At 37.9% G+C, this 138,129-nt stretch overlaps 3 protein-coding genes and 1 non-coding gene across 4 annotated transcripts; 1 reads left to right on the top strand and 3 right to left on the bottom strand.

Moving 5' to 3' along the window:
• Nucleotides 1–28,338: 28,338 nt before the first annotated feature.
• Nucleotides 28,339–59,779, bottom strand: LOC138701063 (ATP-dependent RNA helicase DDX55). Its single transcript, XM_069827615.1, has 11 exons — nucleotides 59,591–59,779; nucleotides 59,119–59,226; nucleotides 58,398–58,673; nucleotides 54,834–55,030; nucleotides 52,238–52,432; nucleotides 45,903–45,994; nucleotides 43,376–43,581; nucleotides 42,068–42,236; nucleotides 36,039–36,165; nucleotides 33,947–34,244; nucleotides 28,339–28,502 (listed from the first exon to the last, which is right to left on the bottom strand). The coding sequence occupies exons 1-11, from the start codon at nucleotides 59,684–59,686 to the stop codon at nucleotides 28,446–28,448; spliced, it is 1,821 nt and encodes a 606-aa protein (XP_069683716.1). The 5' UTR covers nucleotides 59,687–59,779; the 3' UTR covers nucleotides 28,339–28,445.
• Nucleotides 54,590–54,661, top strand: TRNAY-AUA (transfer RNA tyrosine (anticodon AUA)). The gene has a single exon. It is a non-coding gene; the product is annotated as a tRNA-Tyr (tRNA).
• Nucleotides 59,780–61,279: 1,500 nt separating the features above from the next.
• LOC138701066 (DNA damage-binding protein 2-like) lies at nucleotides 61,280–117,006 on the bottom strand. The gene is made up of 8 exons (XM_069827617.1): nucleotides 116,597–117,006; nucleotides 109,292–109,486; nucleotides 106,092–106,237; nucleotides 104,933–105,088; nucleotides 101,848–101,979; nucleotides 80,362–80,494; nucleotides 77,387–77,597; nucleotides 61,280–71,083 (listed from the first exon to the last, which is right to left on the bottom strand). The coding sequence occupies exons 1-8, from the start codon at nucleotides 116,825–116,827 to the stop codon at nucleotides 70,980–70,982; spliced, it is 1,308 nt and encodes a 435-aa protein (XP_069683718.1). The 5' UTR covers nucleotides 116,828–117,006; the 3' UTR covers nucleotides 61,280–70,979.
• On the bottom strand, nucleotides 91,554–94,228 carry DCP1 (decapping protein 1). Its single transcript, XM_069827616.1, has one exon. The coding sequence runs from the start codon at nucleotides 93,726–93,728 to the stop codon at nucleotides 92,235–92,237; it is 1,494 nt and encodes a 497-aa protein (XP_069683717.1). The 5' UTR covers nucleotides 93,729–94,228; the 3' UTR covers nucleotides 91,554–92,234.
• Nucleotides 117,007–138,129: the final 21,123 nt, after the last annotated feature.

The following is a 138,129-nucleotide window of genomic DNA, read 5'->3' on the forward strand; positions in this document are numbered from 1 at the left end:
GCCTCTGAGTTCTTCCTGTCCCCTTTGATCTCTCCTCTTCACTCTGTGTTCCCTCTGATTTCTTCCTTTCCCCTCCGATCTCTCCCTGACCACTCTGTCTTGTCTCTCTTCCATCTGTGTTCTTCCTGTCCCATCTGTTCTCTCCGTATTTACTCTCAATTCCCTCTGTGTTCTTCCTGTCCAATCTGGTGTCCCCCTTTTCCCTCTGTATTCCCTCTGTGTACTTCCTGTCCCCTGTGGTCTCTCCCTGTTCCCTCTGTGATATTCCTGTCCCCTCTGGTATCTCCCTGACCACTCTGTCTCCTCTTTCTTCTGTCTGTGTTTTTCCTGTACCTTCTGCTCTCTCTCTGTTCCCTCAGTATTCCCTCTGAGATCTTCCTGTGCACTTTGATCTCTCCTGTTCCCTCTGTGTTCCCTCTGATCTCTCCCTGACCACTCTGTCTTGTCTCTCTTCCCTCTGTGATTTTCCTGTCCCCTCTGGTCTTTCCCTATTCCCTCTGTATTCCCTCTGTGTTCTTCCTGTCCCCTCTGGTCTCCCCCTTTTCCCTCTGTACTCCCTCTGTGTTCTTCCTGTCCCCTCTGGTCTCTCCCTGTCCCCTCTGGTTCCTCCCTATTCCCTCTGTATTCCCTTTGTGTTCTTTCTGTCTCGTCTGATCTCTCCCTGTTCCCTCTGTATTCCCTCTGTGTTCTGTCTGTACCCTCTGGTCTCTCCCTGTTCCCTCTGTATTCCCTCTATGTTCTTCCTGTCCCCTCTGGTCTCTCCCTGACCACTCTGTCTTCTCTCTCTTCCCTCTGTGTTTTTCCTGTTCTCTCTGTATTCCTTCTGTTCTTCCTGTCCCCTCTGGTCTCACACTGACCACTCTGTCTTCTCTCTCTTCCCTATATGTTCTTCCTGTCCCCTCTGGTTTCTCCCTTTTTCCCTCTGTATTCCCTCTGTGTTCTTCCTGTCCCCTCTGATCTCTCTCTGATCACTCTATCTTCTCTCTCTTACAAATCTGTTCTTCCTGTCCCTCCTGGTCACTCCCTTTTCCCTCTGTGTTCTTCCTGTCCCCTCTGATCTGTCCCTTTTTGCCTCCGTAATCTTCCTGTCCCCTCTGATCTCTCTCTGACCACTCTGTCTCCTCTCTCTTCCCTATATGTTCTTCCTGTCCCCTCTGGTCTCTCCCTTTTTCCTCTGTATTCCCTCTGTGTTCTTCCTGTCCCCTCTGATCTCTCCCTTTTCTCTCTGTACTCCCTCGGTGTTCTTCATGTCCCCTCAGATCTTCTTCTGACCACTCTGTCTTCTCTCTCTTCCCTAAGTGTTCTTCCTGTCGCCTCAGGTCTCTCTCTTTTCCGTGTTCTTCCTGTCCCCTCTGGTCTCTCCCTGACCACTCTGCATTGCCTCTGTGTTCTTTCTGTCCCCCCTGGTCTCTGCCTATTCCCTCTGTGTTCTTCCTGTCCCCTTTGGTCTCTCCCTTTTGTCTCTGTATTCCCTCTGTGTTCTTCCTGTCCCCTCTGGTCTCTCCCTTTTCCCTCTGTATTCCCTCTGTATTCTTCCTGCCCCCCCTGGTCTCTCCCTATTCCCACTGTGTTCCTCCTGTCTCCACTGGTCTCTCCCTATTCCCTCTGTGTTCTTACTGTCCCGTCTGGTCTCTCCATTTTCCCACTGTATTCCCTCTGTGTTCTTCATGTCCCCTCTGGTCTCTCCCTGACCACTCTGTATTCCCTCTGTGTTCTTCCTGTCCCCTCTGATCTCTCCCTTTTCCCTCTGTATTACCACTGTGATCTTCATGTCAACTCTGGTCTCTCGCTTTTCCCTCCGTATTCCCTCTGTGTTCTTCCTGTCCCCTCTGGTCCCATCCTGTTTCCTTCCTCCTCCCCCTGTGAATTTCCTGTCCAATCTGGTCTCTCCCTGACCACTCTGTCTTATCTCTCTCTTCCCTCTGTGTTCTTCCTGTCCCCCTTGGTCTCTCCCTGTTTCCTCCCTCTTCCCCCTGTGATTTTCCTGTCCCATCTGGTCTCTCCCTGACCACTCTGTCTTCTCTCTCTTCCCTCTGTGTTCTTCCTGCCCCCCTGGTCTCTCCCTGACGACTCTGCCTTAACTCATTTCCCTATGTGTTCTTCCTGTCCCCTCTGGTCTCTCTTTGTTGCATCTCAATTCATACTACTTCCTTACTGTCCCATCGGAATTCTCCCTCACCTCACTGTCTTCTCTCTCTTCCCTATGTGTTCCTCCTTTCCCCTCTGGACTCTCCCTGACTACTCTGTTTTCTCTCTCTTCCCTATGTGTTCTTCCTGTCCCCTCTGATCTCATCCCTGTTTCCTCTGTATTCCCTCTGAGCTTTTCCTGTCCCCTCTGTCTTCTCCCTGTTCCCTCTGTGGTCTTCCTGACCCCTCTGGTCTCTCCCTATTCCCTATGTATTCCTCTGAGTTCTTCCCGTCCCCTCTGGTCTCTCCCTGTTCCCTCTGTATTCCCTCTGTGTTCTGCCTGTCTCCTCTGTTCTCCCCCTCACCACTCTGTCTTCTCTCTCTTCCCTCTGTATTCTTCCTGTCCCCTCTCGTCTCTCCCTTTTTCCTCTGTATTCCCTCTGTGTTCTTCCTGTCCCCTCTGGTCTCTCCCTATTACCTATGTATTCCTCTGTGTTCTTCCTGTCACCTCTGGTCTCTCCCTGTTCCCTCTGTATACCCTCTGTGTTCTGTCTGTCTCCTATGGTCTCACCCTCACCACCCTGTCTTCTCTCTTTTCCATCTGTATTCTTCCTGTCCGCTCTCGTCTCTCCCTTTTTCCTCTTTATTCCCTCTGTGTTCTTCCTGTCCCCTCTGGTCTCTCCCTGTTCCCTCTCTATTCCATCTGTGTTCTTCCTGTCCCCTCTGGGCTCTCCCTGTTCCCCCTGTATTCCCTCTATGTCCTTCCTGTCCCCTCTGGTCTCTCCCTGACCACTCTGTCTTCTCTCTCTTCAGTCTGTGTTTTTCCTGTCAATTCTGGTCTCTCCCTGTTCCCTCTGAGTTCTTCCTGTCCCCTTTGATCTCTCCTGTTCCCTCTGTGTTCCCTCTGATTTCTTCCTGTCCCCTCTGATCTCTCCCTGACCACTCTGCCTTGTCTCTCTTCCATCTGTGTTCTTCCTGTCCCCTCTGTTCTCTCCCTATTCCCTCTGTGTTCTTCCTGTCCCCTCTGGCCTCCCCCTAATCCCTCTGTATTCCCTCAGTGTTCTTCTTGTCCCCTCTGTGTTATTCCTGTCCCCTCAGGTCTCTCCCTGACCACTCTGTCTTCTCTCTCTTCAGTCTGTGTTTTTCCTGTCCCTTCTGGTCTCTCTCTGTTCCCTCAGTATTCCCTAAGAGATCTTCCTGTCCCCTTTGATCTCTCCTGTTCCATCTGTGTTCCCTCTGATTTCTTCCTGTCCCCTCTGATCCCTCCCTGACCACTCTGTCTTGTCTCCCTTCCCTCTGTGTTATTCCTGTCCCCTCTGGTCATTCCCTATTAACTCTGCATTCCCTCTGTTTTCTTCCCGTCCCCTCTGGTCACCCCCTTTTCCCTCTGCAATCCCACTGTGTTCTTCCTGTCCCCTCTGGTCTCTCCCTGTCCCCTCTGGTTCCTCCCTATTCCCTCTGTGTTCTTTCTGTCTCGTCTGGTCTCTCCCTGTTCCCTCCGTATTCCCTCTGTTTTCTGTCTGTCCCCTCTGGTCTCTCCCTGTTCCCTCTGTATTCCCTCTATGTTCTTCCTGTCTCCTCTGGGCTGTCCTTGACCACTCTGTCTTCTCTCTCTTCCTCTGTGTTTTTCCTGTTCTCTCTGTATTCCCTCTGGTCTTCCTGTCCCCTCTGGTCTCACTATGACCACTGTGTCTTCTCTCTCTTCCCTATATGTTCTTCCTGTCCCCTCTGGTTTCTCCCTTTTTCCCTCTGTATTCCCTCTGTGTTCTTCCTGTCCCCTCTGATCTCTCTCTGATCACTCTGTCTTCTCTCTCTTTCATATCTGTTTTTCCTGTCCCCCCTTGTCACTCCTTTTTCCCTCTGTGTTCTTCCTGTCCCCTCTGATCTGTCCCTTTTCCCTCCGTATTCTTCCTGTCCCCTCTGATCTCTCTCTCACCACTCTGTCTCCTCTCTCTTCCCTATATGTTCTTCCTGTCCCCTCTGGTCTCTACCTTTTCCCTCTCTATTCCCTCTGTGTTCTTCCTGTCCCATCTGATCACTCCCTTTTCTCTCTGTATTCCCTCGGCGTTCTTCCTGTCCCCTCAGATCTTCTCCTGACCACTCTGTCTTCTCTCTCTTCCCTAAGTGTTCTTCCTCTCACCTCAGGTCTCTCCCTTTTCCGTGTTCTTCCTCTCCCCTCTGGTCTCTCACTGACCACTCTGCATTGCCTCTGTGTTCTTTCTGTCCCCTCTGGTCTCTGTCTATTCTCTCTGTGTTCTTCCTGTCCACTTTGGTCTCTCCCTTTTGTCTCTGTATTCCCTTTGTGTTCTTCCTGTCCCCTCTGGTCACTCCCTTTTCCCTCTGTATTCCCTCTGTATTCTTCCTGTCCCCCCTGGTCTCTCCCTATTCCCCCTGTGTACTCCCTGTCCCCTCTGGTCTCTCCCTATTCCCTCTGTATTCCCTCTGTGTTCTTACTGTCCCGTCTGGTCTCTCCCTTTTCCCTCTGTATTCCCTCTGTGTTCTTCATGTCCCCTCTGGTCTCTCCCTGACCACTCTGTATTCCCTCTGTGTTCTTCCTGTCCCCTCTGGTCTCTCCCTTTTTCCTCTGTATTACCACTGTGTTCTTCATGTCCCCTCTGGTGTCTCGCTTTTCCCTCTGTATTCCCTCTGTGTTCTTCCTGTCCCCTCTGGTCCCTTCCTGTTTCCTTCCTCTTCCCCCTGTGACTTTCCTGTCCCATCTGGTCTCTCCCTGACCACTCTGTCTTATCTCTCTCTTCCCTCTGTGTTCTTCATGTCCCCCTTGGTCTCTCCCTGTTATCTACCTCTTACCCCTGTGATTTTCCTGTCCCATCTGGTCTCTCCCTGACCACTCTGTCTTCTCTCATTTCCCTATGTGTTCTTCCTGTCTCCTCTGGTCTCTCCCTGTTTCCTCCCCCTTCCCCTGTGACTTTCCTGACCCCCCCCGGTCTCTCCCTGAACACTATGTCTTCTCTCTCTTCCCTCTGTGATCTTCTCATATCCTCTGTTCCCTCTCTATTCTCTCTGTGTTCTTCCTGTTACTTCTGGTAACTCCCTGTTCCCTTTGTATTCCCTCTGTGTTCTTCATGTCCCCTATGGTCTCTCCCTGTTACGTCTGTATTCCCTCTGTGTTCTTCCTGTCCCCTCTTGTCTCTCCCTGTGCCTCTGTATTCCCTCTGTGTTCTTCCTGTCCCCTCTGGTCTCTCCCTGACCACTCTGTCTTCTCCATCTTCTCTCTGTCATCTTCTTGTACCCTCTGTTCACTCTCTCTTGCCCCTGTGTTCTTCCTGTTACTTTTGGTCGCTCCCTGTGCCCTCTGTATTCCCTCTGTGTACTTCCTGTCCCCTCTTGTCTCTCCCTGTTCCCTCTGTATTCCCTCTGGCTTCTGTCTGTCCTCACTGGTCTCTCCCTGACCACTCTGTCTCCTCTCTCTTCCCTCTGTGTTCTTCCTGTCGCCTCTGGTCTCTCCCTGTTCAATCTGTATTCCCTCTGTGTACTGACTGTCCCCTCCGGTCTCTTCCTGACCACTCTGTCTTGTCTCTCTTACCTCTGTGTTCTTCCTGTCTCTTCCGGTCTCTCCCTAACCACTCTGTCTTCTATATTTTCCTTCTGTGTTTTCCGGTCCCTTCTGGTCTCTCCCTGTTCTCTCTGTAATCCCTCTGAATTCTTCCTGTCCCCTCTGCTCTCTCCCTGACCACTCTGTCTTCTCTCCCTTCCCTGTGTGTTCTTCCTGTTCCCTCTGGTCTCTCCTTGTTCCTTCTCTATTCCCTCAGTGTTCTTCCTGTCCCCTCTGTTCTCTCCCTGACCACTGTCTTCTCTCTCTTCCGTCTGTGTTCTACCTGTCACCTCTGGTCTCTCCCTGTTACCTCTGTATTACCTCTATGTTGTCCCTGTCCCCTCTCAACTCTCCCTGACTACTCTGCATACTCTATCTTTCCTGTGTTCTTCATCTCCCCACTGGTCTCTCCCTGTTCCCTCTGTATTCCCTCTGTGTTCTTTCTGTCACCTCTGCTCTCCCCCTGACCACTCTGTCTTCTCTTTCTTCCCTCTGTGTTCTTCCTCTCCCCTCTGGTCACTCCTTTTCCCTCTGTATTCACTCTGTGGTCTTCCTGTCCCCTCTGATCTCTCCATGTTCCCTCTGTTTTCCCTCTGAGTTTTTCCTGTCCCCTCTGAACTCATCCATGTTTCCTTTGTATTCCATCTGAGCTTTTCCTGTCCCCTCTGATTTTTTCCTGTTCCCTCTGTGGTCTTCCTTATCTCTCTGGTCTCTCCCTATTCCCTGTGTATTCCTCTGTGTTCTCCCTGTTCCCTCTGGTCTCTCGCTGTTCCCTCTGTATTCCCTCTGTGTTCTGTCTGCCTCCTCTGGTCTCCCCCTCACAACTCTGTCTCCTCTCTCTTCCCTCTGTATTCTTTCTGTCCCCTCTCGTCTCTTACTTTTTCCTCTGTATTCCCTCTGTGATCTTCCTGTCCCCTCTGGTCTCTCCCTGTTGCCACTCTATTCCCTGTGTGTTCTTCTTGTCCCATCTGGTATCTCTCTGTTCCATCAGTATTCCCTCTATGTTCTCCCTGTCCCCTGTGGTCTCTCCCTGACCACTCTGTCTTCTCTGTCTACAGTCTGTGTTTTTCTTGTCCCTTCTGATCTCTCCCTGTTCCCTCTGTATTACCTCTGAGTTCTTCGTGTCCGATTTGATCACTCCTGTTCCCTCTGATTTCTTCCTGTCCCCTCTCATCTCTCCCTGACCAATCTGTCTTGTCTCTCTTCCCTCTGTGTTCTTCCTGTCGCCTCTGGTATCTCCCTATTCCCTCTGTATTCCCTCTGTGTTTTTCCTGTCCCCTCTTGTCTCCCCCTTTTCCCTCTGTATTCCCTATGTGATCTTCCTGTCCCCTATCGTCTCTCCCTGTTCCCCCTGTGATATTCCTGTCCCCTCTGGTCTCTCCCTATTCCCTCTCTATTCCCTCTGTGTTCTTTCTGTCTCGTCTGGTCTCTCCCTGTTCCCTCTGTATTCCCTCTGTGTTCTGTCTGTCCCCTCTGGTCTCTCCCTGATCCCTCTGTATTCCCTCGATGTTCTTCCTGTCCCCTCTGATCTCTCCCTGACCACTCTGTCTTCTCTCTCTTCCCTCTGTGTTTTTCTTGTTCCCTCTGTATTCCCTCTGTTCTTCCTCTCCCCTCTGGTCTCTCCCTGACCACTCTGTCTTCTCTCTCTTCCCTATATGTTCTTCCTTTCCCCTCTGGTCTCTCCATTATCCCTCTGTATACCCTCCGTATTCTTCCCGTCCCCTCTGATCTCTCTCTGACCACTCTGTCTTCTCTCTCTTCCCTATATGTTCATCCTGTCCCCTCTGGTCTCTCCTTTTTCCCACTGTATTCCCTCTGTGTTCTTCCTGTCCTCTCTGGTCACTCCCTTTTCCCTCTGTATTTCCTCTGTGTTCTTCCTGTCCCTTCTGATCTCTCCCTGACCACTCTGTCTTCTCTCTCTTCCCTATGTGTTTTTCCTGTTCCCTCTGGTCTCTCCCTTTTCCCTCTGTGTTCCCTCTGTGTTCTTCCTATACCCTCTGATCTCACCCTTTTATCTCTCTATTCCTTCTGTGTTCTTCCTGTCCACTCAGATCTTCTCCTGACCACTCTGTCTTCTCTCTCTTCCCTCTGTGTTCTTCCTGTCCCCTCAGGTCTCTCCCTGTTGCATCTCAATTCCCTCTATTTCCTTACTGTCACCTCTGAATTCTCCCTGACCACATTGTCTTCTCTCTCTTCCCTATGTGTTCCTCCTTTCCCCTCTGGACTCTCAATGGCTACTCTGTTTTCTCTCTCTTCCCTATCTGTTCTTCCTGTCCCCTCTGATCGCTCCCTGTTCCCTCTGTATTCAGTCAATGTTCTTCCTGTCCTCTATGAACTCTCCCTGAGCACTCTGTCTTCTCTCTCTTCCCTATGAGTTCTTCCTGTCCCCTCTGGTCTCTGCCTGACCACTCTGTCTTCTCTATCTTCCATCTGTGTTCTTCCTGTCCCTCAGGTCTCTCCCTTTTCCCTCTGTAATCCCTTGTGTTCCGTCTGTCCCCTCTGGTCTCTCCCTGTTCCCTATGTATTCCCTCTGTGTTCTTCCTGTCCCTTCTGGTCTCTCCCTGTTCCCTCTGTATTCCCTCTGTGTTCCGACTGTCCCCTCTGGTCTCTCCCTGACCACTCTGTCTTCTCTCTCTTCACTCTGTGTTCTTCCGGTCCCCTCTCGTCTCTCCCTCTTCCCTCTGTATTCCCTATGAGTTCTTCCTCTCCCCTCTGCTCTCTTCCTGACCACTCTCTCTTCTCTCTCTCTTACCTCTAAATTCTTCCTGTCCCTTCTGGCCACTCCCTGACCACTCTGTCTTTTCTCTCTTCCGTCTGTGTTCTTACTGTCCCATCTGGTCTGTCCCTGTTCCCTCTCTATTCCCTCTATATTCTCCCTGTCCCCTCTGATCTCTCCCTAACCACTCTGCCTACTCTATCTTCCCTATGTACTTCATCTCCCCACTGGTCTCTCCTTGTTCCCTCTGTATTCCCTCTGTGTTCTTGCTGTCAACTCTGCTCTCCCCTTGACCACTCTGTCTTCTCTTTCTTCCCGCTGTGTTCTTCCTCTCCCCCCTGGTCTCTCCTCTTCCCTCTGTATTCACTCTGTGGTCTTCCTGTCCCCTCTGATCTCTCCATGTTCCCTCTGTATTCCCTCTGAGTTCTTCCTGTCCCCTCTGATCTCATCCCTGTTTCCTCTGTATTTCCTCTGAGCTTTTCCTGTCCCGTCTGACTTCTCCCTGTTCCCACTGTGGTCTTCCTGTCCCCTCTGGTCTCTCCCTATTCCCTATGTATTCCTCTGTGTTCTTCCCGTCCCCTCTGGTCTCTCCCTTTTAACTCTGAATTCCCTCTGTGTTCTGCCTGTCTCCTCTGTTCTCCCCCTCACCATTCTGTCTTCTCTCTCTTCCCTCTGGATTCTTCCTGTCCCCTCTCGTCTCTCCCTTTTTCCTCTGTATTCCCTCTGTGTTCTTCCTGTCCCCTCTGGTCTCTCCCTATTATATATGTATTCCTCTGTGTTCTTCCTGTCACCCCTGCTCTCTCCCTGTTCCCTCTGTATTCCCTCTGTGTTCTGTCTGTCTCCTCTGGTCTCCCCCTCACCACCCTGTCTGCTCTCTTTTCCCTCTGTATTCGTCCTGTCCCGTCTCGTCCATATCTTTTTCCTCTGTATTCCCTCTGTGTTCATCCTGTCCCCTCTGGTCTCTCCCTGTTCCCTCTCTATTCCATCTGTGTTCTTCCTGACCCATCTGGTCTCTCCCTGTTCCTTCTGTATTCCCTCTATGTTCTTCCTGTCCCCTCTGGTCTCTCCCTGACCACTCTGTCTTCTCTCTCTACAGACAGTGTTTTTGCTGTCAATTCTGGTCTCTCCCTGTTCCCTCTGTATTCCCTCTGAGTTCTTCCTGTCCCCTTTGATCTCTCCTGTTCCCTCTGTGTTCCCTCTGATTTCTTCCTGTCCCCTCTGATTTCTCCCTGACCACTCTATCTTGTCTCTATTCCATCTGTGTTCTTCCTGTCCCATCTGTTCTCTCCCTATTCCCTCTGTGTTCTTCCTGTCCCCTCTGGTCTCCCCCTTTTCCCTCTGTATTCCCTCAGTGTTCTTCCTGTCCCCTCTGGTCTCTCCCTGTTCCCTCTGTGATATTCCTGTCCCCTCTGGTCTCTCCCTGACCACTCTGACTTCTCTCTCTTCAGTCTGTGTTTTTCCTGTCCCTTCTGGTCTTTCCCCATTCCCTCTGTGTTCTTCCTGTCCCCTCTGGTCTCCCCCTTTTCCCTCTGTACTCCCTCTGTGTTCTTCCTGTCCCCTCTGGTCTCTCCCTGTCCGCTCTGGTCACTCCCTATACCCTCTGTATTCCCTTTGTGTTCTTTCTGTCTCGTCTGGTCTCTCCCCGTTCCCTCCGTATTCCCTCTGTGTTCTGTCTGTCCCCTCTGGTCTCTCCCTGTTCCCTCTGTATTCCCTCTATGTTCTTCCTGTCCCCTCTGGTCTCTCCCTGACCACTCTGTCTTCTCTCTCTTCCCTCTGTGTTTTTCCTGTTCTCTCTGTATTCCCTCTGTCCTTCCTGTCCCCTCTGGTCTCACCCTGACCACTCTGTCTTCTCTCTCTTCCCTATATGTTCTTCCTGTCCCCTCTGGTTTCTCCCTTTTTCCCTCTGTTTTCCCTCTGTGTTCTTCCTGTTCACTCTGATCTCTCCCTTTTCTCTCTGTATTCCATCGGTGTTCTTCCTGTCCCCTCAGATCTTCTCCTGACCACTCTGTCTTCTCTCTCTTCACTAAGTGTTCTTCATGTCCCCTCTGATCTCTCCCTTTTCCGTGTTCTTCCTGTCCCCTCTGGTCTCTCCCTGACCACTCTGCATTGCCTCTGTGTTCTTTCTGTCCCCTCTGGTCTCTCCCTGACCAATCTGCATTGCCTCTGTGTTCTTTCTGTCCCCTCTGGTCTCTGCCTATTCCCTCTGTGTACTTCCTGTCCCCTTTGGTCTCTCCCTTTTGTCTCTGTATTCCCTCTGTGTTCTTCCTGTCCCCTCTGGTCTCTCCCTTTTCCCTCTGTATTCCCTCTGTATTCTTCCTGTCCTCCCTGGTCTCTCCCTATTCCCTCGGTGTTCTTCCTGTCCTCTCTGGTCTCTCCCTGTTCCCTCTGTGTTCTGACTGTCACCTCTGGTCTCTCCATCACCACTCTGTCTTCTCTCTCTTCACTCTGTGTTCTTCCTGTCCCATCTGGTCTCTCCCTGTTCCCTCTGTATTCCCTATGAGTGCTTCCTGTTCCCTCTGGTCTCTTCCTGACCACTCTGTCTTCTCTCTCTTACCTCTGTGTTCTTCCTGTCCCTTCTGGTCTCTTCCTGACCACTCTGTCTTCTCTCTCTTCCGTCTGTGTTCTGCCTGTCCCCTCTGGTCTCTCCCTGTTCCCTCTGTATACCCTCTATGTTCTCCCTGTCCCCTCTGATCTCTCCATGACCACTCTGCCTACTCTATCTTCCCTATGGTCTCCATCTCCCAACTGGTCTCTCCCTATTCCCTCTGTATTCCCACTTTGTTCTTCCTGTCCCCTCTGGTCTCCCCATTTTGCCTCTGTATTCCCTCAGAGTTCTTCCTGTCCCCTCTGGTCTCTCCCTGTTCCCTCTGTGTTATTCCTTTCCCCTCTGGTCTCTCCCTGACCACTCTGTCTTCACCCTCTTCAGTCTGTGTTTTTCCTGTCCCTTCTGGTCTCTCTCTGTTCCCTCAGTATTCCCTCTGAGATCTTCCTGTTCCCTTTGATGTCTCCTGTACCCCCTGTGTTCCCTCTGATCTCTCCCTGACCACTCTGTATTGTCTCTCTTCCCTCTGTGTTCTTCCTGTCTCCTCTGGTCTTTCCCTATTCCCTCTGTATTCCCTCTGTGTTCTTCCTGTCCCCTCTGGTCTCCCCCTTTTCCCTCTGTACTCCCTCTGTGTTCTTCCTGTCCCCTCTGGTCTCTCCCTGTCCCCTCTGGTCCCTCCCTATTCCCTCTGTATTCCCTCTGTGTTCTTTCTGTCTCGTCTGGTCTCTCCCTGTTCACTCTGTATTCCCTCTGTGTTCTGTCTGTCCCCTCTGGTCTCTCCCTGTTCCCTCTGTATTCCCACTATGTTCTTCCTGTTCCCTCTGGTCTCTCCCTGACCACTCTGTCTTCTCTCTCTTCCCTCTGTGTTTTTCCTGTTCTCTCTGTATTCCCACTGTTATTCCTGTCCCCTCTGGTCTCACCCTGACCACTCTGCCTTCTCTCTCTTCCCTATATGTTCTTTCTGTCCCCTCTGGTTTCCCCTTTTTCCCTCTGTATTCCCTCTGTGTTCTTCCTGTCCCCTCTGATCTCTCTCTGATCACTCTGTCATCTCTCTCTTCCATATCTGTTCTTCCTGTCCCCCCTGGTCACTCCCTTTTCCCCTCTGTGTTCTTCCTGTCCCCTCTGATCTGTCCCTTTTTCCTCCGTATTCTTCCTGTCCCCTCTGATCCCTCTCAGACCACTCTGTCTCCTCTCTCTTCCCTATATGTTCTTCCTGTCCCCTCTGGTCTCTCCCTTTTCCCTCTGTATTCCCTCTGTGTTCTTCCTGTCCCCTCTGATCTCTCCCTTTTCTCTCTGTATTCCCTCGGTGTTCTTCCTGTCCCCTCAGATCTTCTCCTGACCACTCAGTCTTCTCTCTCTTCCCTAAGTGTTCTTCCTGTCCCCTCAGATCTCTCCCTTTTCCGTGTTCTTCCTGTCACCTCTGGTCTCTCCCTGACCACTCTGCATTGCCTCTGTGTTCTTTCTGTCCCCTCTGGTCTCTGCCTATTCCCTCTGTGTTCTTCCTGTCCCCTTTGGTCTCTCCCTTTTGTTTCTGTATGCCCTCTGTGTTCTTCCTGTCCCCTCTGGTCTCTCCCTTTTCCCTCTGTATTCCCTCTGTATTCTTCCTTTCCCCCCTGGTCTCTCCCTATTCCCTCTGTGTTCTTCCTGTCCCCTCTGGTCTCTCCCTATTCCCTCTGTGTTCTTACTTTCCCGTCTGGTCTCTCCATTTTCCCTCTGTATTCCCTCTGTGTTCTTCATGTCCCCTCTGGTCTCTCCCTGACCACTCTGTATTCCCTCTGTGTTCTTCCTGTCCCCTCTGGTCTCTCCCTTTTTCCTCTGTATTACCACTGTGTTCTTCATGTCCCCTCTGGTCTCTCGCTTTTCCCTCTGTATTCCCTCTGTGTTCTTCCTGTCCCCTCTGGTCCCTTCCTGTTCCCTTCCTCTCCCCCTGTGTTCTTCCTGACCCCCTTGGTCTCTCCCTGTTTCCTCCCTCTTCCCCCTGTGATTTTCCTGTCCCATCTGGTCTCTCCCTGACCACTCTGTCTTCTCTCTCTTCCCCCTGTGTTCTTCTTGACCGCTCTGGTCTCTTCCTGACGACTCTGCCTTAACTCACTTCCTTATGTGTTCTTCCTGTCCCCTCTGCTCTCTCGTTTTTGCATCTCAATTCCCTCTATTTCCTTACTGTCCCCTCTGAGTTCTCCCTGACCACACTGTCTTCTCTCACTTCCCTATGTGTTCCTCCTTTCCCCTCTGGACTCTCCCTGACTACTCTGTTTTCTCTCTATTCCCTATGTGTTCTTCCTGTCCCTTCTGATCTCTACCTGTTCCCTCTGTATTCACTCAATGTTCTTCCTCTCCTCTCTGAACTCTCCCTGTGCACTCTGTCTTCTCTCTCTTCCCTATGTGTTCTTCCTGTCCCCTTTGATCTCTGCCTGACCACTCTGTCTTCTCTATCTTCCATCTGTGTTCTTCCTGTCCCTCTGGTCTCTCCCTTTTCCCTCTGTAATCCCTTGTGTTCCGTCTGTCCCCTATGGTCTCTCCCTGTTCCCTATGTATTCCCTCTGTGTTCTTCCTGTCCCCTCTGGTCTCTCCCTGTTCCCTCTGTATTCCCTATGAGTGCTTCCTGTCCCCTCTGGTCTCTTCTTGACAACTCTGTCTTCTCTCTCTTACCTCTGTGTTCTTCCTGTCCATTCTGGTCTCTTCCTGACCACTCTGTCTTCTCTCTCTTCCGTCTGTGTTCTGCCTGTCCCCTCTGGTCTATCCCTGTTCCCTCTGTATACCCCCTATGTTCTCCCTGTCCTCTCTGATCTCTCCCTGACCACTCTGGCTACTCTATCTTCCTTATGTTGTTCATCTATCCACTGATTTCTGTCTGTTCCCTCTGTATTCCCTCTTTGTTCTTCCTGTCCCTTCTGCTCTCCCCCTGACCACTCTGTCTTCTCTTTCTTCCCTCTGTGTTCTTCCTCTCCCCCCTGGTCTCTCCTTTTCAATCTGTATTCAGTCTGTGGTCTTCCTGTCCCCTCTGATCTCTCCATGTTTCCTCTGTATTCCCTCTGAGTTCTTCCTGTCCCCTCTGATCTCATCCCTGTTTCCTATGTATTCCCTCTGAGCTTTTCCTGTCCCCTCTGATTTCTCGCTGTTCCCTCTGTGGTCTTCCTGTCCCCTCTGGTCTCTCCCTATTCCCTATGTATTCCTCTGTGTTCTTCCCGTCCCCTCTGGTCTCGCCCTGTTCCCTCTGTATTCCCTCTGTGTTCTGTCTGTCTTCTCTTGTCTCCCCCTCACCACTCTGTCTTCTCTCTCTTCCCTCTGTATTCTTCCTGTCCCCTCTCGTCTCTCCCTCTTTCCTCTCTATTCCCTCTGTGTTCTTCCTGGCCCCTCTGGTCTCTCCATATTCCCTATGTTTTCCTCTGTGTTCTTCGTGTCCCCTCTCGTTTCTCCCCTTTTCCTCTGTATTCCCTCTGTGTTCTTCCTGTCGCCTCTGGTCTCTCCCTGTTCCCTCTCTATTCCATCTGTGTTCTTCCTGTCCCATCTGGTCTCTCCCTGTTCCCTCTGTATTCCATCTATGTTCTTCCTGTCCCCTCTGGTCTCTCCCTGACCACTATGTCTTCTCTCTCTTCAGTCTGTCTTTTTCCTGTCCCTTCTGGTCTCTCCCTGTTCCCTCTGTATTCCCTCTGACTTCTTCCTGTCCCCTTTGATCTCTCCTATTCACTCTGTGTTCCCTCTGATCACTCCCTGACCACTCTGTCTTGTCTCTCTTCCCTCTGTGTTCCTGTCCCCTCTTGGGTCGCCATATTCCCTCTGTGTTCTTCCTGTCCCCTCTGGTCTCACCCTTTTCCCTCTGTATTCCCTCTGTGTTCTTCCTGTCCAATCTGGTCTCTCCCTGTTCCCTCTGTGTTATTCCTGTCTCCTCTGGTCTCTCCCTGTTCCCTCAGTGTTCTCTCTGTCCATTCTGGTCTCTCCCTGTTCCCTCTGTATTCCCTCTGTTCTTCCTCTCCCCTCTGGTCTCTCCCTGTTCCCTCTCTATTACCTCTGTGTTGTTCCTGTTCCCTCTGTGTTCCCTCTGATTTCTTCCTGTCCCCTCTGATCTCTCCCTGACCACTCTGTCTTGTCTCTCTTCCTTCTGTGGTCTTCCTGTCCTCTCTGGTCTCTCCCTATTCCCTCTGTATTCCCTCTGTGCTCTTCCTGTCCCCTCTGGTTTCCCCCTTTTCCCTCTCTATTCCCTCTGTGTTCTTCCTGTCCCCTCTGGTCTCCCCCTTTTCCCTCTGTATTCCGTCTGTGTTCTTCCTGTCCCCTCTGGTCTCTCCCTGTTCCCACTGTGTTATTCCTGTCCCCTCTGGTCTCTCCCTGTTCCCTCTGTTTTCCCTCTGTGTTCTGTCTGTCCCCTCTGGTCTGTCCCTGTTCCCTCTGTATTCCCTCTATGTTCTTCCTGTCCCCTCTGGTCTCTCCCTGACCACTCTGTTTTCTCTCTCTTCTCTCTGTGTTTTTCCTGTTCCCTCTGTATTCCCTCTGTTCTTCCTGTCCCCGCTGGTCTCTCCCTGTTCCCTCTCTATTACCTCTGTGTTGTTCCTGTCCCCTCTGGTCTCCCCCTGTTCCCTCTGTATTCCCTCTATGTTCTTCCTGTCCCCTCTGGTCTCTCCCTGACCACACTGTCTTCTCTCTCTTCAGTCTGTGTTTTTCCTGTCCCTTCTCGTCTCTCCCTGTTCCCTCTGTATTCCCTCTGAGTTCTTCCTGTCCCGTTTGATCTCTCCTGTTTCCTCTGATTTCTTCCTGTCCCCTCTGATCTCTCCCTGACCACTCTGTCTTGTCTCTCTTCCCTCTGTGTTCTTTCTGTCCCCTCTGGTCTCTCCCTATTCCCTCTGTATTCCCTCTGTGCTCTTCCTGTCCCCTCTGGTTTCCCCCTTTTCCCTCTGTATTCTTCCTGTCCCCTCTGGTCTCTCCCTATTCCCTCTGTATTCCCTCTGTGTTCTTCCTGTCCCCTCTGGTCTCCCCCTTTTCCCTCTGTATTCCCTCTGTTTTCTTCCTGTGCCCTCTGGACTCTCCCAGTTCCCTCTGTGTTATTCTTGTCCCTTCTGGTCTCACCCTATTCCCTCTGTATTCCCTCTGTGTTCCTCCTGCTCCCTCCGGTCTCCCCCTTTTCCCTCTGTATTCCCACTGTGTTCTTCCTGTCCCCTCTGGTCTCTCCCTGTTCCCTCTGTGTTCTTCCTGTCCCCTCTGGTCTCTCCCTGTTCCCTCTGTGTTCTATCTGTCCCCTCTGGTCTCTCCCTATTCCCTCTGTATTCTTCCTGTCCCCTCTGGTCTCCCCCTTTTCCCTCTGTATTCCCTCTGTGTTCTTCCTGTCCCCTCTGGTGTTTCCCTGTTCCCTCTGTGTTCTTCCCGTCCCTTCTGGTCTCTCCCTATTCCCTCTGTATTCCCTCTGTGTTCTTCCTGTCCCCTCTGGTCTCTCCCTTTTTCATCTCTATTCCCTCTGTGTTCTTCATGTCCCCTCTGGTCTCTCGCTTTTCCCTCTGTGTTCTTCCAGTCCCCTCTGGTCTCTCCCTATTCCCTCTGTATTCCCTCTGTGTTCTTTCTGTCCCCTCTGGTCTATCCCTATTCCCTCTGTATTCCCTCTGTGCTCTTCCTGTCCCCTCGGGTTTCCCCCTTTTCCCTCTGTATTCTTCCTGTCCCCTCTGGTCTCTCCATATTCCCTCTGTGTTCTTCCTGACCCCTCTGGTCTCCCCCTTTTCCCTCTATATTCCCTCTGTTTTTTTTTCCTGTGCCCCCTGGTCTCTCCCTGTTCCCTCTGTGTTATTCCTGTCCCCTCTGGTCTCTCCCTATTCCCTCTGTATTCCCTCTGTGTTCCTCCTGTTTCCTCTGGTGTCCCCCTTTTCCCTCTGTATTCCTTCTGTGTTCTTCCTGTCCCCTCTGGTCTCTCCCTGTTCCCTCTGTGTTCTTCCTGTCCCCTCTGGTCTCTCCCTGTTCCCTCTGTGTTCTTTCTGTCCCCTCTGGTCTCTCCCTATTCCCTCTGTATTCTTCCTGTCCCCTCTGGTCTCCCCCTTTTCCCTCTGTATTCCCTCTGTGTTCTTCCTGTCCCATCTGGTCTCTCCCTGTTCCCTCTGTGTTCTTCCAGTCCCCTCTGGTCTCCCCCTTTTCCCTCTGTATTCCCTCTGTGTTCTTCCTTTCCCCTCTGGTCTCTCCCTATTCCCTCTGTATTCCCTCTGTGTTCTTCCTGTCCCCTCTGGTGTCTCCCTATTCCCTCTCTATTCCCTCTGTGTTCTTTCTGTCTCGTCTGGTCTCTCCCTGTTCCCTCTGTATTCCCTCTGTTTCTGTCTGTCCCCTCTGGTCTCTCCCTGTTCCCTCTGTATTCCCTCTGTGTTCTGTCTGTCCCATCTGGGCTCTCCCTGATCCCTCTGTATTCCCTCTATGTTCTTCCTGTCCCCTCTGATCTCTCCCTGACCACTCTGTCTTCTCTCTCTTGCCTCTGTGTTTTTCCTGTTCCCTCTGTATTCCCTCTGTTCTTCCTGTCCCCTCTGGTCTCTCCCTGACCACTCTGTCTTCTCTCTCTTCCCTATATGTTCTACCTGTCCCCTCTGGTCTCTCCCTTATCCCTCTGTATACCCTCTGTGTTCTTCCTATCCCCTCTGATCACTCCCTGATCACTCTGTCTTCTCTCTCTTCCCTATGACTTCTTCCTGTCCCGTCTGGTCACTCCCTTTTCACTCTGTGTTCTTCCTGTCCCCTCTGATCTGTCCCTTTTCCCTCCGTATTCTTCCTGTCCCCTCTGATCTCTCTCTGACCACTCTGTCTTCTCTCTCTTCCCTATATGTTCATCCTGTCCCCCCTGGTCTCTCCTTTTTCCCACTGTATTCCCTCTGTGTTCTTCCTGTCCACTCTGGTCACTCCATTTTCCCTCTGTTTTTCCTCTGTGTTCTTCCTGTCCCTTCTGATCTCTCCCTGACCACTGTGTCTTCTCTCTCTTCCCTATGTGTTTTTCCTGTTCCCTCTGGTCTCTCCCTTTTCCCTCTGTGTTCCCTCTGTGTTCTTCCTATCCCCTCTGATCTCACCCTTTTATCTCTCTATTCCTTCTGTGTTCTTCCTGTCCACTCAGGTCTTCTCCTGACCACTCTGTCTTCTCTCTCTTCCCTCTGTGTTCTTCCTGTCCCCTCAGGTCTCTCCCTGTTGCATCTCAATTCCCTCTATTTCCTTACTGTCACTTCTGAGTTCTCCCTGACCACACTGTCTTCTCTCTCTTTCCTATGTGTTCCTCCTTTCCCCTCTGGACTCTCAATGGCTACTCTGTTTTCTCTCTCTTCCCTATGTGTTCTTCCTGTCCCCTCTGATCGCTCCCTGTTCCCTCTGTATTCAGTCAATGTTCTTCCTGTCCTCTATGAACTCTCCCTGAGCACTCTGTCTTCTCTCTCTTCCCTATGTGTTCTTCCTGTCCCCTCTGGTCTCTGCCTGACCACTCTGTCTTCTCTATCTTCCATCTGTGTTCTTCCTGTCCCTCAGGTCTCTCCCTTTTCCCTCTGTAATCCCTTGTGTTCCGTCTGTCCCCTCTGGTCTCTCCCTGTTCCCTATGTATTCCCTCTGTGTTCTTCCTGTCGCCTCTGGTCTCTCCCTGTTCCCTCTGTATTCCCTCTGTGTTCCGACTGTCCCCTCTGGTCTCTCCCTGACCACTCTGTCTTCTCTCTCTTCACTCTGTGTTCTTCCTGTCCCCTCTGGTCTCTCCCTCTTCCCTCTGTATTCCCTATGAGTTCTTCCTGTCCCCTCTGGTCTCTTCCTGACCACTCTCTCTTCTCTCTCTTACCTCTGTGTTCTTCCTGCCCCTTCTGGCCACTCCCTGACCACTCTGTCTTTTCTCTCTTCCGTCTGTGTTCTTACTGTCCCATCTGGTCTCTCCCTGTTCCCTCTGTATTCCCTCTATGTTCTCCCTGTCCCCTCTGATCTCTCCCTGGCCACTCTGCCTACTCTATCTTCCCTATGTACTTCATCTCCCCACTGGCCTCTCCTTGTTCCCTCTGTTTTCCCTCTGTGTTCTTGCTGTCAACTCTGCTCTCACCTTGACCACTCTGTCTTCTCTTTCTTCCCGCTGTGTTCTTCCTCTCCCCCCTGGTCTCTCCTTTTCCCTCTGTATTCACTCTGTGGTCTTCCTGTCCCCTCTGATCTCTCCATGTTCCCTCTGTATTCCCACTGAGTTCTTCCTGTCCCCTCTGATCTCATCCCTGTTTCCTCTGTATTTCCTCTGAGCTTTTCCTGTCCCGTCTGACTTCTCCCTGTTCCCACTGTGGTCTTCCTGTCCCCACTGGTCTCTCCCTATTCCCTATGTATTCCTCTGTGTTCTTCCCATCCTCTCTGGTCTCTCCCTTTTCCCTCTGTATTCCCTCTGTGTCCTGCCTGTCTCCTCTGTTCTCCCCCTCACCACTCTGTCTTCTCTCTCTTCCCTCTGTATTCTTCCTGTCGCCTCTCGTCTCTCCCTTTTTCCTCTGTATTCCCTCTGTGTTCTTCCTGTCCCCTCTGGTCTCTCCCTATTACATATGTATTCCTCTGTGTTCTTCCTGTCACCTCTGGTCTCTCCCTGTTCCCTCTGTACTCCCTCTGTGTTCTGTCTGTCTCCTCTGGTCTCCCCCTCACCACCCTGTCTTCTCTCTTTTCCCTCTGTATTCTTCCTGTCCCCTCTCGTCCATCCCTTTTTTCCTCTGTATTCCCTCTGTGTTCATCATGTCCCCTCTGGTCTCTCCCTGTTCCCTCTCTATTCCATCTGTGTTCTTTCTGACCCATCTGGTCTCCCCCTGTTCCTTCTGTATTCCCTCTATGTTCTTCCTGTTCCCTCTGGTCTCTCCCTGACCACTCTGTCTTCTCTCTCTTCAGTCAGTGTTCCTGCTGTCAATTCTGGTCTCTCCCTGTTCCCTCTGTATTCCCTCTGATTCCTTCCTGTCCCCTTTGATCTCTCCTGTTCCCTTTGTGTTCCCTCTGATTTCTTCCTGTCCCCTCTGATTTCTCCCTGACCACTCTATCTTGTCTCTATTCCATCTGTGTTCTTCCTGTCCCCTCTGTTCTCTCCCTATTCCCTCTGTGTTCTTCCTGTCCCCTCTGGTCTCCCCCTTTTCCCTCTGTATTCCCTCAGTGTTCTTCCTGTCCCCTCTGGTCTCTCCCTGTTCCCTCTGTGTTATTCCTGTGTCCTCTGGTCTCTCCCTGACCACTCTGTCTTCTCTCTCTTCAGTCTGTCTTTTTCCTGTCCCTTCTGGTCTCTCCCTGTTCCCTCTGTATTCCCTCTGACTTCTTCCTGTCCCCTTTGATCTCTCCTATTCTTTCTGTGTTCCCTCTGATTTGTTCCTGTCCCCTCTGATCACTCCCTGACCACTCTGTCTTGTCTCTCTTCCCTCTGTGTTGTTCCTGTCCCCTCTGGTCTCTCCCTCTTCCCTCTGTGTTCTTCCTGTCCCCTCTGGTCTCCCCCTTTTCCCTCTGTATTCCCTCTGTGTTCTTCCTGTCCCCTCTGGTCTCTCCCTGTTCCCCCTGTGTTATTCCTGTCCCCTCTGGTCTCTCCCTGTTCCCTCTGTGTTCTGTCTGTCCATTCTGGTCTCTCCCTGTTCCCTCTGTATTCCCTCTATGTTCTTCTGTCCCCTCTGGTCTCCCACTGACCACTCTGTCTTCTCTCTCTTCCCTCTGTGTTTTTCCTGTTCCCTCTGTATTCCCTCTGTTCTTCCTCTCCCCTCTGGTCTCTCCCTGTTCCCTCTCTATTCCCTCTGTGTTGTTCCTGTTCCCTCTGTGTTCCCTCTGATTTCTTCCTGTCCCCTCTGATCTCTCCCTGACCACTCTGTCTTGTCTCTCTTCCTTCTGTGGTCTTCCTGTCCCCTCTGGTCTCTCCCTATTCCCTCTGTATTCCCTCTGTGCTCTTCCTGTCCCCTCTGGTTTCACCCTTTTCCCTCTATATTCCCTCTGTGTTCTTCCTGTCCCCTCTGGTCTCTCCCTATTCCCTCAGTATTCCCTCTGTGTTCTTCCTGTCCCCTCTGGTCTCTCCCTTTTCCCACTGTGTTATTCCTGTCCCCTCTGGTCTCTCCCTGTTCCCTCTGTATTCCCTCTGTGTTCCGTCTGTCCCCTCTGGTCTCTCCCTGTTCCCTCTCTATTCCCTCTCTTCCCTCTGTGTTTTTCCTGTTCCCTTTGTATTCCCTCTGTTCTTCCTGTCCCCTCTGGTCTCTCCCTGTTCCCTCTCTATTACCTCTGTGTTATTCCTGTCCCCTCTGGTCTCTCCCTGTTCCCTCTGTATTCCCTCTATGTTCTTCCTGTCCCCTCTGGTCTCTCCCTGACCACACTGTCTTCTCTCTCTTCAGTCTGTGTTTTTCCTGTCCCTTCTGGTCTCTCCCTGTTCCCTCTGTATTCCCTCTGAGTTCTTCCTGTCCCGTTTGATCTCTCCTGTTTCCTCTGATTTCTTCCTGTCCCCTCTGATCTCTCCCTGACCACTCTGTCTTGTCTCTCTTCCCTGTGTGTTCTTTCTGTCCCCTCTGGTCTCTCCCTATTCCCTCTGTATTCCCTCTGTGCTCTTCCTGTCCCCTCTGGTTTCCCCCTTTTCCCTCTGTATTCTTCCTGTCCCCTCTGGTCTCTCCCTATTCCCTCTGTGTTCTTCCTGTCCCCCTTTTCCCTCTGTATTCCCTCTGTTTTCTTCCTGTGCCCTCTGGTCTCTCCCTGTTCCCTCTGCGTTATTCCTATCCCCTCTGGTCTCTCCCTATTCCCTCTGTGTTCCTCCTGTTCCCTCTGGTCTCCCCCTTTTCCCTCTGTATTCCCTCTGTGTTCTTCCTGTCCCCTCTGGTCTCTCCCTGTTCCCTCTGTGTTCTTTCTGTCCCCTCTGGTCTCTCCCTGTTCCCTCTGTGTTCTTTCTGTCGCCTCTAGTCTCTCCCTATTCCCTCTGTATTCCCTCTGTATTCTTCCTGTCCCCTCTGGTCTCCCCCTTTTCTTCTGTATTCCCTCTGTGTTCTTCCTGTCCCCTCTGGTCTCTCCCTCTTCCCTCTGTGTTCTTCCAGTCCCCTCTGGTCTCTCCCTATTCCCTCTGTATTCCCTCTGTGTTCTTCCCGTCCCCTCTGGTCTCTCCCTTTTTCATCTGTATTCCCTCTGTGTTCTTCATGTCCCCTCTGGTCTCTCGCTTTTCCCTCTGTGTTCTTCCAGTCCCCTCTGGTCTCTCCCTATTCCCTCTGTATTCCCTCTGTGTTCTTTCTGTCCCCTCTGGTCTCTCCCTATTCCCTCGGTGCTCTTCCTGTCCCCTCTGGTTTCCCCCTTTTCCCTCTGTATTCTTCCTGTCCCCTCTGGTCTCTCCCTATTCCCTCTGTGTTCTTCGTGTCCCCTCTGGTCTCCCCCTTCTCCCTCTGTATTCCCTCTGTTTTCTTCCTGTGCCCTCTGGTCTCTCCCTGTTCCCTCTGTGTTATTCCTGTCCCCTCTGGTCTCTCCCTATTCCCTCTGTATTCCCTCTGTGTTCCTCCTGTTCCCTCTGGTCTCCCTCTTTTCCCTCTGTATTCCCTCTGTGTTCTTCTTGTCCCCTCTGGTCTCTCCCTGTTCCCTCTCTGTTCTTCCTGTCCCCTCTGGTCTCTCCCTGTTCCCTCTGTGTTCTTTCTGTCCCCTCTGGTCTCTCCCTATTCCCTCTGTATTCCGTCTGTATTCTTCCTGTCCCCTCTGGTCTCCCCCTTTTCCCTCTGTATTCCCTCTGTGTTCTTGCTGTCCCCTCTGGTCTCTCCCTGTTCCCTCTGTGTTCTTCCAGTCCCCTCTGGTCTCCCCCTTTTCCCTCTGTATTCCCTCTGTGTTCTTCCTTTCCCCTCTGGTCTCTGCCTATTCCCTCTGTGTTCTTCCTGTCCCCTCTGGTCTCTCCCTATTCCCTCTGTGTTCTTTCTGTCTCGTCTGGTCTCTCCCTGTTCCCTCTGTATTCCCTCTGTGTTCTGTCTGTCCCCTCTGGTCTCTCCCTGTTCCCTCTGTATTCCCTGTGTGTTGTCTGTCCCCTCTTGTCTCTCCCTGTTCCCTCTGTATTCCCTCTATGTTCTTCCTGTCTCCTCTGGTCTCTCCCTGACCACTCTGTCTTCCCTCTCCTCCCTATATGTTCTTCCTGTCCCCTCTGGTCTCTTCCTTTTCCCTCTGTATTCCCTCTGTGTTCTTCCTGTCCCCTCTGGTGACTCGCTTTTCCCTCTGTGTTCCCTCTGTGTTCTGCCTGTCCCCTCTGGTCTCTCCCTTTTTCATCTGTATTCCCTCTGTGTTCTTCATGTCCCCTCTGGTCTCTCGCCTTTCCCTCTGTATTCCCTCTGTGTTCTTCCTGTCCCCTCTGGTCTCTTCCTTTTCCGTCTGTATTCCCTCTGTGTTCTTCCTGTCCCCTCTGGTCTCTCCCTGACCACTCTGTATTCCCTCTGTGTTCTTCCTGTCCCCTCTGGTCTCTCCCTATTCCCTCTGTGTTCTTCCTGTCCCCTCTGGACTCTCCCTTTTCCCTCTGTATACCCTCTGTGTTCTGTCTGTCCCATCTGGTCTCTCCCTGACCACTCTGGCTTCTCTCTCTTTTCTCTGTGTTCTTCCTGGCCCCTCTGGTCTCTCCCTTTTCCCTCTGTTTTTCCTCTGTGTTCTTCCTGGCCCCTCTGGTCTCTCCCTTTTCCCTCTGTTTTTCCTCTGTGATCTTCCTGTCTCCTCTGGTCTCTCCCTGACCACTCTGTCTTCTCTCTCTGTCCCCTGTTTGCCCACTGTGTGCTCAGTCAATCCTGGCTGTGCTCTCTCTGCCTTCTCCCTTATCTCTCTGTACTCACTGTGCTCTCTCTGCTTCTCTGTGCTCTCTCTGCTTCTCTGTGCCCGCTCTGCTTTCTCTATCCTCTCTTCTCAGTCTCTGTGATCGCCGCTGCTGCTTGCCAAGTGTCAGTATGAAATGCTGAAACATTATTGAACACTACAACACCAAACATTGAATGGATGTATTAAATCTTGGTATGCATTTATAAAAGAATTGAGATACACATTAGTCTTTATAATTTTTCTGTAACTATTAATATAAAATTAGTTATTATACAAAAGTACTAAAGTATTGTCACATTCCTATAAATCCTGTCATGAATTTAGCAATCTTCATGCATGAGTAGAGTCCCTGTTGCAGTTGTCAAGGTATCAGAATAAAGTCGTCAATTCCTATTCAAAGCAACAAGACCCTAAGAATTTCGAAAATAGTGTCAAACAGTTCACTCGCTATTACTACCTCTTTAACTCTCAATGTGAATCCATTTATAATGTAAAGGACCCAAAAAAAAAAAAGTACTCTCATAGTTCTATATGTTGTGGCATGAATTTAGCAATCATTATGTAAGAACAGAGTACCTATTGCACATGTCCAAATATGAAATCGTCAATTGTTATTCAAAAGAATAATACCACAACATGTATGGATAATTCTATTTTTTTTTAATTTGTAAACATTCAAGCAAGAACTCAGTCGCTCATGCAGCTCTATGATTAGTAGATTAAATGAGATATTATGTAAAAGAGAAAATAAAGGTACCATACTCTGAGACTTACATAATCCCTGGTATCAATTTAGCATTAAATATTCAACTGTAGACTACTTGTAGCTATTGCAGCTGTCCAAATGTCAGTACGAAATCGTCAAACATTATACAACACTACAACCTGAACAAGCATAAGAATGTAACAAATATATGTAACCTACACATCAATCCATATAACTGCTCTGTAACTATCAATGTAAAGTCATTTATTATGTAAACTCCTATACAAAACTACTATGGAGATGTATAAGTCTGGGTAAGAATTTAGCAATGATTATGCAAGACTAGAGACCTTATTGCTCGTGTCCAAGTATCAGTATGAACTCGTCAATTACTATTCAAAACAACACCACCACAATGAGCGTGGGAGATCTAATTATTTTAATTTGTACATATTCATGCAACAACTCAGTCGGTAATGCAGCTCTATAATTAGTAGACTGAGCCAATTATTATGTAAAGCAACAAAACAAAGTTCTGGCATGAATCTAATATCATTATGCAAGACCATATTCCCTATTGCACTTCTCCAAGTGTCAGAAACAAGTCCTCAAATAATATTCAAAACAACAACAGTACGAGGAGCATCCAATGTAATGAACCTTAATATGAATTTGGAAAATAATTAACCTACACTTCAGTCCCTATAAGTGCTCTAAAACCATTAGTGTAAAGTCTATTATTATACACAATCACTAAACAAAAGTACTGCCATAGTTGTAAAATTCCTGGAAAGTATTTAGCAATCATTATGCACTAAGCCACTACTGTACCTGTCCACGTATCACAATCAAGTCGCCAACTAATATTCAGAATGACAAGACCACAAAAAGCATGAGAATGTAATAAATGTTGCTATCGACTTGAAAAAAAATATTTATCTAACGGTAGAGCTTGTTTCACAGTTGTTCCTTCATAGTACAAAGCACATAGAAAGTTAACAAGAGTAGAAAATATTAAAGTAGTAAAAACTAGTTACAGTATATCTGGACATGGATTTTAGTCAGGTTTCGAAAACGAAACAGATGGTCATACATTAAAAAGTGAACATTTTACACTTACCTTGGGCAGAAGACAGAGTCTTGAAAAAGCTGAATCTGTTAACTTTGGGTGTCTCAGACGTTCTTGTGAGCTGTGTGTTCGAATGAACAATTTCTTGTCTCCACTTTGCCAACTCCACTTCTTCTTCTGGAGTCAGTCAACCACCTGCAACAAGATTACCAACTCAAGACGTACCACTCGTTAAATACAACAGTTGCAAATCAAGTACCAGTCCTGGAAATATACTTCTACAAATCGTTGCTCAATGGCATCATGGATTAGCATAACTCAATTCCATAATTTTCTCTCTCCTCTTTTGCACAGTCCCACTTTATTACCTTCAACCACCCTCTGTATTACATTATAGCCAATACTTTACTTTTATATTACAGGTAATTATATAGAAAAAGAAAATATCAACCCCTTCTAGTAACTGATAACTACCCCTCCATTTCCAAAGACTGTTATTTCCTAGTTTGTATGCTCCTAATGAAAATCTATCATGCAACTAATACGAGAGGATTCTTCCGAAACTATTGCCGGTCTCCAAACTCAGTACAGCAAGACTTTCTCACTGAACACATTGATTTGTTACCACTTACTACCGGTACCCATAGAAAGAATATTTTTCACATATAAGATGTTGTCTCCTCTGTGCACTCCCTGAACTCTCTCTCCTCTCCCTGGTTCTTCTGTGCCCTTCCTGTAACTTCTCTGCTCTCCCTGTTCCCTCTGTGTACTCACTGTCTCCTCTGTGCTCTTCCTATCCACTCTGTCCTATCGCTCTCCCCTCTGTGCTCTTCCTGTCTCCTGTCTGCTATCCCTGCCTGTAATCTTTGTACTCTACCCGTCTTCTCTGTGCTCTCTCCGTTCCAGCTCTGCTTTCCCTCTACTCTACAGTCTCACTGTTTCATAATTGCCCTCCCTGTCTCCTCTATCCTCTCCCCCTCAGCTCTGTACTCTCCCAGTCTCATCAGTGCTCTCTCTGTCTCCTATGTGCTCTGTCTGACAACTCTGTGTCCTCTGTGTTCTCCCTGTCACCTTTGTGATCTTCCTGTCCCCTCTATGCACTCCCCATCCCTCTTTGTGTTCACCCTGTCTCCTCTGTGGTTTCCCTGTACCATCTCTGCTCACCATATCCACTCTGTGCTCTTCCTGTCCCCCCTCTCTGCTCACCATATCCACTCCGTGCTCTTCCTGTCCCCCCTCTCTGCTCACCGTATCCACTCTGTGCTCTTCCTGTCCCTTCTCTGCTCTGCCTGTCCCATCTCTGCTCACCGTATCCACTCTCTACTCTTCCTGTCCCCTCTCTGCTCACTGTATCCACTCTGTGCTCTTCTCTGCTCTTCCTGCCCCCTCTCTGCTCACCGTATCCACTCTGTGCTCTGCCTGTCCCCTCTCTGCTCACCGTATCCACTCTGTGCTCTTCCTGTCCCCTCTCTGCTCACCGTATCCACTCTGTGCTCTTTCTGTCCCTTCTCTGCTCTTCCTGTCCCCTCTCTGCTCACCATATCCACTCTGTGCTCTGCTTGCCCCCTCTCTGCTCACCATATCCACTCTGTGCTCTGCCTGTCCCATCTCTGCTCACCATATCCACTCTGTGCTCTTCCTGTCTCTTCTCTGCTCTGCCTGTCCCCTCTCTGCTCACCGTATCCACTCTGTGCTCTGCCTGTCCTCTCTCTGCTCACTGTATCCACTCTGTGCTCTTCCTGTCCCCTCTCTGCTCACCGTATCCATTCTGTGCTCTTCCTGTCCCATCTCTGCTCACCGTATCCACTCTGTGTTCTTCCTGTCCCCTCTCTGCTCACCGTATCCACTCTGTGCTCTTCCTGTCCCTTTTCTGCTCTTCCTGTCCCCTCTCTGCTCACCGTATCCACTCTGTGCTCTTTCTGTCCCTTCTCTGCTCTACCTGTCCCCTCTCTGCTCACTGTATCCACTCTGTGCTCTGCCTGTCCCATCTCTGCTCACCATAGCCACTCTGTGCTCTTCCTGTCTCTTCTCTGCTCTGCCTGTCCCCTCTCTGTTCACCGTATCCACTCTGTGCTCTGCCTGTCCTCTCTCTGCTCACTGTATCCACTCTGTGCTCTTCCTGTCCCCTCTCTGCTCACCGTATCCATTCTGTGCTCTTCCTGTCCCATCTCTGCTCACCGTATCCACTCTGTGTTCTTCCTGTCCCCTCTCTGCTCACCGAATCCACTCTGTGCTCTTCCTGTCCCTTTTCTGCTCTTCCTGTCCCCTCTCTGCTCACCGTATCCACTCTGTGCTCTTTCTGTCCCTTCTCTGCTCTTCCTGTCCCCTCTCTGCTCACCGTATCCACTCTGTGCTCTTCCTGTACCTTTTCTGCTCTTCCTGTCCCCTCTCTGCTCACAGTATCCACTCTGTGCTCTTTCTGTCCCTTCTCTGCTCTTCCTGTCCCCTCTCTGCTCACCGTATCCATTCTGTGCTCTACCTGTCCCCTCTGTGCTCTCCCTGTCTTCTCTGTGCTATTGCAGTCACCTCTGTCGAATTTCTGCTTCATTAAAATAGTAATGAAAATCATATTTAATCTCTTTCAAAATCAACTTACGTGGTTCTGGTAATAAAAACACGAATTTCTGTTTCATTAAAATAGTACTGAAAATCATATTTAATCTCTATCAAAATCAACTCAAGTGGTTCTGATGATTTACATTGCATAGTTTGATTACAATAATTTATTCTGAAAATAATTAAAGGCTGAATTATGATCGTAGCTATTCAGTGTATACACACATAGCAGAAAAAAATGGTAAGTGAAACCTGCATGTTATTTTAAAAACGCACTAATGACTGCATATTCAGTAATAAGTTAAAGCAACATTAATATAAAATGTAATGTCAGCAGCATTGAGGTTGAAACGTTATATCAAATCCATTTTGTGTAATAAAATACAAAGTATTTTATTTTAAACAAAACTCTGATTATGTACAAAATTATAATACAACATATGCAAAGTATATTCTTGTTCTTCATTAGTGAAATCAAAGGGTGTCGTCTTCTTCTTCACCAAATTGTGAGTCAAATTCTTCTTGTGAAATCTGAAATGAATAGGGATATAATGTAACTCATATGCTGATTTTCTTAGCTTATTTAATTAATATCATGTAGTTGAAACACAAAATTTACTTATTGCAATATTACTGAGTGGTCGGAAATTGCTGAAGGAATACTGATAACAGAATGAGATGACACTCATATATACTGTTTTCGCTGTAAGAAAAATCCTCATGTAAACATAAGCACGTGGCTGTCATATCGTGATTGGCTACCAGTCGAAACACTCACACGACGCAGGAAAATATAGTCCGTATTTGGAAACCACAATCTTGTATTATTTGAAAATAAAAAATTGAATTCTAGTTGTTAAACATGATGAAACATATAACTTCACTCATATGTAAAACGATATGTAAAAGAAAAGCTACTTTTATATTTTGTTATGTACTATGAACGTGGATGAATACCAACAGTAATACCGAGGTAGTCTGTTCTTGTAACAAGCTGGCGTTACTTGAGCTCGTAGTTCACGTAAGCACGTGGTACTGGAGTATGGCTTCTGTTATTAAACATAAGAATGGGAAATCTCTCAAAAGCGGAGAAAAACAAATAGTTTTAAATGTATATAATAAGTTAAGTGAGTTGAATCCAACGTTACCTATTAAGCAGATCGCGTCATTAACGTCTGAATTTACCGGAGTGTCCGTGTCCAGCATATTAATGGCGCGGAAGGAAAAAGAAGAAACAGGTAAACTAAGAACACCAGGTAAGAAGAGGAAGTGTGATAAACCCGTGATTGGACAATGCGATGATTTTGTGAAAAGTGCTATTCGTTCAAAAGTTCACAGCTTTTTCTTCAAAAATGAGCCGCCTACACTTAATAAAGTTCTTGCTTGTGTTAACAGTGACCCCACATTACCTAATCTGAAACAAACTACATTACACGCTATTCTTAAAGATATAGGGTTTGAGTTTGAAAAAAGAAATCGTGTGAATATAATTATTGATAGGGAAGACATTATCCAATGGAAAAGACGTTACTTGAGGACAATAAGGAAATACAGGAATGAAAATAGAAAGATATATTACCTCGACGAGACATGGATAACGAAGGCCATATTACCAATAAAGTCTGGGTAGATCATAAAGTTAAAAGTAAGAAACAAGCATTTCTTTCGGGCCTCTCAACAGGAGTGAAGAATCCTACGTCGAAAGGTAAAAGATTGATAATTGTTCATATCGGAAGTGATACTGGGTTTGTTGAAGGCGGGCTACTGGTTTTCGAATCAAAAAAGACTGGAGATTATCATGAAGACATGAATGGAGAAGTATTTAACCATTGGTTTAGAGGAGTTCTCCCGAAATTGGAGCCCGGTAGTGTAATTGTGATTGATAACGCTCCGTATCATAGTGTGAAACTCGAGCGTCGACCCACTCGATCTTGGCTTAAGAAAGATATTGTAAACTGGCTAGAAAATAAAAACGAGAAATTCGATCCCAGTGTTTGTAAAGACGATCTTCTGATGCTGGTGGCAAAGTACAGTGATCTGTTCAGTAAGCATGTCGTGGATGAATCTGCAAAAAGTGCGGGTCATGTTGTTCTACGTCTTCCACCGTATCACAGTTTCTTAAATGCCATTGAACTCGTGTGGAGTCAGGTAAAAGGTTTCGTAGCAAGGAATAATAAAACCTTCAAGTTACCTGAAGTTCGAGAATTGTTAGTCTCAGGTTTATCTGAAGTGACGGCCGAGAGGTGGCAAGGTGCAATCCAACACGTGATAAAGGAGGAAGACCGCATGTTCCAGCTGGAAGAGATAACTGACGCTGTTGTGGACCATCTCGTCATAAATCCTGCCGACGATAGTTCTGACGACTCCGATTTGGAAGGAATAACTCCTTTGTCCGACAGCAATTGACCGTACACGCAAGTTTAAAATAATTTAATTACAGTAAATATAAAGTAAATGTTTCCTAAGCAAACGAATTCATAGAAGTGAGGTTAGGTCTACTTGACGAGTAACGGGAAATGTTTAACATGAACAGAATGTACAACAGTAAGCGGGGACACGTACTGAGAATCTATGGCGCGAAACAGCGGCCAATGAAGCCTCACTTCAGTCACGTGGTATTGTTTACATTAGGATTTTTCTTACAGCGAAAAGATTATAGGTGCTTCGTGACAAGGATGTAGTTGGCAATTAGTAAGTCAATTTCCTGGAAAACGGAACAGCTAGAAATATTCCTGTTTGGATGCCGAATGTGATTCACCATATTACTGACAATGAGAATTAACAGCACAATGAGACTGTACAACTTCTGAAACATTTTGCACTTTGTGTACCTGTGGTAATGGGTATGCTGAGATTCAGCAATGAGGAACATGAACATACATCATATGCTTTTATTATTTAAATAGATACTGTCATCCTTAATTAGAGAGTAATGGTACAAGGTTTCATCAAATTACCTCCTTATTGCAGAAAATAATATATTGTTGTTGTTGTTCTTTCTAGTGGCCTCTGGGATTGTTGACCCAAATCATTTTCTGCCTAGCTTGCCAATAAAAAACTTCTAAGTTTGTAGTCCTCTCTTTATTTCTATCAAGCTTGCTACAATTTAGCTGATGTTCTTTATTTAAAGTCATACTATGGTCAATACATAGAGGGCAGCTTCTGTCTTTTGTCAAATTCATTCTTAACAGAGAGGTACTGGATTAGACAATAATGTCATAACATTAACCGAAATTTGGTTACTCCAATATTGTTGTTGGTTTGGTCACTAAGACTTTGTAACTAATAACTATATTTCAATTAGTGTTCTTTTTGTGAGATATCGGAAAACGAATGTCATGCACATTACATAAAGCAGGCAGTCATAGTCATATAGCTGGCAGTGGTTCTGATTATGCATTTTCTTCTGGTTGCATTGTTGACTGCATGGCGATCGTCCATTATAAAGCAATGGTTGATGAAGGATTCACAATTGTGAATTTGATAATCTTCAACATGAAAATTCATATATCAATCAATCTTCTTAATGTATCCAGCTGTTTGCTGACAACATAAAGTCCACTATAGTCCACTGTAGTGTATTCAGTTGTTGTTTTTCACGAGAAATGAGGGGTATTTTGATCGGTGTTCATTATAGATGCCTGTTGCTAGTAGCCAGAGTTGGGGTGTAGTCAATATATACTGCAGGGCTGTGTCTTCTACAACTAGTACTGATGAGTTTAATTGACTTCTTTTGTGGTTTATGGATGGACAGTATAGAAGAATGTGTTTCAGATCTTCATCATGATTATTACACCACAGACAAGTAGGATTATCAGAAAGGTGAAATCGGTGTAGGTACAATTGAGTGACAATGTGACCTGTTCTGGCTCTTGTTAAAAATATTTGAACATGTCTGGGCAAGTTTTTGTACATTTCCAGGTCATTTGGCTTCTTTTGTACAGACTGTAAAATTTTTCCTTTGTCAGAAGAGAGCCAATTGTTGATCCATAGGTTTGTAAAATGAGACTTTACTGAAGCAAAAGCACTGGATAGCGATATCACTTGAAGAGGTCTTGGTTGCAAATATGTTGCCTGTTTTGCAATATTATCGACTTCCTCATTTCCAGGTATACCACAATGACTAGGTATCTATTGAAATGTTATTTCCTTTTGGAGTTCTTTTAGTTTACTTAGGTGTTTCTGAATTTGAATAATTCTATGTGCATATAGGTTTGGAACATATTTAATTATATTAAATATAGCCCCCTCGGAGTCGGTAAGTATCCAAATAGATTTTTCAGAAATTTGAGTAACACACTGAAGAGCAGCATCAATAGTTAGCAATTCAGTGTCAAGACTGGAGGAGGATGACCATGGTATGAAATAACGTTCTTGCTCCTGATGTCCCATTATTAGGATTTAGAGATCCATCTGTATAAATTTGAAGGTGATCGATCCTTGTACGTACTGCAGAGTAGTTCCATGGAATCTAACTTAAGAATGTATGGAGGATATTCATATATGACAACTACTTTCATAAAAGAAAATGACTGTTTCATGTTCTCCATTGATATAATATTATGGTTGCTATGGACTCTCCTTGGTACAATATGAAATTCATTTAAATATTTCCCTCTAAGTAAGCAGTACTGACAACGAAAATTCAGGAGACTGCTTCACTCATGTGCAAATTTGCAATGGAGTGTAAGAATCTATTGCATTTCAATCAATCGTAGCGATCTACATAGCACTGCAATATTGTCGCTTTCATATTACCACTTTATCTTGTTGCTGACGATTCACAATTGTTTCTACAAACCAACAAGGTATACCATAACTTAATTATCAATAAATTCTGGAATAATAAAACAACAATAGTTGCCCAAACATCAAAAACACCCTATACATTTACTTCCATAACTGTATATTTAATTGAATTTTTCAATTTAATTGTGAAATAAAAATCAATATTTCCATTATTCCGAAGTTTGTCATCCATGAGTAGTTAACTCCTTTAAGAATGCAAATGAAATATGAAATAATGTTAAGTAAATAATATGCATTATTATCTTTAATTAATTAATTATTTATTATTACATTCCCGAAATAATCTTATTTAATATCACGCCACATCTAGCGGATAAATTCATGCAAAAGTGCCCTAAGCACAGATAACCAGAATAATGTGTTATTACAGCTTGGCGCAATACACAACACATATGATTTCGTGTGCAACTTTCAGTAAGAATAGATGTCAACAAATTTCTACTACAATGGATATCGAACAAACAATTTGTGGGGAAGGGGGAAAGAGAAAGAGAACGAAAGGAAGGATGAAAGAAAAAAGTAAGTGCAAGAAACACTAATGATTCGCTGCAACCACTTGGAGACAGGTGTATTATGTTATGATGCCACACCAATAACACAGCATTGTGCAGTCATGAGGTAATTTTTTTAAATCTGATCGCATTTCATTTGCTTTTTTAACAAGAAAGATAAAGTTTCTAAAGTTTTAGACTACATATTTTGATATTATGTCATATTTCCCATTAAAAGAGTCAACTTTCAGCATAAAATGAAATACGTGTATGTCCTCCATTCCAAAAGTAAATGTGTAGTGAACTTTATTAAAACCATTCACTATCATTTTTTACCAATTGATTTTTAGCTATACCATAAAATCCAAATTTAAACAACAAATACATTTATGCAGGCCATGATTGTTTGGCCAAACATCTGCATAGAATTGGAATATATCAGCCCCGTAACTGCCCATTGTGCAACTCAAACCAAGAAATGGATTCAGAACATCTCAAAATCTATGCTTCAGTGGCTGACCATGATAATATCTTTGAAAAATATTTGGAGTGCAAGAGATCAAATGACTTTATTGTCAGACGCCTGGCATTAAAAAATAACAACAACAACAACAACATTTATAGTGATTTTAGTTTCATTATAAATGCTAAACTTGCAGCTGTTGTCATCCTCACCTTTTTCTTCTTCAGTTTCTTTATCAGTGCGATATCTTTGGCGAGCTCATCAATGTCTTCCTGACTTATACACTTCTTGCGTTTCCGTTTTGGCACACCTGTTTCCAGCTGCTGCTTCTTTTTCGCCTTTCTTTTGTCTCTCTTGTCCTTCTTCTCCAGTTTGTGCTGCTTGCTGAGGGCCCAGGGTTCTGTCTGCTTGCAGGACGGTCGTTTGGCTGCCTGCTGAGATTTAGGCCACACCCCTGTTTCCTTGTACACCTTCAGCTTGCTCTGACGAACCTGTTCTCTCTGGCTGTCCCTAAGAATAATCAGCAATTCTTTATTTAAAGTCCATTTAATAACAAACAGAATAAAGAGACTAAAACTGATATGGTAAAAATCTACACCTTCTATCTGTCACGCAGGCTGTCTGAGTATCACAGGTCTGGGATTTTTCATTGAAAAATCCATAGTGGCACTTTGGCATCACCATATTCCGTCCTATCTGTATTGATTATCAATATTATCATTCCGTAGCAATTCCTGACAGCCAGCAGTCACACACAGAGGAAGCTGGTCTAGGGACGGGTAAGGTTACCTGCTCGAAATCTGAATGCTCAGCAAACTTTAGCATAGTCAACTGGTGCAAATTGGGAATGCACCTAGCTGGAAGTTAGCATAAAAGTTCTCTAAAACGGACGTAATGCTCAAGTTCTTCCCCTCTCTTCAAGATAACATGACAAGGCATTCCATACTATTTCTAAGCTCACTGATCTTGTGGCAGAAGCATATAGGAGCATGTCAAGTAATAAGTTCAGTATCAAAATTAGTTAACAAATATGGCCTATCAATTAAAACATAGGATTTAATCTTTATTGAATTTTACAGTATTCATTAGGTGTTTCCATTAAAGTCCCACACGAAATGTAATGCATATAATCATTTTATTCAATTAAATCAATGTGATAGAGTTAAGGGATGACATTTCTTGTAATAAACAATTAATATTTATATATTTTATGCTCGACCATGCCGAAATGTAGTAATTATACGCCTCGTAGCAGTCCTTTAATCCATGTCATTAAAGTACACCTACTCATTAAAGTACAGGTGTTCAGCCAATAACAACTCAGCTTACAGGTGTTCAGCCAATGACAAGTCAGCTTTGTACCGTTATAAAAAACCGCAAGTATCGATTATTCTCGGATATGCAATCGAAAGAGAATTAGCGAAAAGTCACAGAGGCTGGAAATCCAATATTGTCACAGCAGGTTATGTTCTGTTACTATAATAATTAGTGTCATCTCGTTTTTCAATGTCGAATTCAATAATCAAGGTTATATCAAGTTTAATGGGATTACATCAAGGACAATGACATTATTATTCCTCGGAAAAAATCAATACTTTCGCATCTGCGCACATCTCACAATTCACGACCTAGAACAAGGTCACTTCCGATCTTGTCAGATACAAATAAAATGTATACATCTGAATAATTTCAAGTTAGAAATATGGTCGAGCTTAAAAAGCCGTATGAAACTTGCCTATAATGGTAATTAAGAGCTCGTATGAAAATTATGAAACTCGCTTGTGCTCGTTTCATAAATATCCATACTTGTGTCTTAATTACTATAATTATAGGCTCATTGCATAATGTACTATGTCATATCTTCCATTTATTTCTAAAAATAGACAACCTGGCAACCCTACAAGAAGGGTCATCTACTGTGTTAGATTCGATATGTCTGGCTAGCCCAAACATAACAGGATAAAGAACACAGCAGAATAGGTGGTCCCTCTGATCTTGAACAATATTAACCTGATAATGGAACCTGTACCAGGAAATAAAAAGCCTCAACACATGGTTGGAAACCAAATTATTTTTATAAACACAGTAATAGTGAAAGCTTTCTCATAAAATATTTCCAATCGATTAGAAGAAAATATTCTACAAAGATGATTGAATAGACAGGTAGGAAGATATCGTGCTAAAAACTACTTGCCAGTGGTAGGATGCCGCACACATGAAAATATCGAAATAATTTTTTGAAACATCACAACAATTTGTCTAAACTTTGTAAAAGAAAGTAAAAAAAAGAAAACATTAACTCACTTATAAGTTATGCTGTTGAAATCTACATCAGCTTCTTTAAAATCGGAGACATCCTTTCCTCTTAGTTCAGGCATTTTGGGCAATTTCAGAAGTCCAAATCCCATGGCTAATTTCCCAAAATTCAAGTCTGAAAATAAAGAATTCAGAGGAAATATGTTGATTCAAATTCTCGCTAATCCACAGTCTTCTAGATGTAGTAATACAGGCAACAGACATATGTACAGTCTTAGGCAAAAAAATTATCAGCCGTCATACATTAAGTCCCTTTTGGAAGTCTTCGGTTCATTCCTTGGGAGCTTAGGTTCACACTTGAAGGAATTTTTTATTCACGAATCTGCTTTGTTTTTTTTTTTTTGTCTGTTTATAGGCCAAGTGTTACGAATTATATTCAAGGAGTAAATTACATGCAAAATAAAATCCTTTCCCTAGTCGTGTGAACCAGGCGCTGCCCGAAGTGGAATTAGACAAATTTCACGCTACAGGAGAGAGGTCATTTTTTGTGTCCAAGGCTGTACATTGGCTGCAAAAGAAATGCCAATACGAAATTATATTGTTTTCCAAGGACTTTTGCAAACATGGCGAGATGGGAAGCTATTTTCCTGACATTAGTTTTTAAAAACATGTAAATACGACTTTTATAACATGTTCACATTATTATTTAATGTGAATTGATTTTAAATTATTCATATAAAGAGTGCGGCAAAACATCCTCCCTAATTTAAAGTTTAAATAAAAAACAGATGAATCAAAATAAGGAACCTTTATTAATATGAATGGTATCTTAACAGTGGGAATTTTTCATTTTTTAAATAATGTGTCTCTCAAGTGGTGTTCTTCACTATCAATGCATTGTTGAATGCAACTTCGGAAATTCTGAATCACTCTAACTAGCATTTCTTGAGGACCAATTTCTTCCTTTATTGCATTTCTTAGGTCTGGCAAAGTCCTCGGCCAATGTTTGAACACCTCAGCCTTAAAATGCCCCCATAGAAAAAATTGCAGGGTGCAAGGTTTAGTGATCGTGCTGGCCAGGGGACGTCGCCACTTGAAGAAATTAAGCGTCCGGGAAACATCTGAGCAACGACAATGGAATTACCACTTACCAGAAACAATACCAGAGCGTAAGCACGTTCTTCACCCGTCCACGGCATAACTTAGTTGGAATTCGTTACAGATTACAATTTGCACTAATTGAATGTCAATTCCGTGTATTCAATGTCCTATTCAATTCTTGTTGTTTTGCGCATGTCATTTGATATCGCTATGGCAACGCATTTAGATACAATTCATATTAATACAGTTTCCTTATTTTGATCCATCTGTTCTTTATTTAAACTTTAAATTAGGGAGCATGTTTTGCCGCACCCTTTACTTTTATTTTACAACATTAATAAGAATACTATACGAAAATAGTGAAACTGTAGTTTATATGGTATTCCACAGCCTTCCTTATTATCCATGGATGCTGTCATTGTTACATATGGCCAGTTGTCTCCTTCCCACATTCCTACGATGTCAATTCTGACGTTTAAGGCATGGTGTTTAAGCATGGAAGAGGAAGTCGAACGAGAAGAGAAAGAGGAAATGGTAAGTGAAGAGCAAGAGAAATTGGAATAGTTTATTGAAGACACACACGAAAAATGTAATGATAACAGAGCAATAATAGAGTTTATATGCAATGCCTTCTGTGCATTTCTATTTCTAATGTTTCCTAAGCGAAGTCCTCATAACACGATAATATTTCAATTCAAATCGATAGTAACTTCCACTCAGCATTTCTTCTGCAGCCCAGTGTACAAGATGCATAATTTAAAAAGAGTATCAATTAAGCCAGAGCCTGCAGAAAAGACTCCATTCTGTGAAGTGCTCAACATTGGTAACCAACCAACATTTACATAGTAACTCAGTGGCGGTTCTTCCATGGAACAGAGGGAACAGGCTGTTCCCTTCCTCCCTGCCCCCTTAACTGAGATTGTGAGATATTCTTCATTCCAAAGGATAGGCCTACTTGCAGTTTTCGAAAAGCGAAAACAGCTATCGTTAGCAGGTTTATTGCAGTGAAGTGAAAACGACTCGAGCGAGCCCTTCCCGTGTACAGTGCGTGATGATGTGAGTGGGAGTCTCAAGCAATGTTTTCTCCAAAGCAGGCTCGAGGGGACACTACCCGAGTATCGCTGGAAGCTGTAGAAGTTACCTCTTCCCTCGCAGAGTATTGAGAAGTGTGAAATACACTCTTTTGTAAAGCTAGTTTATTTATATAGTGATAATTCGGAAAACAATTAAGTTCGAAGAGTTTTTCGTGTGACATAATATTGTGTATGAAATTATACAATAGATCTTAAAAAATCCGTACGATTTACGCATTCGCCGGCCTGAGTTAAATCTGACGAAATAGTGGCAATGGAACAGGTGATTCCTGCCTGTTCCAACTTCGAGGCCAAGCGCGAGCGCCCTGATGCAAACCAAGACAGGGAGTGTTGTGTTATCGATCAGCTGAAGTCGAGAGCGTTTAGTTCGATCAATTTTGCTGAGAAAAGCGCGGTTATTTTTAATGGCAAACCTACTCTTCTCCTTACAGAACTTAAAACTAAAACAGAATCTTATACAAGACATTAATTTTCAAAGTACTTACTATAATTCTGTGAAATGGTCAACTGGGTGCTCGTCAAGCGATAAATTGTAGGTTTAATTTTGGTTTATTTATTTTTAGTTAACGGTATTATATATTTAGGCTTAATAATAATATCAATATAATATCATTAATATATTCTTTTCTGATTAAGTTGTAACTGAAGTAAAAAAAAAAAAAAGGAATTGGTAATGTTGCTAAATCATAATACATATTATTATTATTATTATTATTATTATTATTATTATTATTATTATTAGGGTTGTTTCTGCCCTGTTCCCCATTAAGAAATAGCACCGCACGCCACTGTAGTAACTATTCAATGGTTATTTATTGAAATTTTCGCCAATTTTTTTTTTAGTAGGTTGTTTTATGACGCTTCAACATCTTAGGTTATTTAGCGTCTGAATGAGATGAAGGTGATAATGCCGGTGAAATGAGTCTAGGGTCCAGCACCAAAAGTTACCCAGCATTTACTTATATTGGGTTGAGGGAAAACCCCGGAAAAAACCTCAACCAGGTAACTTGCCCCAACTGGGAATCGAACCCGGGCCACCTGATTTTGCGGCCAGATGCGCTAACCGTTACTCCACAGGTGTTGACATTTTCGTCAAAGAAATTATTTAAATAACGGGGAGGAGAAATGGTGATCATATTAATGTCATTGTCGAGTATAGCTTTGCCAGCAAACATTTTAATAAAGGCATGTGGCACTCCCCTGGAACATTAAGATATAAAGACTGAATAAAAAGATGGCACTACACAGGTGGGTCATGATACATACAAAAGAGCAACTGTTTAGACTTGAAATATCATTCTCAATATAGTAGCGGTAGTGGCGGCTCGTGATAAAATATTGTGTGTGTTCACAATTTTGTATTCCAAAATCGAAGAGAATTTGAAATGGTACGTTTTTAGCCTAATATGAAATGTCATGATTCCAATGTTTCACTGTCGAAAAAGCCATGTATAAAAATTCAAAACAACATGTAATAATAATAATAATAATAATAATAATAATAATAATAATAATGAAACCTAGTCTTTTTATTTCTAATTTTTCCTGGAAAGCCAGTTTACCCAGTTTACTCTTCAAAATTACTTGAACAGAGTTCATTGTTTACGTTTGTTAAAAATTAATACATAAAACAATTTACAAAAGCGTGTGTTCAGTAATATACTGCATTTTGATTCACAACACACTGATACACTATAGCCTATACCAGTACTGTAATCCCATTCGCATAGATTGATTACTATAAATACATGCCAGTAAATATTATTCTTAAATAATATACACCACCATACAGATATTTAAATTCATACACCATCACATTCAGCCAGCACGTCTTTGAAAGCCAAACTATGCTATATGCCGACACTGAAGTATAGTAATTCACAAACTACACTCTCGCAGCAGCACTGTACACACATCCACATAAAGCAAACATTCCGACAGTGAGATGCTGACACCTGCAGGCTAAAATACAGACTTATTAAATTTTCTCCTCGAGATATGGCACGTAAATGATAGACATCGATGCACCTGACATCTGTAGGATAGATTCACTGTTCACTTAACGCTTTGTGCAATTGACGAGACATAAGCGACCATTGAAAGACAATTTTCTCCCACGCATGCGTGAAATTTCTGTAATCTTCTTGAAAAGAGCACGGCTTGTACATGAACGGAAGGTTGCCAAGTTTACATAAGAAGTTTATGCAAGATGCGGGAAGTTTAAAATACTCGATCCTGATATTATACATCCCCACTACGCCAATACGGTATTAAATAATAAAACTAGTCATGCATTAATGGAAACATGGTGTTCACGTGCTCTTGTGCTCTTATTGACGCACCGCCACTGAGTAGCGGTGCCAAATATAAGCTGTAGTGCTAGACTTCGGACCCTTCCTCCATACCAAAAGGAACAAAAACAAAAATCATATGATTGTATCTAGTGTTCCTTTCCAAGCACTCCTTCAGCTAGCTCACACCATTTCTCTTTCCAGTGAAGTCCTGCACAGATATTCTCTCTTGCTTTCCACAGTGAGATTTCTGCAGTCTTGTAGGTTGTCTTTTTTCATGGCTGCATTGTTGCACCAGATAGTGTCCAATCCAGTTATCAACCGTCCATTTCTGTGTCGATGTTCATTAAAGTAATCACGGCCAGCCTTCAATCCACCTCAGCTTCACTTTACTTCTTATCTCCAACTTACTTCACTTGAATAATTTCAAGGAAAAATTGTTCCGGGGCCGGGTATCGATCCCGGGACCCTTCGCTTAGCGCGCGGACGCTCTACCGACTGAGCTACACCAGGAACCATACACGACACCGTCACAATTTTTCCTTTATATCCACACAACTCACATGAGCTGACAAGACGTCAGAACTCAACTATGAGTGCACACAAATGCTGTGTGACTTAAATTGTGGCTTTCTGTTAACGTACCTCCAGTAACGAATGTATTATGCAAATCTGGCTTTCAGGTAGTAGCTCCTTGTAAAGCAGGCTTGAATAATTTCAAGGAAAAATTGTTCTGGGGCCAGGTATCGATCCCGGGACCCTTCGCTTAGCGCACAAACGCTCTACCGACTGAACTACCCCAGGAACCATACACGACACCGTCACAATTTTTCCTTTATATCCACACAACTCACATGAGCTGACAAGACTCCAGAACCTGAAAGCCAGATTTGCATATTACTTCACTTGGTTTTCCTAGTGCTGAACACCGAAGCCAGGTCCTTGTCCTATACATACAATGATTGTCCAAGTTCTACAGGTGGTCTGAGTGACATAGTGAATCCGATGCTGATAGATGGGTCATTCTATCTCAGCCCTGACAGAGCCAGGTTCCATCTACAGACAAGTACCTGATGAGTCCCAGGGCCCTGAGCCCTAAGCCCTTCCTATATCAGCATCAGAATCCCATACTACTTTTAAGTCTTTACCTGAGCTTATTTTTAACTATTGCAGATGATAGATGAAATGAGGGGGAGGTGGAGAGTGTTGGTGGAATGTTCCGAGTAAAATCTCTGCAATGACTGCTTTGTCCACTACAAATTCCAACAAGACCAAGCTGAGAGATCGAACCTGAACCACCTGGATGGAAGACCAATACGCTAGAGCTTGAGCCACAGATTCGTGTATCTTCAACTTTACTTCCTCACCACCTACACCTGATCTTGCACTGTCTCACTGAATTCATGCGTTCTTCACTTCCGACTTGCCTCTCTGCAACTTCAATTCCACCTCACCTTTTCTCTTCTCTAAACCCACCATATCTCAACCTTGCCTGCAAATTAAACTCGCCAGAACAATAGCTTTTTTTTATCTCCAATATAAGAAAGCTCGACATTTAAGTAATTATTGACATAATTCCAGAAATGTTTACCTTTTAGCCTAAGAATAACATTGCACTCATGTTTTGCGTAAGCCTGAATATGAGATACAAATGCTCGCAAAGCTTTATCCATAACTGCACGATCTTTCAGTTGGAGAGAGCGAACACGAGATGTAACATTGGCTGCAGGGGAAGGAACCCTCAATTCTGTGAGCCGCACCTGTAAAGAGAAAACAAAAATGAGCACAATTCTCACATAAAGACGACTACAAAAAAACAAAATACATTACACATAACTTTTTTAAATTAGTAGAAGAAATAATAATTTTTAAATGATGGAAATTTCTACAGTTGCTCTTCAATAAATCTCTTCTCTTTTCTCTCTTCTTTTCGTCACCCTTGGTGGTACAGGAGTTACTGTACTTGCAACTAAATCATTTCGCAAGTTCGAATCTGGCCAAGGTCAACAGATTTTAAAAGCGATTTCGGCATTAATTTTTTGTGTTAGTAGAAATAGATCTATATGTAGGAATGAAAACAGTTAAAATATTAGTACCACAGATGTATTCATTCATTTATTTAGTGCTCTGCCCAAGGGCAGGCCTTCCACTGCAAACCCAGTATTCTCCAATCTTTCCTATTTTCTGCCTTCCTCTTTGTCTCCTCATACGATCCATATATCTTAATGTCGTATATCATCTGATATCTTTTTCTGCCCCGAACTCTTCTCCAACTCACCATTCCTTCCAGTGCATCCTTCAGTAGGCAGCCAGTGACCCAACCAATTCCTTTTCCTCTTCCTGATCAGTTTCAGCATCATTCTTTCTTCACCTACTCTTTCCAACATAGCTTCGTTTCTTATTCTGTCTGTCCACTTCTTCTCCATATCCACATTTCAAATGCTTCTATTCGCTTCTCTTCACTTCGTCATAATGTCCATGTTTCTGCCCCATACAATGCCACACTCCATACAAAGCACTTCACTAGTCTCTTCCTTAGTTTGTTTTCCAGAGGTCCGCAGAAAATGCTATTTTTTTCACAGATGTATAATAAATTTTATCTCTCTTATCAGAAACAAATTACTGGTATTTGATCAACTAATATTAAAAGTTTCAATATTAAAATATTAAAATCTGAGGGGGACAGAATTGCTCGCGTCTGTAACAGTCTCTCAAGTCACACGTGTCCCTTGGGTAGTGCAAAATGAGCAACAATTCTGGTCACGCTAAACTGAAGAAAGAAATGCAGCAGTGCAGAAATCTGAGTGCTCTTTGTTGGGACGCAAGAAGCAAAATGGGTTAAATGATCCTAAAAGCAGCCATTGGAAAACAACAACATATTAAAATCTGTTATGCTCACCTTCTGATTCCTATAAATGAAATCAACATATGCATCTTCAGTTGGAAGCAGCATGACCAACGCTGATCCATGGTTACCAATCCTTGCTGTACGGCCACATCGGTGAACAAATGAAGCTGCTGAACTAGGTGGATCATACTGGATCACCCAATGAACTTCAGGAATGTCCACACCTCTTGCCATCACATCTGTACAAATCAATACACCTGCAACAAAAGAATCAGAACATGCATACTTTCTTTCTCTAGTTTATGCAGGTGTCCTGTTCTGTATTCAGAACAATTGATCCTGCCACCCTGAAACTTAAAATATTAAACATATTAAATTACAAGGAACATATGCTTGTGTCTGAACATGGAATAACTAGATTTACTTTCCTTCTCGTCGTCCTCATCATCGTCATAATCATAATCATCATCATCATCATCATCATCATCATCATCATCATCATCATCATCAACAACAACAATAACATGAAATCACATGCGTGTACTTCAACAACATAATTTATACATTAAGTCAGATATCATATTATTTGAGACTATAAAACTACATTCTTATGTGAGACATACAAAATTGTTTCATTTCTTTTGAATAATAATTCAAGAAAATAAATTATAAATGATAATATCACCTACAATATGATAAAAATTAAATGGTACAACAGATAAAACGTAAATAAGAAATTATCTGTCATCTTCACTGCTTCCTCATAATTCTTGTACTGATGTTGGGCTATTTGTCACTAATCTATCTTCTCTTAGAGTCCGGAATTCTATGCAATTACGTATTTTTTGCTTAGTATCAGAGCCATATTCAGTTAACAAGCCGGACCATACATACGTCTGGTAATGCTGAGTGGAGACAGGCAGAGGCAAAATAGGGCACGACGTTTGATGTTATGCTGCTTTCGTTTCGTTGTCACGTGTACATTTTAGACATTCATTTATACAAAAGTGCATATGATGTACGTAATTTATTACGGAATCTGAAATGGTATTTCATTTGAGTTTCAGAATACTGCATAAGTACTTTAAATGTTCCATATTCTCAATGTAGATCATATTATATTACTTGCCACTGAAACAAAACTGGCTCCTCATATACATTTTAAAATACATGGATTACTGTTACATGCTGACTTGTGTATTCCAGACGTAAATGAAGTCCTGCAAACGAGCTACATCAAGCTACACAATTCATTTGCTGAATATGTCAACCCTCTGCTCAGAGACATTGCGACTAATTCCCTGGGCAAATCCAGCACAAAGAAGACTTCTATACTCATCATTTTCTTATGTTTGTAAGTTGGGACTGTCAATGGACATGAACCCAAGCACATGTTTCAATTTTTATAACAATTTAGCAAAATTGTAATGTACTATAATAAGTACAATAAAATTATCTTATATATTAAAAAAAAAAACAGTGAGCTAAAATGCAAGAAGAATGAACAATCAATAAACAAGAAAACCACGGAAAGAAGCAGTAGTAATATTTAGACTGAAGACAGGTCATGACTGTCTAGCACCACACCTTTGCAAAATAAAGATCTTCACTTCTGAGGAGTGTACTCTCTGGAACAACAATGAATGCTGACCACTTTCTTATCCGCAGGAAACTTGATGCTAAACAACAGCAGACAGTGACTTGGTTAAATTGTACTGGACAGCAAGATTCCAAATGTACTAGAACATTTCAGTTGGAAGGCCATTGGACGAAGAAGAAGATATTAAAAAAAAAAAAAAAAAACATTGTGCTTCATGTCTTAACTTTATAATAGCACCAAAAACTATATTGTGATGTATATAAATGTGTAATTTGTATTAAATTAATCTTCTTTAAAACAAAAAAATTTAAAAAAATTATAATAAAAATTTTTAACTCCCTGTGCAATTTTGATATTAGATAATATTTAGTACGTATCTTGAGATTTTTAATTACATTTTTATGTACTTCTTTTAGGACCAATATTACAAAAACATCCGGACTCTACGTCATCAAACTCCACCTAACCTTATCACTATCTATCTATCTATCTCATCAAATGCTACCTAACATTACCATTAACATTGGGGCTACCTCACACTAATCTTATCTCCTTATTAAACCATACCTAACCTTGTCATTAACAGTGGGGTTACTTGTTAATCTAAAGGTAAGGAGTAAGAAAGGTATAGAAGGAAACCAAAGTTTTCCCAGTAAAAACAATACAAGTGAATGATGATAATAATGATGATGATGATGATAATAATAATAATAATAATAATAATAATAATAATAATAATAAAGATGTGGGGAATATGAGATTTGACTATAGGTGTTATAATTCTCTGGAGGGAATTAACTTTCCCTAGTTCCCTTTCCTGCCTCTCAGTATAACCAGTGATTATTTTACAGCTAATCAATGTTGTTCAAGTGTGGGCGTATTACAGCCAATCAACATCGTGCAGGTTTGGATGTGTTTCCTACTGAAATAATGGTGGGATGACAAGTCATCAACTGATTTAGTTATGTAATGCATTACCTGATGTAGCTTTCCGGAAAGAATTAAACACTTTATAACGTTTATCTTTCATCTTGCCATGAATACCGAAAATCTGAAGATCAGAGATCAACCTGAAAAACACAAATTAATTATTAGTAGGTATTGCACTATAGAAAAGACAATTAGACATTTCTTATAATTATTTTCACAATATCTGTTAAAACGTTGCAAATAATTTTTAGAGATGATTTAAAAAAATGTGTTTCATCAATCTCTGTTAAAACTAACAAACTATTTAATCTCTTATGTTCCTGCTGCCATAGTTGTCTTTAGACTACGATAAATTTACTTTTCAGTAGGATGAAGAACATCTGAAAGATATGTATAACATATACTATGACTCACGTATTTTAGATACAACTGATGTATACTGAAATTTTATTCTATTTTTTCCTTCAAAATGTTGTAATGTGTGAAGTCATTCCTGATACACTTTTCCTTTAAGGCAGGCATGTCAAAAACGAGGCACTGAATGTGCAGTATATGTGCACGGGATCGTCTGTCTGTGCAGATTGCGTCATTCACACGCTGCTCTTATCAGTTCTTAGCTGGAGGGGTGTACAAGAATCTATTCTGCGCTTCTGGTGTTGGATTAAAAATTAAAGATAAATTACTGGAAGTATATCAACATGATACAGTGACGTAACATGGAAAATTTGCCATTATATTTTTCCAGAAAATGTTTCCGTCTTTGCAAATAGTTTCTTTCTTGCTCCCTTACAACCTCAAGAGCCTCACAGGTATTCCTCGCTCAGTAGTTTCATAACTTAACAGCTTATCAAATGGAAGTCGTAAGTCGTTTAACCTTTGACGGCAGTGTGAGAAGAAACTCACGTTTTGTCTTCCCTTGACAATAGGCCTACTGATTAAGAAATAAGCGTTGTCGAATATATTCTGAAAACTTTACTAACCTAATCTAAACTGTCACAACATTATTAGCTTGACATGGGCTGATGAAATCCTACCGTTTTAAAATAATTATTAGCTATATTTGATTGAGGAAATATTAATAATCATTTTCTATGATTCCTGATTTCTCGTCTTCGTTATGTCTGCGGACTCACTTTATTTTTCGTAACGCGTTCACATTCACAGGCCAATCATTCACCATACCCAAAACAAGTGTAAAGTTCTACATTGTACCTAATGTGGATTGTGATTTTCTAAGAAAATTAATTATTTTCGAATCCTGATCGCTTTTGAATTGCGCGTGTACAGTTTTTTGAGCGAGTGTAATACAATAGTACGCATTGAGTAAATGGTAGTATTTGAGCGGCAAATAATTCATCCACCTATCAGAATAAGAGGTGATTTTATAATTTTATAAAACTTAGCTACATAAGTTAAAAAAATGGTTAATAATAATAATAATAATAATAATAATAATAATAATAATAATAATAATAATAATAATAATAAGGAAAGAAAATGCAGGAACATTTATAAATTGAAGGGAAACCGGCATAGGCCTATGTAATCGTAATGTAGTTATAATAATTTATTTATTTATTATTAATATTTGTGTGCTGAACAATAGCCAGAGGCCAATTATAGTTCAGCACAAAACACAAACAGAAGATACAAAGGTGCAAAAACAAAATAAATATCTTAAATAAACAAAAACATACATAAATAAAATTGAGAACAAGAACAGTAAATACTAATAATCAAAACGAAACTATACCTTAAAAGGATCTAAATTGTGCCCATGCAAATTGGCATATTTTATGCATCTACAGACTGGAGAAAGTGATTTTGAATTTCTGTTATAAATATTTTTTTGAAATCTTAAACCTTTTGTAGGAATACGAAGGCTGATGTTGTTTATGATAGACTCACAATCAATATCACCCTTGATCACTTTGCAAAGAAATTGATAATCAAGATTTAGACGTCTAGAATAAAGGCTACAACAGTTAAAATATTTACAGGTAATCTCATAGTTAAAGTCAGAGGAATTGGGTATAAATCGAAAAGCACATAAGGAAATAAATTTTCTTTGAATATTTTCCAATTTAACCGAATCAGTTGAAGTAATGGAATTCCAGGCTACAGATGCATATTCAAGTTTAGATCGAACCAAAGTAAAGCATAGAATTAATAGTGACTCTGGAGTAGAAAAAGAATAAGTTATAGATCTTATTAAACCAAGCATTCTTATTGAATGATTATAAATATATTGAACATGATTGTGAAAGTATAATTTAGAATCGAGTAATACACCAAGATCTTTAATAGAATTTTTCCTAATAATACAGACATTGTTAAGAGAATAGTTAAATTTTATGGAAGTAGTTTTTCGTGAGTACGAAATGACAAAAGTTTTTGTTAATAATAATAATAATAATAATAATAATAATAATAATAATAATAATAATAATAATAAAAAATAAAAATTCACGTCTGAAAAAACAGACTGCTCTCAAAGTGTTCCAAAATAGTCTATAATATAATATAGTAAGCTAAACATTGAAAAAATGTTACCCTAAAAACAATTAGCCTTGGAATGATATGTCATACAATTACATATTCCTTTAATAAAGATTAAAAAAACACAACATTTGAATTATTAAGTGAACTAAAATTAACACCTCTCTTAGAAAAATGTTTCAAATTGATCTTTTAAGAATTTTTACTACTGTAAATTTGAAGATACAATGAAACACAAATTACGTATTGTGAACACAGTATTTACTGGTCCGACTTGGATGACGATGCTTCATTATCAGGCACAATGTTCACTTTTGCAGATACTATTCTTTCTATATCTGGCACTATTTTATTAGCTGTAGAAAGTCTCACTACAGAGCGGAGATTTTCGTCTGAAAGTCGGGCTCTCTCTCCAGATTTATTTTGCTTCATCAGGGAAAAAAACTGTTCGCAAGTGTAAGTGCTGGAAAATATAGAAATCATTTCTGCTGCAAATTTATGAAATTGTGGGTAGCGTGTTCGTTCAAGTGCCTTGTAAAATCCAGTGATATCTTTATTAATGTAGATTTTTTTAAGTTCTGAATTACATTGTAAGTCGATTAGTTCAAGTTGCAAACTGGAAGGAACGTCCAAAGACTTTGCAGAGTATGGCATAGTGAAGAGTTCCAACTTCAATTGCAGTGCCTCCAAGTCATGAAATCTATTGTCAAATTCATCTTTCACACTGCTCAGAATGGTTATGTATTTCTGGACGTCCACTCTTGCATTCAGCGACCGAAGATAGGGAAAATGGGTAAAATTGTGATCCTCTATTTGTGTTTTCCATAAGGAAATCATAAGTTTAAATGCTTTCACTGCATCATTAATATCACAAATCAGTTTATCTTTCCCTTGTAGTTTTAAGTTTAAATCATTCAAATGTTTCGTGAGGTCCACCAAGAAAGCCAAGTCCTGAACCCATGTAGGATCGTCTAATTCAGGAATATTTTTGCCCCTCCCAAGCATAAATTCCGAAATGTACTCTCTCAAATTGAAAAATCTTTCGAGAGTTTTTGCGCGACTTAGCCACCGAACTTCACAATGATATGGGACATCCGTGTAGTCGCATTCAATTGATTCCAAAAAGTCCTTGAATTGTCTGTGATTTAGAGCATGTGACCTTATGAAATTTACACACTTCAATACTACATCCATCACATGTTTAATATTTGCACGTTTAGCACATAAGGCTTCTTGATGAATAACACAATGAATAGCTATTATGTTACGTTTGAAATTATTTAATTCAAGATGCCGTTTTAATAATCCTACGAAACCTTGCTTCTCTCCAGTCATAGAAGGGGCACCATCAGTTGTGACGGACGTCAATTTATCCCAAGACAGCCCTACACGTTCAATGGATTTTACGATTCCGTTGAAAATATCTTCACCTGTTGTTGTATTTTTCAGAGGAATTAAGTCTAAAAATTCCTCCGTAATTTCTAAGTTTTCATCCACTCCTCTAATAAATACAACAAGCTGAGCCGTATCATATACGTCAGTGCTCTCATCAGTAGCCAGCGAAAAAGAAACGAAATTATTACATAGGCTTCTCAATTGACGTTCTGAGTCTTCGGCAAGATCGTTTATTCTGCTAGATACAGTATTTCTCGACAAAGGTATCGAGCTGTATTTCTTAACTTTCTTAGGGGACATTATATGCACTGCATCGGTAATACAATCTTTAATGAATTCCCCTTCTGTAAACGGACGACATTTCTTTGCGATTTTCAAAGATATTTCATAACTAACACGTAAGCAGCTTTCATGATGATTAGGTTGTGAGTCAACAGTGTTAGTAGCATTCTGAAAGCAATTAATATAGACTAATTAACAATTATTAACGTTTATTTAGTTAATGCCTAAAAGTATAAATAAAGTGTAGAAAATTATAGAAAATATTTAGGTCCTCTAAATTGTACTTACGTCTTCTGAAAGGTGAGAAATCAATTTGATCCTCTCTTCGCTTTGGTAACTTTTATAATCCACTTCATGGTGCATTTCATAATGCCGCTGAACATTGAATTTCTTACATACCATTTGTTTCTTGCAGACTAAACACTGTGCATCTCCACGATATTCTGCACTAAGAAACATATAGCGCCAATCGGGATTGAATCGACTGGAGGATTTTCGTTTTTCTGGGTTGCAGGACATACTGTGTTCCTGGAACGATAACTTATCTGAAACTGCAGATACCGAACTGTACAGCCCTGTCGCGCTCCCGTTCACGCCGATTCACTCCCTCCAGGTAGGGGAATAGGAAACGAACAGTGCACACAGACCTCTGCACAATGTGCGCGATTGCACAATGTGCAGGGTTTTGACATGCCTGCTTTAAGGTATCCACATAAAAAAAATAAACAGGTGCCGATAGATCTGGTGACCTCACAGGCCAATTTATGTCGCCAAAGTGAGAAATTGCATGTTCTGTGAACATTTCGCTTAGGACCTGCATAGAATTCCTCGTTGTATGGGCTGTGGCCCCATCCTGTCGGAACCAAATTTTACGTGTATCCATATGTCTTTGACGAAGTTCACTCTGCAAGAATTGTCGAGGACAACGAGGACTCTCCTAAAATGCCACTCTCACTCTTTCCACATTTTCAGGACTTTGGATGGTTCTATGGCGACCTCGTGGCTTCTTGTTGGTGGCTGACGCAGTTGTTCTTAATTCTTTAACCAATTAATGATGGTCTGACGAGTTGGAACTGCACCATGTCTTCCCAGGTTAAAATGGCGCCTAAAAACACGTTGTGTTTGTGTAGCTGAGTCGATATTCTTAGCATGTTTCGAGGGCAAATGCCCTATGTTCACTCGACCAATGTTTCACCATTTACTAAATTTACTAAATGGCAAACATTAATCTGCACATTGTTATGTGCAACAATGCTGTACTACGCCAAACATGCAAATGCAGCCAACTTAAAATCGTCTAATTGTTTCTGCCGGGCCTGTAAATGCCATAAGGCATCGTGTTAAAGAGCACTTTCATGTAGCTCTCTTGTAAAATTCAGTATTTGTGACAATGTCCTTTACCGCCAACATACAGACATCAAGAATCATATAAATGAATATCAATTACAAATAATGTAAACTGTGGCACAAGGGACTTCTTATATAAAGCAATACAATGTTTTATTAGGAAATTAATAAAATGCAAACCACTTATAGCGGGATGAAATTATGTTCATGTGTTATTATTAACCAAATACACCAGTGATAAAAGTTTTGTAAATTTAGCTTTAAAACATGGAAGTTAGTAATTTCAGTATAGTGTCCCCTTAACACTCTATTAGTTAACATAACACTAACAAAGATTGGTGAAGCACATTATTTTTAACGAATTGTTAAATCACTATTAACTTGTTACTTAACATCTGTTAGGCCATCTATTTAACAGACGTTTATTAAATTCTTAATGCATAAATGATGTTTCTTTTTTGTATCTCTCTATTAATTTATTTGCAGCTCAAATAACTGATCAGATAAGAAAAGAAATGTTAGTGCAAAACTGGGCACTTTCTTATGATACTAAACTGGAATATGATACGTATATTTCGTAATTCAAACAAATATTAAGTACAATTTGTACTAAGTAGAAATTTCGAGTAAAATGTGTTAAATACATTATACGAATTATGAGAAAGCTTACATTACTGAGTACAAGTGTGATAAGAAAGACAACAAACATTAAAGAATTTGAATACAAAATGCATACAATAATAATGACTTCATGACCTCTTAAACACTGAAATTCGATTTCTTATACAAAGCCAAGAAATAATTCTTAACACATACTATGTACTAAGTCATCAAAATATTGCAGAATATAGTTTACCCACTCTTTTAGCACAGTAGCAAAATAATCAACACATGCACATGTAGAGAAGAAAAGCATGTATTTTTGGTGATTCCCTTGTGACTTCAGAAATCCAATCAGGGTTGCCAATTTATCTTCAGGCTCACATATGGTGTAGTAATTCTCTAGTGTCATTGGTGTGGAGACTTCAGTTTCATTTGTTTTTGTACCAACAGATCTAGAAGAAACAACACCAAATATTAGCTTAAGCACTGCCACTTCTGCTCTACATCCGCATGCATGGAAAGATAAAATGATTCCGCTATATTTTGTCATAAAAAATTTAATAAAAATATTTGCAATGTTGTATAATAAAGAAAATACAATTTGCATTGTAGTAAACAACAAACCTTGTAACTCGATAATAGTAGAAAATCAGACTACACTTACATAAACTTATAATTCAGAATAAAAGATAGGTAATTTGATCACAACATTTAAGCATGAATTTATAAATTTCACAACACAACAGTTTTGATTGTGAGTTAACTCAAAAACACTTTAACATGCTAGAAGTTAAACTGAAAAGTGTTAAAAAAAATCAAAGCACAAACAGTACCAGACAAATGGCAAAAATGTAAATAGGATTTATATTACAGTGAACAGTCTTGTAAATAATTAACAGTAGCAATTACAAATCTCCTTACATAAAATAGCATTAACTTGTTTTGGCTTTTTTTCATTTGTTAACTCATGCATTATTTAAGGCAGTATTATTCACAGGTGAAATAAATACCTAATACAACTATGAAGAATAACCCTTGTAATGCTTTATTATAATTATTTTCTAGAGGCCCGTATCACTAACTGTAATGAAACATGTAGTAAAATAAAGGTGAAAAAACACATACACACAGATCAAAAACTTATATACGAAGAGAAAAACTCTCTCCACTTAATAACAAATCAGAAAAATCCCTCAACTGAAAATTGAATTTGTTCCAAAAATTGGGCATAACAAATCTGCTAAACGCTTTATTTATTGTACCAGAGATGCAGGCTGAAATTTCATTGAGTTCAACTGGCACTAATAATAATAATCAAAGAGGGAGACTTAAAAATATTTTTTGCTAGAGTTTAAATTTCGCTTGACATAATTCCACACATCTCTGCTAAACACTGTCATTGTTGATCTCATCATCATTATTAATATATTTACGGCTAAGAGGGATGAAGTTACAGGAGAATGGAGAAAGGTACACAACACAGAACAGCACGCATTGTAGTCTTTACTTGACATAATTAGGAACATTAAATCCAGACATTTGAGATGGGCAGGGCATGTCAGCACATATAGGCGAATCCAGAAATGCATATAGATTATTAGTTGGGAGACCAAAGGGAAAAGACCTTTGGGAAGACCAAGACATAGATGAGAGGATAATATTAAGCTAGATTTAAGGAAGTTGGGATATGATGCTAGGGACTGGATTAATCTTGCTCAGGATAGGGACCGATGGTGAGTTTATGTGAGGGCAGCAATACAACTGTGTCATTGTTCCACAATTCATTTGTATTCTGGACTCTCGTAGTCAGCTGCAATTCAGCAGCAGAAAAATTAATAAATTTTATTTGTAGTATTCCTGTGTATATGAAAAATGTTATTGTCCCCTAAAAATGCGTCACCTTCACCTTGGTTTGAACATGAGATACTTGGACTCAGAAATAAGCACAGTGGCCACTAACTTAACGGCAAGCTTAGTAACCACTTGAGGACAACTGGAGGGAAAGTATATATTATTTTAATGTACCAAAGTGCATATGATATTTCCATGCAGATATTCTGCGTCATCATACGATGAAAGAGTAATGGAACGGAGAAAAATTCCCTCCGGAGCCGGGATTTGAACCCAGCTTTCAGCTCTACGTGCTGATGCTTTATCCACTAAGCCACACTGGATACCCACCCCGGCATCGATAGAATCGTCTCAGATTAAGTTCCAACTCTTGGGTTCCCTCTAGTGGCCACCCTCTGCACTACGTCATAGATGTCTATGAACATAGGACTAAAGTCAACACATGTGCTGAGGGGCACTCGTTCCATTACTCTTTCATCATATGATGATGCAGAATATCTGCATGGAAATATCATATGTACTTCGGTACATTAAAATAATATATATGATATGCGTAAATCACTTCGTGATTTAAGACAGCACTTATTCCGTTGGATCCCGGCCAACTAGTCACTCATAACGAGTGCACCTCAGCACATGTGTGGACTTTAGTCCTATGTTCATAGACATCTATGACATAATGCAGAGGGCAGCCACTAGAGGGAACCCAAGAGTTGGAACTTAATCTGAGACGATTCTATCCGACGCTGGGGTGGGTATCCGGTGTAGCTTAGTGGATAAAGCATCAGCACATAGAGCTGAAAACCCGGGTTCAAATCCCGGCGCCGGAGGGAATTTTTCTCCGTTCCATTACTCTTTCATCGTATGGAGGGAAAGTGTTTCTTCACAATCACGTGTTCTTTGAGGTTCTGACAATTTTTAAGTGCAAGTTATGATTCAAGTATACAAACTGTATAAAATCTGCAACAACTTAGGCCTACTGCATTACAATGAAAAACTCACTTGTTATTCTTTTCCTGAACAGCAATAAGAACAGGATTTCTCATACCAGCTCGCACCAACTGCCCTAACTCTTTAGTTTGTGTGGCAGAAAACAATCCCGTCCTGCGTTGTCGAGGCAGATACTGAAGTATTGTCGTCAGTGTCTTCTCAAATCCAAGATCTAGGAGGCGGTCTGCTTCATCCAGCACAAGTAACTCCTGGGAAATAAATACGAAAAATAGCAATTATACAGCTGTCCTTCACAACAAATACAGTTCGGAAAAAAATAAATTCCACTGACGAATATAATTATGTACTTTGAGCTTCAATTATTGTCTTCAACCATCGTTGTTTCCACTAACTATCATTCATTATTTCAGACCATTCTCTCAAAGAAAATAAGGCAAACAAATGGAGTACTGCAAGGGAACCCCATCAGCCCAGTGCTCTTCAACATCATGACGGCTGACATCGTAGATATCACCAAGGACAGCGCGACATCGATCATAATGTACGCTGATGACATGGTACTAGGATCGCCTAACAAAGAGGAACTGCAATGTACACTCAATAAACTCGAGAAATGGGCTGACGAAAACTGCCTGCAAATAAATCACCAAAAGACAAAGCAGATGACCTTCAGAAAGGGAGGAAAGCCCAATGCAAATAACAGATTAACACTTCTCGGCAAGCCACTAGAAATCGTATCGCAATTCTCCTACCTATGTATCACCCTACAAACAACCATAAAATCTTCAGAATACACATACAATAAAAAGTGTCAGCAGCAATTAGAGCAATATACAGCATCAACCACCTCCAGCAATTATCAACAGAAACAGCAATGACGCTTTTCAAGACATTCATAACCCCCATAGCAACATATGGAATGAACTTAATTTGGGAAAAACTTACAAGCAGAGACATGGCACAAATAGAAACAGTGAAAGCACGCTTCATGAAAAAGAGTGCTAGGAGTTGGAAAAACGGCACCATCGAGAATGACATATGCCCTAATGAGAGAGACTTTCTTCATCGAAGACATTAGAAGACAGCTACTACTACCGAGCACCAGCGCATATGAGACTACGCTCCAAGGACTATAGGAGAAGAGGAAAGACATCCGCAGCGAATTCTACATAACAGAGGCCATGTGTACGAGAGAGTGGACATGACCCAACTACGAGATGAGGCACATCCTAACACGATACGCAATCCATGGTTTTCATCACAAGGTATGCAGCACGAAGAGTTTCCATGAGCCGAACCAAGAATGCATGTGCGAATTGTGCAAAAACCCATGTGAACGATACCACGTCGAAAAGTGTGCTGAAAGACGCTCATCGCTTAATAAGTTTTGCTCAGACAAATTAACTCACCTTATGCACATTTGTGCGCATTTACTCTCATTATTTCAGACCATTAAATCTGATAACTGTCACAACTGTATCATACATCAGTATATTTCTCCTAGATGAGCTATAAATTGCTTCGTTTAGTATGCCTACTTATGCATGTGTTGCAAATCTTCTTAATTATTATTACACTATAGAAAAACAGGATTATCAGGAAGATGAAATCGGTGTAAATATAAGTATGTGACAACGTTACCTGTTCTGGCTCAAGTTAAAAACTGTCTTGGCAGGTTTTTGTACATTTTCAGATTTTTTTTTTATGACTCGTAAAATTTGCTCTTGTTAGAAGAGAGCCGCCAGTTCTGTACCCGCAGGTTTGTAAAATAATTGAAGCAAAGGAACTGGACAAAGGTATCATCTACAATAATTTAAATTTAAATAAAGAGAAACAAAGCTTAAAAGACATCACAAGTTTGTACTGGATGTAAGAAGGAGAATGTCGTGAAATTCAAGCTCCTGCCACTGGATACAAACAAACAAAACACAAGTAGAAAATAATATTACTGGCAACATGATAAAGAAAGTAAATTGTTGCAAAACGAGTAAACCGTATGAACTAAAAGAGAAAGTATGTATCATCTTCAAGACGGATTTTTTTTTATTTCCACTGTAATTTAAAGCTGTCAATCTTTAAAGTTTAAATGAACATACCAGAACAACTTTTTAACCACCACAGTAAAATATTAGCTAATATTATAAACAAGTACGAGGCGCATCCAGAAAGTAAGTTTCCCGATTTTTTCCCCTTGAAAGTAAACGTAATTAGCCGTGTCAATTGCGCATGCGTAACAGATCTATGACGTATCAATCATATGCCAGCCGGACAGGTCCCGCCTGGTGCCAGTAGCGTGGCAGCAGTAGTCCGAAATGGAAGCTCTTATTCCTTCTCCCGCCGCCGCATTGCGCCAATTGAAATTCATCGGCAGCTCTGTCAGGTCTATGGGCCGAACATCATGAGTAAGCAGATGGTGCGTCGCTGGTGTAGGCAGTTTTCCGAAGATCGTCAAAGTGTCCATGATGAAGAGCGCAGTGGGCGACCGTCCCTCATCAATGATGATCGTGTTGAGCTGGTGCGGCAGTGCATCATGGAGAACTGTCGCTTCACGATTACAGAGCTGAGCAGCCATTTTCCGCAGATATCGCGATCCTTGTTGCATGAGATTCTCACTAAAAAAGTGTGTGCCAGGTGGGTGCCGAAAAACCTGACACCCAAACACAAAATGCAACGTTTAGGAGCAGCACTGACATTTTTGCAACGGTATTACGATGATGGCGACGAGTTCCTCGACAGGATCGTCACGGGTGATGAGACTTGGATTTCGCACTTCACCCTGGAAACCAAGCAGCAGTCAATGCATTGGCGGCATAGTGGATCTCTGGTCAGGACGAAATTCAAACAGACGCTGTCGGTACGGAAAGTGATGTGCACGGTGTTCTGGGACAGGAAGGGCATTCTCCTCATTGACTTCCTTCCAAGAGGTGAAACAGTGAATGCTGACCGTTACTGTGAAACACTGCGAAAATTGCGACGTGCCATTCAAAACAAGAGGCGTGGAATGCTTACTGCAGGTGTTGTGCTCCTCCATGACAATGCTCGTCCACATACGGCTCGGCACACAGCAGCTGTTTTGACGGAATTTGGCTGGGAGTTGTTTCATCATCCACCCTACAGTCCTGATCTTGCTCCCAGCGATTTTCACGTTTTCTTGCACCTCAAGAAATTCCTGTCTTCTGGTGAGCGTTTTGGCAACGATGAAGAGCTGAAGACGTCTGTCACACGCTGGTTCCATTCACAGGCGGCAGATTTCTACGACAGAGGGATACAAAAGTTGATCCCACGATACGACAAGTGTCTCAATTCTGATGGTGGCTATGTTGGAAAATAGCTGAAACATTGCTGTACCTGTTGCCAATAAATGTTTTCCTGAAAGTGTGTGTTCTTTTTTTTTTTAAAAATAGGGAAACTTACTTTCTGAATGCGCCTCGTATATAAATCAAATGTATTAAATGACTACATATAAATTGTAATCTATATATTTCTACCCCTTCGAGGAAATACTACCTAAATTCAAAACTATTATGGAGTAAGGAATTGCGGGAATTTCTGAAATCAGTGATGATGCTGAAGTATCATATCACCAAGTTGTATACCTATATTAAAAGCACATACCAATGATTTTACTGCTGCTGGTAAGTTAATGTCAGTTCTTCGCGTCAACAGGTCCTCTAGTCTGCCTGGAGTTGCTATTAAAATATTGGCTCCATTAGCTCTAAACTTTTCCACATCTGAAGCAACACTGTTTCCTCCTACAAGTAACATCTGTGTGAGGTTGTCCACCTTGGACAGAAATTGGGCCAAAACTTGACTCGTCTGTGTAGCCAACTCACGTGTCGGGGAGATTATAATGCCTCCAACTTCATGTCGTTTCAGCTTTTCACTGCGCTTCTGGAGAACAAATAACGTACAGGAATTTAAATACTACTTACTGTCAAATGATGAACTTAAGGTAAAACTGTATTAGGCATTACTCCTAACACGAAAATTATGAGGTAATGGCATCTGAATTAATTCAAATAACGGTAAATAGTAGCCTATATACAAAAAACGAACTTAAAATACGGAGCATTAAAAACGGAAACGGAGTCGGTAGGCCTAATATTCTCTTCATAATAATCTGCCCACAAAATTCAAATCCTCACATTTATCTCTGATATAGTTACAATTCACATAAATTCCATAGTTGATTATGTTAAGGTGATGTACCGACGTATAGTATTTAACAATATGAAATCAATATTCCTGCACTTCATTCTTAACATTAGCTACATAAAAGTAGCCTACTTGTTTCTACAACACATTTATTCTTCTACAATTATTGAATTTGAATTACCTGTAATAATTCTAACATTGGAATTACAAATGCCAAAGTTTTCCCACTTCCAGTCACAGCTTCAGCTGCAACATCCTTATTACTTAAAAGTAATGGTATACAGGCTGCCTGAAATAAATAAAAAAAATAGCACAATGTCACTGTACCGATGAACTAGGCACTAGGCTATGCCACAATATACATACTTTTAATGTTGAGATTAGTTTTCCGGTTTAGATTTTAAAATCACAATATAAGACGACTAGAGACCGTCTATAATAAAGTTCTGTATCAATTTTACAATATGTTGTTGCATCTAGACAATGAAGCCATTCATTCGTGCTCTCCAATACTTCTGGGCTACAGTGTTTTCTGCAGATAGTGCATTGCAGGTCTTCAAATGACTCTCGTTCATCTTCTCTTGACTGTTGCACAGGGGACACAATACATTTCCAGAATTTATTTCAAAACACGTGGATAAACATAACCTTACCTGCACAGGTGTCATTGTTTTAAATTTCATTGATTTTATGGTTTTCATCGTTGAAGCACTGAGTTCGACATTAAGCTTATTCCACTTCACTTCCATATTACTAAACAATAAATACAATTATCCTGTGCAATATTTTTTAGGGAGATTTTAACAAGGAACTGTCCAACTGAGTGATCTCCATTACGACGATCCTCAGCTGTCTTTTATTGCCATAATAGCCAACATAACTTCATAAAACATTCTCGGTGTGCAGGGATGCGTAATTTGTGGCGGGGTATTTGAACCGTATTTGAAGGTGCACATATTTACCGGTACATATTATTTCATATTACAGGGCTATTCTGCACAACCCTTAACTTCATAGATGGCGGCTCCGTAAGATTTAATGTGAATAAAGCCGAGAGCATTATTTTCCCTGGACCAAAAGTATAATAAAAATTGGAGTAACAATATGTAATTCTGCATGATGTGGACACATGCACCAATAGATAACAGAAGGTCGAGTACTGTGACAAGGTTGGAATGGGTTAGATGAGGAGATAAGTGACAAGAAGCGAAAACTGTAATAAGGATGAGCAGGTTAGACAGCTGAGTGATGGGGTGGTCAGGGAATGTTACAATATTGGTATGGTTTGGGTGGAGACTGTTGATGTTTCGTTATATAGGCAATTCCAACAATAACTATGAAGTATTAATTAATAAATAAATACAAGGGTAACAAATGTTACCACTGAGATTTTTAATTTTTTAAGCGTTTTTTTTTTCTCTCTACGTGCTTGATATGTGCTTTCTCAAACTCTCAGTAAACAATTCAACAAAAGCGAGTTCTATGAATGCGTGCGCAAGGTAATTTAGATTTCATAACTGGCTATTTTTCATGTTCAGTTTTCTCTCTCCTCGTCCATCCATTTCCTCTATTTTCTAACCATCTTGCTGACACTGAGATTAGATCCTGCAGGTGCCCTTGAATGAATAATACTACAATAAGGGACACAGCATCTCATTCAAGCAGTCCTACTATAAGGGAATGTATCCTTTGTTTACTGTAGTAACATTTAAAAAAACACTGCTTCTTGAAGACAATTATACAGAAATACTTATTTTTCGCAATTTTAGAATACTGTATCTTGTAGAACTGTACCATCTTCTAGATTCCACAAACATTTGTATCACTAAGTTTCAAACCGTTTACTACTAACGATTCTATTCCAATACTCGAAATTTCTCTTCATGGTATTTTTATGCTGCATTTTGTAGAAAACAACATATATTTGTAACCTACTTGTTATGATACCAGTACTTAAATGATAAACATTAAATATGAAAGCAGTCTATCACACGTAATATTCTTGCAATTCAAAGAATTTAATTAAAATAGTAAGGAAGTGTTATGAAATTATCAACTTAGCTCTTTCAGTCCTCATTCATATGAGGATTGTGAACCAAGATTAAATGTTCATAAATAGCCGTGTGGTTGGCACGAAGTAAACTGCCATCTGAGGCAACACAGGGCTAAGAGAAGAAAGATAGGACCCTTTGAAAGGGAGATAAAGCTCAACTTCTGTGCTGGAAATTGAACCTGGATCCTCTGGACTTAGATATCAAAGGACTGTTATGGAATGATATTCTCTTTATAATGTTTGATATAATATTAGAAAAAAAAATATATCACTCTTTAAAGACATACGCTTATACATAAAGTTTAATCTGTATTTCCATATTCACATTGTACAATATATGATAAACATATATCATGAGAACAACAATATAACACAAAATGGAGTTAAATTACAGATTCATGGAAAGAAATGATAGTTTTCTTTCTCAGTTTTTCTGAAACAGAAACAATTTAGCAATTCCAATATGGAATTACATTTGTTAGAATGTTGTAGATCAACAGCAAAATGCTCTCTCTAGCTATTAAGTACTGCACCATGACAATAAAATAAAGAACCCTGTAATCTGAATCCATAAGTACAGTACAGAGCAAAGATAATTAATTATTTTTTATTCCAGCCTGAGATCAAATCCACAACTCTCAATGAGACTATTCACTACCGAGATAACATGGTTAAAAATATACATGCTTTGACACAGGCAGTTCTGACACTAGTGGTCACTCACTGTGCAAAAGCAAAAACACTGTACTCGTAGTGAGCACTAATATCAAATTAAACACATTATACATAAACATACAGAGACATTATTATATGTGAGAAAATGGTGGGTTACTGGTGGCTCGTTCCCTGCATTGTCTGCGATGCATGGGCTCAGTCACCATATGTCATTCGCTGTAGTCACAAGTCATATTACAAAAGTCTTCATTCTTCAAGTGTACAAAGTTAAAGTATAAAGTTTAGTGATTATTGTGTATTTAAGTAATGCCTACCAACAAATTCTCATTGCATGAACGTTTATATCTACAACACATACATAAAAGGCAGAAGGTCGTGTGCAAAAACAAGACGTCAATTTCGAATAAAGTTTCCAAACAGACCTGTCCTTCTGCCGAAACAATTAGAAGACTCGTTAAAAGATTTAAAGGAACAGGCTCAGTGAACAATCGAAAATCAAACAGAAAACGTAGTGTTCTTACAGAAAAAAATTAGATGAGATTGGTGAAAGATTGCAGGCCATTTTCAGGAATGACTGTGGGCATAGTAAATCCAAATTATTGAACATTTATTGTTAGTATTGTTATGTGTTGTAGAAGTGCTGGAGAAATAACCATATGCACTCACCAGAAACCATGCAAGCATGAGTCACCCGCCATTTTCTTACATCATGTCATAATAATGTACGTGTAAGTTTGCAGTCACATTTTGATTAATACTGTACATCTCACATTTTTATCTATAATTAAATTTCGAAAAATGTACCTAAATATAAAACAATAACACTCGAAATATCTAATTAAATATTTTTAGTATTGAAAAGATGCAATATGTTTAATTATAATAATTTTTAACGATGGTTAGTTTTACAGCATTTGACAAATGTAACATATTCTTAAGATACTAAGTGAGTTTTTAAAATCGATAAAACAAAATATAAATAAATCGAAAGGTTGAAATTTTAATAATAAGAAAACTGAATCAATTAACATTAAATTAACTAGAAAATTCCTCCAATTGCTGCCTGTACATTCAATCGTCAGTTTTACCATATACAGAATGTAATTTTTAGGCGAAGTTGTTAAACTTTTTCCATTGCTGGTGATGAATAATAGGTCTACGAGAATGAATGGTGGGGTTCCGAGATTAGTATGAAGTATGTACTATGTGGATTGAAAATGATTTTATTTAATTCAGTAACTCAAAAAGAATGCCTGTCATTTTTTGTCGTCATGATAAAGTCACTGTTGTTAAATTTATAATTTTTCTTGTTAATTCACTAATTCAAAAAGATTGCGTTCATGTGTTTTTATTTCCTGTCATTGTTATTGTTGTCATAATAAACAAGCCATTTTTGTTAAATTTATAAATGTTGAAATAAGTGCATTGAGAAATTAGATTTGATGCAGCTTGATGCACAACCAGATTTTTGGGCCCTTTTTCTTTACTGAAACCAATATCAACCACATTGGATATATGGACACGCTAGAGAACTTTCTCTTCCTTCAAATCGAGCAAATGAAAGACTCTGGGTTTCAAATAATCTTTCAATAAGATGGAGCATCTCACCATTTTGCAAATACTGTGCAAGAGTTAAACTGTCGATTTTCAGAGCAATGGATCGGCAGAAATGCAGCCATCCCATGGCCCACATGAAGTCCTTGATCTTACCCCATTAGGCTTCTTCCTCTGGAATTACGTAAAAACTAAGATTTGTAGTGAAAATACTCTGTATCTTCTCGTCCTCAAGGAAGAAATCAGAGAAGCAATTGCAAGTGTTACTCCAGACATTCTTGCCATATTGTTAGTGACATGTGTCATACTGTTAATGGTGCACATATTTAAAAGTACTAATGTTGTTCAGAATCTTTTTGAATTACCGAATTAAATAAATACACTTTCAATCAATTATACCAGCGTTTCTCAAACTATGGTCCCCGGACCACCTGTGGTCCTCGAGGTCTGCCCTTGTGGTCCTTCAAAAACGACAGAAGGAAAAAATAAAATTCAAATGAATTGCGTATTAAACTATAGCTGAAAATCTCAGAGTTTGGAAATGACACATGGCAATTGTCTTTAAATTTTTCTCCCAGTACTAATATTTTATGAAATTTCTTACCCTACCCACTCTACTCTCAGCAACAAAAGAGGGATTTAAAGCACTATGAACTATGAACGTGGCGTTTCTCGCCATCTTCTCCTGCATATCTGGCGTCGCTTCTGTAACCCAGCCAGGGACCACCCGAATTCACAACAGAGGACCAAAGCACCGAACATTTTCATGTATTGATGACTTTCTTAATAGTTTTGCCGACACCCAGTATGAACATTGAAATGGGCACGTACAGTACGTCGTACACCAATAATAGAACGAGCCAAATAGCATCTTTACTTGTTGAAAATCGGGCATGTTTCTGCATTAATTTTTTTATTTGTTTTTCCAGACGACGATATAAGAAATTTTAGACTCCGCCTATTTTAAAATCCGACAGGTTTACTTTTTACACTTGCGTGTTTCATCTCTAAGTGCAGTTTCAATTTCGCGGGTTTCATACACTCATTTGAAAGCATTTCGTAACAAACAACGCACCGAGGTTTTGGTTCACTCTCATTGCCACACCAAATAAATTCGAATTCCAAATAACTCTTGCCATATTTACGAAAGTTTTTTTCTTTGAATAGCTACCACTAGGACTAGATATTTCTTTAATGGCATATAATCACTGATATTAATATATTTCTTCACACACAGCTTCTGAACTATTGGCACTGCCTAAATGAAGCGTATCATGATGTTCCTTTCTTTTCAAAGATCTGGATCAAAGCCAGTTTTCCATTATTTATAATGGGTACTATTTAACAGAAACATGGACAACTACTGCGTGTACCACATAAGAAGGATTTCAAACAACTAACTGCTACCAGGCAAGCAATGAATCAACAATGCACAGAATTTGTTATAAGTTATTTGTGATTGGCTATAAAAATATAATTAGAGAAGTATTATAATTATTTAATTCTATTTTAAAATATAAGTATACTGGTGTTAAAATATGCTACAAAAATGATAAATTTGCTTTTGAAGGGAACAGAAGTAAGATGGTGCGCGGAACTGTTCTGACTTAAAAAGTGGTCCCCACTTCAGAAAAGTTTGAGAAACGTTGAATTATACAGACTACACACTTCACAGTAACATCATGAAACCCCACCATTCAATCTCATAGAACCTATATAAGAATTTTAAAACATTTCGAAGGTTGGATCTATTTCGGTCTTCAGCTGAATAAAAAATTAGAGTGCGAGAATAGTCTTCACATTGAAGCCGTTGGAAATGGTTAAATCTAGGTGACTATTAGTCATTTGTAACGACCCTAATGATCAGGATATACTTATTGCATCCTTCTTTTTTGTTAATCTTCAGAATAAGATAGATGCAATTATTTTGGAAACATTGCATAGTTTTTATATTCATCATCAGCAATGGAAAAAGAAAATAAAATGCAAGCTAATCCATTACTTTCTCCCTGTAAAACCTAACCGTTCCAAAACTACGTCTTTAAAATCAATAATAATGCCGAAAGGAAAATATTGTTTCATCTAGAATGACACAATTCGTGTGCATGTAAAATGTACTAAGTTTCTTTCATTTATTTTTGAAAATGTTTGCTATATGAATTCAAGTACAGAGAAGACAGTGCCTCAGTTCAGCTGCAATATTGGTACCATATCTTTTAATACAAAGAATGACATACCAGTAAACATTTATTTTAACACATTTCAGACACAGATGTTGGGATATGGCATCCATTATCCTTAAGTACTGCACGAAGCATTTAATAACCAACAGTAAGTCCTTTAAATGTTTCATGTCAATGTCATTCAAGTGTTCTACTACGATTCTGTGACACAAAACACTGCTCCTAGTGGCTGAACTGGCATTATGTAGGAACTAACTGAGAGCTATATTTTGTGAGCTATATGCCAGCTTGTACCTATTACGTAAGCAATGCTGTAAACATCACGACCGTATGGTTTTTTTCTGTCAGTTGTGTCCTGAAGTAGAATTCTGACATGTTTTTCAGCATATATTACAAACTACAATTCATATTCCACAATGTATACAAGCGTTTCTTCTCCATATTAATCCTGCAGATTAATTTTTCTTCTAATTTATTTTGTTACTAGCTGTACCCGTGCACTCCGCTGCACTTATTAGAAATAAATATAAAGCAATTACATAATTAAAATAGAACATTGGATCCAGGGAACATTCGTGTTTGATAGAAGAATAAATCGTTTAATATGCTACTTAATTTAAATTGTATTTAAATAATTAAAATGCTATCATTTTGGTCCAGAGACCACTTGTTTGGTGCAAATATAATTCATTTAACATTTTTCTAAATTAGTCTTGAATGCATCCTTTAATAAATCACTCCAAATTAATAGAGTTGATTGTGTAAAAATATAAGAATTCACGATCTCCTATGCACTACTGCCATAGAATGAATGAATTTGGTTTCCTTCCTACTAAAAAATTTAATATTTTGCACATAGCAGTTACGGAACGACACTATAATCTGAGGAGGTGGTGGAAATGTATTGTATTGTTATTTTAAAACTCTTGTATATCCTTAAATATCAGTCCTATCAAACTTTTGCCTGGAATAAAACTTATCGGAAATCATTTTTAAAGAACCTTTTGTTATGTAACATTTTTCACAAAAATCAATAATAAGCGAGATATTTCGGTTTATTTAATTCAGACCCCCTTATAACCCCCCTTTTAAATAAATTATTTTGAATGCCATATAGCCTAAAATCTAAGTTACAACGAACTTAATTTATGTTCCAATTTTCATCGAAATTCGTTCAGCCATTATCGCGTGAAAAGGTAACAAACATCCAGACAGACAGACAGACAGACAGACAGACAGACATACAGATAGACTTAAATATCAGTCCTATCAAAATTTTTCCTGGAATAAAATTTATCGCAAATCATTTTTAAAGAAATGTTTGTTATGTAACATTTTTCACAAAAATCAATAAGCGAGATATTTCGGTTTATTTAATTCAGGTCCCCTTATAACCTCCCTTTTAAATAAATTATTTTGAATGCCATATAGCCTAAAATCTAAGTTACAACGAACTTAATTTATGTTCCAATTTTCATCGAAATCAGTTCAGCCATTATCGCGTGAAAAGGTAACAAACATCCAGAGAGAGAGACAGACAGACAGACAGACATACATACAAACACTCTCACTCTTCTCACTTTATAGATCTCTTGGATATGGAACAACAAGTTTTGATGTGAAATCATTGCAATAAGTGAAAGTCTCAGGAATCTTCTATGCCACATCAATAAATTTAGGAATGCAGTTATATTGTCAGACTCCAAAGCAGCTATTCTATCAATCGTCTCTAAACACACACCTTCATCTCAAACAGCAGAAATAACTAAAATGCTCTCTCAATTAATATCACTCAATAAAAGAATTGTATTCCAATGGATACCATCCCACTGTGGAATCCTGGGAAACGAGAATGCGGATGCTTTAGCAAAGAAGGGCAGCTCTGCTACTTACAGACCTGTTACTAAATCTACATATTACTCTGTGAAGAGATTTATTAAATCTACATACTTAGACTTCAACAAACAAAATTTGATGACTCAATCCCAAGGGAAAAAATGGAACTCTCTGCATCAAAATCCACAGTTAATTCCCGATTTACCACGAAAATCGTCTGTAGCTGCATTTAGATTGGCAACAGACCATGATTGTTTGGCCAAACACCTGCATAGAATTGGAATATATCAGTCCCCTAACTGCTCATTGTGCAACTCAAATCAAGAAATGGATTCGGAACACCTCAAAATCTGTGCTTCAGTGGCTAGTCATGATAATATCTTTGAAAAATATTGGAATGCAAGAGGTCAAATGACTTTATTGTCAAACACCTGGCATTAGAAAACAACAACAAACAAAAATGTCAAAAAAGCGATTTTCGGTTTCAGGATGATTAATTATACATGTTAACACCAATTATTTTTGAAAAAGCGAAAATTACCAGAAAAATTTCGCTTACAGATTTATTATTAGTATAGATTTCTATGCAACTCACAAATTAACAACAAAGACTATTAAGCAGTCGGTAAAATTCTGTCGATTGTTGAGGCAACACTAAAAATGAACTGCTACATTTCCGTTTATTATTCAAATGAAATTCCATTGTTGCCTTACAAACCATGCCTTTTTTTTTCCATAACAATAAAATAGTAGATGATATAAAAACGGATGCAAAATATTACTATCATGAAAACTTTTGTTCTACATCCAACCTGTTGTACCTATCTATGCACATGACTGTTATTATTTGCAATGACAACCTTTCCCATGAAAAAATTGAAGAACGCTGTGCAGTAGCCTTCTGGATCAATAAAAAGTAACATTTCCTAACAGCTGCAGCTGCTCTTACCCAGAGTTAAGCTGTGTTATCGGTTTGCTACATGATGTTACTACCATATCCGTAATGTATGTGTTAGAGTTATAAATAAATAATTTGTAGCACAGCTGTAAAATGTCGCAAAAAAATAAAGATGATGTTCGGAGAATGATAATCCTTTATGTAAAGCATTAAATAGTCAGGGCGCATCAGCTGTTGTATAGTGGTCATTATGGCAATTTCATATCTCTCACTACTAACATTAAGCAAAGTCATAATGTGTATAGTTATAGTCCCGTCGCTCTAATTTCTGGTAGCCAATCACATTACAGGTCAGCTACATTTAAACGTGTACGTCTTGTGATTCGCTGAATTTCCTAAGGCTCGATAAATACTTAATATAATCGCCCGCCATTTTGGCTCTTTCGTTTGCGTTCGCAGAAAGCACACGAGGACTTTATTTGCCGCTCAATTATTTGCTGAATTACAGTGCGTTTGATTTATTATCATAGGAGATACGACATGATAATGTTTAATGGCGTGGCAAATAGATCCCTCGTCTGGTAGCTCGGCAACGAAAGAGCAAAAATGGCGAACGATACTACCTACCTAGACTTTACAGAGCCTTGACTTCCTAAGACGTAAGCAAAGAGGAGGAGTCACGCCAGGAATAACAGCATCGCGACTATACAACGGCTTGGATATAGATCTGACAATATATTTTCAGAAGTAACAGCATTTCAATGGCCGAAAATGGAGACCATTAACATTAAAATCATAGTCAATGAAAATTAAACGTCATTAAGAAAACAAAGAATTAATTCAAAATGTCAAATCTTTTGTGTACTGGTACAACATTTCGTATCGTGAGAACTGCCTGTGCAGGAGTAGTAGCATGTATATCAACATAAAGAAAATGTAACACTGAATGTTTGCAATACTGATCTTTGATGTTTCATGTTAAGGCATGAACTAGATATCTAAATATTTGTCACAGTTTACATTCGCAACAATAATGTGAAAGTTACAGATTAAGTACGACATACCACCTCATAGGCACTTATACAACAAGTTATTGAGCCTGATGTTGTACATCTTGACATGCAAGAGAAAAACCATCTGGAGACATAGCAGAGACTTGGCAACAACGTCGAACATTCCAATACAGTAGCTAGTTTTATCGCGCAAACCAACTTCTAACCCTTCAGAAATTCATATTGGTATACAGATTCTTTTTCAACTAAGGCTCAACTACAAAATTATAACAACTAAAATAAAATAAAGACAAAACATTTCTTGAAGTTACGTGTTTCATATCTCAATAACTGAACAACGCTTCGCCATCATCATTATCACCACACCATCAATCATTTCCTTCTAGAAATAACAATCCAAAAACCACAATTATTTCTTGTTGAAACATTGCTAGGAGGAGGAGGAGGAGGAGAGGAGGAGGAGGAGGAGGAGGAGGAGCAGAAGAAGAAGAAGAAGAAGAAGAAGAAGAAGAACACAGAAATTACGGAATAGCGGCAAGGGAAACTGGTGTAACTAAGAAGACAGAAATTATGGAACTGCAGCATAAGAAATTGGTGTAACTCAAGAAAATCAGTTTCAAATATCGTCTTTGTCCAACAAAGACCACAGGAATTCATCAGGATTTGAAAGCAAGTCTCTGGCGTAAAAAGTGGATACTCTACAGCCCGGTTCAAATGGTGCGTGTTTCTGTGATGGATTCCAAGGTGGCTGTGCTGATGGGTCGCCTGCGTGCTCATTAGCCGAAAGTAATGCGCTCTGGTGGCTCCTTGGATGGCTAGCTTGCTGAATTTCGAGGGTAGGTTCCTTGCTATTTTTCGTGATGGTTTGCAGGCTGGATCCAAAGATGATCATATAATATCACCACTGAAACCATGTCGCCATGTTCGTTGTTTTCCAACTAAACCTGTTTTTTCTATATTCTTTAGTTTCTAAGAAACAACAATTAAATATCGGAATTTAGCTGTTTTGCACTTATAGCATAATTACTTTATTACGACATTTACTACTGTTAATGTAGGACTTTAGTTGTTTTCCACTCACGGTTTAGTTTCTTTTTGACCATGAGTGTCGGCAACAGATGACACAGCAGATGATTTTCCATTTTGAACTGTGAAAAGAGCCAGCTCCGTGTGAACAACTACCATCACCGTAGGCAACATGGGAGCCACCAAGTGAGCACGCAGGGCACCCATCAGTGCAGCCACCTTGGAATCCATCACAGAAACTAGCACCGTCTGAACCAGGCTTTAGTGTTGGACTAATGGTACCTATACAAATAAATGTTCTTCCTCTGACACATATCATCAAGTGAGATGTACGGCCTGATAATAGATGTTCTGTACATATCAGCTAGAACCTCAATCACAAACAATCAATCAAAAATAACAAATTTTAAAACTGTCATGGACTCATAAAATTAGAATTATGTACTGTTTTCAAAGCCACTTTGTTTTGAGAACGCCATACCATGTGACCTTGCAGTCATCATCAGAATGTCTTATTCTTGGTCTGTAACTGTAATGGAGGAACGAAGTTTAGTTAATCTCAATTTGACATACAAAACACGTAATCTACAATACATTTTTTGTTCCCCAAAAACTTATATGTTATTCTTTAGCACCAGAATTATGAGTGAGAACTGTAAATTTGTCAACACAGCAGATCTAATATCATTTTACAGATCCTTTAAGTGAACCACAACAAATATGTGTATAAAAGCTTGTACTCATAATGCCACATTTTAGTAACCTGCAAAATCACAGAATGAAATATGTACACCAAACAGCTTATCATTGTTTTTGCTTGTTTACATGTCTTCGGTCCAGCAGCTGTGCTCTGAGGTCACACTTCAAGTCATTAGCCCAGTCTGGACGCCAGATGAGAATGTTAAACCCTGCACAACACAAAATATTTGAATTAATAAAACAATATTGTAAACTGGCAAATATTTTGACAGGGACACATTCTACCATGTGTGCAAATTATACAAAAACTATTACAATCATACTACAAATATGCAGTGTTCACAGAGATCACAAATTAGTGGAGAGACGGGATGCACTTTCATTGTGTCAGGAATGTTTCGGAATTTTGCTGCCCACAGGCAGATGGGTATCTGCAATTCACTTTCGATCCCCTGCTTTATTTGTTTGTACGTAAATATTTGTCTCTCTCTCCCTTCAGGTGTCATCTCTCAGATCTTGTAAATTAATGAAAATGTGATGGTTACCTTGTTACTGTTTAGTCAACTGTCCGAAGACAGGTCTGAACCTCACAAGTGATACCAAAAAGCCATCACTTATGAGACAACTAAGCCAGGAGATAATGGGGCAGGGTGGCCAGTTCCTTTCTCCCTCATGGTTAACTTATCACAATAAATTGCAGTAATTATTATTAATTACTTATATTATTGTAATAACATTTGATTCCACTTGGCTTGGAGGAGAAAGGGAGTATGTTGGCATGCACTATATTAAAATTGCTTTGCTACACAAATAATGCAATCGTAGGCTATATATGACAATATTCAGCAGTAACAGTTAACCACTGTGATAGGATATTTCGCCATTACAGAATTTCTTATCATATATTCCTCGAAAGTATTGAATAATGCTAGTGGTTACTTTGTCTTAAGATAAACAAAGAATTATGCTGGTTTGGTGGTGGTGGTGGTGGTGGTGGTGGTGGTGGTGGTGGTGGTGGTGGTGATGATGATGATGATGATGATACTTATACAGTAGCATGCAAATTAATCCGAACAACGTAATTACTTATGCAAAAACACTCAAACGGGATAAAAAAAAAGGATCTAAGACATACCTCAGTAATCTATGTGGCCTCCCTTGTTCCTAATAACAGCTCTGAGACGATTTGGCATGGATTCCACTAATTTCCCACAAATATTCTTCATTTCTTCATCGCGAAACCATACACCAATGAGGGCAGAAATCATCTTCTCCTTTGTAGAACAATCCATTTTTTGCATTCTTCTTTTGCAAATTGACCACAAGTTCTCAATGGGGTTGATGTCGGGTGAGTTGCCTGGCCAGGGGAGTACCTGAATATTCTTCTTGTTGAAGAATTCTGTAGTTTTTCGAGATGTATGGCATGGTGCCAGGTCTTGTTGGAACACACTTCTGCCATCCGGAAATGATTTTTGCAGCTGGGGTATGATTCTGGTTTCCAATAAGTGAATATATTTGTCAGAATTCATCATTCCCTTGATAGGTATTAATGCTCCAGGCCCTTCATGTGTAAAACAACCCCAAAACATTACTTTAGGGGGGTATTTGGGTGCTTGTTGGAGATGAGCTGCTGTTATTTTTTCGGATCCTTTCCGTACGTAAGAAACACGGTGGCCGTGGACCTCGAAATGAGATTCATCGGAAAAAAGTACATTCTTCCAGTCATTCACTGTCCAGTGTTGATGTAATTTTGCCCACATTAAGAGTTTTTTGCACATAACAGGGGTTAGCAGTTGCTTCTTAATAGGATTACGAGCCCTTCATCCAGCTTCCAAAAGCCTACGCCGCACTGTTGTGACGTGAATATTCGCCCCAGTGGTAGCCATTAACTCGCGGGTTAAATCGACAGCAGTTAGTCTAGGATTTAATTTACTTTTCCTGACGATTAAACGATCATCTGCAGGTGAAGTCTTCCTTTTCCGGCCACAGTTTCCTTTTTTCTGGGGTGTGATGGATCCAGTCTTCCTGTATCGTTTTATGATCGAATTAACAGTAGCCAAACTGATGTGACATTCTGCAGCAATTTGCCTCTGTGTCACAGAAGAATGCTCTGCTAATGTTATAATTTTAGACCGTTTTCGTGGAGTTGTATCCATTTGTGAAGACGACAGAATGTACACAGGATTGCAGTATTAAGTCTTCAACACAACTGAAATGCTTATAAGAACAAAACGACAGGCAAAATGTCACATATTATAAAAAAAATAATAACGACAGACCTTCAACAATGGAATTACACGTACTACAGATATCAATTACAGCGGTATGAGCAGCTGTGAGGCCAACAATGACAGAAAATGTAAAAATATGTCATGTTCAGATTAATTTGTACGCTACTGTAAATGGCTTTCAAAGTACCTGGAGGTTCATTGCCATCCTCATCGGTCCCTATCCTGACCAAGATTAATCCATTTCCTAGCATCATATCCCACCTCCCTAAAATCCATTTTAATATTATTCTTCCATTTATGTCTCAGCCTCCCCAAAGCTCTTTTTCCCTCAGGTCTTCCAACTAACACTCAGTATGCATTTCTGGATTCACTCGTATGTGCTGCATGTCCTGCCTATCTCAAACAACTGAATTTAACGTTCCTAATTATGTTAGATGAATACAATGCAGTATTAATACGCCATTTATAAGTAAGTAACCAAAAATATCATAAACAGTCACACAAAACACATTGGATTGCTACGAAATGAGCAAGCTGATGTGCTAGCGAAGAAAAGAGCCATATCCAAATAACCACAAGAATCCAACCTGTTACTTAGTTTGTGCAATTAATTTATAATGTATCATAATTCAAATCCAAGATTCAGCAACACATTGTGGATAATTGGAACGGCAGCTGGGTCAAAAGTTTGACTAGGAGTACAACAAGAAACCTATTCTTTCCTACCATAACCTGCAGAGTTAAATGTTCATTCTCTCAACCCAACTTCATCGTTACTCAATTTATTTTTATCATAGAAAATTCAAACCATATTAATTTAATGTCACGAATGTTTATATAGTTTGGCTGATGAATTGTATATGCTTTTAAAATGATTACTAGTCTGTGTAGCTCTAATGATGAATTGTATATAGGCCTACTGTAAATTGAATGGTAGTCTGTATAGCTCAATTGATGAATTGTATATGCTGTAAATTGTATAGTAGTCTGTATAGCTCAACTGATGAATTGTTTATGATTATAAATTGAATTAATATACTTGATATTAATTGCACAAATTTGTATAGCTTAATGAAAGTATGCTTGTAAATTAAATTAATCTGCTTACTTTGTACTATATATATTTGTATAGTTTTGGCCGATGAAATGTATATGCTTTAAATTGAATAGTAATCTGTAGGCCTATATTTCTATTGATAAATTATTTGTGTTTGTAATTTGAAGTAGTTTGCATGATATGTATTATCAATTTCTGTATATCACAACTGGTTGAATTGTTTATGCCTTAAATTTAATTAACTCACTTGTTTTATATTATACATATAGCTCAACTGATTAATGATCGTTTGCGTTTGTAAATTTAATAATCTGATTGGCTATGTATTGTATACTTTTAGTACAGCCATCGATGTAGCTCAGTCGGCAGACTCGCTGGGCTGCTGATCCGGAGCTGCGTTCGGGCTTGGGTTGGATCCCCCTTTGGTCTTTGGTTTCTTCCGAGGTTTTCCACAGCCGTGGGACTGAAGCCGGATGGTCTATGGCGAGTCCTCGGCATCAACCCCTTTGATTTGATTACCTGGTTGGGTTTTTCCGAGGTTTTCCCCAACCAAAAGGCAAATGCCGGGTAATATTTTGGCGAATCCTCGGACCTCACCTCATCTCACTACATCTCGCCAAAATATTGTAAAAAATTGCACAAAATTGTAAAAATTGTAGAAAATTACTAAATTATAAAACTGTAAAAATTTGTAAAAATTGTAATTGTAATCTTGTAAAATTTTGACTTGTTCCACATCTTAAAGCTTCATTGCTAATGTAAGATCTATGAAATAAAATAAATGAATGAATGAATGAATGAACGAATGAATGAATGAACGAATGAATGAATAAATGAATGAACGAATGAATGAATGAATGAATGAATGAATGAATGAATGAATGAATGAATGAATGAATGAATGAATGAATGAATGAATGAAACAGTTTAAAATGCGTGTGTGATGAAGAAGACTAGACTGTTCCCCATCTGCTCTTCAACTGCCTCCTCTTTGAAAGCAAAAGACACATCCTCTCATTCTACTCAACCACGAGAACATTCATTGCAATAGCTAACCATCACTTCATTATTTTTATTTTAACAATGTTACAACCTACTTCAGATCTTACCAATTTTTAAGCCACATTCAGTTTCTATTACGATTGTCCACTACATGTATATATTAATTCTGTATGTATAGCATGCATTTGTATGTCCGAAATAAATTAACATTGAAAGTATTGGAATTTTGCCAGAACCTAAAAAAAAAGTGTGAAAAACAAATAAATGCGAAACATATAACAAAGGTTTTAGAGCAGCGATTTTCAACTTTTTTCGAAGGTGTAATTTAAAATGCCTCGGCACACTCATATAATCTATACCAGTGATTCCCAACCAGGGGGAAATTTTTAGGGTTTTAGAGGGAATAAGTTTAGGCCTACTGAATGCTGACTTGTGTCTTGTTCGCTGATTGTTGACTCTTGCGGACTCACTTTTTTACTACTCTTTTCACCTTTATTCTTCCAAGTTACTACGACAACTTTTACTATTTGCTTTTTCTCGCAGCACACCAGTGGACTATTCGTGGCACACCAGCTGAAAATGGCTGTTTTAGAGTATTAAGAAAATGGGAGTGGCTTAGGATAAATTACATCAGGGCTGGGCACATTACGTGATTCTGAGAAATGAGCGCTGTGTGCTTTAAAGAGCGGGTCTTGTGAGCGGTGTGACGTATGCATACTGTACGTCATTCAGTGTCAGTGCAGTGGTGACTCTGCAGTATGATGGCAGTATGATGGCGTCCCGCTACTCCCAATGCTTTTAACGTATCATGGGAGGAGGAGTTCTTTTTGGTAGAGAGCAGTGGATCAGCAAAGTGTTTAATTTGTCATAAAACACTCCAACTGATTAAGAAGTTCAATATCCAACGACATTCTTTATAACATGCTACTGAATATGACAAATATGTTGGTAATGAACGCCATAAATTAAGACAACTTAAAGAAAATGTTTCTCAGGTACATTATATTAGAGTATCTATTTGATATTTACATTGTATTATAAGTTATTATACATTTAGTAATATTTAATTTTAAATTATACAAGTATTATGATATATATATATATATATATATATATATATAATATATCATATTATATATCATGAACTGTAATATACTATACTATGATATATCATAATATTTGTATAATTTAAAATTATATATTACTAAATGTATTATAATAACTTATAATGCAATATAAATATCGAATAGATACTTTAATATAATGTACCTGAGAAACATTTTCTTTAAGTTGTATTAATTTATGGTCATATCATATCTTATATCATATCATATCATATATCGCATCGCATCACATTATATTATATTATATATTAACAGGATGACAATAATGCACTTAGTGAATCGGTTATGAGAATTAGCTACAACATTTTCCACGAAATTGCAAAGGAATTGAAAACATTCAACGAAGGTGAATTCATCAAGCGATGTTTAATTATATTGGCAGATGAACTCTGTCCACAGCAAGTAGGGGAAGTGGAAGCAATACGCCTGTCTCGTAGAACCGTGGTGAGGAGATTGCAGTATGTGCCTATGGGTTATGTAAATAAGCCTAATGATTTGTGTGTGTCCATAGAGTAAAGTTTTTTTTCATTAAATTAATAAGTGTGTTATAAATTCTGTAATGTACAAAGGATTGATGTAATATCCTTATAAACTATTATGTACTGACAGAATGAATGACTAGAACACCTTAATGCAGGGAAGGTAGCTGTAATGCGAGTCCGCCATTGCGTGAGCGTTCTGCTCTGGCTTGGAATTGAAGTCCCTTTCGGAGAAAGAGCAGCTCTGGCTGGCTAGACTGAGCCGCTCTCATGCCCGGCCCTGAATTACATGATAAGGAGAAGAAAAGAAGATTAACAGGTGGAGAGAGAGAGGAGGAGTCATGAAGGAAAAGAATAAGAAAAAAAAAGAAAGTGGCTACAAAAAAGAGAGAATAAGCAGAAAAGGAAAGAAGAGGTGAAGAGAAATGGGTGAAGAACTGGAGTAACAGTAGAAGAATAAGAAGAAAAATCGCTAAGAATAAAACAGATAATAAGGAGCAGTGGAAAAGAAGAGATAAAGGAGAAAATAGAGGAATAGAAAATGCAGAGGAGGCAAAAAAAGATGATGGAAGGGAGTAGTAGTAGGCATAAGAGGAGGCCGACAACCTGCAACACTTACCCATTCCAGAAGCCAGCGTGTCTCCCAGAATGTTGAACCTGTTAAGACTGATAATGCCAATGATGCCTTGCTGTGTCAGCCCGTACTGGTAGGCGCCTGTCTCCGCATCATAGAAGTCAATTGTTCGTAGTTCTCCAGGCACATACCCTGGAAATGACTTGTCTGGATATCGCCCTACTACTATGACATCTTCCAGAGGATGCCAAGTGGCCTGCAAGAAACAGTTTTTGCAAAAGATTGGTAATGGTAAAGGACTTCATATAATAGCAGCACTATAAAAAGCTTACAATTATTAAGGAACATGTGTATAACTGAACTATAATTTTATGATTTAATGAATTTGTTATATAAACAGTTTTCCTGTGTTAATTGAAATTATTATACAATTTTACCTTAGTTAATGACTAGTTTCGGCTTAATATCCATCATCTTCAGGTTCCTAATAAGGTCCTATGCTTGTTTTCGGTTTCTTCTTTTTGGTGCCTTTGATAAGGTGCGTTTATGACTGCTAGAATTGTGTCAAATAGGGTGTACGTTATGAAATTTAGTTGTGTGTTGGGGATGTATGATGCATGTGTTTTTCTATCTGTATATTTCGAATTCGAATTGTTCTAATGTATTGTAATTAGTATCATCTGCACATATTAATAGGTCTTAACTACGCCATTTTACTAACCTCAATTTTTATTATCCTTTCTTTTAACTATGTATGTACGTATGCATGTAATGAATGTCTTAATTAATTCATATTATTCTATCCAAGGGCAAGAATTTATTTTTTATAGGTTATTTTACGACACTGTTTAGGTTATTTAGCGTCTGAATGAGATGAAGGTGATAATGCTGGTGAAATGAGTCTGGCATCCAGCACCGATAGTTACCCAGCATTTGCTCATAAGTCTTAACTAGGTAACTTGCCCCAACTGGGATTCGAACACGGGCCACCTGGTTTCGCGGCCAGACACACTAACCATTACTCCACAGGTGTGGACCCAAGAATTTATTATCAATAGTAAGCATTATGTGTATTGGGGATCATCAGCGTGGTATTAGGCGTAATAGATCCATTATTGATCAGATTTTTTGTATTCGATAGATATTGGAGAAAAAATGGGAGTATAAGGGTACAGTACATCAGTTATTCATAGATTTCAAAAAGGCATATGACTCGGTTATGAGAGAAGTTTTAAATAATATTCTTATTGAATTTGGTATTCCCAACAAATTAGTTCGATTAATTAAAATCTGTCTCAATGAAACGTACAGCGGAGTCCATATAGGCCAGAATCTGTCAGATGCTTTTCCAATTCACTGCGGACTAAAGCAAGGAGATGCACTATCACCTTTACTTTTTAACTTTGCTCTAGAATATGATATTAGGAAAGTCCAGAATAACAGAGAGGGTTTGGAATTGAACAGGTTACATCAGGTCCTTGTTTATGCGGATGACATGACCATATTAGGAGAAAATCCACAAACGATTTAGGAAAACACGGGAATTTTACTTGAAGCAAGTAAAAAGATAGGTTTGAAAGTAAATCCCAAAAAAACAAAGTATATGATTATGTCTCGTGACCAGAATATTGTACGAAATGGAAATATAAAAATTGGAGATTTATCCTTCGAAGAGGTGGAAAAATTCAAATATCTTGGAGCAACAGTAACAAATATAAATGATACTCGGGAGGAAATTAAACACAGAATAAATATGGGAAATGCATGCTATTAGTCGGTTGAGGGACTGGATTAATCTTGCTCAGGATAGGGACCGATGGCGGGCTTATGTGAGGGTGGCAATGAACCTCCAGGTTCCTTAAAAGCCACAAGTAAGTAAGCAAGCATTATGTGTATGTGTTATGAGGGAGAGCAAATAAGTGAGTTACAAACTGAAGTAACGATCATAATTTTTGAATGAGACACCTAAAGCTATCACTGCTAGATGACAGTATTATCAATGTATGCATAAGTGAAACACAGAAGCATCAGTTGCAAAATGGCGGCACCTCTGCACGAGTGTACCATTGGCGACTTGATCCAAGCATTAATGCACATGTCTCAGTCTGGTAATGATGCACCCAAGACTCATCACCTATGACTATCCAGAATAGCATATCTTCCCCTTCATCCTGTCTGTTCTGATCAAGTTGCCAACTTGTTGCACTTTTGCCTCCATGACAATCTCTACTGGTCGACTGACTCAGTGTTAAATACTTGCCTGCCCATCAGAGAATTTTTGCGCCCAATGACAGACAATGCTTACAATACACGGATAGTATTTCTTTATTAATAAACTTTGTTGCCAGACCTTCTGCCCATAAAAATCACTAACAGACAGCTGCTCAACAATGGTATGCAGAGGTTTTGGCTATCTTGCAAATAATGCTTCTTTGTTTCGCTTGTACACACACTATAACCTTGAAACCTGGATAATACTGTCATCTAGTGGTGACAGCTTTATGCGCCTCATTCAGAAAGGTAGGTTGCTAATTCCATTTGTAAGTTACTGACTCGTTTGTGTACATATCAGTTACCAGTATGAACTGTAAGATGCAAAATTTAACTGGGATGATAGTAATGTTAATTTCTGGAAAATATGTATATAGCAACTTTTAAAAATTTACATTAGGTGGAAACAGGTTAAGGAAAAATGTGATTTGTAAAAACTTGATGTACCGGTATTTCATTTGATACAACATGTATCTTGACATATTTTGTATCAGTGAATAATGATAAACAGGATAATAATAAATTTTATTTGAGTGTCGTACTACTTTTCCCTGATGATGTAACCTGTAATTACAAAACGTTGGAGATATTATATTTCAGAACACGATGAAATATCCAAAAATCTCTTTCTGAGTACATCAGTGTGAAAGCCTCATAACACACAAACCTTTATTTTTAAAAGTACAGCTCCTTCTGGCCTAGGATCAGTAATCTGTCCAGTTAAAATGTTTCTAACAGATACCAATTACCTTAATAGGTGTGAGATGCTGGAACTGACGATGTGGATGCTGAATCACAGTTTCGAGATGCCAGAGCGGCGCCCTGTACACACGCAGCTGACTGTGTTGATCTGTTGTCAGCAAACGTGAGCTGTCCCTCAAGCTGCACAAGACATTGAATATTCTCATCATCTGGTAGAAAAACAAACCTATTTGCTTCTTACAATATTACAGAAAACCTTTATATTTAGCACTGTTACATACACTCTTTTCTTATGTCAAGAATGTAGCTAAAGTTGCAACAATTAAATTATTTTTCAGATATCTGGTTAAAAATACTAATAACTGACCCAAATGAACAATAAGCTTAAAATGTTTAATTTTATTGGGTTATTTTACGACGCTGTATCAACATCTAGGTTATTTAGCATCTGAATGAAATGAAGGTGATAATGCCAGTGAAATGAGTCCGGGGTCCAGCACCGAAAGTTACCCAGCATTTGCTCGTGTTGAATTGAGGGAAAACCCCGGAAAAAACCTCAACCAGGCAACTTGCCCCGACCGGGATTCGAACCCGGGCCACCTGGTTTCGCGGCTAGACGCACAGGTGTGGACCTTAAAATGTTATATCCAGGGTTCCAGAAATAAATTTATTTTGGACAAGTTTCCGGAGATATAATACTAGTTTTATTGCAGGTTTGCAGAATATTGATAGGCATTATAAGACAATTGTGCTACAACCAAAAGCTATATATTGTAATATTCTCTAATTTAGTGATATTCTAATGGTCTAAAAATTCTTATAACTTTACAAAATTAAGCATGATAAATGTAGGTGCGCAATTCATATTTTTTAACAATCAAAACGAAACCAATGTGAAACAGTGTGAATGGCTAATAATAAGCTTTAAGTGATATTAAATTGTTGTTTATGATACTTCATACATTTACGTCAAGAGTGACAGTACACAACAGTAGGTTACTGGATAAGGGACGGGAAAGAAAATGCACAAATACAATTTTAGATAATTTCTAATACTTTTATGTAAAACATGAAGGCATCACAAAAATGTTCGACAAAATTTATTACATCACTTCTTTAAGGCAATGAATAGGTGAAAATAGTGAAAAAAATCTTCAAAAAATGAAAGTTTCGTTGATCGTTTTGATTGTTCCAAAAATTAGTTTTATGATACACCTTTCATAACCTGTAGTTTGCTCACCCCTATGTCACTTAAGCCGTAATATATGCAGCAGGGCAGCTTTAAGGTGAATACATATTGTGTTGTGCGTATTTTTATTTAAAAGTCATTTTCTGAACTTTCTGATTTCTGGCAGGGATATTTTAAACTTCAAAATATCGTACTGTAGTGAATAAAGTTTTTCTTCAAATGGCCTGAAATTTTGCAAAGAAATTCATAAATATTTTATAAATAAAATGACATATCCTTTTATTGTACTCATTAAAATGTTGTGATCATCAATTATGTAAGTTGTAATAGTAAAAAAAATAATAATAACTAAAAATTAAACACAAGAATGTCAAATTTTTTTCCTAAACATCTAGCTTTCTAAATGCAAATATACATCACTTTCCTTACTCATGTATTAGGAATAAAGGAAAATGTTTTTAAGGAAAAATAATAATGAATTATGAAAAATTAGACGAATATTTATATGACGTAAATTAATGCAATAAGAAATTTATAATTTAAAAATTGAGATATCATAACGAAAATTGTTAGTATGATGCATGCCCATATTACCTGTAATGTGACAAAAATTTCAGTTTCATAGGACTGAAAATATAAAAATTATAAATTATAGAGATCCATCGCTTTAAAAAGTCAGTAGCTTTTATAGATAGTCTCTAAGTGGATAGGTGATCCGTAACTAATGATCTCTTTTGTTTTGATATTGAAGGTGCAACTACTGGACCTGTCTCAAAATTTTGATTTTCACTGTCAGACATTGAAATAGGCCTAACTTAATTTTTTTCTTTATATATCTTTTATGCTGTTACATTATTGAATATATAACTTCATTGTAGCAACTAATCTCTGCATTTCTAAACCATATGAATTGTATTTAGCTTTCATGCCTTTTCCACTTGAAGTGGGAAAAACTGAATAATTTTTATTTCTCTCCAGACTGGATCACGTTTTACGCTTGGATTCATTTTAAGTTAACAGCAATGTTCTTGCTACACTTTTACAAGTAGAACAACTTAATATAGATACTCAATAAAGTGATTCTTCTCTTGGCATAGCAAGTTACTACTAAACAGGGGCGATTTCTCCGGGCATGCTACGCTTGCTGCGCAAGCCCGATATTTTCGTAGAATGTATATTTCTCAAAATGGCGTTACGTATATTAAAATTTATTTTGATTTTTGGAATAATGTATAGGCGTAATACCATCCGCAGGTTGCATACCGCAACGCTTGCTCGTTTCTTGGAACTACAGGAAAGACATAGAAATAGCGAGAATATGATGCGCGCGCAGGTGCCTTCCTCCTTAGTCCGTCCTAGGCGCACATGCTTCTGTTATGTGTTGTTTGAAGCTCTGGTCCGAGAGCTACACCAACGACTATTTAACGTTACACAGAGCAGTATTGACAGCGGGAATGTGCTGTGATTTGCGAATGCAATGTAATTGTATGAGCGGAATGCATATGTTAGCTGCTGCATGTATTATTAATTCTTAAACATTAATTTGAAGTATTGCAATGAGTTCGGAATTGTGTGTCATTGAAACCTTATTATTAAATCCATTTTCCCGAAGGACTATTCAAGAGAAGACAGACATTATAGAGAATATGTGCGCTCGTTCAGTGCAGCTCAATACAACAATGTGCATTGGTTGGCAGGGTCGAAAAAACTAAATAAACTGTTTTGTTGGCCATGTTTGTTATATTATATGGAACTTCTACATCTGATAAGCGAATATGATCCATGACTCATAATGATTTCATAATTATAAAATAAATTATGTGGGTCTGATTATTTTTATTAATTATGAATTATTATATCCTCCCATCTTCCCCTGTGAATAAAAGAGCAAGCCTAACTATCGTGACTAGCATTCGCCCCTGCTACTAAATGTTAACTCAAAAAATATGACATAAAACAAACTGAAGAAAAAAAAACAGAAGTTTGAATTTGAACAACAGTGGACTACAAGGATTAGACAATTATAAGAAAACAATCTGATTTTAATTATTTACCCATTAAGTATGTCATGTTAAATATAGGCTCAGTGGCGGTGTGTCCTGTGTGTTCAATGGTTCAGAGAACCCACAGTAAAAACAATTTCATTGTTTAAATAAATTTATTTATAATTGACACTATCATTCTTTGTTTCTTGCTCATCTTTAATAAGTTTACTTGCGGCTCTGATGTATTTTGAATTGCAGAGATTGAATACATGCTTAAGAGGTTCAATTTCTCCTCTGAACCTTGCCGAGCCAGCTTCTGGACTTGCGTGCGGGGTGAAACGTAAGGGAGGAATGCTGGAAGGGAAACATGTGCATGCATTGGTAAAAAGAACAGCGCACTGCACACTGTGTTGAGCCCAGCTGTCCAGTGACCTAATAGTGAGACAGCCGACATGCTATGGCAGAAACATAAGAATGGTCGTTCTTGGTGTTTTAGTCTTTATATACTCACCTTGAGTGTGATCAGTGTTCATTTCCAAAGAAAATGAATAGTGTTCAATATCTTTTACAAACAAATTTTTCAGTTTTAATCTTGGAAGATAAGCATAAAATAAAGGAGCTTGGAAGGATGTTACCTAACTTGATTTAAAGCAAGCACAAAGAAGCTGAGGTAGGACATTTTGCAGGGCTTTTAATGTTAAAATATATGAAAGAAACAGCTGGATTTGCAGTTGTGAATCTACAAATATATATATTATTTTGTTTCCCATGCCTATTTGCTAAGGGTAAAGATATGAGCTGGACATCCACTAGTGTGTCAGATTTAAGTCCTTTGACACAGAAAATTAAGAAGTATGGGTAATCAATTGCTCATAAGGATGCTTGCCTAGATTTATCAGTGCTTGAAAGAACAGAAATTAGGCAACAGCTTAGCTCAGCCTTCAGGCAGAATATTGAAAGACAGAAAGATAACGTAAGGAAAAATCACTATGTTGTTGTTTTCTAATGCCAGGCGTTTGACAATAAAGTCATTTGACCTCTTGCACTCCAATATTTTTCAAAGATATTATCATGGCCAGCCACTGAAGCACAGATTTTGAGGTGTTCCGAATCCATTTCTTGGTTTGAGTTGCACAATGGGCAGTTAGGGGACTGATATATTCCAATTCTATGAGTTTAATTCTGTTAAATGTAATAAAGGTAATTTTAGATTACTTTATTTACCCTATCACGAACTCATTGAACAAACTGCAAAACAAAAACTGGACTTAAATAAAAAACTAAAGATTATATTCAATAAAAAAAAAAAGAAAGTAAAGTCCGAATTTCTCCATACATTTCAACCAACTCACAACGTATTTTCAACACAACTCCATACATCAACTCTCAACAGGTGTTTGGCCAAACAATCATGGCCTGTTGCCAATCTAAATGCAGCACGAAAATCGGGAATTAACTGTGGATTATGATGCAGAGGGTTCCATTTTTTCCCTTGAGATTGTGTTATCAAATTTTGTTTGTTTAATTCTAAGTATGTCCAAATCCACTTACTGTACACCCCTATGGAATGATCTGCATCCAAAAATTGAAAATAATTACATGGGACATTAAAAAATAGGCTCATTGGCACACACTTTATAAATTAAAAACAAGCTTCTTCATAAAATTAAAATAGGAAAACCACAAACAATATTATATCTTACTTTTTACTCACCTTGTATACTATGTAGTCTATAACAGATTTAACATGGGAAATCAATTATTTGTAAATACTATCTTCTTGGATGTTTCACAGGGAAAATGAAGGGCTAAAAATACCTGGACATGCAGTAACTATTTCATTTTTTTAAATATCTATTGTAATTCGTATTATTTTCATTTTTTGCACAGCCCCCTGAAACTCGATATTAAATAATAAAAAATAACTTTTTGCATGATGGTGCCAGTTGTAATAAATTACTATTGCCGTTTTAATGTCTGTAAGTTGATCAGATCGCATTCAAGTGATTGCTATGGTAACAAGAGTGATGTAAGTAAAATTGTGAGGATTTTTATGTCAATGTTCATACAAAAACAAAAAACAGTTCAAGACCATCACGAATCAAGTCAATTTTGGAGGTCATGACCTCATATAAGCATATGTGCAATCCATATTTTCAGTTTATATATCCTATAAATTAAAGCCATTAAATATAATATACATTGTGCAAAAAACAGTATGCAATACACATGCGTTAAGTGCATAACAGACTCTCAGAAACTGAAAAAACAAGGCACCTGGTTTAACTCGTTTTTTAACTTTTTCCTCAATTCTGTTATGATGCACTTACCACACATGTATTGCAATATACTATAGGCCCACTGTAAAAGAAACAATATGTAAAATGTTAAATAAAGCAAATTTAGTTACATTTCCGAATTTTAATTAATTTCTCTGAACCTATTAAGAAAATAAAATTGTGCATTTCGATGTATTTTTAGTTCTTTAACATTTTCCTATATAAAATTCTACTGCAGAACATAGTATTTATAAATAATTCATTTTCCCACATTAAATTCCTATATACAGTAAACTGTGTTATATTATCAGAGCCTGTGAAGGTTCAGGGGAATTCTTTAGTAGCCTACCATCTGTAGTACCTCTAAAGTGAAGTGTGTATTATTGTGTTACTTATTCATTCATTCATCATTAGCACTACAGCCCATGAAAGGCCTGGGCTTCCTTAATCAGTAGAAACCATTCATCTCTATCTTGAGCCCGTTGTCTCCATCTCTTGCATCCAACTCTCCGCAGATCATCCTCCACATCCTGAAGCCACCTCAGCCTTGGTCTTCCTCTCTTCCTTAATCCTCCTGGGTGTCCATATAATGCCCGTTTAGGTAATCGGCCTTCTGGCATACGTTCAAGATGTCCCAACCATCTAAGTCTGCCTTTCTTAATGAAGGAAACTATACTCAGCTCTCCATACAATTCCATTAGTTCTTTATTTGTTCTACTTCTAAACTGACCATTTTCAAAATGAGGACCATATATCTTTCTCAGGACTTTTCTTTCCCAAACTGCTAGCATATTTTCATTATTTATTGTTAAAACCCAAGCTTCGCTAGCATATGTAACCACTGGTCTTAGAATAGTTTTATAAATTATTTTCTTTGCAGATCCGGATAATGAACCGAGTTTAAATAGTTTTCCAAGCGCAAACAGGCACCTATTACCGGCCATTATTCTTGTCTTTATTTCTGAGGATATATCATTATTGTTTGTAATCATTGTACCTAAATATTTAAAACTTGTACAATTTTCAAAATTATGGTGATGAAAGACCACATTGTCCTGCTTCTGTACCTCTCTTCTGGATGTTTTCATATACTTTGTTTTCTTTCATTTATTTCCAAACCAAGCTTTCTCGCTTCTTCCTCAAATTCTTGTAGTGACCCTGATAGTGATGCCTTTGTTCTTGCAATTGTGTTACTTAAGTAAGACATAAATGCTTTCATATTGTATAGCCTCGTTATTTCCTACAAATTCAGAGTCACAATTGCAGTTTGAGGGTGATTACTCCAGATGTTAGCTGTGTCGGTTTGTCCTTGAAAACTGGAAGTAAAGGTACGCAGTGAGTCAGCCACTCATAAGTTCAGTTTTTTCTATTAGTGTGTGTTGTATTTTCCAATGGTTACATATTCAGTGTGTGAAAGTATACACAGTTTGAAAATGCACATATGGAAGAAATTGTGTGGCAGAACTAGGGAAAACTTTAGACGTAAATTTCCTGTCTACTCAGTTTCATAGAGCAAAATAATACTACGAGGGTTGTTTGTAAAGAAAGGACTGTTTTGCAATAAAATATTAACTACGAAACGCTTTGGGTACTTTATCTTTTTCTCACATGCTACATACACTTACCTACTTTTCTATGTATAGTCCCGCCGCTCTAATTTCCGGCAGCCAATCGCATTGCAGGTCGGCTACATTTAAACGTGTGCATCTTGTGATTCACTGAGGAAGACGTTATTCATTTCTTAAGGCTCGATAAATACTTAATATAATCGCCCGCCATTTTGGCTCTTTCGTTGGCGTTCAGAGAAAGCACACGAAGACGTTATTTGCCGCTAAATTATTTGCTGAATTATAGTGTGTTTGATTTACTATCATAGGAGCTAACATGATAATGTTTAACGATGTGACAAATAGATTCCTTGTCTGGTAGTTCGGCAACGAAAGAACAAAAATGGCGAACGATACTACCTATCTAGACTTTATAGAGCCTTTACTTCCTAAGACGTAAGCAAAGAGGAGGAGTCACACCGGGAATAACAGCGTTATGACTATAATAAGTTCAGTTTTTTCTATTAGTGTGTGAAAGTATACACAGTTTGAAAATGAACATATGGAAGAAATTGTGTGGCAGAACTAGGGAAAACTTTAGACGTAAATTTCCTGTCTACTCAGTTTCATATAGCAAAATAATACTACGAGGGTTGTTTTTAAAGGAAGGACTGTTTTGCAATAAAATATTAACTACGAAACGCTTTGGGTACTTTATCTTTTCTCACATGCTACATACACTTACCTACTTTTCTATGTAGTTGCTGTTGTTACTGAAACATTTGTCATAGTGAGAGATAAGTATCTGTAGACACTCCTCATTGAAGTCAGCCATTCTGAGATGACAACCATTCCTGCACCACCATTTTCACTTCATCATCGGTGTTGAAATGCACGTTGTCTGCCAGCATTATTTTGCTTTACAACAACACAAGGCCCCATACTGCTGCTCGAATGCAAGCTCTAGTCGAATCTTTCAGATGGCAGTAAATACATAACCCCATACAGTCCAGATCTAATGCTGACAGACTACCACATCTTCCTCCAACTGAAGAGGTTTCTCACCAGCAAGAATTTCAACACTGATGATGAAGTGATGACAGCAGTCCAGAAATGGTTCTCTCAGTGGTGGACATCTATGGGGAGGGTCTACAGAAATTTGTCTCACACTATGATAAATGTTTCAAGAACAGCAACTACATAGAAAAGTAGCAAAATGTATGTAGCATCTGAGGAAAAACAAAGTACCCAAAATGTTTCGTAGTTAATGTTTTATTGCAAAACTGTCTTCACTTTAAAAATTTAGTTAATAGGTTTAACAAAAGTTTTTGTGAATGACGTAATGTGTGAATTATATACCATGCAATATGGGCAACACTTCCAGCAGCTACTGTGAGCCGGGTGAGTACTGAATGTTGTTAATTTAACACAGTATGTGTTTTAATCTGGCGAAGCACCATGAGTCCGTGGATGCAAGCAGCAGTAGTGGAGAGACCTGCTGCTAGAGTCTACGGCAATTCGGAAGGCGGTAGCTTGCTAGCATTTGCGTCAAGAGAGACAGATAGAGAGAGCAAGGCAGCGTACAACATTGCCACATCATACTGCAATACAAATAGCCCAGGAGAGAATTTAAATTATCAAAAGACAATCATGAACTTAGCCGTTGATTACTGTAAGCATGACACCAAACAAACCTTCTTTCACTAACAATATTCTTTGCAAGGTTCTCAATCCCACACCACATGCTTCTGCAGTCGTTTCTTGCGCGTTGACAACATTGCAGCCAGCATCAAGATGGCCGGCAGCATTCTGCTCGTCGACGTTTTTAAAATAATTATACACTTTAAACACTATTTTCCGCGCCTGCCTGTGCAATACTTGTCTTTTTACAGTCTCTCCTTCCATTTATTTATCTTACACACACATAGTAAATGTTAGTTTTACTTATTCAATGTATTGAAACACTCACACGTGAACAAACGAACTCGGGAAGTACTAGTTACAGACTGATTCCGATGGATTCTACTGTACAAGCTTGTGACGTCACATGCCAGAAATGCTACGGTGCATTAAGCAGCTAACCGCCTTCCGAAATGCCGTCTAGTCTAGTCAACTAGCAGGAACACCTGGAACATGTGCTGGGACTTGCTCTATTTTACCAGGATAGTGAAGCAGTAGTAGATTATCATCAGAGAAAAATGAGAGTATTTCAATAAATGTCCCGAACACCAACCATCTCTGTCCTCCAAGAATTTCACTTTAACTTCCAACCCATGTGTCTACTGCAGAAAACTAATACTCCTACTTTCAATACCAAAGCCAGTTTAATGACATTAGATAATTTAATTATTTGTTAAGTGTAGTAATGAATGTACTTTCAGTTATGTATGTGTGATAACAATGTAGAATCTCTTTGAGTGTTTTTTTTTCGTGTCAATCTATATATTAACTGTACCACAGAGGGGCATAACTGTTTTCCAGTGGCGTAGCATGAAATTTTGAGCAGGGGAATCTAACTCAAGTTGTCTTTCATGCGATATGAGAAAACGTATTACAAAAATATAGTTTTGAAGTAAATAGTAGTCACTGTCAAGTCAGCAGTCGAAGATTGGTTGGAACCTCGTAACACCAATAAGGCATGACCTCAAATGGTACGTAGTGAAATATGATTTCACGGTTTACACATATCTCTAACAAATAGACACGTATACATATAACATTAGCTCACTCCCTGTCATAGAGGAATCACAATATTAATGGTCAATAGATACAGTACGTATGTGTCTGTCTTTTGATCGTGTCCTTCATTAACAGCAAGGGAGTGGGTCATTTGTTTTTTTAGATCACACTTTTGTTAGTAAGTCAGTCTTGATAATAGCACTATCCTAAATAATTCAAGTAAATTGGTGTCAGGAACTGTTATTCCACTCATTATTTATTATATCAGCCACAATGCACACTAACACTTCAACTGAACATAACTGACGAAAAGGGATAACTCGGAAACTACTTATTTTCAATGTCAAAGCTAGTTCTTGCTAGCCTTGCGACCAGAGTAGTTTAGTTAGAAAGGGATGGAAAATCTGCGGGGTGGGTTACACAGAAGAATGAGTGTAAGAAACCAGTCTGCTTGGAAGCTGGTGTGCAGGCTTCTTGTTTACTGCTGCATCACAAATCATCCTGAGTTGCCGCATCACAATATTTAACACGTAAAAATAAATTCTATTAAGATTAATAAATAATTTTGTCCATAAACTGGAGGTTTATTATGAAATTATTATTAACTGGGGAAGCTGAGCTTTTTAGCTTACATTGACGCTACGCCACTGCTGTTTTCTTTGGCTTCTACTTTGCCAAGAGGTCCAGGACGAATTCCTAGTATTGCATCCTCAGTGTTACCATATAAATATTAACAGTATATAGTCCGTTACCATAGTAATTCCTTCTGGACCTCTCATAGTAGCAGCACAGTTAATGGGGAACGTTACCTCTTTTTCTGTTGCTACTATTAAATCTGAACTGTGATGCCAGTCCACAAAATCTTCAATTCCAATTCCACTCCTTACGATAAAACTACTGGAATGACAAATGGTATTTTACAACATTTCCTCAAGAACACAAGAACCATCACGATATTTTCAAATTTTTAATCTCTATTTACGTAGAAGAGTTAGTACATCACCAACACTGTTCAAAAGTGCTTCAATGCCATTAACTCTAAAATCTAAATCTATAGCTCTAGAACACAACAGCCAGGTACGTCAATCTTATTTCATGATGCTTGCGATGCTTAACATTTTAAAAGAATTTTATTTTATTTCAGTAATCAACAGAGAATGTGTTATAGGGTGTTCAGCAAACTAATACCTAATAATCTTAAACAAAAAGAATCATACCTAAAAAAATGGAAAACGAATAAATTTCAGCTGCAAATATAACCATAAAATATCATTATACAATATTTCCAAATCTCCTTTTAGAGTTAACTCTCTGTTACAGGAAATACGTTTTTTGTTTTTCACAGGATGTAACAAAATATAAAAGAAATTTATGGCATTGAGGGTACTCAATATGGTTCATCCTTCTAACTTTGATAATATCCATAAGTTACAAATAACGAATAAGATATTAAATTCTATTAAGCTTAACAGTGTAACATATGAAATATTCAAAAGTCAAACAACTGTTCATTCTACACAACAGAAAAATTTCATAAACATGGAATAAAACCAATCAAAATGTTTTAACCTGAAAATTGTTTTATTTTTGAGTAATTTTGTTATCAATGACAAAAATAAATCTTTAATGAAAAATAGTCAGAAGAAATTACAATTTCAATAATTGATTTATAAATTAAAATTCTATATTCAAATCTATGTAAGAACTAAAAAGAAAAAGTATCACAATTATTCACAATAAAGAAACATTGTAAATAGTCATTGTACTATTTTCTTGACCTACATAGGTACATGTTGGAATAGATTTTGATGCTAAACAGTAGATAGGAAATATCTCCAAATTCTCACAATATGTTGCAATAACATAGCTCATTGTAAAGTCGATAAAATGTAACAACACAGTCATTAATGATTCATATATGTACTGATCTCCCAAATCACGAGCTAATACACATATTGATTTATGCTTAGTGTACCAGCAATATCTTTCTGTGAATTCATTCGTCAAAATACACAACAGTACATCTCATTATGCCTGTACCAACGATACATACACACTATGGTAAGTAGCTTTAACAGTGACTAAATTGTACTTCATTAGGTTCGGTAGGTATTACGTTTATGACTTTATCAGAAAATTCGTTAAGTTCAGTCGTCAGTCACATGATAAACTTACAAATCAGCACAATATATTATACTGTCTATCATTAAAAGGGAGGGGAGAGGGGTACACTCATTTAATCTACATGACCATTTCCGAAAATGACTTCACATATGCTTCGTGAAGTTTGTTAACAAAGTCAGGATCATTTTTCACAAGATAATTGAACGCTTGTAGAAGCTGGTTTCTCGTTAAAGGTTCCGGCCTGACTGGGACGATGCTCTCATCCAGAGGAACTATACCACTAGGACCAGGCGCCAATGTTGACTGTGCAAGTTCTGGTTTCGGTTTCACTGATGTTACATTTGAACTGTGTGCCAACATTGGGGTGCTACCAGCGTCTAGTTTGTTTGATGTGTCTTTTGTAGCTGATGAAGTAAACATGGTGGGAGGCATTAATGCCGGTTTCTGGGGCGTTTCCATTCCACCGCACAAAGGCGCTGATACAGGTCGTTGATCAGATGTAGCAGCAGCTTCCATCACCATACCACTCGACACACCTGTCTGAAGCCCAGATCCAAAAAAAGACTGCAACTGAGGGCATGTTGTTGGAGAAGAAATACGAAGAAAACTCATTCCATTCTCAACCAACGCTGCAGATGTACTGGAAGTTGGCTGTGTGACGAGAACGCTACCATGCTGCACTCTCATGGGATCAGTCATGTTTCCGGAGGACAATGGTCTGGATTTGTAGTTTCCACTATTATTTTGCTTACTGTTGTCTTTATTAGATTGAGATTTTCCTTTATTCCTTTTGGTTGAAGCAGCCTCCGACTGTGGTGTCACAGATCTTTGTTGTTTCTCAATATGTTCCACAGTATGTGCTGGATTGGACATTAGGCGTTGGAGAAGAAGAGGTTTCAACTGGTTATCACTTGGATCACTTTGTAGTTCTGTTCTCGGTGCGTGGTGACCAACAAATAATCCTGGGTGTGCATTCTGGGGTACTTTATCTGCTGAAAAATGAGAAGCACCACTACTGGCTTTAGCAAAAAAATCCACTACACCCTGGGGCATATCCGGTTTTGTTTCGTCGTTTAGATGCCTATTATTTGCTTGATTTTTATTTGAATTATAATCCTCCTGAGCTTTACTCAACATTGTAAATATATCCACATTTGTATCACCACCACTAGCACCACGCTTATTCTTCACAGCAACTTTATCTGGAACCTTTTTATTCATCTCAGATTCTTTAACTAGTTTATCAAGCACTGACGCAATACGAATGCATTCTTCTTTATTATAAAACCAAACACCGAATATGCGGCAACTTGAATTCCGATATAAGAGAAATGGTTCTTGCAACTGCAGGTCAAGTCCTTGAGTAACGGGTTCCACTAGATTCTTTATATTAAGTCTGTTCATAATAAGAATACTGTGATACGGTTCCCCTTTTCTACTATACACGAACAAGGCACCTTCCACATCAGTTTTTTCCCACTCGTTATCGTCTGCATTAAATGTATATAATGCTACATGCGTTGCGGTTTCAAGAATATCCTGCACATAAGGATCAACCCCTCTTAACGCTGAAACATTCATACGAAATTCCTTTGCGTCGGCCATTTTCATACACTACAGCGACGAAAGCGACTGAGGAACATTTCGGTGACTGCTTTCGAATAACAACATATATTATGCCAATGAACGAGGATGAAGATGCTTTATACAAAGTCATTTTCTCATACTACAAACTATATATCGATATAAATATATTATAATAACCATAAATACACAAAACACTACGTTATTTAACCACTCTCGAAGGTATCACACATTTAAGAAAAACAAAAATACATCAGTCTTACGAGACATCACTATACACTGTATAAAGCATGTTCCAATAATATTGTCCTGAAAAAATTGTAAACATCAACACAATAACCACATTAATAAGCGCGTGTATCGATTACATCACGTCTTCTGGTCTATGACATGTAAATATATCTATATACGGAAAAGTTTACGTTCCCATATTAATAAATAAAATCATATCTCATACAAACAGCGTACTTTGATCTCTAAAAAAAGCTATACATGTCACACGATAAAAACACAACAGATGGTAACGAACGGCAATGCTCATGCGCAGATCGATTCTCATTTGTTGCGTTTTCCTAACCACTCTGATGACAAAGATTTTATTTTCTTTCTTTCGCTTTATCTGGGCGCGCGTTTTACGCATAAATGATACATCGTGCAACATTTTCGTTTAATTCATCACTTATGTACAATTTTCCCTTTCAAGTCACGAATAAAAATTCGAAAGGCATAAAATAATATGCGTCTGTCTTTCGCATAAATATTTTACTAACACTATGGTTTGAAAAATTAAAAACTGCTTTTCCTAAATAAAGGAATTTTCTACTGCAAATAAATTTTGTTTCCATTTAGTATCACTTTCTTTCAAATTCTCGCTTATTTCTGATTATGTTTAAGCAGGAAGCTCGTCATAGTAACAGTAGCATATAAATTAATCAACATTTACAAATTGAAAGGAAACGCATCTTATTCAAAACTGTTTTAATGTGCGAGAATGAACCAAGTAACTGTGTCAAAAATAGTTTATTTAATAATGCGTTTATTTGAGTGTGGGTGTGTCTAACAACACGCACACAAAAGTCAATAGTAGATGAACATGCCTACACATTACAGCTTTGTTGCTATTCCACCTCTCTATATATATACAGTATTACTTCATGGGAGGAAGGCCAGCCAAGAATGATTGCTTAAATACTACAAAGTTTCATAACAATAACACGGATTAAAATCAGTGTTCTAATTGAAAAGGGGCAATCTGGGCAGTTTCCTCATTCCGGATTTTTTCCCAACTTTTGCATTCCTGGGTTCATTTCCAACGGAGAAAATAAAATTCCTCTCTCTGAATATATGTTTTAATTATTAGTATCATACTGGATAGTTCTTATTTTTCCTCTGATTAAGGTTCTGGCTGATCTATTATCAGGCAGTACATCTCACTTGATGATATGTGTCAGAGAAAGAACAATTGTAAAGGTCTACATCTGAAGTCTGATTAGTGTAACATGTAGCTAATCGGCGATTTTGTAATGGAGGGGGAAAGGAACTGGTCACCCATTATCTCCTGGCCTAGTTGCCTCATGAGTGATTCCTTACTGTTATCCCCTATGAGGTTCAGACCTGTCTTCGGACAGTTGACTAAACAACAACAGTTCTTCTTTTGGAAGTATTCTAACATCCACTACCAGCTTGCTGGACCTGACTTAGCTTCATTGGAGCGATGATTGAAAAGAATTCAAGAGAAGGAATTGTGGCAAGATAGGACTTTGTGGAAGAGGCTATGTTCTCCCACAACTGAGTGGAAACGTCAGATGATGATGATGAAGATGATGATGATGATGATGAGTACCATACCGGCCTGAATAGCGATATTTTTCTTGGAAATGAATTTCGGAATACTTACTTTTATTTTCTGTGCAGTGGTCAAAATATTTTCTCCTTTGGAGTTAATTTGTTACAGTGCACTTATTCTGAATGTCGTTTGTAAATATCACCTGGACTTCAATATTAAAAAAAAAGCTACTCCTTAATAAAAAAAATATATATATGAAAATATGTTAGATCATCTTTTTTTTAAAACTATGCCACAAATACTATATGTCTGTGTTCATAAACGTTTGTTGTTATTGTTATTTTCATAATACGATTTCGCAATTGATTTGTGAACTATATTGTACCTATTAAAAGGGTAGGTACAGCTTTAAGCATTGAAAAATTGACCATATGGAATTGTTTTTTTTTTTCTCAGTGCACATAGCTGATACACAGTTGCAAATTAATACACAGAAAATCCTATCTTTCTACATATATTAAAATAATTTTAAATTTTATAACATGAATTTAAATATATAACTTAATTCTTCAAAATGGTGGTCAGAATCCAGAATTTTCTTCTCAACTCAACCAAGACCACTGTAGATGGCCCTGACCCAATCAATTTTCAACATTTCCATGTCCTGTTATTTTAATTTTAAAGCTAAATATAGTTCTATAAAATTGATCACAATTAGATTTCTAAGTAAATAAGTAATATTTTTAACTTCCATTTGAATTTATGAAACATGTTTTCAAGGTATACTATAGATCAAAATAATTTTTTGAGCGGCTTGATTCTGGTCATTTTTGTACATAATATATATTTGTAAACATGCACAAAAATTTCATAAAATTCTGTTCAGTAGTTTCACAACTATAACAGAAACAGCTTTTCAAAATGTAGTTAGGGAGGGGAAAGAGTGTGAAAGATTAATATTAAATTTGGTATCGTGTGCAGCATCTTGCATTAAAATTCATAACTTTAAAACTAATACGGATATTAAAATAAATTGTTTCACTAAAATAAACTTCAATAATTGGTGCATATTTTTAAAATTATTTTGAAAAATCGATTTTTTGAAGGTATTAAGCACTACCTTACTCCTTGAGTCATAAAGTAGGATAGAAACAGTTACCATGGTACCAGAAATTCAAAATACTATGCCAGGTGCCACGGTAATTAAAATGGACGTTAACAACAATATATAATTTTGTAACTATACATTTTAAAACCGAATGTTATAATTGACACAAACACTTTAGAAAAAAAAAAAAACTGCCTTGTCAACGACAAATTCTTTCCTCCCCCTCTACCTCTACATTTTCATCAATTCGAATGCTGATTAAAATAGTATATGTAGTGATAGCAAACCCTCCGGAGTTCCTTGCATTAATCAGACAAGTTATTCCATGTTTTTTTTTTAATTATGTTTCATTTAACAATGCTTGCAACTGCTGAGGTTATATCAGCGTCGCCGGTGTGACGGAATTTTGTTTCGCAGGAGTTCTTTTACATACCAGTAAATCTACTGACATGAGCCTGTCGCATTTAAGCACACTTAAATGTCATCGACCTGGGCTGAGATCGAATCCGCAACCTTGGGCACAGAAGGCCAGCACTCTATCGACTGCGCCACTGAGGCCGATCATTCCATTTTAAATTAAATCTCTTAAAATATACATTTTCTGATATGTATGAAAAAAACTATCGTATGACTTGCCTACCTAGTCTAGAATGTTAAAAGGTGTCATCGATTTGTTCAAAACTCATTTTTTTTAGTCCACATACGAATGTTTACTTAATATCTCTTAGTACATAGTACTGAACAAGAAATTCCATTCAGGACTTATAAAACATATATAAAATATGCTTTCAGAATTCATAATCTTAAAATACTTAACAATTTGCTAATGATTGTTGCACATCACAATATTCATAAATATTGGTTTGCTGTACTCAATCGGTAATAAAAATAATAAAAAAATGAGATTGTCTATTTTTATTTCGTCACATACCTAGCAATTACTTTGGGGTGGTGAGAAATACGTTAAGAATAAAAGAAACAGCACTTTTCAAGGGCTAGTGGAATCTTTTTCTCTTGCAGATCTTAAAGTGAAACTCATACACAGCAAGGCCCTTACTACATATCTCAGTTTGTAGCCTGTTTCAGCCCATTCATGTTTCATCATGGCATATGATGTGTAGAATTCTTCCAATATCTTCTCACTTTTCTCCAACTTTTCTTCAAGCACGACTTTGTAACTCTCGGTGCTTGTCTACGTTGTGACCGTGAAACAAGCCAGCCCAAGTTCAAATTCTGGTTGAGGTTTTTCCGAGGTTTTCTCTCAATCATATTATCATACAGCATTATTACTTAGGAATTTTCATTATAATCCACACAAGTATTCAAATTTCAAAAAAGAATACTTAAAATTATCATGCAGATTCCTAATGTAAAAAAATAAATAAATAAATTCTAAGAATTCTGAATTTTACCTGTACCCAGCATATAATTATACAGGATGTTTAAAAAATACGGGGCATAATTTCAGGTATGTATTTCCCACATGTAGACAATCAAAATAGTTCATTACAACATGTGTCCAGAAATGCTTCATTTCCGAGTTATGGCCTTCACAACATTGAAATTCACCGGAACGTTTTTCTTTCCGCAGGTCATTGTCATTACAGAAGATGTTCAAAATGTCCACCTCCTGCTTGAATACAGACCTCACATCGATGTCTCATTGACCTGCGAACACGATCCCAAACTCCAGGAGTATTGCGTATGTCCTCAGAATATGCCACAATTCGATTCCGAAGGGATTCCAAATCAGGCACCGGAGACGAATAAACCAATGATTTTAAATGGCCCCACAAGTAGAAATCGAGAGGGTTCTGATCAGGTGAGCGTGGAGGCCAAGCAATTGGGCCACCTCTACCTATCCATCGATCAGGAAACCTTCGATCCAAGTACCGGCGAGCTGTACGACTGAAGTGTGCAGGAGCGCCATCATGCAAGAAGTGAATGTGTTGACGATTGATCAGTGGAGTGTCTTCTAAAACATGAGGTATGGTGTTTTCCAGGAAGTTTGTGTATGCCTGTCCCGTAAGTCTGTAACAACACTGAATGTAACTTTCGCCTCGGAATGAACTGTCAGAGTGCCCTCTTATTGTCTCCTTTGACGGCAACGACCTGCGGAAAGAAAAACGTTCCGGTGAATTTCAATGTTGTGAAGGCCATAACTCGGAAATAAAGCATTTCCGGACACATGTTGTAATGAACTATTTTGATTGTCTACATGTGAGAAATACATACCTGAAATTATGCCCCGTATTTTTTAAACACTCTGTATTTTAGATACAGTATGTTTTATTCATCGAAATATAAATTTCTGCGAAGCAAATTCAATGCACCATGATATAACATGCCATAAAAAAAAATATACATATACATATATACAGTATATATACAGCGTGTCCCATTCATCTTGACCACCCAAAATAACTTTGTACACAAGCACCAAATAAAAAATTGTTTCATACAAAAGGTGTACAACTGAAAGGGGGAAATAATACTAATGGGGAGGCAACCTTGTAGCATTATTTATGTATGGGACACGAGTAATTATATATAATTATGGTTTATTTAACTGCAGAGGTTATATAAGCATCACTGGTGTGCCGGAATTTTTGTCCCGCAGGAGTTCTTTTACATGCCAGTAAATCTAGTGACACACTTAAATGCCATCGACCTGGGTCGGGATCGAACCTGCAACCTCGAAGATAGAAGGCCAGCTCTATAGCGACAAGCTACCGAGGCTGACAAGATACGAGTACTAACATTGTTTATTTAAATGGCACTTCATATAATCTTCTGGATTTTTTCAACAGTAAACCAGAAACTGCAAAGGAAATGTCACAGCAACGTTGTTCTGTTTATATTGATTGTATCGTTAGGATTCGTATGTGCAATGCAAAATGGATAGTTTTGAAGAGCCAAAAGAAATAACATATGCTGCTAGTGAGGCAGTTTCTGGTTTACTGCCGAAAAGATCCAGAAGATTATATGACGGTGCATACACTCGTTTTAAAGAATTATATTTATTGAAGAATGCACAAATGTATTCAAAAAATGCCTTGTTGGTGTATTTCACGGAAAGAGCGAAGGAATACAAGTCTTCTACGGTATTAATCATTTTATGGTAAGATCTTGTTTAATGGTAAATGATAACATTGATATTAGTAAATATGGAAAACTTATTTATTGCATTGTTAAAGAGGAATTCAGTTGGATAGCGTGCAACAAAATCTAAAGTAGTGTCCATGGATGATGTTCAAACTTTCTTGTCAAAAGCAATGACGAAGTGTATTTGTTGGTTAAGGTAATTAGTATATTTTAAATTAAGGTTAGATTGCTGTAAAACATGTAAAGGTAATATTGTTGGCATTTTGGTAATAGTGATTGATTGCTTTTGTAGGTTGCTTTGGTTTCTCACGTAGCTGGTGCATCTCATTCAGATGAACTGATGGATTTGCGAGGTTCATCGCTGATTGTTCAGATTTGCAATTCGAAGAATGATCTCCTTTAGGGAGAGAAGTACTGCATTATCTCCCTAGGGAGAAAATGTTACATTTCTCTCCCACTTTTGGTAACCTAGAAACCGACATTTAGTCAGTATCTTGAAAAAAAAAAAATTACTTGCTTTGTTGTCACATTTCTAAAGACACAGTTGTTAATAAAAAAGTGACTGCTATGATATTTTTACAACATGATACCCGTACAAAAAGAAAAAAAAAAAAAAAAAAATGAAAAAACCGTTGGCATCCTATGACACAATGTTAGTAAATATGGAATTTTTTATGTGTATCATATATCGCACCCTCAGAACTATACTGTCGTAACTCCCAAAACACTGTTTCGAGAAAATCGAGTTTAAAGATTTGAAACGTACTTCAAAATTCAATCCCCATTGACATATAAATCTGCGTACAATAAATCTGATGTTTATCTTAAAACCCCGAATTTTGAAGTGCGTTTCAAATCTTTAAACTCGATTTTCTCAAAACAGTGTTTTGGGAATTATGATAGTATAGTTCTGAGGATGCAATATATGGGACAAGTTTCCCAAGCCTCGGATACAGGACTGGCGACACGCAGCAACCCTAGGTAAGGGGTCCCGTTAAATTACTTTAAAGCATACAAGAGGCAGGGTAGAACTTCCACACCTTCTGGACCTCAGTTCTAAGACAAGGACGGGAAACTCGTATTGTAAACAAAGCAGTTAACATGAGTATCTACATACAGCAGCAACTAAGGTAACGGGAGAAGTTAAGGTACGGTCACACGTCGCTACTTTTGCAACGCTGTAGTACAAAAAACTGCGCAACTCTCGTACTGCGATGTGTGAACAACAGTCCAACCCGAAAAGTAGCAGCTGCCGAACCTGCTGCCCGCTACTTTTTCATGCTGCGCGCAGCTTAGAAGTAGCGACGTGTGAACAGGGTTCTTAGGGTTGCAGCCGCAGCATTTTTGATATCGGTTTTGTTGAAACTTTTGCTGTGGTTGCGACCAGTGTTACCACCCAAATGTGCCAATGATACTTTTATTGTTTGGATATATTTTAATGTTAGATGTGATGAGAATAAATTATGTGTAACAGTTATTAAATACACAACACAGTCTGAGTATATTTGCTGACGATATAATTCAGTGTTTTAATTTTCCGTAGCGTAGTTTCAAACAGGAGGGTTGCCAACATTGATTACGTGAATATGCTGTTGGTTATCATTTAAGTATATAGGCGTTTTTAAAAGCTTTATAGTAAAAAATAATGCCAATTTCTGAATACTAGTTAGGACAGAAAAGCAAATAATAGATAAGTAAGCTTTCGCATGAGTTTCTTAATAATGTGAACATAACCACAAAATGTATATTGAGAAGTCAACACGGAGATTGAAACCTGCAGCATGACTGCGGCTGCAAAAGTAGCGCCTTGTGTGTGGACAGACTCGCAACCTCCAGTTGGAACTTTTGCTGCACTCGGGTTGCGCAGCACGAAAAGTAGCGTGCAGCGCGCTACTTTTGGCTTATGTGTGAACACGACACGCAACTTTTGCAGCTGCAGTACAAAAGTTGCGCAGCAAAAGCAGCGACGTATGACCGTTCCTTTAAGCTCTCTGATGGGCTGTTCCCCATCGCTCTTCTAAGATGTGATATGACCAGCACAATGCTCTGCGAAGACCTGGTATGACACTTATTTTCATAGTAGAATAAGTGCACTTCAGAGACAATCTGATTGCTAAGAGGAGGTGAAAAATAAAAAATCTCTCTACCTGAAATATGCAGAGTTGACAGCCTGGTCGTGATGCAGAACAGTAAGCACACTATCCCGACCTTTCAGAAACCTGATATCCCACATTTTCACCGTCCGGTCAACAGATGCTGTGGTGAGCAACCATGTTTCCCTGCAACCAAGTTCTTTCTCACAAGAGACACCTTCATTCAGCAATGACTTTAGAAAATGTATTTACATTTACATAGCAATAGTAATAATAAGAGAGTAAACTTAGATTTTATGTGTGAGTGGAAAGTTCAGTATCCAAGGCGAAGCCGAGGGTGCATAAAATCTGTTTACGCTCGTGTGCTATACATTATTTTATCCATTACTGATATCTAAATTTAATTTTAAACTGTACGCCTATTCTTTGTAATATGTTGTTTGTGAAGAAGCTGTAAATGAATGAATGAATGTATGGATTTTATTGTTGAAAGAAAGATCAGTTTAGGTACCAGTTATGGATAAGTTTTAAATATTAACAAAAGAAGAGGAAGTAAAATTTGACAAACTCTTTTAAGATACAGTTATTGAGTACATGAGGAATATAGACATTGTTGTATGGTAAACAACAATCAAATGATAATTCACAAAAGATTTTCTTACTTGTAGCTAATGCTAGACCCAGCATGAAACACAACACATATGGCATACATTAATTGTTTTTTTTTTTTCGTTGTTGGTAACTCTATAGCATCTATTAGATGCTTTATGGTTGTGCTAACAGATGGAGTTACTTGTCAACAATGTGACGCTGAAACGTGTGTTCAGGTTACTGCCCAGCGACAGTCCTGATGTATTTTTATATTTGTGATGATTGGTTAATTAATATTAACCCGGCACACTCACAATCACACTCACATTTATACAAATTTCCAGACTCTAGATACCCAGGGAATTCCTCTTCTTCAAGAAAAATTCACCGAGAGCCGAACCCGGGAATCGAACCCGGAACCTCCTGATCTGGAAGCCAGCATGCCGACCAACAGACCACGGAGGCAGTCTAACATTAATTGTAGAAATAAATTTAATGTTAAAATAATGTCACAGTTCTAAATAGAGCAGGAGGACAGTTAGATAACATAATGCTCGTAGATGCTTATTTTCTTTCAATAAGGATACAGAAAACTATTAATAACTGGCCTATTGGATGAGTTTCGTTAAAAAGTGTGAATACCTCTTGTTGTGCACGTCTTCTGTCATTTAATCTTATCATCAGAATCTCAATTCTCTTATTTTCTGTTAATAAAACTGCTTTCATAACACAAGGACTAACAAAAAATGTACCAACAATTAAATTGTTACCGTAGTAGCCATAACCATAGTGCTTCTGAATAAAACAAATGAAATATTACAAATAAAAAAATATACTCTTTCAGATCATAATAAAAAACTATAGGGTGTCATTTAAAAATGTTCTCGATGACGTCATAACTCGCACAACAATAGTCACAAAACCATGTCTTTTTCCATAAAAATATTTCTTTCTAAATAAAAGGTTTGACGTGTATGAGCTTTTTTGCCCAAAATCCCCTCATTCAATTTTAATTATAATTATGCGTAAATTTTGAAAAATCCAGTACATAATTCTATACTGTTCCATTAGGGTCGCATAAGATACGTTAAATTCAGAGATTTCCTTCATTGTGCTCTGTTGCAGTGAAACTTACACATGAGAAGAGAGAAGGATCTGCTTTATGAAACATGGTTTAAACCGAATTTCTGTTGTTTTGTCGTCACAGGAAATGCACTGCACAGATGTATGGATTCCAATTACTAACAATATATTTCTACTGAATGAAATCCGTTTCATATTGCAAGTATTCTGTTTCACATTTCGCGTTTCTTTAATATTCGGCCATTAGACACAGATTGGTGAACTCTTGCCACCCAGGTCACTTCAACATTTTCTCAGATACATGAAGACCAAGGCTTTACTCCATGCAAATTCTGTGAGATTTATGTTGGACAGAAAGATAGGTTTTCTCCAACACCGAAGTTCATATTATATCTTTGCTTCACTATCATTTTATCATTATCACGTTTCTGGAATACCTTCTATAATTGAAAATAGACTGTAAATGAAAAAATATCATTATCACTAAGGCCCAGTTGTATGATCACAGAATAAATCTTGGAATAGCTATTCATAGCCTAACTATAGAATAAATGGAGTATCGTGTTGTATAACGTTAGTTTATTCCAAGGTTATCTATTCCATAGTTAGCCGAATTGGAACAGAGGTTGACAATATTTCAGATGGTGTTTTGTTTATAAAGTACATTCAGAATACCAGTAATTGTTGAAATTTATTTTCTGAACATATCATTATTTTGTGTACAGATTTTGTTATAAATGAGTAAATCAAAATAAATTAGAAGTCAAAATTATTAGATAGAAGATTACACTTAAGCTAGTTGTGATAGTGAATGATTATAAGAACGTGCTATAAAGTAAAAACTGATGCCATAACTTTTAAATAAAAGACAAGAGTATGGGAGTCTATAGCTAGGTTATAATAATGCAAAACGTAATACTGATATAATATTATGCTATGAATTTGCTTAAATTTAATTTTAATTATATAAAAATTTACAATTTCTTTATAATGATGAAATTGTGAACTATTTTTACCTGTGTGTTATATGTTCCAATAATCATTAATCAATCCCAGCACGCTTTAAGCAGTGTCCATTTTTAGAATGAATCTTGCCAGAAATTCTTCATTGTTACACTCGCTTAATAGATAAAGTCTGTGCCTTATTTTCTTAGTTTCCGCACTCTCAAAAATACATTAAATGTAATTCATCATCACTATCAGAGATTCATGTCTAATGCTGCTGCCATTTTATATTTTATTCTCTAGATATAAATTTAACAACTACTGAAAGCTTGGAATAGCTTATTCGGAAGTTATCCTCCAAATAATTCACTATTCCAAGTTCGTACAACACATTTTTCGTATAACCACGGAATTAATTTTAACAGGACTTTATCCCGTGTTCGTACAACTGGACCTATGAGATATATTGTGCCATAATCTTCATTTGAAATGTGCTACATTTTTCATGTAAGCTACTCACCTGGGGTTGTACTCAGCATGTGTAATCTTGCTCTTGTGTAACCTCGCCTTAAACATTTTCTCTCCATCCAAGGACAGCATGGTGAGTTGGCCAGTATTGTCACCAGCAACGAAGTGTTTATCCGAGAAACACACGTCCAGGCTTGTATACCACTTACTGCAACAAAATACCACGTTTATAATTTTCCAATTGTGGAGGAGTAATTCATAAATTAAAAAGAATATTACAGCAGGTAACAGAATATCAGGAAGTCAAATTCCACAGCAGATTCTTGAATGACAACTTATCAAATGAGAGATAAATGAATACAAAGAAAGAACGCAAGAAAGAAAAAAAAACAGAAATACGGAATGAAAGACATCCAGAGAAACGAATCAATATCAAAAAGAAAAATGAAGGAAACAAAGAAATGAAGAACGAAGGTAAGGAAATAGAGAGATTGAGTGAAGAAAATGTGAAACAGAGACAGAAAAGAAGAGAGAAAGAAAAATGTAAAGGTCAATTAACCCTTAAATTCGCAAAGTATCCTATAGGATACAACAGGTTAATAGGTTATATGCTATAATTTTAATAGAACAATAGGAAAAAAATTGATAGAAAAATTAAAATTTCACAATACTATAATATTGTACAACATATAAAATATGGACATTGCGATAGTTGTTTTCTTTACAGTCCGACATGGTTTAATGAACTAGCGTGAGAAATAAAGTTTTGCCAATTTAAGGGTTAAATGACAGAAAGAAAGAAATGAACACAGAAATTAAAGACAAACAAAAAAGAGGAGGAAATATGGCTGAAAAAAGAGGAAGAATGATAGAAAAGGAAAATAAAAATAAATATACAAGCAAGTAAAGACAAACAGAACGACAGAAAGGAATAAGGAATGAGAGAAAGTAAACAGAAAGGGAGAAAAGTAAATAGGAAGACAAACAAGGAAGCAATGAACGAGAAAAGAAACAAAGAAAAATAAAGAAAGAAAGATATACAGGGAGAGAGAGACGAAGAAAGAAAGAAAGAAAGAAAGAAAGGAAGAACTATATAAAGGAGAAGAAAATAAAAATCAAAGAAAGCAAGATAAATAAATTAGGAAACGAGAAAAGAAAGAAAAAATCCGTTCTTCAAAACAGTGTGTGCAATGAATACTGAAGAAACTTACTCATAATTGTTGGTTTCAAGAAATATCTTGCAAGTTTTGTTCAGATAGTTCCACGTGCAGACAGTGCCATCTATTGCTGTAGTGTATATCTCCATTTGTTTCTGGGGATGAAATTTTATTGCCTGCACTGATCCACCGGCCCCTTTCTATTAAACAAACATTCTTGATTACACACTTTTAACACTGTCTTGTATATCACTAATGATACCGTTAAACTTGTAAAGTTAACAACTTTTATAACTTCACTGTGTAAAACAGTTGATACTGGCATCAAGTCCCGCCAAAACTAGCCACCAAGGTAATGTACTATAATAGTTTCATTATTTAACACAGTGAAATTATAAAAGTTGTTAGTTTAACAATATCATTAGTGAAAAGAAATTAAATTACAGATTCCACTAGACAGTTCAACTGGGCTGGTTGGATATGGCAGGTATTTTCTGATAGAATGCGAATAATGATGAATTACGAGAAGGAAAATGGAAGACAATGAAACTGCCTGCAATTTTAATTTCAAATGAATTACAGTAAAACCCCGATAAGACGCTGTTCGAGGGACTGGGTGTGAACTGCGTATTAACCAGGACCGCGTATTAGACGGTATACTAATTTTGACTTATATACAGTATCTATTAGCATTTTTCTTTATGAAATACATGATTCATGAAAGGTAATGCAGTATTACTCCATTATGTAATTACTGTACTGTACGTCAAAGACATTTACAATATGTACTGTACTTAATTCTTTCGAAAAAAAAAAAAAGTAATTTATAGTTGTTTGCCGTGTGCGTGTACTCCAAGTCCTCATGTTTACCACACTTCAGTTTTCTGCGATTACATCCTCCCGACGTCGCAGCTGTAGTGATTGAGTCGCGATTTTTTATTAGCGTTCTTAATGTCGATGAAGCAATTCCTAATGAGTCAGAGAGTTGTTTCTGAGTAAGAGTACTGATTTCATCATACTTTCGTAAGATTTCCAAAATTTTCCGACACACAAAGCGTTTTTTGTTTAACACTCATTGTAATCACATTCACAGACACTTCAATACACTAAAGAATAACAAACTGCCCAGCAAAAGTTTCCAGAATTTTATTACGGCCGAGTGAGGAATGTTGTTTGAGGGAGAGGGTTAGCAAGAGGGTGAGGCATTGTAACTGTATGTAGGCTTTAACCACGCAGGTAAGGAGTCGAATAAGAGAGCGTAACAAGAGGGTGGGGTATACTAAGGTATGAAGTATGAAGGTTTAAATGCGCAGGTAAAGGGTCGAATACCAAAACTTTTTAGGTTAATGGCACCAGTGACTTCAATGACCAAGATGTTTCATTGCTGTTACAGTACATTGCTGAAAATTACATTGAAAATATTCCATAAAATCAGCATATTATGCGGGACTTGAGCGCAACAAACGGGGTATTTTATAAAGGCGTTATATATGAAATGTTCAGGGACCGGACAAAAAAAAACATATTACATGGGATAGCGTAATAAGCGGGTGCATCTTATCGGGGTTTTACTGTACTTCTGTAAATGCTGAAATGAGTTGGTAAGGTATGTTATTCTCTTTCAGTACCAGTATTTCCATTAATTTACTTATGTTCACTCTAGTAAAACCTTTCTTATAGTGTATTAAAGCCAAACATATCTCTAAACTGAACTCCCTGTTCTTTTCAATCATAAGTTTCTGTTAGCTATTCTACTAGTACAGAGGAAATGCTAAACATACTAGTCTGAACAGAGAGTAATAAGGTGGCAACCCCATTACTGGACTTCCCTTCTTTTGGCTAGTACATGCTTTCAAGATTACACATAAACAGGAAATTTAAGCACTCAAAGAAAACATTCTATACAGTAATTTTGCTCATCACAAATCTTACATTATCTATCCAAGATCAAAATCTTTCTTTTTATGAGCAGACACCTGGTCACTTTGCTACGATTGGGCTAAGCATTTCCAGAAGTTACAATATCGAACTATGTCTACGGTACTGTACCCTACATCTTTTACAGTTGTATTTCAGAAAGTATAAATTGAAGGGTTGAAAATTATAAAATCTTAAATTTTTACAGAATAGCATATTAAAAGTTTAGACTAATGCTGCTACAGTAGGTGTGGTATCAACATTTCTTCAGCGTATACTTATATTAGATGTTGAGTAAATTGTATAAATATTTTACTGGTGGCTTTCCCATATGTGTAAGACAGCGATCATCAGCACAGTGCACTCTCGGTCTAGCATCTCTTATGCATGCTTTCTACCTCTCCCTTCTGCACGAGAGTGCATATTTTGATGCACTGCTTACCCGTTACCCATTTCAGTGAGTGCTAACGACCATGGTTAAAGTGTGGTTTGGAACTATCTCCTTTTCACCTTTCAATTCTATTTCATATTACCAGTAATCAATTTTGTTTGGGAAAGTGTAATTTGTATTTCAGATTTGTCAATTCTATTTGGGAATGTGTCATTCGTATTTCAGATTTATCAATTTTATTTTATTTTTTTTTTTATTTCAGAGAACAAAATTTAACAATAACTTATTCCGTTACCATAGCAAGAATTTGCCGACATATTTCATCCTTTGAGTTTACATTTGCTATATTTTCTGAAATACAATTGATTTTTTCCCAAATCAAGATTTCAGGTATAACTCCCTGTAAAGTTAATTTGAATAATTTTGAGGGAAAAATTGTTCCGGGGCCGGGCATCGAACCTGGGACCTTTGGTTTAACGTACCTATGCTCTACTAACTGAGCTACCCAGGAACTCTACCCGACACCGATCGGTAGAGTTCCCGGGTAGCTCAGTTGGTAGAGCATTGGTACGTTAAACCAAAGGTCCCAGGTTTCATGCCCGGCCCCGGAACAATTTTTCCCTCGAAATTATTCGATGTTTTCTCAAATTAAATTACTAACTGAAATACAAATGATATTTTCTGAAATAACACATGTTAATCTGAAATACAATTGGTATTTTATGAAATACAAGTTATTAATCTAAAATTCAATTGATATTTTCTAAAATAAAAGTTGCTGATTTTCAATATATGCGATGATTACTGATATTAATTATATTTTGTTCTGAAATACAGCTGGAAAAGGCATGTAAAATGTTTCGACAATGTCATTGTCATCACACCATGCATGAAAATCAACAATAGAATTGTGCAGTCAATCAACATGATACTCCAATCAACTTACTCCTCTTATCATCAGCTGTTGATATATAGTTGTTCCATAGTTCCACAACAAAATATCCCCTCCTTTCGATGCTACAGCCAACGTTTCTGGATGCTTTGGGTGCCATTCAATAAACGTGATGCGACGATCAAATGGCGATTCACTCTTGTACAGAGATAAAGATGCTATATTCTTGATTAAAACGTCACGACATGCCTGTATGAAAAGATATAGAAAGATGTTTATATAGGCCTAAGGAAATCTATCAGGGACTGGAATGTTTTACCTGCAGACTTACTAAAGGCTTTACCAACAACCAAAACTGTATTTAAAAATAGGCTTAAGAACTTTACTAATAGACGGTAATTATACACAGTATTTAAAGGGTGTAAATGATATTTTGTTATTGAAGTGTTGTATCAGTGAAGAATTATGTTATGTCAGTGAAGTGTGTTGTGTCAGTGAAGTGTGTTGTGTAAGTGAAATGTGTTCCTATCAGTGAAGCTTTATAGTTTATAGTGGCAGTGCAAAGTATTTGAACAGTGAAATGTTTTTGAAGTGTTAGTGAAATCAGGATAGAATCAGTGAAATGTGTCGTAGTTCCAGTGCAGTGAGTGAGTTGACAGTGAAATGAGTGTAATTTGAAAGGTACTTGTGCAGATATGAATATATCATACTCGTGGTTTTTAATTCGAACTTAGGTTTAAGATACAAAATAGATGTATTTTAAATGTTATTTTAAGTGATCGTGCTTCATTTAATTTAGGATATTCTCTGTTATTATTATTATTATTATTATTATTGTTAGTATTAATTATTAGTATTATTATTAATTGTATTTTTAATCAGCATATCAATAACAACCTCATAAAATTACTTACAAAAACACTCCCAAAAATAATATACACTTATGAAAAAATAAATAAATAAAAAATTATTGGATTAACAATATTTTCACTGTTACAATTACACTAAATATAAACATTTACATAGAGATAAAAAAATTTTACAGGAGAAAAAGTTCGTCCAAAGGGCTGGACTCTGGAAGAGTACCCAAAACGCTCATTGCATTTCCGCGTTGAATAGCAATACTTAAGTGTTGACGCAAATAAGTAGTGCAACGGCGATCACCAGTAATGGAGATCAAAATTTGGCCGATTTGAGATACCAAAACTTTAGCGTCATGACTCCAAGAACCGAAGGTCTCCACAGCAAAGGGGACAAAGATATAATTGTCTAAAAGATGAGCATATTTACTGACTTTCTTTTTCACGGCTAATTCAGCAGCAGATGCTGCGTGTCTGGAGGTATTCGGCAAGTGAGATGGAGCTAGAGTGTCAACGCAAGTGGAGTCCCAAATTAAAGATTTTCCTCTAGACCATGGAATTAAGGTAAGACCATCGGGTCGTTTACCATCTGCGCGACTAATACCTGGTGGTTCCAAAAGAGACGGGATGCCACAAGAAGTCAGAGATCTTTTAATGATATCATTTACTTAATTAATAAATTTATTATTGTCATTATTGAGTGTAATTAGTTACCACTGCCACCGGGTATATACCCATTGCAGTGTGAATAAATACATACATACAAAATCAATATGATAATTATAGAACAGGAACTTATCAAATAAAGAAGTATGAAATTCCTGCTTAAAAACACGACGAAAATATCATTTAACTAGGAAACAGAATTATGGATATCTTTAAAAATGTAGTTATCTACAATCTACATTACGTAGCTCAATATGGTCGACATATTTACAGATTAAATCTGAGATCTTCGCACCCCTTTAACTACAAGCAAAGAAAAAAAAGAAGAATTTAACTATTCATCATGTATTATTAAACAAATCCATGTAATTTTTCTTTTCCTTTTTTTTTAATTAAAGGCGGTACTTCACTTTTCATCATTCACCCATTTGAACCGAGTTGTGCAGACCAATTTACTTACAAAGTTGTTGCCCAGGGTGTGTCATAGGTTGTTGTCTATGCTACACTCGCGATGAGATGGAATGATGATGGAAATATGTTGGGATGCCACAAGAGAACCGGAGCTCCCAGAGAAAACTCTTGTGTTATTTGGACTACGGGCTTGCTCGACACAAGTTATAAATCGGGGGTACACTGGGGATCGAACTCAGATCTACAGAATTATACATCCAGCGCTCTAGCCACTCGACTACCATGGCAGCTAATTTCATACAATTTAGATAAGGGTTGGCCAACTTAATACCTCTCGGAGGCCAAATTTAATTTAGAGAACTCCATCAGGGGCCAGATCATGCCATACGTTTGGTTTTATCCATGCAGAAAGAAAAATACAAGTTACAAGACAAATCTATACTAGTAATAAATCTGTAGCCAAAATTTTTCTGGTAATTTTCGATTTTCCAAAAATAATTGGTGTTAGCATGTATAATTAACCATCCTGAAACCGAAAATCGCTTTTTTGAAATTTTTGTTTGTATGTCTGTCTGTCTGTCTGTCTGTCTGTCTGTCTGGATGTCTGTTACCTTTTCACGCGATAATGGCTGAACGGATTTCGATGAAAATTGGAATATAAATTAAGTTCGTTGTAACTTAGATTTTAGGCTATATGGCATTCAAAATACGTTATTTAAAAGGGGGGTTATAAGGGGGCTCGAATTAAATAAATCGAAATATCTCGCTTATTATTGCTATTTGTGAAAAATGATACATAACAAAAGTTTCTTTAAAATAATTTCCGATAAGTTTTATTCTATGCAAAATTTTGATAGGACTGATATTTAAGGATATACAAGACTTTTAAAATAACAATACAATACATTTTCACCGCCGCCTCAGATTATAGCGTTGTATATATGCAAAATATAAAATTTTTGAGTAGGAAGAAAAAACACATTTATTCATTCCATGTCAATGGTACATAGGAGATAGTAAATTCTTACATTTTCGAAAGAAAGAAATATAATTACATATCACTATATATGCTGCGGGCCAAGCGCCATTTACTGAAGACGTAGAAAACAAGGATTAAAATTAAGTTATTACCATAATTTAGCGGAAACATAGGGGAGAGTCGGGTAGTATCGGACGTCGGGTAATATCGGACAGTGAGTTTCTTTCATCTACCACACGATGATAGTACCTGATTGACATGGTTACATTTCTGTGATGTCGCATAGAGAAACGTAACCATGTCATTCAGATACTACCATATGGTGGTACATGAAAGAAACGCACTGTCCAATACTACCCGACTCTCCCCTATAGCAAATATTATAAAGCATACACATTAAAACTAAAAGATATGTCAATCTTCAATAAATTATGGTTGCATATAATAACAATTAAGAAACATGTTAAAGGAATTGTCATTGCACCAAATAAGTGGTCTCTGGATCAAAATGATCGCATTTAAATTTTTAAATACAATTTAAATTAAGTAACATATTAAACGATTTATCCTTCTAATGTTCCCTGGATCAAATGTCCTATTTTAATTATGTAATTACATTATATTTATTTCTAACGGGTGCAGCGGAGCGCACGGGTACGGCTAGTAATTTAATAAACAAAGGTCAGATGCCTGGAAAATAGTCACCACAAAATAGTAAAAGAAAAATATATTCCTTTCTCAGCAGGAATGTGCACAAAAATCTTGTGAGATATGGTTTTTTAGCTCTGCCTTGAGGTTTTACTCCTTTCAAACTACTAGCCGGAGCTGTCTTCGAACATGGGTTTGATTCACGCTTGGGCTGAGTGCGTTTTTCCAAGGATTTCCCCAACTGTAAGACGAATGCCAGATAATCTGTGAAAGAATTCTTGGCCTCATCTCGCTATCACCAATTCCATCGACGCTAAATAACTTAGTAGTATATAACATTGTTAAATAACCAACAAACAAATCTGCTAGCATGTGAGGAGATACTAGGCTAAGCTCTGTGGTTTGTGGTCTTTATTTAATATAAAATAATCCTTCACAAAAGCCGAGATATTAAGAAACAGTAAATACTCCTTCCCCTGCTAGCCAGTGGAAAGGGAGTGGTCACTATTATTTTGGGCGAATCATAAGCCCTTCCTTCTTAACCACTTCAGTCTCTTGTTCAGTGTCATCACCCTTGGAGTAGAGCTGCAGGGGGCTTAATTTGACTTTCCTGAACTTCAAGACAAGTCCAATGCTATTAGAAGGAAGGTTGAAGCTTTGCAATTTTGAAAATGACAAACAGTACAGTATGCATAAAGATAAAAAAAAAAATGTAAACTGTGCATTAAGATAATGCAAATTTTAAAATTATACAATGACATAAAGAAATTCTAAAATAATATATATGTACAAAGACCCATATCACTTCTACCAGTCTTCTCCAAAATCTTTGAAAAAGTAATGTATAAAAGATTATATCATCATCTAGAAAGATACAACATTTTAGTCCCAGAACAATTTGGATTTAGGAAAAATAAAGGCACAGAAATTGCAACATTTAGTTTAACTGACAAAATTCTGGAGGCACGTAATAAAAAATTACAAGTTGGAGGGATTTTCTGTGATTTATCCAAAGCATTTGACTGTATAAATAATAAAATGCTGCTAGATAAATTAGATTATTATGGAATTAAAGGTGTTGCACACCAATGGTTTCACTCATATCTCATAGATAAGAAACAGAAAGTTGAAATCAATACAACTATGAAATCTGCATCGACATGGGGAATTATTAATACTGGAATTCCTCAAGGATCAATATTAGGTCCCCTACTTTTTCTAGTGTTTATAAATGATCTTGTCCCCCTAATAAAAGATGTAGGTCATCCTATATTATTTGCAGATGACACAAGTATAGTAATTACAGCCAATAACCCCAACACATTCCAATCTTCAACAGAGGAAATTCTCTTCAAAATATGTGACTGGTTCTCAGTCAATAAATTAGTATTAAATTGTAACAAAACTAACATAATTCAATTTAAATCATGTCCAAATTCAACGTCGCAAATTTCTAGCGCAATAATTAACAATAGATCCCTATTAGAAACAACAACAACCAAATTTCTTGGCTTAAAAATCGATAATGTGTTACATTGGAAAAATCATATTAAAGAAATTACCCCCAAACTAACTTCAGCTTGTTTTGCTATTAGATCTATGCAAAAGATAGTAAATATCAATACCTTAAAAACAATATACTTTGCATATTTCCACTCGGTAATGAGTTTTGGAATAATATTCTGGGGAAATTCCACAGATAGTAACAATATATTTCTATTACAAAAAAAAGTAATTAGAATAATAGTAGGTGCCAAATCTAGGGAATCATGTAGGGCTATTTAAAAAAACTACAAATAATGCCCATGGCTTGTCAGTATATCTTTTCATTAATAATCTTCCTCGTATGTAATCGTGAAAACTTTGTAACTAATTCAACAGTTCATAGCATAAATACACGTCAAAAAATGACTTTCATACTCCATCGGCAAGTCTATCGTGCTATCAAAAAGGAGTGCGTTATATGGCAGTAAAAATTTTTAATAGCCTCCCTATCGATATAAAAAATGAAACTCAAAACATAAAATTATTTAGGGCCAAATTAAAGAAGTACCTAATTTCTCACGCCTTCTATTCTGTAGGTGAATTCATGACATTCAATAACACTTCATGAAATTGAAACTAAAACTTTGTGTTGTACTAGTAGACTACATTGTAAATCTCGTCTGTATATATTTCATCTAGACTGTGACTATAAATTAAGATTTTATAATAGTATTAAGTTTTTTTATTTGTTCCATATTCTAGCTGTAAGCATGTATGAATACCATGGAATGTTAATAAATACAATACAATACAATACAATCAATGAATATCTTTAGATAATACATAAAATTATAAACACCTATACCATTAGTTATTAAAATGCTGAAGTTCTGAAAATGTATTTTACAAACGTGAAAATATATTTAAAGAAAAAATATCCATTAAAGTAATGAAATTGTTATTATATAGAATGAGTCAAACTAAGGACCAGCACTCCTGCAGTCTCTTTACAATACAGACTGGCAAGCAGATTGCCAGCTTTCGCAGATAACAACATTGCCTTTTCACGGCACTACAGTTTCGCTTGACGAGTGAATTATTTACTTAAGGAAATGGAGAGAATCTTACCTAAAGTTTAGAGCAATTGCTAAATTGTATTTCATGAATTTCTATACACGAGGTCTGGAAAACTCAACGCACTACTTGTCACACAGCAATTTCGCAGCTCGGTTAGAATGCCAGTAATTTAGGTTTGTTTTAAGTCAAGCAAAGGACACTGCTTGCTACAGTGCCAAGAGAGAGTAGGAATACCAGTCCCTTAGATTTGATTCGCCCTGTAGGCCTTTAATGAAAGTCTAAAACTATATTTAGTAAGGTGATGAAAATCAAGTCTAAAAAACAGTGCTTTTAAATTATGAATCTGAAAAAAAAAAAATGGTTTTCCTGGTAATAGTGTAATGAGCTAATGACATATTTTGAACTAAAGAAGATAAGCATTTAGAGCCAATTTTCAGGTTCATAATTGGTCGAAGTGCAAGAAGACATCTAAATAATTCTACTTGCTATTGCACCTTGCAAATAGCAACTGGCGACTAGAAAAATAATTTCATTGTTACCAGGAGGTACCACAGAAAATTTATATTTATTACCTCTGATTGTATACTAAAAATAAATACGAAATCATTCTGTAATCAACAAGAAAGGCAAGGTTAATAGTCTTAAGAATTATAAATTACGGTAAGTTTCCTTTCAACTGTTTGAATAATTACGAACAACACCAAAGTGTTCATGTCATTGAACTCTCTTAAATATTTTCATAACAGGCCTACAATATTTATATTTCTGTATCAAGATACAGTTCTATCATATTAAAAGAATACAGTTTATGTCCAAAGACGCCTCCTCTTATGTTGTAGAAAGGCCTCCATTTCCAGAATACATTATAGTCTACTTTATTTAGGCTAGGGTCGTCGTTCACTGCCAGGAAACATAAAATCTAGTTCTAAGCGCAAAAAAAAACTATAGAATTGAACTGAATGATTTAATAACTATATGTGTTGCTTTTCACATAACGAATATTTGTTTATTACTTCACATCGGTACCGGTACAAAACGTGGCAAAGTGGTTGCAACTTTATAGACGTCTCACAATACTCAACTCGTTCAAAATGAAATAAAACATTGCCGTCACGTGCCATAGTATAAAATAGTTCATTTGATTTTATTTCCTTCAATGTATTTTTAAAAAATCACTAAATATACAACTCTCCCTGAACTCCAGTGTAGGTTGTGAAGAGGGTATAAACAAACCTTATGCAACTTGCAGGTACTTTTCCCACCCCTTTGGATAAAATCTAAATGATTGACAATATTACGTTGGGGTTTGCTGTCTTCTTCAGTTTTGGATGGACCTGAATCATTGTCACCACATTTGATCGTGGAAATAATATACTCTGTTTTACATAACTCTGTACTACTAGTTTCTCCACGTTTAGAACTTTTCCGGGTCCGTTTCTTATTTATTTTAGATTTAGGAGGCATATTCAGGTGTGAGATTGAACACTAGTGGTTTATTTATTTTAAATGTTAATGCGCCACAAACATCAACAAATAACATAACCAAACTAGTCCACTTTTTCGTAATCTTGACGCTTTGCCGCCAAACACTTGACAAATTACGCAGACGACGCATACATTTGTTTTTGTTTGGCATTTCTTTTATTTTTTTTTAGAAGATTTGCCAACAGTGGAGAGGCAACATATGAAAACAAAAAACCTAAAAATAATTTAAAATCATAAATTACACTTCTAGGAAATATGACAAATTTACAGATGACCGTATGACCACAGTATGCAAATCACAATTAAAAACATGAAAGATGTAAATAACAATTATAAAAGGCAAACTGTCTAATTTCGTGTTTCTATCTATTCTCAAAACTTTGTATGGCTTTTGATCATACATAATTGTAATGACAGTGCAATTTGTTGATTTTAGTAAAACATTTCTATGTTAATTTATTAAAAATACTTCATAAATACAAACTTAAATTTAACAGGTTTAGAGGTTATGTCACTGTACTCTTACCAGTACCAACTCAATGTCAATGTACCATAATAGTTTTTCATTGTTATTAAAATACAGCGTAGTCATTCCCAACCCTGCTTACAGAAAAATGTGGTATCCATACAACGCAGGAGTGCGAACACATTTCATGCATTTTATAGAATTAGTATGTTTCACTTGCAGAGTTCAACTTTCAAAATTAGCACTAGCCTATCCAAAAGTAAGTTTCTTTACCTCTAATACAGTCCTATAAAGTTAGGTCTACTTAACTATGATCTACACATTCAGATCACTTTATTTTGCATTGTCTTTTCACCTCTTATTGGGTATGAAAACAAAGTTTGCGAGCATATAGGACAGACTGAACAATTGTTTACTACTGAATTTTTCGTTATCACTTCATATTTCCCCAGAATAAGAGACTGGCTTTGGCATCCATAAAAATATTCTCCACAAGTACCAGGCACCCAGGTAGATCAGTTGGTATGGCAACTGGCTATGAACTGGAAGATCCGGGGTTCAATCCCAAGTGCTAATGGGATTGTCTCATTACCAAACTACCAAAACTGCCTCCAGGTTCACTAAGCCTTCCATTAAATTGAGTACCGGTACCAGGTCTTCACCAGAGGTAAAAGGAAGTCAGAGAATGAGGCCTACCACCCACCTCATTCTAGTACCGAGAACAAGAAAGCATGGTGCTCTACCTCCATGCCCCCTCAAGTGCCTTTTTGAAATACATTTACTTTTACAACATAGTATCGGCTTCACATCTGGCCAGCCACTTAAGCTAAATGCATGAATAGAAACATGAATAAAATAAAATAATTAAACTAAAATGTCTGTGTATTTTATTGCTGTTCATAGTATTCATCAATTCGATGTTATATGTAAACCTTAGGATACCAGTACTGTAATTTTAATAGTAATACCTAATATACTAAATTGTATAATCAGAATCAAGCAGTTTTAACTACCTGCCAAACCATCTTCTATCATAATGGTACCGGTATCCCTTTCCAACTTACCTTGCTGTAAGTCATTAAAATTTAAAGAAATTCAGTACCAGTATTTAGGATTAACACCATTAATCTCTCACCGCATATATTTTCCTTTTCTTTATTATTAGAGTGTGGAAAATTGAGATTGTCATTTATGAAACTCACATTCATGGTAGATAAATAGGCGCAGTGTTAACCATGGTGGTAACCTAGGTTCGAATCCTGGTGAGTCCAAGTGGAATTTAGGGTATTCCTTTTTCCCCTATCCTGGCATTCCACCATTGCTCCATTAATCATTATCATGTGGTTATGGATTCTTTCGTGGCTGATATTCATAATAAACTGAGTTGACTTATTCTATTCTCTCAGACAAGAACATCAATACTGAATTGAATTTGGCGTGATAATATTCAGTGTTTGTCCTGTAGAGATGTCCGACCAGAACAAAACAGCGCACACCAATCCTTTCCAGGTGATTTCCCTAGCCATGTCTCTCTATATACTGCAATGGATTTCAGCAGGTATACACCCTTCTGCACTCAAAAAAGAATTACAGCATGCTGTTCACTTTTGGACACTTCCATCTTGCACCATTCACTTTTATTTTTTCATTTATTCTGAGCAACAATGACAGGTATGCCAACTATATCTACTGGTACCAATAGAAAATCTATAACCATTGTTGTCAATATCACTGAAGCGAACTTCGGCCTATATTCCTGTTGCACATAGACTCAGGGTGCGAATTAAGATTTCTGATGAGGTGGGAATAGAATCCTAGATAGAGAATACCATACATAAAATTATTATCATCCTCATTCTATATGGCTCAACACTTGGTCGCACTGAGTTATTTTGCATCTTGATTATAATAATAATTATTATATCCATGAGCGGGCTTAAGATAAGATGTGTAATTCCTAAGTTACTGATTGTCAGCTTCCCGGTGATGATAATACATCAATATTATTTTCTGTACTTACTTTATACTGTATTTTATAAAGTATACTCGAATTAAAACAATTATATTTTGTGACGGAGATAGAAGTTATCCCTGCAAAGAATGTTATTATGAATTTATGAGAGGGGGATAACTTTCCAACAGGAGGGGAAATCCCCCCATCCCCCTATTAATTCGCACCAGGTACATAGTGAGTCTCAAACGATTTTCATTTAAACTAACCAAATAACTGTATACTTTCCCACTTCTTGTAAATACATCATATTGTCAAATGTTCACATCTGTAAGGAATATTAAGAAGTGATTTTTTTATTTTAAAATATCGATCTTAATCCTTCTTGTTGACACAAACATGAGAGAAAGTTGAAGAGGAGACGGAGTATGTGAATCTCAGTGTTGATTAAGAAACCAACACCAAACACCACGTTCAATGTTCAGTCAGGGGTTCATTTTTTTCCACTTGCAGATTGGTTAATGTCCGGACTTGTTTCAGTAATAAGTATTGTTATAATAGCACTGTGAGCGAGCACAAAATAAACATTCTTCACCAGAATACTCCAGACATGAGGCTGTGGCAATGTTCAGAATAATAACAGGTCATGATTACTTCGTCGTGCACCTGTACAAAGTTAGAATTTTCAACTCTCCCAAATGAGTCTTGTACCAAGAACAGAACTTCACAATGGACAAAGATCAACTTTCCAAATGCTCTGCCTTAACATAGGTATTGCAATCCAGAACATTGTGCAACCTCTACTGGAAAGCAAATTGAAATATACATGCACTTGAACTACTATTGGTCAGTGTCTTCCAAAATACCGTAATGAACACGATTTTTAAAAAGTTATAGTGGATTAATAGGATCCCTTTAATTGTGTGAAAAGTTTAGGTTCTCAGTTGGATGTTATGTGATATTTAAGGTTTTTAAGGAATTCGTTCTTATTTATAAGAATTGTGAATATGACTGACAATGAAATAAAATTCAATGCAATTTACGTGTTGAATTATTAACGATTATTTCCCCTTTATTTCTTTATTGAATATGATGCTGGCATCATGTATCTGTACACGTATTTACAATATAATTACTGTATTACGGGAATTTTACTTGAAGCAAGTAAAGAGATAGGTTTGAAAGTAAATCCCAAAAAGACGAAGTATATGTTTATGTGTCGTGACCAAAATATATTGTGAAATGGAAATATAAAAATTGGAAATTTATCCTTTGAAGAGGTGGGAAAATTCAGAATATGGGAAATGCCTGTTATTATTCTGTTGAGAAGCTTTTGTCATCCAGTCTGTTCTCAAAAAAACTGAAAGTTAAAATTTATAAAACAGTTATATTACCGGTTGTTCTGTACTTGGACTCTCTTTAAGAGAGGAACATAGGTTAAGGGTGTTTGAGAATAAGGTGCTTAGGAAAATATTTGGGGCTAAGAGGGATGAAGTTACAGAAGAATGGAGAAAGTTACACAGCGCAGAACTGCACATATTGTATTCTTCACCTGACGTAATTAGGAACATTAAATCCAGACGTTTGAGATGGGCAGGGCATGTAGCACGTATGGGTGAATCCAGAAATGGATATAGGTTAGTTGGGAGGCGGAGGGAAAAAAACACCTTTGGCGAGGCCGAGACATAGATGGGAGGATAATATTAAAATAGATTTGAGGGAGAGGGGATATGATTGTAGAGAGTGAATTAATCTTGCTCAGGATAGAGACCGATGGCGGGCTTATGTGAGGGTGGCAATGAACCTCTGGGTTCCTTAAAAGCCATTTGTAAGTAAGTATTTTATCTGAATGATTCGTTGCTAAGCAAGTGACGTCAGGATAGTGTGATGTACTCATTGCCATTGCTACACAACTGATATCAGAATAGTGTGTCACGTGGCTAACAAGAAAGATAGGCTTTGGCACAAATCGGACTCACGTGATTATCTGGTCTAGTCATGGCCATCTTGACTGTCGCCAAATATAAATACATGTTCAAAGTTCTAAAAAACAAAGGAATATTAAACTCATGTTAAACGTGTATTTATATATATAAACTTGTCCAATGTTGGCCATGTTATGACTAAGAATGTGATGTCGCGCCATAGCCTGTCTTTCCTGGTAGCCACGAGTGTGACGTAACTCATTGACGCCAGACATTGAAATCTTCGTAACATTTTAATAATTTGAAACTCGAGCATAAACGTTTCACATTAAAAAGAATCATGGATACAAAGAAGGAAATTCGAGACATTTCGGGTAGGCAAATTCTTCATCATACATGAACTGTAATTCTTTCTGTATAATGATATATCTACAGTGACATCAAAAACTTTTTCCTTACATTTTTATTGTACCTTTTTTTATTATACCATGCAGGGTTTGCTTAATCGTAAGTTTTAGATGCCATAGTAATATTTTACACTGCATAGGTACAATCAGGACATAGTTAAAAATGCAAGGGAAAAGTTTTTGATGTCATTTTATATGTAAATAACATTATATAGTCTTACATTAATTTTAAGTATTAACTCATTTTGTACCACTATGATACCTGTATGCTTATATGATGATTTTTAAGCATATTATTTTTATAAGACATTAAATGTTCATTGTTTATTAATTAGATGCTTTTTATATCAATATGATAACATAAAGTGCAAGCTTTTAAAATATATAAAAATTAATATTGTAGAACTATATGACAATTTAAAATAACATAAAATGCTTAAATACGAAATGGCGTCTGTCAGATGGTAAACCTGTCAAGAAAGATAAATAAATCATTTATCACACTGAAAAGAATTTATTTATTTCTTATGCAACATACCTCACTATTCCACAAGAATCACTTGCTATCAGCCTATGAAATTGTACCATGATTAGAAAAAATAATAGGTAGGTGTAAGGTGTAAACTTATCATAAATATACAGGATGTATCAGTGGGATAAACAAGTTACAGTGTATACTGATACAAACTAAGTCATCAGTAAGACATGGTATTAACACTGCCATCAGAATAAAAAAAGTTATTATTACAATATTGTCATTCTACTCTCTATTCAGTTTTATGAAACTCTTTGTATGCTAGTATAAAGAACTGAGAAGATGAAGAATACTGAACCAGGGAAAAACAAATTCACACATGGCAAATTGAAAAATCAAGAAACATTTATATATCCATGTTCATTCAAAATTAGTAAATAATTTCTTGAAGACATGAAAACTTATTTCATTTAAGTAAAAGCGACATTTATACATGGTCTTAAGCTCTCAGAGTTTCATGATTCAATGAACATCTCTCAGACTTCCAACACATCCTGATAGTGTTTCAAGACCAGTATTTCAAACGTTTGTCTACTCCTGTCAGCCCACAAATAGCAAGCAGATGTTTGATTAGTCTCAGAAACAAATGACAGAAAGATTACAAGAGTAAATGGCACGTGTATGCTGAAGCTGCAGTAGTATCCAGTATTATCTGAAGAGAGAATAATCATCATCACCGTCTTCTTCTCCTTCTTCTTCTTCCTATTACGTATTAAGCCTGGTGGCCTGTTACAGTCCCACTCCATCGTTTCAACAGACGGCCCAAAGATCTTGTTCCTAAAGGGCGGTAATTTAGTGCTTGGCAAGGTATTCTTGTCCTAGGCAACCTGAGTACTATATGAGATTTCCATTTCTGTCTATAATTTTGAATTTTCTCTAAAATTGGGCCAATATTTATTGCCCTAAAGGAGAACTCTGAGGAACAATCGCCACCATAAAGTGAGAAGCTCCATTGCAACCACTCTTCGGAAGGCAAAGTGAGAGGTTTACGAAGAAGTGCACTGCTTGGCTGAGAATGGGCCAATGAGAAGAGCAGACATCATAGCCATCGATCGCCGGAATCAAAGATGCCGCATTCTTGACCCCACTGTCCGTTTTGAGAAGGATGATCAACAAGCGAATAACTTTAATGATGAAAAGAAGTCTATTTACAACCCATGTATTCCTCGCTTCAGTGAGAGATACAAAATGAATATTAATACATGGGAAGTGAAAGGACTTCTTTTTGGCGCTAGGGGAACTTCATTTAAGTTAACCAAAACCATTCTCCTTTCTCTTAAATTTTCTAATGAGGACATCAACAAAATTTGTCTAATGGTATTGAGAGATTCATTATCCATTTTACACAATCACTTGTATAATACTATGTAATTTTTTTTTTCACTTCATTTCATTACTCTTCAATGTATTTTCATCTCATGTTTCTCCGAAATCAAATTGTACTTTATTTTAAAATTTATCATTGTTCCGTATTCTCTCCGCAATCATATTGTATTTTTAATTTAACCTCTGCTTTGTATTCTGGATCCTAGTGGTCAGCCGTAGATTTCGGCCAGATGTCCCAAATTGTGGAATTTGTTGTTGTAATACTCAATAATCAAACAATTAGTAATTTAATATTTTCAAAATTTACGTTATAATATTTCATATCTATAAATTAAAAACTCAGGAAGTAAAATAAAAAACAATTGAAAAAATTAAGAAAAGAAAGTGACTAAATTCTATGAGATCATGTTCGTTCCAGTCTTACACATTCGTCTGAAAATTGCGTAATAAAAGAAAGAGATAAAAGAAGACTAAGTAGGCAAAATTAAAGATTTAAGAAAGTATGAACTATGTAAAATAATTATGTATAAACACAGTATGAGATGACTGCATAACTACTTACATTATTATTCACACAAAGAAAAGAAGAAAATATAAAGAACAAATTAAACAATGGACAAATAAAGAGTAAACAAACAACTGATTCTTCAAATACGAAATCATAACATCAGAAGATCTTGAAAAAATAAACAAACAAGCAAATCAAACCTAAGTCAAATAGTCAACATTGCCTAAAATACGTATACAAGGAAGAGGTGGAAAGAGAAAAAGAAGATGAATAATAGAAGAAATATAATGTAAAAAAGAATAAACTAAACAAAATTGATCCCAATGTTTTAAACGAAAAGTCCTAAACTCCTAAATCTATTTCTTTTTACTGTTTACATTATCAAATTTCATTTCGCATTACATCACTTGATGACCCATCCAACAGCGGCCTGCATATATGCCATATTTTAAAATCTTCAGGATGAATGTCTGTGTATTTCTTTACCCAAAATTTATTACTAAAGCTACATGCAACTGTTACAATAGTACGGAGCTGATAATGACAATGTTGCATCGGTATTTTTATTCATGACATTTCCTACTTCATAAAGTCTGCCAAGCCACACGAGGTGCGTAAGTGGAGATTTATTGATCACCATAAAAACTTGGCGAGTTCCTCAATATTTTACAGTAAACGGAATTTTGATAAATTTGTTGGTTGTTGAGTTATAAAACCTTTTTATTGGTAGTGTTTGTCCTGGACATTCTGTATATCTTTGTCCTGGTTTTGTGGAAAAGAAATTATGCCAACTCTAATGATGCACAACATGCATAGGTTTGTATGACGGCAGATTATGTAGACAAAAAATAAAAACAATCCAAAATATTTTACGCAACAATGAAAACTTAGCTCTTAGTTGTTATAATAGAACCAAAATAAGATACTAAAGTCCCATCGCTCTAATTTCCGGCAGCCAATCGTGTTGCAGGTCAGCTACATTTAAACGTGTGCATCTTGTTATTCGCTTATGAAGACGTTATTCATTTCTTAAGGCTCGATAAATACTTAATATAATCGCCCGCCATTTTGGCTCTTTCGTTGGCGTTCGCAGAAACCACACGAAGACATTATTTGCCACTCAATTATTTGCTGAATTACATTTATTATCATAGGAGCTACGACATGATAATGTTTAACGGTGTGGCAAATAGATTCCTTGTATGGTAGCTCAGCAACGAAAGAACGATACTATCTACCTAGACTTTATAGAGCCTTCACTTCCTAAGACGTAAGCAAAGAGGAGGAGTCATGCTGGAAATAACAGCGTCGCGACTATAGCAATCTTTCAGACCAAGGCCTTGTACAGAGTGATTTATATAGAACTGACACATTTCTTTCTTTAATTATTCCGTTGGAAATTCATTCAATGACCCAATTTTAGCACCAAATTAAGCAGAATGTTCTGGAGTTTCGATTCCTTGCCACTAGATGCGTAGATGTTTATGTTTTATTCCTACTGTTGGCAGCACTGACCCAATTTTAGAACCAAATTAAGCAGAATGTTCTGGAGTTTCGATTCCTTGTCACTAGATGCGCAAATGTTTATGTTTTATTCCTATTGTTGGCAGCACTAGATGCTCAGATGTTTATGTTTTTATTCCTATTGTTGGCAGCTGTTTTCGACATTTTGTGTCAACGTGAAAATGCAGTACACATTAAATCAACAACTCTTCCTTGTGAAGCAATACTGGATTACGAATTCAATTACAGCTACTCAAAGGGCATACCAGAGAGAATTTGGTGTTCGCAATCCTCCCAAAAGATACACAATACTGGGACTGGTAAACAAATTGGAAACAACTGGATCTCTGGTGAGTGAAAAGGGCAAGCATCGTTCATCTAGGCTTCCCATGGTTGTTGTTGACGTAAGAGCACGACTGGAGCAGTCACCCAAAAAATCATTAAGACGTTTGTCTTTGAGTCTGTTGAGCAACTGGATGATGTAGAGCTGAGTCAAGGATATTTTCAGCAAGATGGCGCTACATGCCATACATCAAATGAATCCATGGAACTAATTGCAAGTTTCTTTGACAACCGAATAATTTCCAGAACCCTGTGGCCACCGAGATCTCCGGATTTGACAATGCCGGACTTCTTTCTATGAGGTTACTTAAAAGATAGACATTGGACGATCTGAAGCACAACATCACACAGGAGTTCAAGCTATTGACAACAGAGTCCTCCAACGAGTGGCCAGTAACATGGAACGACATGTTGAGTTGTGCCTTATGCAGGATGGAGGACATTTTCAACATTTGCTATAGAGGTAAATAATCTCCCAAAATTCCTCTACATTTTAGGTATAATAAGTTGTCGCTAACACAATTCGTTTTGAAACAATTAATGAAAGAAATGTGTCAGTTCTATATAAATCACTCTGTACTACCTTGTACAAAATTTTGGAATAAATTAGGGCGAACGCAATAAGCTTGTAAACTGCAATGTATCCAGGAGGGAGGGAGCCATTGTTGGGGGAAACAAAATTAAAAAATAAGTGTGTGTGTGTGTGTGTGTGTGTGTGTGTGTGTGTGTGTGTGTGTGTGTGCGCATAGTCCTGTCACTGGTATATATAAATTGTTGTAAAATTAAGATCATAGCAAAATCCTTACAATTAAAATACTGGATTTCAATACCATCATGATGTAGTTTGAAGACTGAATGGTTTGATATTTGTTCCCCTATGATAATATTGCAATGTACATACATATTTTTTTATGGCAGTGCACAATATTTTCCAACTTCTCAGTATTAAAATCTTACTTGTTTGATATATTTCTCTCATAACCCGCACTCTAAATACAATTACTGGTAGAAGTTTACAAAACACACAATGGCAATGTTGAATAGGCAGTAGAAGAAAGTAATGCTTGATATGACTAGAGGTTTTAAAACACTGCAGCTTGTGTGTAAAATATGCAGATATCACTGCGATAAATTTTCAAAACCAGTTTCATTAATATAAAAATGAAGTGTTATAACAGAAGGAATCTGTATATCACAACTGTTCAAAATAAAAATATTTTCGATCACTTGGTAAGTTGCTCTATGTACGAGAGTTCAAAGAAAGTATATTAATAATTATGATTAGGAACAAAATATGGAATTTCATCAGGACAATAACTTATGCGCTACATTTTTGCGCAGTAAAACAACCTCTTCAAGATTATTTTCTACATATATTTACATTATCTGCCAACATCTTTTTCTCTAGTGAGAAAAGTTTCAGATTTTATTACCTTGTAATATTCTTGTATATAATCAAACTATCTAGGCACTCTCAGACATTTACATTGCTGATAAAAATATTTTCAATTAAATTATTGCGTACAAATATAGCTTCATTACAGTGAAAATAACTCCACAGCTTTTTCTCGAAAATAAAAAGGAGAGCATGTAATATCACAATGCTAATTGTATTATACATATCCCAAATATCAAGAACATCTGCCATAATAACCAGTTTTTATACAATATTTTTCAAACAAAAGACAGTTTGCAGCGATGATAATATGATATGCTGTCATATTGTAATGACAGAGTAAACAGAAGTACCGGTATTTAATTAGAGAAATACTTTTTCCATAAAAATCTTACTGGATATTGGGGATCGAACTTAGGCTCCTCTTACAGGGAAAGCTTTGCTGTTTCCTTGTATTATAATGTAATTACAAATGTAAAATGGTATAAAATGAACAAACACAAAGATACCCAAAATTGAATCGAAGTTGGTCTAAATGAAAGTTCAACAGAATTTGAAAGAACAAAACAAAATCTCTGAAGACATTTGAGCTAAAGAGCTATGTTACGGTAATAGCTTCGACAAAGAAATACAATGAAAAAAAAAGTATATTAATTTGAGAATTAAATAACATATATACTTTTAATTCTCTTTTGTTCTGAGAACTGAGTTATTTACGGGTTGCCACTTAAAATCAAAGTTTTCAGATACATAACTTCAGCACTGCGCAAAAATGTATTGTAATCTAATTAGAATCATTCTATAACAGTAAACACAAATTTAGTAAATACACTTCATTGTACTCCAGCATTATAAACAGACTTCCTCGTTAGTGAAAATCATGCCACATTATTGTACCAGTGCCGTAAAATATTACCATGCCAAATAAAATGTCATAACTTCTATTATGACGGCATAACTTTTAATATTACGAAACAATCTGCTGTGCTATAATATTTAATACATCAATGTTGTCATAGCAGCCCCTTTTTCCATAAACCATGATATCTAACTACCCACCTTTACAAATTTGATGTTATTTCTTTATTAATTGTTTTATAATGCTGTTGTACAAAAATAACATATGAAAAACGTTTATAATGTTACTACACTCGTCAAAATTATGAAAATTGCTTTGCTCGTTCCCTAAACATTGACTTGTGCCATAAAGTATAACGTTATAAACTTGTTTCATAGTATAGTATTATATTTTGGTATAGTATATGAAATGCCATGTCACTTTATTGTGTCAGGCACAAAATACGGCAAAAGATTATCCAGATGTGCTATATCCACATCCAAGTTCTTAAGTACTCGACAAAATAGTAAATTAAAAATGCCAATACTTGTATAAAATCCTTACTTAAAACTAATGATGACATAATAATATACAAGGTGGTTATTCATTTCCATAATCTAGTAATATTAGCCTGAAAACTGCCATAGCAACAAAGAAAATAATAGCAAGAACAATGAAAATAATTACTCGTATATTGAAAAATTCTGGAGTATGATTCTGCGCATTATATACACAAGATAAATTCTTATTTTTTCATAAACGTAGTATATTGCTTACAAGGGTTTTGTTTAAATTTTTAAGACAGTAAAAAGTCCACTGAAAAAAGCAACTTCAGTCACATGTTACTCCATCATAAAGATTGTATAGATTAAGGAAGAAACATTTATTATTGATTAAAAGTCTGAGGGTGACCAGATTTTGGACAACTGCATTATGGTGAATCTGTTATGTGAACTTACTTAACTTTTGATAATTTGTAACAAAGTTCTGGAACATATCTTTTTATGAGAACAACAATTTACATTCTTTATGCTAATTTCATGATTATATACCAAGAAAAATGAAATGCCATTAATACCTTAAGTCTTCTAATAATCAATTGTTTGTAATTGTGCTAACACATTATTTCAAAATAGATCTTCATTTATTTTAAATAAAACTACAACAAAATACGACTTCTGTGTTGTATTACTTTGTTATGATCTACTTCATAAGTATTTTTTATGAAATGGAAGATATTTTTTCATAAATATTATAAGTATATACATATAGTTTTCAATTAAAATATATACTTTCGTGAAATTGAACTATGTACTGAACATTTACACTAATTTAAGGGACATTATGTCATTAATGAAGAGGAGACGGAAGTTTCATTTCAGATTTTCTTTACAATTTTTTTAAACTTTTTAAGGAGCAAGCTTATTACACAGTAACAGTAAAATTGAGTTCTTTTAAAGTCATATATTCCGAATCTGCTTTCCTAGCGTCTGTTTCAAGCTACAACAATGACTCTCTAGTCCTATAGAATTGTTACACGATGTTACATAGAAGCTGTTTTATATATATGCAAAAACAATTCGCTTAATCACGTAGTAAAACATTTTACAAAATTAAACAACTTCCCAACATCATTAGTTGCAAATTGTACATTTACAAAAATTCAATATTAATCCAATACTTTTTCATTCACAATTCAAATTCTTACATTTTAAATTATATTCCTTAATAAGAAGACTATTAACATAACTTTACGGATATAAAAATGTTATATTAAATGAAGGGATCCATGCAAAAACCGTTTCTGATTCTTCTTGTAATTTTTAGGATATAAGAAACAACAACAATAATAATAATAATAATAATAATAATAATAATAATAATAATAATAATAATAATAATAATAATAATAATAACATAAATAAATGGCTACTGAGACTCTTAAGTTCCTGATGTTATTTGTTGTAGATATTATAAGTATCAAAGTGAAAAATATGAAACCTTATATTTATAAATAATTACTGTAATTTAAAGTGGTGCATTACTGGTATCACTTGTGAGGTTCAGACCTATCTTAGGATAGTTGACTAAACAAACAACTTAAAATTTGTTAAATATTTTTACACAACTGTTTCTTGCACTGAAAAAATTCAAATAATCTTTCTAATTTAATAATACAAGGAGTGACAGAACCATTTCATCCGTTTATAGACTGATATTCCTGTCTTATTAGGTTATTTAGAGTGTACAAAAGACTAATTTCAAAAATCGATCAAGTCTCGTTTTGAAATTTTATGAGAAAATGGAGAAGTGTTACAGATATCATAAGTAAATCAAAATTAGAAGTAGGAGTTTTAGAAATTTTTCAAGTAAAGTATATTTTTTTTGTCCAATGGCAGAGCACTAACTTGTTATTCACCCTGACTCTACGAGTGGGCTCACAGATGTTGCTAGCATGGATCACTTAGTTCGTCAGAGACTATTCAGAGTGCACCACAGGCAGTGGATTCACATCACATTCGTAATGAATGATGACGATGGAGAATTGTTGGAATGTTATAGGAGAACTGGAGTATCTGGAGAAAACCCTGTGTTGCCTAGATGCCCTAGATCACGGGATTGTCCAACACAAGTTAGAAATTAAGGGTAGAGCGGGATTTGAACCAAGGCCCAGCGCCCTAGTGCTGAGCCACAATGGCAGTTTTAAAGTAAATACAGTAAAACCTCGATAAGATGCACCCGCTTATTACGCAATCCCGTGTAATACGCTTTTTTTGTCCGGTCCCTGTACATTTCATATTAGGGGAGACTGTTGTACCTTTAGCATAGTGTACCTTTGAACATTTTTTGTTTTTTAATTTTTGCTGCTATCTAGAGGATTCAAACTGAAGTAGATTGTAGAGAAAGCCGCTAAGTAGCTCTGGTCATAGTTTCAGTATGATTTACTGCAAAGTGTGAGTCCGTGGACAAAAGAAGTTTTTTTAGTAAACATTTCGTTTATTGATATATATTTTCTAACACAAAACCGATTTGTATTTCTCATTATGAATCAAGTACAGTGTGTTCCCTGTCATCTGGTGTGTAATAACATATTTTAATTTCCACGATTTATTCGAATCTCTAGTTTTGAGAGCCATATTTGTTTAAAAGTGCACACTCTTGTAACCTTTGAACACAAAACATCTTGTACCATGGAACATGTTGCAAAGTACACGATACTATCGGTTTTTGTTTTATTTTAAGATTATGTCATGAAGTATGTCTGGAATTAAGAGGTCCCCAATTGATCCAGATGCCTTGAAGAAAGCTGTTGAAGCAGTTATTCCTCCTCCAGGAAATAAAATCTCAATCAGAGAAGCCTGCACTGGTTTATGATTGCAAATACATTTTAAATATGATTGTCAGTTTTTACAGTTATATTTCCACATATATTTCATGTGTTCCGAGGTACCAGAGGATATGTTTCAAGGTACATGAACCTGTTGTACCTTTGAACACATTACATATCCCTTCATTTTATTTTTTCCGTACTTAATATACCTGTAAAACAGGAAAATACATACAGGAAGTTGTAAAGAAATCTTCAACGATTATTTCAAGCATTTTTTAATTTAAAAAATTTCATTTCCCAAAATTTAAAAAAATAAAATATGAAAAGTGTTTAAAGGTACAACAGTCTCCCTTAACGCCTTTATAAAATACCCCGTTTGTTGCGCTCAAGTCCTGCATAATACGCTATTTTTGTGGAATATTTTCGATGTATTTTTCAGCAATGTAACAGCAATGAAACATTTTGGCCATTGAATTCACTGGCACCATTAACCTGAAAAGTATTGGTATTGGACCCTATACCTGTGCAATTAATCCTTCATGCTGTGCAATACACTCTCTTATTGGACCCTTTACCTGCGTGCTTAAAGCCTACATAGTTACAATACTCCACCCTCTTGCTAACTCTGTTTCTCAAATATTTCTCACTCGGCCGTAATAAAATTCTGGAAATTTTTGCCGGTCAGTTTGTTGTTCTTTAGTGTATTGAAGTGTCTGTGAGTGTGATTACAATGAGTGTTAAACGAAAAGTGCTTTCTGTATCGGGAAAATTGGAAATCTTACGAAAATACGATGAAAACAGTACTCTTAATCAGAAACAACTCTCTGATTCATTAGGAATCCCATCATTGACGTTAAGGGCAGTAATAAAAAATTGCGACTCAATCATTGCAGCAGCGATGTCGGAAGGATGTAAGCGCAGGAAAGTGAATGTGGTAAACATGAGGACTTGGAGAATACACACACAGCAAGCAACTATAAATTACCTTTTTCGAAAGAATTAAGTACACTACATATTGTAAATGTCTTTGACGTACAGTACAGTAATTACATAATGGAGTAATACTGTATTACCTTTCATGAATCATGTATTTCAGTACAGAAAAATGTTAATAAATACTGTATATAAGTCAAAATTAGTATACCCGCCTAATACGCGGTCCCAGTTAATACGCGGTTTACACGCGGTCCCTTGAACAGCATCGTATCAGGGTTTTACTGTATTGTATCTTGAAAATTGTTATAAACTTTGAGATGAATGATTTTTGCACTACACTTAAACACAAGTAACTCTTTCCACACAATAAAATGAACTGACACTATATGGCCATTAAATTTTCTTGTAAGGACTGACGTACTTATCTCAGTAGTATTCAATAGTGTTTAAAACCATTCAAAGGAAACTTAAAGAAAAAGAAAAAGGCGAAATAAAGGTAACCAGCTTTTGCATCGAACCCTACAATTATGAAAATTATTTCTTTTAAAAGTGCTGAACTGAAAGTACTGGTACAGATATTATATCAATATCCTGAAAATCTGAAACAGAAATTGTTACTATTCACTGTCTATGAATCCGTAAAGATTAGCAGATTTGTGTATCTGATGGTGTCAATGGCATTACTTCAATACACACTCAGTGGAAACAGACACTTTACTTACAGAAGTATAAAGTATATGTAAGACTCAAAAGAAAATATTGCAAAGTGTAAACATTATGGACGGACATGATAATATACATCAAATATAAATTTCAAATAAAGCACTATGGGAAAAAAGAAAGAAAAGAAACAATGAAATATTTAAGTGACTCGTAGTATGCTATATTTGGTAAGGATAAAAGAAATCTTGGGTAAAACTAAAAATACATAAAGAAAACAGGAATGGGTGAAAACAAAATGAGAACTTAATGCAAGAAATTAAATTAAATCTACAAACAATATAATAATTGCAACATGGGGGGAAAAAAGTATAGGATAGAAAGGGAAAGAGATATGTCATGCAAAAATGCAGTTTTTTTAAGAGGCACTGGAAAATATAGAATAGACGGGAAATTTCAATAAAAATTGTTTCAGACATCAGATTGATGATGATGCCATGAAAATATATATGTAACATTTTATTATTCAACACGTCAAGACAATATTTGAAGTATCTATTCTTGAAATTAAAGTCACTTGTTTAGAAATTGCTATCTCTTCAATCTCCGTAACATGCTGAAGCAGAGAGAATTCTTACAGCATATTATTTGAGTTTCAGTGGAATGTTGATTTAAGAGTATTTGACTTGACACTTTCTGGTAGAGTGGAAATTCGATTTTGGTTATTATTAAGTTATCAAAACTACGATAGGGGAATTATTTAAACCCATGTTATAGTGACACTTCTTATTTTTAGTTTATAACTTTTAACAGAACCATGTATTACAAGAAATATCATCTCTCAATATTATCATATGATTTAATGTAATAAAATAATTATTAAATCCATTGCATTTCTTATGGAAATTTTAACAGAAAAGCTTAATAAATAACAGTTCTTACTTTTAGTTTATAACTTTCAACAAAACCATGTATTACAAGAAATATCATCTCTCAATATTATCATATGATGTAATGTAATGAAATAATTATTAAATCCATTGCATTTCTTGTGGAAATTTTAACAGAAAAGCTTAATAAATGTTTTAAAATTCAATAAAGACCAATCTCATGTTTCAATGGCAAATACAGGTACCCCATTTTCTTATGCTTGGCTTCTCATATGCATTAAACTGTTAATATGCTATTAAGATCTGTAGTCACGAGTTCATGGACTAGTTTATGTCATGTTTATTCTGATTGTTCTGGATCGTTTTTCATGTAGGTAGTTCTTAATCTTTACACTGGGATGTCATAATAAGAAAGAAGAAAGTTATTGTCAACAGTATACCTAATAAAAATTATATCAGCGTCATTTTAAAAAAAGATAAGGATTGTGATTACTGGTGTATAAAAAGCTGAAAAATATTTTTTAATAGTATGTACTGTTTTATTTTAATTACATAAATTGTAGCACACACTATTCCTTATTCACGAGTCACCACAGGGAAAAATATATTTGTCCATTTTAATTTTCCCTGATTAATCACGTTTCATTTTTATTTTCAATCATATACTAAAAGAGCATTAATAGCACTTCTCCAAGATATATCTTAAACTCATCCTGAATCTGTGTTATGTTTAAAATAATTACCGCAAGAAGTCGAATTTTCCTTCTTCTCTGGTTTGTATCTAGTTACAGCCTGTAATAATTTTGCAATTTATTAATTTTGTAATTACCAGTAGCTAAAAGAAGGGAAATAACATTGATGTCGAGTAAGTGTTACAAAAAAATCCCAAGCAATGCTTCAGTTGGCAGACCATCTGCAAATAACATTCATGTCGAGTGTTACAAAAATATTCCAAGCAATCCTTCAGTTGGCAGACCTTCCGCTTATGTAACCAGAAAACCCTATCCTTAAAGGAAAGAGTGAAGGCGAATGCATGGTGCTTCAAAACGAGGTCATCTCGAATAAGGTACTGGTAGCACTCACAGAAGAGTCCCTGGTCCTCCTGGATGGGGGTTAGTCAAATGGTTGACGACCCTTCACTGTAAAACAGCACTGTCTCGAAACCTATTGAGAAGTCTCGGAATGGGAATCACAAACAACGAACCAAGCAACAGAAAACAGACTATACTTTCGATACATGGAATGCAAGAATCCTCAACAAAGTTGGAACAATAATAATACTGGAGGAAAAAAAGTGGGTAGGCAAACCAAGGCACAGATGGATTGATACCATGAAGGAGGATGCTAGGAAGATATGAATAGTAAGGATCTGGAAAAAGATGGCACAAGATAGGTACATTTGGACTTGAGATAACAGTCAATGCAAGGTGTGAGTGTAGAGAATAAATTGTGGGCCATTTAATATTGATGTCACAAAATGCAACGCAGAAACTCTGTTAATAAGGCAAGCAATAATGGGAGGCAATAATTGGCTGGTTGAAAATCACAAATCAGTAAATGTTAATTTAAAACAATTTATGAAATTTGTCAGGTGTATCAATCTGAGACAGCAGCAGTAAGAAATAACACGAATTTTAAGTGCAATGTATTGCTTACGTAATGTAGCATGCTTCAAACAAAATTGATCAGTTAAATAGTGCAAATCAAATTGGGAAAAGAACATCTGTTATAATGAAATGTTAAACAATAAAAAAAAATATTTTAAAAACTATTTTACACATTGTATTTTATTACGGAAATTTTACAATTAATGTCAATATATTGCACAAAATAGAGAACATGAAAAACGCATTCAAAGTTTACAGCTCAATGACTCAATACTTTTGTCTCACTTTAAAATTAATGAATGTCATATTCTAATTCGTACATAACTACTACCCAAAACGGACTCAACTTTCAACATATTACTTATTCTCTGTATTAGAGGTGTAAAACTTATATCCAATTATACTTCACATTGAAGTTTTTCAATAAACTTTTGTTTCAAGAGAAAGAAAGTTTGACATGAGAAGTGGAGTGGGCTTTAAAGCATCTCTAGGAGTTATGAGAAAGACAAAAATATCTTTTCTTCAACTACAGGGTAGCGCATGAAATGATCTACCATTTGTCTTTGTTATATTTTAACAGTGATATGAAACATCGCATTCAGTGACCCAATAACAGTTGCAGTGGTCTTTGGAAAAATGAATGAATAAACAAAGTGTAATTCACAAAACTGTTGCTAGGAGACAGTATTTACAACAAGGCTGACCATCAAGGTGCGAATTAAGATTTCTGATGAGGGGGGGGGGGGAGATAGAATCCTAGATAGAAAATACCACACACAACATTATTATTATCCTCATTCGACATGGCTCAATGCTTGGTCACACTGAGTTGCTTGTTTGCATCTTGACCATAATAATAATTATATCCACGAGTAGGTTTAAGATAAGATGTGTAACTCCTAAGTTACTGATTGTTGACAGCTTGCCGGTGATGATAATACATCAATATTTTTTTCTTTGCTTAATTTATACTGTACTTTATAAAGTATACTCGAATTAAAACAATTATATTTTGTGAAGGGAATAGAAGTTATCCCTGGCAGCGATGTTAATATGAATTTATGAGAGGGGGATAACTTTTCAACAGGGAGGAAAATCTCCCCATTCCCCCGTTAATTCGCACCCTGCTGACCATGGTTACAGTCTGATGTTGTCCATATCTTACATGGATAGCAAAACCGCCTTCTTAAGGGGAGGTACAGCTTACAACAGTAAAATTTTGGAAATATTCAACATTTTTTTCTTCCATTACTGTATCTTGTACAATAATGAAAATTGGTATGTGTAAAATACTTCTGCTAAATGAAAAAAATATTTTTACGATTTTTTTCAAAATTCAAAATGTTGGCCAGTTCATTGTGCAGTGATGAAGCGTTTCCCTCATAACTCACAAACTTGTTAACTTTTTCATGTTCTCTCTCGTCTATTTTATTGCTGAAATTCATGTTTACAATATCATGCTCTTTAAATTACATTCCTTAATACGTAATATTTTCTTTATTTTGTGATATAAGAAAATACTGACATTTGATCATTTTTAAATGAATTTATTATTTATCAGACAATCTATCAAAGGTAGAGAAGTGATCTTGCATCATATTGTAGATATGACATGCATAAATACACACAAAAAATTTCATCACAGAATGTTGAATAGTTTTTAGTTATGTGGGAAACGCTTTATCACTGCAGAGTGAACTGAAAAAAAAAAAAAAATTAATTAATTAAAAAAAAAAAATAAATTGTAAAAATATATATATATATATATATATATATATATATATATATATTTTCATATAGCAAAAGGACAATGTTTTACATATACTAATTTTCATTATTATACAATGGAGGAAAAAAAATGTTGAATATTTCCAAAAAATTTTACTGCTGTAAGCTGTACCTAACTCTTTAAGTCAGGGAACTCAGTCCATTGCTACATCTTGTAGTTCATCACTTTAAATTTATTGCATCAATTATTATTCTTCTTTAGCGTTAAAGTTTAGTTATTTTAATTGTGACAATATAATTCTGTGTTAAGTTTACTAAAAGTGTATGAATGTAGTCAAAAGCAGCTGCATATTAGAAGATATACATAGTTTTAGTTTTTTAATTCATTAAATTTTGTTGCTAAAGTTTCTGACGAAAGGAAGGATGTTTAGGAGCTAGCCTCAACTCACGATCTTGAAAATTTATCTTTATGTTCGAGATATTTTTGAACAAGAAAATTATAAAACATGTACTTCACTTTCCATTTTAAACAACGGCATAAATCCAGTATGAACTATATTGATGATAATTTGTCAAATTTAAAATCTGAAGCATTACCAAAAAGAAAATATCCAAGACTAATTAATTCCATCCAGTCCTTCCCATTATTTCATTTCCCCGTTTCACAGAAAATAGTCTGCATTGGATCATTGGTTCTGACTTAAGATCATTCTGGAATTATTCTGATATTCTGACAGAACTAAATTTCATTTCTAAGGGTAAAAAGAGGTGGAATCTGATGGTGGGTTGATAAGCTACAATGATGATTCAGAATGTTAAATTTTCACGTGGGTGAGAAATGACTGGTAAATTTTTTCTTGAAGTTCTTTTTTCAAGTACTTTATTTCCCTTCCAAAGGAAGCCTTACTTGGATCACTTTTAAAAATCTGTAG

This window comes from Periplaneta americana, chromosome 6, assembly GCF_040183065.1.
Source record: "Periplaneta americana isolate PAMFEO1 chromosome 6, P.americana_PAMFEO1_priV1, whole genome shotgun sequence".
Lineage (NCBI taxonomy): Eukaryota > Metazoa > Arthropoda > Insecta > Blattodea > Blattidae > Periplaneta > Periplaneta americana.

Coding starts and splice junctions, on each gene's coding strand:
- LOC138701063 (XM_069827615.1), bottom strand. CDS start 59,686: ATGGAAGTGAAGTGGAATAAGCTTAATGTCGAACTCAGTGCTTCAACG. Junction 45,995..52,237: donor TTTGCTACTGTGCTAAAAGA/GTGGGTAAACTA, acceptor TGTGTTTTTCAG/GTTGATCTCTGATCTTCAGA. Junction 42,237..43,375: donor TCATTTATAGGAATCAGAAG/GTGAGCATAACA, acceptor TTCTCTTTACAG/GTGCGGCTCACAGAATTGAG.
- DCP1 (XM_069827616.1), bottom strand. CDS start 93,728: ATGAAAATGGCCGACGCAAAGGAATTTCGTATGAATGTTTCAGCGTTA.
- LOC138701066 (XM_069827617.1), bottom strand. CDS start 116,827: ATGCCTCCTAAATCTAAAATAAATAAGAAACGGACCCGGAAAAGTTCT. Junction 105,089..106,091: donor CTTGAAACCAACAATTATGA/GTAAGTTTCTTC, acceptor ATTTTGTTGCAG/TAAGTGGTATACAAGCCTGG. Junction 71,084..77,386: donor CACGCTGGCTTCTGGAATGG/GTAAGTGTTGCA, acceptor TGTGTTGTGCAG/GGTTTAACATTCTCATCTGG.